This window comes from Prionailurus bengalensis, chromosome B2 (assembly GCF_016509475.1).
Source record: "Prionailurus bengalensis isolate Pbe53 chromosome B2, Fcat_Pben_1.1_paternal_pri, whole genome shotgun sequence".
In the NCBI taxonomy this organism is placed as follows: Eukaryota; Metazoa; Chordata; class Mammalia; order Carnivora; family Felidae; genus Prionailurus; species Prionailurus bengalensis.
The window spans coordinates 81,023,042-81,167,220 of record NC_057349.1 but is presented as its reverse complement, the minus strand read 5'-3'; the positions used below and the strand labels follow the sequence as shown (position 1 = coordinate 81,167,220).

At 36.4% G+C, this 144,179-nt stretch overlaps 1 protein-coding gene, 1 non-coding gene and 1 pseudogene across 10 annotated transcripts; 2 read left to right on the top strand and 1 right to left on the bottom strand.

The window, feature by feature from the left end:
- Nucleotides 1-47,560: 47,560 nt before the first annotated feature.
- On the top strand, nt 47,561-48,019 carry LOC122488982 (annotated as a pseudogene).
- Nucleotides 48,020-58,009: 9,990 nt separating this feature from the next.
- MAP3K7 (mitogen-activated protein kinase kinase kinase 7) lies at nt 58,010-143,919 on the top strand. Of its 9 annotated transcripts, none has more exons than XR_006298996.1 (19): nt 58,161-58,482; nt 74,283-74,393; nt 78,296-78,361; nt 78,853-78,898; nt 79,976-80,114; nt 89,170-89,294; nt 95,404-95,532; nt 97,311-97,441; nt 99,254-99,335; nt 101,884-102,014; nt 102,644-102,773; nt 105,702-105,782; nt 114,375-114,439; nt 128,040-128,145; nt 132,929-132,990; nt 133,728-133,843; nt 136,168-136,938; nt 137,748-137,803; nt 143,699-143,919. XR_006298996.1 is itself a non-coding variant. In XM_043591947.1 (17 exons), the coding sequence occupies exons 1-17, from the start codon at nt 58,363-58,365 to the stop codon at nt 136,346-136,348; spliced, it is 1,821 nt and encodes a 606-aa protein (XP_043447882.1). In that variant the 5' UTR covers nt 58,161-58,362; the 3' UTR covers nt 136,349-139,226. The 9 variants fall into 9 exon arrangements, 2 of the variants coding, with proteins under 2 accessions (XP_043447885.1, XP_043447882.1); XR_006298995.1 differs by lacking the exon at nt 143,699-143,919 and adding an exon at nt 138,970-139,226; XR_006298992.1 differs by having other exon boundaries at nt 136,168-137,803.
- Nucleotides 130,793-130,877, bottom strand: TRNAQ-UUG. Its single transcript has one exon. It is a non-coding gene; the product is annotated as a tRNA-Gln (tRNA).
- Nucleotides 143,920-144,179: the final 260 nt, after the last annotated feature.

The following is a 144,179-nucleotide window of genomic DNA, read 5'->3' as shown; positions in this document are numbered from 1 at the left end:
AAACATTGTATTTAACAAAGTAGAATAAATGCAACTAACAGGAGGATAAAGAAGAAAAGTGGAAAATAGAATAAAGTCATTATACAGGTAATAAATGGGAATGAAAGGATATGCTTTAAAATTGACAAAAGAGATTGCAAATTGTTAAGTATGAAAGACAAGCATAAAAGAGCTATAAGAAGTATGAACAGGGCCAAGATGGCAGAGCAGCATGGAAGGGTTTTTTTTTTGCCTCTCTCACCCCTGAAATGCAACTAGATAAGCACCAAACCATCTTGCACATCTAGAAAACTGAACTGAAGATTACCAAAACAATCTGAACAAACTGAACTACAGAACTTGGCAGGTGCACTGAATGGAAGGAGAACTGGGGGAGAGAGAAGCCACGGAGGTTAGGAAGCTGTTTTTGCTTGCAGAGAGAGAATGAAGACGGGGGAAGAGTACAGGAAAAACACTCCCCCTTAAATCAGCTAGAGAGAAAGAGAAAGAGTGGAAACACCCATAAGAGACTTAACAAGAAAGGGAGAAAGGAGAAAGGAGAGGGGTTTAAATACCTTTAAGACTGTATAAGCAGAGGAGTGCAGAGCCTGGTGGGACTCTGCAGCTAGATACCTGGTGGGACTCTTTGGGAAGAGTGAATCCCCAGGAGCAGTGATGTCTGAGAGGTCCTCAGGGCACACAAGAAGAGGTGGTTCCCCTGATGAGGAACATTTGGTAGAGACTATGCATCCTCCCCACAGGAAAAGGTCCCAGTGGATCCCAGAGAACAGCCGGGTTTGCTGGTATTGGAACAAGGATATTAAGGGTGAAGCCTGGCACCAGATGTGTGTTGTAATTTACCATAATCCCTGAAATGCTGTTGCCACATAATCCTTTGAACTTTTTCTGGAATGGGCTGGCATCTGCCCACAGTCTCTGGGCATCTACAGCAGCACAGTCACCTGAATGTTCCTGGGAGGGACCGGCACCCAGCCATTGCTCAGCGAGATCCTACCCCTGGAGGGCCTGAGCAGGTCAAAGCTGCAGGACCCTCAGAAGTGAGGAGTTCAGCTCCATCTGAAATAAAAACTCAGGGGGGAGATGCCACCTGGCAGGCTGACAGCTTGGCCATGGACAGTGTAGAAGCAGGGAGTGGATGGAAGCTGGAGACAAAGGAGGTGTACTTGATTGATGGTCAGCAAGAGAAGAGTTCTTACACTAGAGACTGGGTAGCTGGGTGATGCATTTTCACTCCTCTTGCGCATGCACATACACGCATACACATGCCACATGATCCACCCCAGTAAACTAAGCAGCGCCATGTAGTGAAGAACAGAGCCGTTACACAGCTCAGCATGCTCTGGAGGAACACCACAAGTCTATCCACCTGCTTAGTTTACAGCCTATGAAGTGCTTAATAGTCTGACATCTAGGGGAAACTGGATGTAATTTCAATTGTATTACATGCTGTTTGCTGATCCATCTGTTCAATTTTTTTTTCTTTTCTTATTCTTGGATACAGAAAGAGAAAAAAAATATTTTTATTTTCCGTTTTTATAAAAAAGATATTTCTTGGAGCACCTGGATGGCTCAGTCAGTTAAGCGTCTGACTTTGGCTCAGGTCATGATCTCATGGTTGGTGGGTTTGAGCCCCATGTCAGGCAGTGTGCTGACACCTGAGAGCCTGGAGCCTGCTTCAGATTCTGCGTCTCCCTCTCACTCTGCCCCTACCCCACTCATCCTCTGTTTCTGTCTCAAAAATAAATAAACATTAAAAACAAATTTAAGATATTTCTTTACTTTTTCTCTACTATATTTTTTACTTCTTTGTAATTTTTTTAATTCTATTTTCTTTTAATCATTTCATTTTATTCTATTTAATTATATTCATTTTTTTTAATTTTCAAACACATTCCTTTTTCTTCCTTTCTTTTCTTTTCTTTCTCTTTTTTCTCTATCAAGCTTCTTTCAACAACCAGACCATTACAAACACGGGATCTAGCATCATTTTGTGTGTGTGTGTGTGTGTGTGTGTTTTGTTTTTAAATTTTTCTTCATTTTGTCTTAAATTAATTCTTTTTCTTCCCTAAAATGAGGAAACAAAGGAATTCAACCCAAAAGAAAGAACGGGAAGAAATGGCATCCAGAGACTTAATGAACACAGATACAAGTAACATGTCTGAACCAGAATTTAGAATCACGGTAATAAGAATACTAGCTGGGGTTGAAGAAAGCATAAAATCCCTTTCTGCAGAGATAAAAGAAGTAAAACCTAGTCATGAAGAAATTAAAATTGCTATAACTGAGATGCAATCTCAAATAGCTGCCATAGCAGACAGGATGGATGAAGCAGAGCAACGAATCAGTGATAGAGAGTACAGATTTATGGAGAACAATGAAGTAGAAAAAAAGAGGGAAACTGAGACAAAAGAGCACGATATAAGAATTAGTGAACTGAGTGACTCTTTAAAAAGGAACAACATCCAAATCATAGGAGTCTCAGAAGATGAAGAGAATGAGAAAATGGTAGAAGGTTTATGAGAGCAAATCATAACAGAAAATTTTCCTAACCTGGGGAAAGACACAGACATCAAAATCCAGGAAGCACTGAGGGCTCCCATTAGATTTAACAAAAACCAACAATCAACAAGGCGTATCATAGTCAAATTCACAAAATACACAGACAAGAAAAGAATCATGAAAGGAGTAAGGGAAAAAAAGTCCTTAACCTACAAGGGAGACAGATCAGGTTTGCAGCAGACCTATCCACAGAAACTTGGCAGGCCAGAAAGGAGTAGCAGGATATATTCAATGTGCTGAATCAGAAAATATGCAGCCAAGAATTCTTTATGCAACAAGGCTGTAATTCAAAATAGAAAGAGAGATACAAAGTTTCCTAGAGAAACAAAGAGTAAAGGAGTTCATGATCACCAAACCAGCTGGCCAAAAATTTTAAGGGGACTGTCTGAGAGGAGAAAAGATGAAACAAAACAAAAAACACCAAAAGCAACAAAGACTAGAAAGAACAAGAGAACACCATCAAAAACACCAACTCTACAGGCAACATAATGGCAATAAATTCATATCTTTCTGTATTCATTGTAAATGTCAATCAACTAAACACTCCAATCAAAAGACATAGGGTAACAGGATGGATAAGAAAACAAGATCCATCTATATGCTGTTTACAAGAGACCCATTTTAGACCTAGGATACCTTCAGATTGAAAGTAAGGGGATGGAGAACGATCTATCATGCTAATGGTCGACAAATGAAGACCAGAGTAGCCATACTTATATCAGACATCTAGATTCAAATTTTTCTTAATGTTTATTTATTTTTGAGAAAGAGAGACAGAGCATGAACAGGGAAGGGGTAGAGAGAGCAGGAGACACAGAACCTTAAGCAGGCTCCAGCTCTGAGCTGTCAGTACAGAGTCCAATGCAGGGTTCAAACCCACAAACCGCAAGATGATGACCTGAGCCGAAGGAGGAGGCTTAACCAACTGAGCCACACAGGCGCCCCTAGACAATCTAGATTTGAAAATAAAGACCATAACAAGAGACAGAAGGGCATTATATCATAATTAAGGGGTCTTGCCACCAAGACATAAAAATTATAAACATTTATGCTCCAAATGTGAAAGCACACAAATATATACATCCATTAATCACAATCATACAAAAATTCACTGATAATAATACCATAATAGTAGGGGATTTCAACACTCCAGTTACAACAATGGACAGATCATCTAAACAGAAAATCAACAAGGACACAATGGCTTTGAATGACACACTGAACCGGATGTACTTAACAGATATATCAGAACATTTCATCCTAAAGCAGCAGAATACACTTTCTTTTCGAGTGCACAGGGAACATTCTCCAGAATAGATCACATACTGGGACACGCTTCAGCCCTCAACAAGTACAAAAAGATCTAGATCATACAGTGCAAATTTTCAGAACACAACACTATGAAACTTGATATAAACCACAGGAAAAAAATTGGAAAGACCACAAACTTGGAGACTAAAGAACATCTTACTAAAGGTGAAGGGACCAACCAAGAAGTTAAAGAGGAAATTTAAAAGTACATAGAAGTCAATGAAAATGATAACACCACAACCCAAAACCTCTGGGATGCAGCAAAGGTGGTCATAAGAGGGAAGTATATAGCAATCCAGTCCTTCCTAAACAAGGAAGAAAGGTCTCAGATACACAACCTAACCTTACACCTAAAGAACTAGAAAAAGAAAAGCAAATAAACCCCCAAATCAGCAGAAGATGGTAAATAATAGAGATTAGAGCAGAAATCAATGCTATCGAAACAACAACAACAACAACAAAAAAAAAATCAGTAGAACCAATCAATGAAACCAGGAGCCAGTTCTTTGAAAGAATTAATAAAATTGATAAACTGCTAGCTAGTTTGATCAAAAAGAAACAGGAAAGACCCAAATAAATTAAATCAAGAATGAAAGAGGAGAGATCACAACCAACACTGCAGAAATATAAAAAATAACAAGAGTATATTATGAGCAATTATAGGCCAATAAATTGGGCAATCTGGAACAAATGGGAAAATTCCTAAAAACATATAAACCACCAAAACTGAAACAAAGAGAAATAGAAAATTTGAACAGACCCATAAACAGTAAATAAATCTAATTAGTAATCAAAAATCTCCCAAAAAACAAAAGTCCAGAGCCAGATGGCTTTACAGGGGAATTCTACCAAACTTGAAAGAAGAGTTAACACCTATTCTTTGAAGCTATTCCAAAAAATAGAAATGGAAGGAAAACATCCAAACTCATTCTATGAATCTAGCAGTACCTTGATTCCAAAACCAGACAGAGACCCCACTAAAAAGGAAACTACGGACCAATTTTCCTGATGAACATAGATACAAAAATCCTCAACAAGATATTAGCCAACCGGATTGAATAATATTTTAAAAGAATGTCAACCATTAGTATGATAGATGGTTCTCCATCCCCTTACTTTCAATCTGAAGGTGTCTTTAGGTCTAAAATGGGTTTTTTGTAAACAGCATATAGATGGATCTTGTTTTCTTATCCATCCTGTTACCCTATGTCTTTTGATTGGAGTGTTTAGTCGATTGACATTTACAGTGAATACAGAAAGATATGAATTTATTGCCATTATGTTGCCTGTAGAGTTGGTGTTTTTGATGGTGTTCTCTTGTCCTCTCTAGTCTTTGTTGCTTTTGGTGTTTTTTGTTTTGTTTCATCTTTTCTCCTCTCAGACAGTCCCCTTAAAATTTTTGGCCAGCTGGTTTGGTGATCATGAACTCCTTTACTCTTTGTTTCTCTAGGAAACTTTTTATCTCTCTTTCTATATTATTTCTATATTATTTCACCAAGACCAAGTGGGATTTATACCTGGGATGCAGGGCTGGTTCAATATCCACAAAACAATCAATGAGATACATCACATCAATGAAAGAAAGGGCAAGAATGTCATGATCCTCTCGATAAATGCAGAGAAAGCATTTGACAAAATATAGCATCCTTTCTTGATAAAAACACTCAAGAAAGTAGGGATGGAAAGAGCATACCTCAAGATCTTAAAAACCATATATGAATGATCCAACGCTAATATCATCCTCAATGGGGAAAAACTGAGAGCTTTCCCCCGAAGGTCAGGAACACGACAGAAATGTGCACTCTCACCACTGTTGTTCAACATAGTATTGGAAGTCCTAGCCTCAGCAATCAGACAACACTAAGGAATAAAAAGCATACAAATCAGCAAGGCGGAAGTCAAACTTTCACTCTTCTCAGACAACATGGTACTCTATGTGAAAAACCCAAATGATTCCACCAAAAAACTACTAGAACTGATCCATGAATTCAGCAAAGTTGCAGGATATAAAATCAATGCACAGAAATCAGGTGCATCTCTATACATAAATAATGAAGCAACAGAAGGAGAGATCAAGGAATCGATCCCACTGATAATTGCACAAAAAACCATAAAACACCTAGGAATAAACCTAACTAAAAGAGGTGAAAAATCTATATACAGAAAATTATAGAAAGCTTATGAAATAAATTAAAGAAGACACAAAAAATGGAAAAATATTCCATGATCATGGATTGGAAGAACAAATACTGTTAAAATGTCAATACTACCCAAAGCAATTTATATATTCAATGCAATACCTATCAAAATAACATCACCATTCTTCACAGAGGTAGAACAAACAATCCTAAAATTTGTATGGAACCAAGAAAAGACCCTGAACAGCCAAAGCAATCCTGAAAAAAGAAAACCAAAGCTGGAAGCATCACAATCCCACACCTCAAAATGCATTACAAAGCTGTAATCATCAAGACAGTATGGTACTGGCACAACAACAGACACTCAGATCAATGGAACAGAAGAGAGAACCCAGAAACGGACCAACAAACGTATGGTCAACTAATCATTGACAAAACAGGAAAGAATATCCAATGGAAGAAAGACAGTCTCTTCAGCAAATGGTGCTGGGAAAACTGGACAGCAACATGCAGAAAAATGAACCTGGGCCACTTTCTTACACCATGCACAAAAATAAACTCAAAATGGATGAAAGACCTAAATGTAAGACGGGAAGCCATCAAAATCCTAGAGGAGAGAGCAGGCAAGAACTTCTTACTCAACACATCTCCAGAGGCAAGGGAAACAAAAGCAAAAATGATTATTGGGACCTCATCAAGATAGCTTCTGCACAGCGAAGGAAACAATCAGCAAAACTCAAAGGCAACCAATGGAATGGGATCAGACATCTGCAAATGACATATCAGATAAAGGGTTAGTATCCAAAATCTATAAAGAACTTATCAAACTCAACACCCAAAAAACAAATAATCCAGTGAAGAAATGGGCAAAAGACATGAATAGACACTTCCAAAGAAGACATCCAGATGGCCAACCAACACATGAAAAAATGCTCAACATCACTCGTCATCAGGGAAATACAAATGAAAACCACAATGAGATACCACCTCACACCAGTAAAAATGGCTAAAATTAATAACTCAGGCAATGACAGATGTTGGCAAGATGCAAAGAAAGAGGATCTCTTTTGCACTGCTGGTGGGAATGCAAACTGGTGCAGCTCTGGAAAACAGTATGGTGGTTCCTCAGAAAATTAAAAATAGAACTACCGTAAACCCAGAAATTGTACTACTAGGTCTGTATCCAAGGGATACAGGTGTGCTGTTTCAAAGGGGCACATGCACCCCAATGTTTATAGCAGCACTATCGGCAATAGCCAAAGTATGGAAAGAGCCCAAATGTTCATTGATGGATGAATGGATAAAGAAGATGTGGTGTATATATACATATATACAATGGAGTATTACTTGGGAATCAAGAAGAATGGAATCTTGCCATTTGCAACTACATAGATGGAATTAGAGGGTATTATGCTAAGTGAAATTAGTCAGAGAAAGACAAATATCATATGACTTCACTCATATGTGTAATTTAAGATACAAAACAAATGAACATAAGGGAAGGGAAGTAAAAATAACATAAAAACAAGGAGGAGGACAAAACATAAGAGACTCTTAAATATAGAGAATAAACTGAGAGTTGCTGGAGGAGTTGTGGGTGGGGGAATGGGCTAAGTGGGTAAGGGGCATTAAGGAAGACACTCGTGGAGATGAGCACTGGATGTTATACATAGAGGATGAATCACTGGATTCTACTCATGAATCACTTTTGCACTATATGCTAACTAACTTGGATGTAAATTAAAAAATAAATTTAATAAGTAAATATTAAAAAATAAGAATGAACATAGTGGTAATAAATTTTAAAAATAACAACTTTTGTTAAAGTCTGAAAGAAACTTTTTTAAAAGTAGCAATAAAAACAAATTAGAGAAATATAGTAAATATGACATAATACACACAGTAAGTACAATATAAAATAATATGAGGGGTGCCTGGTTAAGTGGCTGACTTCGGCTCAGGTCATGATCCTGCAGTTTGTAAGTTTGAGCCCCAGGTCAGGCTCTTTGCCATCAGCGCAGAGTCCACTTTAGATCCTCTGTCCCACTCTCTCTCTCTCTGCCTCTCCTCTACTCATTCTCTCTGTCTCTCTTCAAAATAAATATTTAAAAAATAAAAAAAATAATAATAATATGACACAGCACTAAACATGTCATATCAATAAATGTGAATTAGCTTAACTTGCCTGTTAAAACATAAACACTTTCAAACTGGTTCATGAAACAAAACCCAGCTAATTTGTATAGAAGAGATACATCTAAAACAGTGATTTTAAAAGGTTAAACATAAAGTTATGGGCATAGATGTATAAAGAAAATGGAAACAATAAGAAAGCAGAGTTTGTAATCCTACTATAAAGCATAATTCAAGCCAAAAATCAATAAACAAGAAAAATAAAAACTCTATGTAATGTCAAAAGCCAGAATTCACAAAGGAAATAGAATATTTGTGGATACCTATGCCCCAAGTAACACATACATTAGCAAATCAAAAATGATTGATGATGCAGGAAGAAAGAGATGAAAATTTACAAATAATATTTGTATTTGAAATTTTACAAACCTTAACACCACTCTTAGTACAGAACCAATCGGATAGAAAAATATAAGTGAGCACATAGAAGATTTAAACAATATAATCAATAGAATATGCCTTATAAATATAAGTGAAATACACTACTCCTGAAAATAAAAAATACTTTGTTTCAGGGTACTCATGAAAAATCCACCAAAATTGATGTTACATGACAAAGAAAGTTGCATAAAGTTGCATACATAAAGTTGCATTCATAAAGTTGCATACAGTAGAAACATTACAAATAACACACTGATCAGAAATATAATAAAATTAAAAGTGAAAATGTAATAAAAAATCAAAAAGGCCTTTCAACTTAGATTTTTTTTAAATTTTATCAAACAACTCTTTGAAAAGTAAAAAAAATACCAAGAGAAATTGTCAAGCTTGTGAATAATACTAAAAATGAAAATACTACATTTCAGAGAGTCTGTTGGATATATTTATGGCAGTGATGAGAAGAAAACCCATAGCCTTAAACATCCATATTAATTAAAATGAGGGGCACCTGGGTGGCTCAGTCAGTTAAGCATTTGACTTTAGTCCAGGTCATGATCTCATGGTTCATGAATTCAAGCCCCATGCTGGGCTCTATGCTGACAGCTCAGAGCCTGGAGCCTGCTTCAGATTCTGTGTCTCCCTCTCTCTCTGCCTCTCCCCTGCTTGCACTCTGTCTCTCTCTCTCTCAAAAATAAATAAATAAATAAACATTAAAAAATAATAAAAGAATTAAAATATATAAATTAAATTCCCAAAAGCAACAAAGTAAACCATAAATAAGCACCAAAAAGGAAGATAAAGTAGAAATAAATAATTCAGAGAATTTTTAAAAAAATTTTTTTTCAACGTTTTTTATTTATTTTTGGGACAGAGAGAGAGCATGAACGGGGTAGGGGCAGAGAGAGAGGGAGACACAGAATCGGAAACAGGCTCCAGGCTCCGAGCCATCAGCCCAGAGCCTGACGCGGGGCTCGAACTCACGGACCGCGAGATCGTGACCTGGCTGAAGTCGGACGCTTAACCGACTGCGCCACCCAGGCGCCCCAAGAGAGAATTTTTTAAAAATCAAAATTTTAAAAACAAAATTCTGATTCTTTGGTAAAAATTAACAAATTAGACAAACTACTGCTTAATTTAGAAGGAAAATAGCACAAATACACACTCTAAAAAAGGAAAAGGAGGAAATACCTATTGATAAAAGATTGGTTTTGCATATCCCTATGTAAATAAGCGCACAAACTGGGAAATTTCTTAGAAAAACACAGTTTATTAAAACTGATTCCAATAGAGATAAAGAGTTTAATGCACTTATTTTTATAAAAGAAATCTCATTATTTGGGAATTCTACACCAAAAAAAAATTTTTTTTTCATAAACAGGCATAATGGTTTTACAGGCAATTCTACTAAACTTTTAGAGGCCAGGTAGTCCCAAGGCTATATAAATTATTTCTGAGAATAAAAGATAACAAAACTTTGAAATTGCATTTATTAAAAAAAAACACTAAAAAATATGGGGCACCTCGGTAGCTCAGTTAGTTAAGCGTCTGACTCTTGATTTTGGCTCAGGTCATGATCTCAGGGTTCAAGAGTTCAAGCCCCAATCAAGCTCTGCACTGATAGTGCAGAGCCTACTTGGGATTCTGTCTCCCTTCCTCTATGTTTATTTATTCATAAAAATAAATTTTTAATGAATAAATAAATAAAATACATTATAGACCAATACTATCTATAAATATCAGTGCAAAATCCTAAGCAAAATATTAATTAACAAATTCTAATACTGCTTAAAAAAATAATACAGCATGGCTAAATGGGATTTATACAAGGAATACAAAGATTTCTGATATTAGAAAATCTATTAACATAATTCACCATATTAATAGTTTTAAGGAGAAAAATAATATATTTCTCCATATAGATGCTAAACACAATTTAGAAATTTAACATGATTCTTAGTAGAAACTTGAGAAAATAAAAACAGAGGGATATTTCCTCAACATGGTAAAATATATGTTATTTAAAGTCTGCATCTTAATGAGTAAAGACTAGAGGTATTAACACTAAGGTCAAGAAGGTAAAGATGCCCACTATTTCCACTGCTATTTTATATTGTGCTAGAGTGTTAGCTAATGCCATTTAACAAGAGAAAAATAATTAGAGGCATAAGAATTGAAAGGAAGTAGAAAGGAGGAGGCTGAGAGAAAGAAAACGTCACCTTACAGGGCACATTTTTAGTATTTCAGCTTTGTTGAGGTATAATTGACATAAAATCATAAAATACTTAAAATGTACATCATGGTGGCTTGATACATGTATGCACTAAGAGATGATTCCCCCATCAGGTTAATTAATGCATCCATCATCTCACACATATATTTTTGGGGGAGGGCAGGTGGTGAGAACATTTAAGCTCTACTCTCTAAGCAAACTTCAATTATATATTACAGCATTAATGACTATAGTTAGGTTTTACATTAGATCCTCAGAACTTACTCATCTTATAGCTAAAATTTTGCACCCTTTTGCTGACCTCTCCCTATCTCCCCCATCCCTCAGCTCATAGCCACCACTTTTCTACTTCCTGTGTCCATGAGGAGGACTTTTTTTTTTTTTTTTTAGATTTCATATATAATTCAAACTGTTCACTATTTGTCTTTTTCTATCTGGCTTATTTCACTTACTATAATGTCCTCAAGGTCCATACTTATTGTTGCAAATGGCAGAATTTCCTTCATTCTCATGGCTGAGTCCATTGTGTATATATAATACATCTTGTTTCTCCACAAATTTTTATGTTTCCATATCTTCACTATTGTTAATAATGCTTCAATGAACATGGCAGTGTAGATAAATTTTTAAGATCCTTTTTTCATTTCCTTTGAATAAATATCCAGAAATGGAATTGAATATCATATATAGTTCTATTTTTAATTTTTTTTTTAAATCTCCATACTATTTTCCATAGTGGCTGCACCAATTTACATTCCACCAACAGTGTGCAAGTGCTCTGTTTTCTACACATCCTCACCAACACCTGTTATCTCTTATCTTTTTTTATGATAACCATTCTAACAAGTGTGAGGTATTACTTTAGTGTGGTTTTGATTTGCATTTCCCTACGATTAGTGAAGCTGATCACCTTTTCATGTACCTGCTGGCCATCTGTATGTCTTCTTTGGAAAAAATATGTATTCACTTCCTCTGCAGATTATTTATTTATTATTTTTTAAAAATTTTAATGTTTATTTTTGAGACAGAGAAAGAGCACGCGCAGGGGAGGGGCAGAGAGAGAGGGAGACACAGAACCTGAAGCAGGCTCCAGGCTCCGAGCTGTTGGCACAGCACAGAGTCCAAACACGGGCTCCAACTCACAAACCATGAGATCATGACCTGAGCCAAATCAGATGTTTAAACTGACTGAACCACCCAGGCACCCCCTTTGCAGATTTTTTAATCAGATTGTTTGGGTTTTTTGCTATTGAGCTGGATATTAATCCCTTATTAGATATATGATTTCCAAATATTTTCTCCCATTCCAGAGACTGCCTTTTCATTTTGTTGATGGTTTCCTTTGCCGTGCAAAAGCTTTTTAGTTTAATATAGTCCTATGTATTTATTTTTGTTTTTGTTACTTTTGCTTTTGGGGTTAAATCCAAAAATTCATTACCAAGAAAGATGTCAAGAGGCTTACCCCCTATGTTTCCCTATGGGAATTTTACGGTTTCAAGTCTAATGTTCAAGTCTTTAATATATTTTGAGGTGATTTTTGTGTATGGTATAAGATGGGGTCCAGTTTCATTCTTTAGCATGTAGCTGCATTCTCCCAGCACCATTTATTGAAGGGACTATCCTTTTTCCATGTGTGTTCTTGGCACCCTAGTGAAAAATTAGTTGACCATATATGTGTAGGTTTATGTCCAGGGTCTCCATTCTGTTCCATTGATCTATGCATCTGTTTTTATGTTAATATCATAATGTTTTGATCACTATAGCTGTGTAATATAGTTTGAATCACTCTATTGAATTTTTTAGCACAATTATATTCTTCAGCTCTGTGATTTCAGTTTGGTACTGTATTATATTTTCTATCTCTTTGTTTAAATTCTCACTTTGTTTATGCATTGGTCTCTTGACCTCAGTGAGCGGCTTTACAACCATTATTTTCACCTCTTTATCAGAGACATCACTTATCTCCATCTCATTATGTTCTAGGGTTTTATCTTATTCTTTTGTTTGGAACATATTCCTCTCTTTCTTCATTTTTCTTGACTCCCTGTATTGGATTTGGTGCAGTAGATAAAACAGCCACCTTTCCCATCTTGATGGAGTGGTCTGTATGGGAAAGGAATCTTATCTTTCAGCTCAGCTCTAGCCCTTGGTTGTCTCTCAAACCGTTGTGATTGTCCAAGTTGACTTCTTTGTTCTTAGTGGCTCCCAGTAGTTGAGGTTATGCACAAATCTGTCAGTATACCAAAGCGGAGGATCTCAGTCAGCATCTAGATGCAAGCTGATGGGAAGCCAAATACTCAGACCGTAGCTTTTAAAGTATGCAAGTAGACCTCTTTCATGGAAAAAGACTGAGAGCTGGGTGTTTCTGTCTGTTCCCTCTGCACTGAGCCCTGGGGAGACAGCCAGTTTATAACTGTTTCTTTGTTGGCTACAGTCCAATGGGGCCAGAGAACATAAGCCCCAGTGGCTACCAGAGCCAGATGATCAAGGGGTATATCCTCTGGTGGCAGCCACAAAAGCCAGAGCTTCAGACATGTGTATAAGCTCCTTCCAGGGAGACACCAGCAACCTGGAGCAGAGAGGAGGGAAGACATGGAGAGAACATACACCAGCCTCCTATGTCTCAGGGGAGGATCACAATCAACCCCTAAAAGTATACTAAATTAGAATCCTGACCCTCAGATAGCAGCTATTACAGCATACAAACAGACCTCTTTCAGAGGAAGATTGGGAGATGGTGTTTCTGTCTGCTCCTTCTGTGCTGAGTCCTGGGAAGAAGAGCCACACTGAGTCCTCTTAAATCCATTAAGAACTGTTTCTTAATATATATATATATACATATACATATATATATATATATTTTTTTTAATTTACATCCACATTAGTTAGCATATAGTGCAATAATGATTTCAGGAGTAGAATCCAGTGATTCATCCCCTACTTATAACATCCAGTGCTCATCCCAATAAATGTCTTCCTTAATGCCCCTTGCCCATTTAGCCCATCTCCCCACCCACAACCTCTCTAGCAACCCTCAGTTTGTTCTCTATATTTAAGAGTCTCTTATGTTTTGTCTCCGTCCCTGTTTGTATATTATTTTTGCTTTCTTTCCCTTATGTTCTCTGAGTGACTAATTTTTCTTAGCATAATATACTCTAGTTCCATCCATTTTGTTGCAAATGGCAAGATTTTATTCTTTTTAATTGCCAAGTAACACGTGTGTGTGTGTGTGTGTGTGTGTGTGTGTACACATCTTCTTTATCTATTCATCTGTCAATGGACATTTGGGCTCTTTCCATACTTTAGCTATTCTCAGTAGTGCTGCTGTAAACATTGGGGTGCATGTGTCCCTTTGAAACAGCACACCTGTATCCTTTGGAGAAATACCTGGCAGTACAATTGCTGGGTCATAGGGTAGTTCTATTTTTAATTTTTTGAGGAACCTCCACACTGTTTTCCAAAGTGACTGCACCAGTTTGCATCCCACCAGCAGGGTAAAGGAGTTCCTCTTTTAAGAACTATTTCTTAGCTTGCTACCATCTTATATGTTTCATGGATGCAAGCCCCTTTGACTTTCAGAACTAGATATTTTAGCAGCCCATCCCTTAGGTGGAATTTTTAAAAACTGAGGTGCTGGATGTTGAATTCAAATCCTTTGCTCCTCAGGGAGAAGCTAGGAGTTGTGAATTCCTTCTTGATTGTATGTTATTTTGCTGGGAGTGGGGTTTGTGGTAAGAGTTTGTCTCAGCCTTTCCTGTCCATTTTAATGTGTATATTTTCTTATTTGCCAATATGTAGTAGTTATTCAGCTAGTTTCTGGATTTCTTTCAGAGGAAATTTCCCTACTTATAGCTATGAATTCAATGTGTCTATGGGAAGAGGTAATTTCAGAAGCTTCCTATATTGCAGTCTTGAACTGGAACTCACAAAGAACATTTGAATACATCTAGAAACCCCTAGAGAATCAGTGATAAAACTATCTTAAGAAATTAAAGAATTAATCAAGATATGAATACACATAATTAATATGTAAAAATCAGCAACCTTCAAAAGCACAAATAATAAATAGAAGATATGATGGAAGAGAAAAACCCATTTACCATAGCAACAAAAAGGATAAAATTCTTACAAAAATACTTAACAAGAAATGTTCAAAGTGAAAATATGAGTAAAACTATAAAACTGTATGAATAAACTATAAAACACTCGTAAGTGAAAAGATACTCTATGTTCTGGGTTACGACATTTCAATATCACCAAGATGTCAGTTCTCTACTAAAGTTAATTTACAAATTTAATGCCATCCAATAAAAATACCTACAAGTTCCTTTTCTAGAGCTAAATAAGATGATGGTAAAATTCACATGGAAAAATAAACATCAGGCAAATTACAAAATGGGAGAAGATATTGACAAAGTACATATGTGATAAAGGGTTAGCATCAAAAATATATAAAGAACTTATAAAATTCAACACCCCCAAAAAATGAATACTCCAATTAAAAAATGGGCAGAAGACATGAATAGACATTTTTCCAAAGAAGACATACAGATGGCAAACAGACACATGAAAAGATGTGCAACATCACTTATCATTGATAAATGCAAATCAAAACTACAGTGGGATATCATCTCACACCTGTCAGAATGGCTAAAATCAACAACACAACAAACAACAGGTGTTGGCGAGGATGTGAATAAATGGGAAACCTCTTGCAGTATTGGTGGGAATGCAAACTGGTGTGGCCACTCTGGAAAACAGTATGAAGATTCATCAAAAAGTTAAAAATAGAACTACCCTACAATCTAGCAATTGCACTACTAGGTATTTACACAAAGAATACAAAAGTACTAATTCAAAGGGATACACACACTCTGATGTTTATAGCAGCATTATCTACAACAGCCAAATTATGGAAGCAGCTTGAATCCGTTAACTGATGAATGGATAAAGAAGATGTGGTGTGGGTGTGCATATATATGTGTAAAATATATGTGTATATATACATATATATATGTGTATATATATATATATATACATACATAGAAACAGACTCTTAACTAGAGAGAACAAACTGATGGTTACTAGAAGGGAGGTGGGTGGGGGGATAGATTAAATAGGTGATGGGGATTAAGGAGTGCACTTGCTGTGTTGAGCACCAGGTGATATATGGAAGTGTTGAATCAGTATATTATACACCTGAAACCAATATTACACTGTATGTTAACTAACTGGAATCTAAATAAAAACTTACAACAAATAAACATGAAAGATTACCACAGGAAAACACAGGAAAAGAAAAGCTATGAAAGGGTACTATCCCTATCAGATATTAAAAGACACCATAGAATAGTATATTACTAATGCATGAATAGACAGACCAATTGACTAGAATAAAAAGTTCAGGAACAGGGCCACATGTATATGGAAATTTTGTATATAATAAAGGTGATTTCTCAGATTACTGGGATGATGATGAATGTCTTAATAAATGGTATTGGGACAACTTAATAGCCTTTGGAAAAGATAAAATTAAATCATCCCTAACACATACATTAAAACAAATGAAACAACACAAGCACTATAAGAAAACACAGGTATATTCCTTTACAATCTGGCTATAGGTAAAGACTTATTAATAATGACAAACTCCAGGTACAATAAAAGAAAATTTGAAAAGTCTTACTGCATAAAAATAAGATGCCATTTGTTTGACATAAGACATCACAAGACAAAAACAAAAGACAAATGATAGATGGGAGAAAAATCTGTAACATGTATCACAGATACAGGGGTGATATCTCTGACATAAAAAGAAATAAAAAATGACAAAAATCCTCTGGAAAAGTAGACAAAAGACATGAACAGTAACTCACCAAAAAAAGTTTTTAATGACTCTAAACATATGAAAAGATGTCCAACTTCACTCATAATAGAAAATTAAAAGTACACTGAAATACCACTTTTAACCCATCAAACTGGCAAAAATTCAAAAGCTTAACAATATATTCTTTTCATAAAATTATGCAGAAAAGCACTTTCATACAAAACTCCTGGGATGCAAAATGATACAAGCCTATGGAGGGAAATTTAATAATACATAACAAAACTGCAAACACATTTACCTTTCAATCCAATGATCCCATTTCCAGAATTTTTACTGAGAAGTTACAACAACAATATGAGACTATTCATTTCCACATTATTTGCAATTAAAAAATCCAAAACCCAAACATAAGAGATTGAATGCATTAATTATGGTACAAAAACACAATGAAGTATCATGTAACAGTAAGAAAAGAATAAAGAGAATATCTATGAACTGATATGCATTGATTTTCATATCAATGCAAAAATGCATATACAGTACACTACCTTTGCTTAAGAAGGAAAAGTAGGAAATATACAGGAATATGCTTGTTTTTAGAAAAGCCACAGAAAAGATCAACTAGAAAATCATGAAACTGATTGCTTATATAGAGGTGAGGGGTAATGGAATGAAAGGGATTGAAGAGGGATTGAGGATACCTAAGTATATCTATTTGGATACTTTTGAAAGCATGTTAATGTTCAATATATTTTTAAAATATACATAAATCAACAGATATAAGGAAAACTATAAAATTAAATCCAAACATAAATAAATGATCCAAACTGTATTTTAAATAAGTAATATAAGCATACCGTGTGAGAAAAACAGAACTGATCTAAATTACTTTTGAGCACTGGCTAGCAAATAAAAGAACTACAAACAAATCTGGATCTCATCTTAACAGGTTTGTTTTTGTGGTGGTAAAGGTACATGAATTCTTAAACTAGTTTATGTGCATTGAAGGGATAACCAAATGAGTAAATGTATTGATGTGGCCAGAGCCAGAGTTCTCCCTGCAGAAGAAACATGCAAATATGAAAGAGAGAAAGGCAAGTAAAGAACTTTGTGAATTTGGACTGAGCACATTGAACATCTCATCTTTGTTTCTAAATGCTACTAAACGGAACAATAGCTCCTTGCAGAAATGCTAACTCTAGGTCTGTGGTAGGAAAAGTTTGAGATCAGTCTTACACATCTTTTTATACCAGAAAATAAGAAAGCACTCAAAAAAATGATGGAAGCATGTCAGAAAAACACAAAGCCAGCTTAAAGGGCCTCCCACTCACCAAATCTGGGGCAATCTGAGCATGAAAATAAACATAGTAAGAATTATAATCCAATGAATAAAATAGGGATCCTTGAGTCCATACTGGTACTAGATGACAATGATAATGATAGATGGTAGACAGATACATACATACATACATAAACTTTTCTAGTATATCTTGTTTCAATATTAATCTTTGATGACTACTAATAATAAATTTTAGATCCTTTTATTTCTTCTTTGAAATGCCTGCCATGTTCTTTCTTCTTATTTTGATTGGAGTTTCAGTATCTTTTATAAGACTATAAGCTCTCTCTCTCTCTCTCTCTCTCTCTCTCTCTCTCTCTATATATATATATATATATCAGATAGATATATGATGGCGAAGCCTTATTGTATTTATTGCAACTATTTTCCTAACTTGCTATTTTCCTTTTAACAAAACTTCAGTATCTTTTATAAGACTATAAGCTCTCTCTCCATATATATATATACATATATATATATCAGATAGATATATGATGGCGAAGATTTATTGTATTTATTGCAACTATTTTCCTAACTTGCTATTTTCCTTTTAACAAAACTTCCTCATATTTACTGCAACTATTTTTCCTAATTTGTCATTTTTAATAAACAGGAAATTTTTAGTTTAAAAACTCCTTCTGACACTACATACACGTTAAGAAAAATACTTATTGTGTTATATTCCTTCAAACATATTCTTTAACTTTTCCTCACAAAAATAAAATGTCATCCAAAATCCCTAGAAGGCACCACTAATGCCAAAATGGAAGAGGAAAGGAAAGAGATAGAAAAGAGGAAGCCAAACTGTGAGGGTTAATGAGAGAGGAGTCATATTCCCTCTGTTGTGCCTTAAACCATTCAATTGCAATTGGGAAGGACATCAGAAGAGAAAAATGTGATCTTCTTCCACAGAGAAATTAATTACTTTCTTAGATTTGAAACCTTTCCAATGAAAAATTTCCTGTTGCCCAGAAGCACCTTTCTAATTAATGATCTTTAGTTTCTCAGGTAAGCTCATGCTGCACAAATCCCTTCTCTGCTTATAAGGAAAGAGGCATTTAAGAAGTGAACTGCAAGCTGAAAGAACAGGAGAGTTACACAGAGGAAATGAACTGACAGCTGGAGTCCAGGCGTCCCACTCTTATGCTTGGAGCCAATGAGGGGCTACAAGGATCTTTGTCCCCTGGCTCGGTGGAGAGGAGTGTGTGCTGACTCAAAGCTCCGGCACATTCTTGAAAAATCACTGCACAGTTAACTTCTAAATTACTGAGGACAATTGTAGAGATCAATAGAAAACACCAACCTCTAAAGACATTTCCTACAGCATAATTTGAAGAAGTAGAATACATGAAGCAGTGAGCCACAGAAAATCAGGTCTTAGCACTAATTAGAAATTTTTCTAAGCTTTCCCTCCCAAGAAAATCAGTTCATCGGATAAAGGACCAATTTGAAACATGGTTGGTTTACAAATTATCATTTGGGCTGAAAAAAATTACAGCCGGATATTTGAACCAACATTCTAAATAAAATTGTGAGACTCGTTAATTACTTACTGTTAATAAAATTGTAATGGAAATTGATTATTCGCTAGTAGTTAAAAGCTGTTTTGCACATATCAGAATGAAGACAGCCTATGAAGCAGAAAAAATAAAACACTAGAGTATCTCTTTTAATCACAAAGGAAAGAAAGAAGCTTAATACTGTGTCCCCAGAAACATAACTTCTTCCCTTAAACTTTGATTTTATAACATTTACTTGCAAAAAATTAATAAATACCTCATGATTAACTATTAAACTAAACTAGGAAAGCAATCTTTTTCTTTTTAAAAATTTTTTAAATTTTTTTATTTATTTTTGAGACAGAGAGAGACAGAGCATGAGCAGGGGAGGGGAAGAGAGAGAGGGAGACACAGAATCTGAAGCAAGCTCCAGGCTCTGAGTTGTCAGCACAGAGCCCAAAGTGGGGCTCAAACCCACGAACCGCTAGATCATGACCTGAGCCAAAATCGGATACCTGACGGACGAACCACCCAAGAGCCCCAAAAGCGATCTTTTTCTTTTATAGCTTGATCCTTCTTGACCTAGAGTCAGTGTGTGTGTGTGTGTGTGTGTGTGTGTGTGTGTGTGTGTGTTTCCCAAGTAATTCACATAGAGGTCATTTCTGCTCTTCCTAAAATAGAAATTCCTGCTTAGCTTCCACTCAAATCCACCCATCTCATTTGATTTTTGTATGTGTGATTCAACTGTTTACACTGATGTGTTGCCTGAATTACAGTACCCTGAGAATACACCTGCCAAATGCTACGCTTTTAAATAGAAGTAAGAAAATAAACTTCTTGAGCAGATCAGTTGGACCATGTTTCCTCCTCAAAGGGATTTAACCTTATATAAAGGCAGGCAGGTGTTAGCCAAACCATCATCTTTTTTCTTTTTTTTTTTTTTCAATTTTTTTAACGTTTATTTCTTTTTGAGACAGAGAGAGACAGAGCATGAACGGGGGAGGGGCAGAGAGAGAGGGAGACACAGAATCTGAAACAGGCTCCAGGCTCTGAGCTGTCAGCACAGAGCCCGATGCGGGGCTCGATCATGACCCGAACCGAAGTCGGACGCTTAACCGACCAAGCCATCCAGGCGCCCCATCCATCATCTTTTTTCAAATAGTCACACCTTCTTTCCTGACTGGTTTGATCAATCGTTACCAATAGTTCTATTATCCTCCTCCCCATGTGCAGATTCAAAATGTGATATAATATGGATCTATTTCCTTTCATTTCATTCTTTCTATATGCCCAGGTCACATCCAGTACATAATTCCTTCATATGATCTTAAGTATTCCCTTCTCCTATATTCACAAAGCTTAAATTCAGATCCATTGTTCAACTGTCCTTTTTGTTTTCTAGTTATGAATTCACTCTATATTCTCATTTGTATGAGAAAAATTAGGTATTACCTATGATATATTTTGCTAAATGTTTAATATTCATTATAGTAAAATGTATAAATACAAAAGCAGAAGACAAATGAATAAACAGGAATTGTAAATATATGTTAGGACCAACTAAATATCAACAAGTGTACATAGCTAAAGTCATATGAAGATTTTGCTGCTAAACATTAGGTAGACCAGAATAATATGTGATATTAATATATCATGATTTATTGCATTATGAAATATATTTGCTGTAAAAAATTTAAAAAGTACAGATATGCCTAATGAAAATAAAAATCTCTTACAAATCCACTGCCTTAGATGACCACTATTAACACTGGTATATGTCCTTTCTGGTTTTCCCCATTCCTACATATGTTCTTTTTTCTTATAGTAGCAGGCCTCAGACTATACAGCCTGTTTTGTAACATGGTATCTATGTCAATAAATGCATACCTGAAACATCATTCTTTATGGCTGCATTTTATGAATACCCTAAATTTGGTTTTACTAACCTTAAAAGATTTTTAGATACTATACCTAGATCCATTTTTTGCATATAATTTTGACTAATTGCTTCATAATAGTTAATGCATACTGACCAGGATCCACTTAAAGCATACTATTATATAAAAACATCAGCAAAAATTTTTAGCTCTTAGAGAAAAGCTGATGTATGATGTACATCATAATGTGAAATCCAACTAAATAAATTTTTTTATTAAACTACAGCATTTAGTTCCTTGGGCTCATCTGCTATCAATTAGGGTGATAAGCAGGCACTCAAAAGCTAGCTTTTCAATTATGTTTTCTACCTTTCAACTGAAATGTTCCTGTCATTGCACATCGTGTAGTAATTCCGAAAAGGCTTCATCTTAGCAACCAAGTGATAACTTTAAAATCAAGAATCTGAACCAATTAATTCCTAACATTAATTACTTCTTTTAAAACAAAAGGCACTTTAAAGTAAGTGACTGCAAATATACTTTTTAATCCCACTAACAGTCCTTATCTCTTTTTCCCCCAGCTCACAATTCTGTTGACAACTCATGCTCAGACTCAAATCATCATTCAAATCATAATTAAAGCATAATTCTGAGCTCTCTTTGTACATGCTAATTCCACAGCCAGCAGATGTAAAAGCCACACAGAAATTCCTATAGAGTATTATTAGCTTGCAAGGAGCAGAATTAAGATGCATAAAAGTATCTTCTATAGCAAGTAAATATTTTGGTTTTAATTACATTATTACCTTGTTTTATGCAACTAATTACTACGATTTATTGTATAATTGACTTTCAGAAAAAAAAATTACCAGAGCAGTTCTGCAGTCTTAAACTGAAGATAATATATACTAATGACTTTGCCTATACCTTTAGTTCCCTTAAAAATGTAATGTAAAATAGTTTTTGTGGTAGGCTTGGTAAGTCTCTTTTCTCTTTTTCCACTAATATATAAAGTTATCATATACTACAGCTATTAGCTGATTTATTTCTTTGTAAACCAAAGGGTATTTAAAACAAAAAAGCTTATTTTCAAGCCAAGGACAATGTATTGATCTATCTTTATTCCCTAGCACCTAGCCCAGAAGTTGAAATTTAGCAGGTGCTCACTTTGTTTTATTAAATAAATTAATGAATTAGTCATTTAAAGTATTCCTTTAACTTAACGTCATAAAAGCATTATTGTTAAATACTAGCTGGTATCTATTTCAGCCTTACAGATTAAAACCTGCAGCCTTTAGAGCAAAAGACTGAACATTAGAAATAATAACAGTTTGCTGTAGATTGAAAACAAATGAACTCATTCTGAGACTCCGCAGTCATTCATAAGCCTCTTGAGCTGCCTGCCCTCTCGCAGTTTACGACCTCAGCCAAGCCTTTCTAGTGAAATAAAGCCTTGTGTTCACTCTGGGGCCATCTATTGTTCTCTCTGTAATTTGTACCAAATTTTAAAGGTTATAAATAGTCGCAGTGAAGCATAGTTGCTGAGCTACATTCATTCACACATAGGTTTTTTTGGTTTTTTGTTTTTTTTTACTACAAAACCAGGGGCTGGCATTTACTTACTTTATAATAATCTAATCGTATGTAACTTTGAACTCAGGATGTTCTTCAAATGCCATGATTTATTATGTCCTCCTTGGTCACATAATAGTCAACCTTGCCAAATTCAACTAGGCCAACCTTATTCTCCTAGGAGAAGTAACTAGCAATAAAAAGCCTAGAGTTATTTCTCGCAAGAAACTATATATACCTGAATTATTTTCAGATTAAGAAAAAAATCTGGTAAATTATGTTGCAAATGACAATGAGGGAAAATAAGCATAAATATATAAATTTTCACTGCCTACTACTTCTATTTCCTTCTTGTTGCTGTGCTTTTTGTTTAATATTTCTTGGACTAACGTGCCCTCTAATGGTTAAAATAAAAATATAATCAGAACCATAAAAGAAGTGCCAACACATTAACTCCAAGGACTAATTCTATTTAAAAGATAATTCTTTGACTCAAACCTATGTCTTCAAGATGAAAATGGATATGCCTTTAATAAAGAACAAGACGACTATGCATTTTATCTGTTCTGTATGATAGGCAATGCAAATGAGGTGCAGCAAACAGAACTTTGTCAAATAGATTTAAACATTAGCTCCCATAAAAAGGCATCAGGTATTTTTAATAATGTCTATAATTAAGTCTTTGCATGCACTGAAGTTGAATTATGGATTGGGATTATGCCTCTTCTAATATTATAATTTAAGCATTTAATTTAAGAAAGATATTACTCCAAAATAGATTATTTTGGTTCTTCCTTCATTTTTATTTTTCTAACCTAAAATGAAAGCCTGTCCTTAACTTCTAAAAAAATATATATACATGTACACAAAAAGACTTAAATAGCTGTGCTATTTGTTCACTACTTACCCTCAATGTTTGTGCTCTTATTTTTGGTTCAGCTGTAATGTCAGAAAGTAATGGAGATTCAGTAATTACCCAGTTAATGTGACCAATGGCAACAGTCCATTGAGCTAAGGCAGGAATTCAGGGAGAAGAAATTGCTTGAATGATTTGGCTTGGCTTACTAAATTCCAGAAAGTTATTGTAGTTTTACAACACAATTTATTTCTGACAAGAATTTGGTCAAGACAGAAAAACATATATACAGAAAATATATTTAATTCTATCTAAAAGAGTAAAATTAAAGTCATGGGCATAAACAAAGAATATCAAACTTAATGATTTTCAGCCTTGCTTAAGTATTATTCTTAGTACTTCAAATAATTTGCTTCTTATCAAAACATGATAGTATGTTCATAATGTGGAATTTTTAACCCTTTCAATTGTTGATGCATTAAAAAAGAGAGATATCAGCATTTTCTCTGCCTCAGAAGTAAAAACAATATTTTTCCTATTATATACATGGGGTTACTGTCACTGAGGTGAACTGTCCTACCAAATACTATCCAAAGACAGTGACAAAAGCAAGATTAGAATTTAGAATTATTTATGCAGTTTGCTGATTTTGGCACACAGGAATGTGTTACTTTGTTAGAGAAAAAAATTACATTTTCCTGAATTAGATTTCTGCCTTTATCTTTCAGTACTAGCTTTATAGAGTACATTCTGTATTCTATTTATATGATATTAATTTTTTAATTTTAAGTGAATACAAAACTATTAAAAGGGATGCAGCCTAAGGGACCCTGTTTCTGTTTGTGCTTTCAAGCAAACTTGAGCAAGGCATAAAAGATTCTGATCCTCAGTTGCTCACCCTATAAAGGAGACTGAATTAGGTAACCTCTGATCTCTCTTCTAATTTAAAACTAAAGGGTTTTTTTTTTAAGATTTTTTTTTTCAACGTTTATTTATTTTTGGGACAGAGAGAGGCAGAGCATGAACGGGGGAGGGGCAGAGAGAGAGGGAGACACAGAATCGGAAACAGGCTCCAGGCTCTGAGCCATCAGCCCAGAGCCTGACGCGGGGCTCGAACTCACGGACCGTGAGATCGTGACCTGGCTGAAGTCGGTCGCTTAACCGACTGCGCCACCCAGGCGCCCCAAGGGTTTTTTTTTTTTAAACAGCACACATGAAAAGAATATGCAGGAATTTTGTGAATATAATCTAAAATTCTGGATTTTATTTAGCTTTTTAAAGATACCATAACTTTTTCTTTAGTATTTTTATCATTGTACTTGACCATTTTGCAAAAACACTCGATAATACTCAAACAGGCGAGTATAGGCGAAAATATCTGGTGAATACCCTTTTAAACTATAACCACTGAGAGTTAATATAAGTGAATCCTATTATCATCTGCCCTTGTTCATGTTGCTTTCAATTACATTATCTTTTGTTTTTGTTTTGTTTTGCGTTGGGACTCGTATACTTTGAAGACAAGAATTATTTTCTTCTCATGATATCATTATTCAATAAAAAGATCCTCAGTAAGATTGACCAACACAATCAAGATTAAGTTTGGCAGTTTAATGAATACAAATAACTGAGACCAGGTGAGTAAACTATCAATAAAAGAAGTGAACGAATGTAGTCTCATATTCTTAAAGGAAAACTTAGAAACAATATGTCAAAGAGATTAAAAGTATATGTTAAGTACATGTTTGCCCCAAAATCAATATGATGATAAATGATTAGAACCAAAGATATCTTGGTTGATATGGATGAAAATAATTGCCTAAAAGACCAACACAACCCACATTAGAACTGGCAGCATATTGCACCCAGTGCTTGAATCTCATAATTTCGTACTATAAAGAGAGCTGAAAATCAAGGAATAAATAGACCCAGTGGTTTCTCTGTGATTTCTCAGCACAAACTCAGCATTGTAGAACTTCTGTTTGGTCTCCAGCAGTTTAATGGTAGCCAGAATTGAAGGCTGAGCTCAGTGCATTGACTAAAAACCTCCCTTTGTCCCACCCAGCTATCTTTCATTCTTTTGTTCCCTGGAAGTAAGAGCAAGTCGTTCCCTTCTATCAACAAAAACTGAAGCCAAGGTTATGTATATAGCTCACGTGTAGCCCAAAAGAATGGTCAGGAATCTCCATTCCCTACCTTTATTCCTCACCTAAGTCAGATGTTCCTTTTGCCTCTGCTTGCCCTGGTGGGTTCACCATGGGTTATCATTCCTACTTCCTTGAAGCATGTGTAAATCCACACCTTAAGAAGCACACCAAGGGTCATCCATAACTGCAGTTTCATTATGTAATTTCTCATTTATAATACCAGATCCCTAAGCATCCACTTCACAACCTCCTACCCCAGGCTTCTAATTTTTTATGGCCCCCAGGATTGCAAACCTATGAGATCTGCTCAGCCCTTCAAACATTACTGCTTTTAAAGACCTGCCTCCACAACCATTAGTGTTAGATTCATGAAAGGCATAAACTCTGGAGGCAAAATAACTAGGTTTGAATCCCACCTCTTTTAGTACTAGTTTTGTGACTTTGGACAAGCAATTTAACCTCTCTAGACCTCAGTTTCCTTATCTATGAAATAGGGATGAGAGTAGCAACCTCATGGAGTTATTATGAGGATTAATCATATTTTTACAAATAAAATACTCATAATATTGCTTGGTATATAATAACTGATCTAAATATGTTAACTATTATTAGAATAGCTAATTTAACTGTTTTCTCCATCATAATGGCACAACAATAAAAAAACAATTAATTTTAAAGACTCAACTATTCTATTTTTTATAATCAATGTCAACGTGCTCATAAGTCCTAGTTCCCCAGTTCATACCTGTTGTCCTGGGGTAATTATTAATAGCAACCTCTTTTATTTTCAGTGTCCAAATCTGGACAATAAAGTATGTAACCACTCTAATTATAATATAGAAAGTCAGTTCTCCTGTACAATCAGGAGAATGAATTAGATGGTGAGAGTTTTCATTAAAATAGATGGGTTATACATGGAAAGAAATATTTGAATGCTTTATTAAGTCTAAAATATTATAAAGTGCTATTAGCTTTGGTTAAGATGACATACTTTGATGTTTTTTTTTTCTTTTTTCACAGAAGAGTTTGAACTTACATGTAGGGAGCTACTTTTGTTTCACTCATTCAAAATGCATGAGAACCCCTCTGGAACTGTGCCCTCATTCCCCTTTAACTTTTCCTCTCCTCTTCCCTAGGTGGTCTCACTCCCTCTTCTCCCAGTAGACATGAGGTGGAGTGGGGAGTGAGCAAGGAGAAAGGGAACTTAACTGCTCTCGTTAAACTCACCCATTAAATCAGGGCTCTTACAGAAGCTGGCCAGTCTCCAATCCAAGCCTGGTGAGCAATCACTCCTAAACAAATAGTAACTGATTTGCCTGATTTGTAACTGATATTAACTGATTTGATTAATAGATTTGTAAGCATTGTCTGTCACTGCATGATAGGTACAGAATGGCAATATCAAACCTGAGAAGTAATAACATCTTCATTTAGTTCATTACCAACATTTTAAAGTACTTAAAGCTAGAAATATCTTCTGGAGGATGACAGGACTTCTTAAGATTAGATTAAAATGCAACATATGGGAATTGCTTTTATTTCTTATCTCTTTTCCATCATTCAGAGTAGCTTTTCCAATTTGAATATTATACTATTTATGTCCATCTTTAATCACATTGTTTTGTTATAAGTCATTGATTGATATAACTTGTAAAACTTGGGCCAAATAGATATTACTTACAAAGGATATGTTGCAATCAATACTACTTACTTAAAAAGTTGATTGATTATGTAAACATAGTTCATAATTATACCTCAGTAGACATGCAAAATTTAATCTTAAATATGAATCACACTATAATTGCTTGATCGTTGCAATGAGCTGAAAGAAAGAAAAAAAACACAAGGATCCTGCAGAGAACAAAGAAATTGTGAAAGCAATCATAGAGGGAAATAATTGTTACATTTATGATTCTTTCAATTATGGATTATGGAGACAACTGCATGGCAACCTCTTCAGTTTCAAGACAGCATGGTGTTTTATATAATAAGGCTCTGAATACAGCAACTATTACCAATAGTGTTTGCAACTTAATTGGCTACCTTTGAAGCTAAAGAGGTCTTTCTGCTTTCTAACTCTGATTCTTAGCTATATTTTAAAACATTGGCATTCTGTCCAGCTGTTTAACTTCCATTTATGTTCTTAGATTCTCTAGAGGATAGCATATATATGTTTTACTGGAGCTGACAAACATTTTCACTAGGCAGGAATAAGCACAGAATCTGTTGAGCACCCATAAATTTATGTGTTTATCCAACAACATGCCTACATTGCACCTCTACCCTATTATAATTACATTTAATGTTAAAAGAAACATCACCTTAAGCCACATGTAGAATTTACTAAATCCTCAAATAAAGCTAGCCTCTAATGCCTGGCACATTTACCATAACAGCATTAAGAAAGATGAATTCCTGTTTGGGGCTTAGTTGGTTTAGTTGGTTAAATATCTGACTTCAGCTCAGGTCATGATCTCACGGTTCATGAGTTTGAGCCCCACAGCGGGCTCTCTGCTGTCAGCACAGAGCCCACTTTGGATCCTCTGTCCTCCTCTCTCTGTGCCCATCCCCCACTCATGTTTGCTCTCTCTCTCTCTCAAAAATAAATAAATATTAAAATTTTTTTTTCAAAAAAAAAAAAAAAGGATGAATTCCCTGTTTAAAGTTTTGTCTAGAAGGGGGACTTGCTAAAATAGGCTTTGGTCTGATTAATGCTGATGTTCTCAAATGTATCTGCACCAAGAGAAATGCCAGTTAATGAGGACGATAGCTGCACTGCCCTGGTTCAACCAACAACAACAACAAAAAAAAAAAAAAAAAAACAAGAAGAGTCTTGGTATAGCCAAAGAAAGCTCACGTGTAGCCCAAATAGCTATTGATACTGTAGACTAGGAAGAAAAGAAGGTAAATGTATCTGCACCAAGAGAAATGCCAGTTAATGAGGACGATAGTTGCACTGCCCTGGTTCAACCAACAACAACAACAACAACAACAACAAAAAAAAAAAAAAAAAAAAAAAAAAAAAACAAGAAGAGTCTTGGTATAGCCAAAGAAAGCTCACGTGTAGCCCAATAGCTATTGATACTGTAGACTAGGAAGAAAAGAAGGTAAAAATGTACACCTCACAATTAAAAGGAGAGATGAACAATTCTATGACCTAAAAATCTTGGAGGGTTCATTTGGGAGAGGGAAACATTCATCTCAGGCTGATTTCAATGATCCATCACATTTGATTTTCCTATAGTGAGGTCTCAGCTATAATATGACATCATCTTTAATTTATGCCATAGAAAATAATTGTTTATTTGATGTCTTTAAGTGCCATTTGATTAGTAATACTAACACAGAAAGTGGAAGAGAATGTATTATTAGAAATAAAAATATTTAAAGAGCAATATACTAATTCACAAAGTGAACTTTCCACATTGTGATATAACCTCAAGGAACTCAGTATTTTGAAAGGTTCCTCTAAGACTATTTTCTGTTCTTCCTGGATGATCTGTGTTTATAGGAAACCATTAGGAAGGAATTAAATGCAGTTCTGGGAAGTAAGGTCCCACTCCTGTTCCCACTTCATCAGTCCCTGCAGGAAGGGTGTCCATCTGTCCCTCAGACAGTTCCTCCTGCTGTTAGCCCTACTCCCCACTGGCCCTGAACAAAGGTATAATTTCAGACATTGAAAGGATCCTAAATACCTCCCTATGAAATCCAATACTGATAAATTCCCACTTTTACGGCTTTTCCTGTACCTCAAAGGATTGATTCCAGAAAACCCTTATTAAAATACAATATGTTACTGGAAGAGCTAACACTTTATCATCCACTATGATAGCAACACCAACTTTGTAATTTCCTAAGCTCTTTGTTAGAAAAGGCAGTGAAAAAATGAGGTTAGTATTCATTCATTCAAACATATATTGTCAATCTACCACAGCTAGACTAATTGCTGGGAATCTCAAGATAAATAAAACAGTGTCCTAACTGTGAGGGAGTTTACTGTCTGGTGGAGAAGACAGATATGTATGCAATAATTTTCTCGCATATATTAGATCAGTCTTAATAAGGAATCATTTTATAACAAAAAACAGAAACTCAGTTGGACAAGTTAAATAAAGAACATATTAGGGGCGCCTGGGTGGCTCAGTCGGCTAGGCATCCGACTTCGGCTCAGGTCATGATCCCATGGTTTGTGAGTTGGGGCCCCGCGTTGGGCTCTGTACTGACAGCACGGAGCCTGGAGCCTGCTTCCGATTCTGTGTCTCCCTCTCTCTCTCTCTCTGCGCCTCCCCTGCTCACATGCTGTCTCTCTCTCAAAAATAAAGATTAAAAAAAATTTTTTAATAAAATAAAATAAAACAAGAATATATTAGCATAAATAGATAAGAGTTTCTAAAAGGAAAATGCAGTCTCAAGAGGGACTCTGATAAGAGTCGATAAACTAACGAGAACCTACTGGTGTTCCCTTTCTAAGCGTATCTTTCATATATACTTTTTCCTGCAATTTGCCCCATTTCCCTACCTTTTGCCATAGATCAACTTTTTTGGCTTGTACATATGACCATATCAACCCTTGAGACCCTAAGACCTTACTTATCCAACATCCATAGCCAGCTAATTCACTCTCTCTCTATCCCCATATCAATTTTTGGAAGAGAATCTAACTTCATCCTACCCCAGTCCAAGGACAGATTCTCCTAAAAGGAAGTGTGGGAATGAAGAGGAAATAATTGCCATCTTCAATACAATAAGGTAATTTCAAGGTGAGCCTTGAAGGAAAGTCAGGCATCTTTCAGAGAAACAAAGGGAAAAATGCAATCCAAGCAGACACACTATCATGTTCAAAGGTACGGATGGAGCAAAATAGCTTATAAAGACACATGTACAAAGATCCACAGCCAGGTAGCAACTGATGATGCTGGGAAGATAGCCAGGGACCAGACAATAAAGTTCTTTTTATATTCTGCTAAGATTATGATTTTTATTTGAGAACTGATGAGTGGGGTGTCCAAAAAAATTTTTTAGAGAGAAAGTGAGTTGGGGAGGGCCAGAAGGAGAGGAAGAGAGAAATAGAGAGAGAGAGAATCTTAAGCAGGCTCCAAACTCACCACGGAGCCTGATGCAGAGCTCAATCCCAGGACCTTGGGATCATGACCTGAGCCAAAATCAATAGTCAGATGCTCAACCGACTGAGCCACCCAGGTGCCCCAAGGTGTCAAAATTTTTAACCAGAGGAGAGACAAAAGCAGACCTGTGTTTTAAGGAAAAAAATAAATAGGGGTGCCTGGGTGGCTCAGTCAGTTAAGCCTCTGAGTTTGGCTCAGGTCATGATCTTATAGTTTGTGGATTCAAGCCCCACGTTGGGCTCTGTGCTGACAGCTCAGAGCCTGGAGCCTGCTTCCGATTCTGTCTCCCTGTCTTTCTGTCCCTCACCCTGTTCACACTCTGTCTCTCTCTCAAAAATAAATGAACACTAAGGATTCCTTGTTCTTTCTCAAAAAAAAAAGAAAAAAGGAAGAAAAGAAACAAAAACTCTAACAGCAGGTGAAGGATGGAAAGAAGCTATTGGAGTAATTCAATAGCTACTACAAAAGAGATGGTGTAGTTTCAAAATAAGACCGTGGTAAAGAGGATATAGAGGAGAGGAAGGATTCAAGAATATTATGAAAGCAGAATCTAATATGAAATGGAGTCAGTTCAGAAAAGCAAAGAATAACAAGCTTTGACCCAGAGAAGAGAATGAAAGTCTAAATCCAAACCAAGACAGGTGCTAAAGGATGCTCTAGACATGAGAAAAAGAACACATTGGAAGAAGGGATGGACACAGAAGACGTGCTTTGCATTCTTTCCAGTCTTTCCTGGGGGGGTAGCCTTTCCTATGGTCTCTGAATATTTCAACCACATAAAGAAATGCAGACTCCGAATCTTCAGAATATAAGCACAAGAAGCAGAAAATAATTGCTAATCAAACCTTAATCAAAAGCATACTCTAGTTATCCTGTCATTTTATGACAATGTCTGTCAATTCAGCCTATCACATTAAAGGACAAGAATTCATTCTGGTGAGGCCTTAACTCATGGGTGCTGGGCCTTGTTTCGTTATGTATTTAATTAGAAGTTTTCATGGTGTTGTTTTCTTTTCAATTCCAAGAATAAAAAGTGAAAAATGAGAAATGCAAACTTCTCAGATGATCCTATGACTTTGAAGACACATATCGGAATATATGATCTCTTGCTTTTGCATTTAGAAGCCCTGGGGAGCAACATTATCAGACTGATTATGAATGTGTATATTTTCATAAGAATATGCAATCTTAGCCAGCTCAGCACAGGACACTGAAGTGACTAAGTATCAAATTAAAGATTATTCTTTTTTGTGTGGAATTCACTCCAGCAAGAAATTGAACAAGGGGATTTAAAATCCAAAAACAGTAGGACCACCTCCTGAGACATTATTAATTATTAGTGGGCCCTAGTCTTCCAGTTTCTTATCTCCCTATACACCCAATGCTCCCATTGCTTTAAATTATTATCATTATTTGTTAAATGCCTTCAATGTGCTTGGTACCCTGGCAGGCACAGAAAAAAAGGTACCATATCGGCCCAGGGGCTTTCTACCTAAATTGCACAGATATAATTTAAGTTTGAAAATGGGTTGTAGTTGTCAGTTACAGCCTTTTCCAAAGGCTTAGAAGCAATAGAACAAAAACTAAAAGTATATAAGTTCCTATCCATCCCTTTCTCCCCTTGGGTCTTCTTTATATTCCAAGTAGCTTGGTCTACTAACCCAGAAAACAATATTGTGGAAACGTGCCACAGGTCAGTAATGAGAGGCCATCAAGAGCTCAGAGAAAATTATCAACACTTAGAAACAACCTTGTGTGTCTGACTTCTCACCCTGCTGCTCCCTGCTGTCCTAGACTTGAAGGGGGCAGGGAGATGGGCACTGGGGAGCCTGTGTTCAGAAGCAGTAGCAAGTGAGGAGAATTGACTGGAGAGTAAAGCCCCAGAACTGACTTTCTCTTCCCTGTCCTTACCCCACCCAGTCCAAGGTGTGACATTGCCAGCAGCGCCCACACCCCCACTGCAAATCTTCACCATCCTTTCAGAAGCCTTGTGCCTCCCCCGACATCTACTCCAATTGCTGTGACAAATAACTAACGTGAAATCTGAAGCTTACCCTCTGATTTAGGTTGTTCTGTATATATTTTGATTCCATAAAAATCTAGTTGAATAAAAGAAGGGAAAAATGGGGGTACCCTCACACCTCTATTTATCCCCTCTTTTCCCATCATTACTATTTAAAATAATCCTTTTCAAAAATAAAAAAAATGCTGTGCTTGCCTCAAGGTCAGATGGGTAATAGGGCAAAAGCAGTGAATCGGGGCTCTATTCCACAACAGGATGAAGAAAAGCCCACACAAAAACCATAGGAGACAGATGTGGAGAAGGAAAGCAGGCAGACCAACCCTCGGGCCGATAAAGAAAACAACAGTAGGAGGACTGGTGGATGGGATGGGGGATTAGGATATGGTCTTAGCCTCCAGAGAGTGACTGGGGGTTCACTCTACTAAAACATTTCCCGTCCCCCAGGTCCCACCCCAGCCTCCACCAGTGGCCTTGGGATCCACTACCAATGGTTTGTCATTAGAGCATCTCAGCAAAGAAGAAAGGGAGGAGCTCTTCCTGATTGCGCAGAACCATGAGGTGCACACAGAAGTTCACAATCGTTGAAAGTTATTTCCTGATACATCATTACACATAACAACTTATCTAAATTCAAAAACATATGTTTTCCCTTTGAAATACATATTCCTTGAAGGTAAAGCTCTTATCTGAGCATTAATATAGTGAACAGTGCATATGGATGCATTTCCAAAGGATAAGTACTCCTATCTCCACTGCATAATTGCCTACTGGCTTCACCTTTCTGCTTTAATTCCCAGATCCGGTTCCTCAGTCATTGCAACCCAGCAAAGCACCACCAATTATGCCCCCTTCGACAACTAACAATGTCCCACTCTGCCACCTCCTCTGGCCTTCTCCTTTCTGTTTCCTATCTGTATTCTTTCTGTCCTGCTTTCTTTCTCCATGCATGTTACACAAACATTCATTATTGGTGTAAAAATTGTCCACTGAATGCCTACTATGTAGAAGACATCAATCGTGCTGAGTACAAAGCCTTGGAGTACCTAGAGTTTTAGCATTCCATTCATGTCTGCTCTAACCCACCAATTTCTAAAATGTCAACTAGGTCTTAGTCCACTGATGCACTATGAAGCTAAGTTCTTATTCCTCATACTCCTGGCATTTGTCTGGAGATTGTTGAATGCATGCATAGTTCTTTTCTTACTGATCCTTACTAGTCTTATTATGTGGACCACAAAAACCCTAGCCCATTTTCTGAGAATTAGCCTCAGTTGTTCAATCATTCAAATAAATGAAATTGCCTTTAATAGATAGTTTTGTGTTTTACAGAGATTATAGAAAAGTAATTTTTTAAATGGTTATGTCCAGAGGTAGTTCTGAGGACATAAAGGGAGCAAAAGGAATAAAAACTATAATAAAAGTGAAATAACAAAAATCCTGAAAGTAAAAGATTTAAATGTGCCATGTTTACTTGAAAATACAGATTTTCAGAGGAAAAAATTGAGGTAGAGGTGAGTTTTCAGTTAATAAAAAGATTTATAATATCACCTTGCAATATGAATAAAGTATGATTCAATTAGTAAAAATAGAATATACATAGTTATTTTCTGGCATATATGGATATAGCAAATCTGTAGTATTTGTACACTTCACTCAATATGTTTGTTAAATAATGGATACCCACTTCTCAGTTTTTAGCTCCCACTTCATCTTCAAAACGTTTCCAAATATCCACAAAAATAAGAATAACCAGGTGAGAGGCATATTTTAAGAACAGGTTAAATGATTTAAGATCGGATCAGTCTTCTGCTTTTTCTTAGCTGCCCAGACAAAGGCTAATATATGATTGTCAGATCTGGAATCCATAAATGTCATAAGCACAAAGCTGGATAATCCATATCAGTGTGCAGGGGTTGGGGGAAGGTGTGGAAAACAGAGGATAGAGAGGCAGAGCAATAACATTAAAAAAAAAACATTTTATAATCATAGTTTCTAAATGTTGGTTAAAGGAATGTTTTGCCCTTTTTGTAATGTATTTTTTCCTAGTTTCTATACTGCCCGAATTCTTTCTATCCAAATTATTGCTTAAATGTTACTTTTCCTTGCCAGTAAATTCCCGTTTTTTCCCTCCAGCTTTTCTATAGGTCTTTTATATTCCAGGTGTTCTCATCCTTGCTTCTACCCTTTTCATTAGTCTACGCAGTCTATTCTCAACATTTTATTTTTTCTCATTTTTCACCTTAAATCTGGCGTGTATACAATACATATATCTGTATAGATACAGATCTATAGATAACAGTAGTAGCTAATATAGGGTGATAAAAATAAGCATAAGAACAATAATATTCTAGTTTTAGGGTTTTTTAGTCAGCTTTTTGTTTTTCTCAAAGAGGATTCTACCTTATCTTCTTTTCATTGTTAAAAGCTAAATGTAAATCAATGTTTCCAACAAGAGCTCAAACCCCAAGCTAGAAACCCAGAGAATTCAGAGTCTGTAAAAACTTGCCAGTGCCTCCACTTTTTGATGAGAACAGATTTGGGTCTGGATGAAGTCACCGATGTGCCTCTCAAGAAACAAATGTCAGCGCGACCTATTAAAGTCAACCCTGAGCTAGGTAGCAACAATGAGCTGGGGATTAGCATTGACAGCTCCCTTAATGTGATTCTTTTGGACAGGGATTAATTTAATGTGTTGCTGTCAAATGAAACAAAAAACGAGATGGATTTACTAATGACTCTATTCTATACCACACACTTTTCCACCCCTGATCTATGTCAGAATGAATCTGACAGCAAAAGAAAATAATTTTTAAGATGAAAAGGAAGAAGACATTGCCTGCTTGACAAACTTTCAAGAAGGGAGTTTTTCCTGGGCTCCCAAGAGGGAAGATGAACATAGGATGGGGGCCAAGTGAAGGGAGGAAACGGGAGCAGGTGGCCACCACCCCCAAGGAACAAGGGTGGGACGGGGAGTCGGCCCGTGCTTTGTCACAAACTTGCAAGATGCCCTTAACTTCTCCAGGCCTCTTTTACCTCCGATGTGAAAGTAAAAGGTTATATGTGGTAGAAGGCTTCTAAATCTCTTCTTACTTCTAAACTGCTAAATTCTGAAAGAGAGGGGCCCCAAACCAGCTGGGAGCATTAGCCTTGTTGCAAAGACGACCCCACACTGAGGCTGTGACAGAGAGGGGGCGAGTCAAAGAGGGAAGGTTGATCTTTTAGCAAAAGGGTTTGCCAAGTCAAATGCTAAAGCCTCCTTAAAATAATTTGGATTCTTCTTTGTTCTCCCTAACAAAGAAACTTTAATTCGCAGTTCTCTGAGAAGAAAGACAATGCAGACAAGCCATTTTGCAGGTGAAAGGTGTCTCGTCAATTAATAATCATTGAATAATCACTAAGAATTGGCAGGAGCTATTCGTCGAATGGGGTGCTCATAACATCCAAACTGCACCGATTTACAATACAAACTAGGCATTATTCCCTGTGACTGTTTTGTTTTTACCTCCTGTGAGGGTGCACACATCTCTACCCTTAACGTACTTGTGTATGTTCATGTAAGTTACAGTTAGGTTAGTAAACATCCCCGGCTTCCCTGTGTCTGAGTCTGGTCTCACTGGCAGGTACGCTCCACCACAAAGCTTGAGCCCAGGCGCCTGGAAACACTGTCCTCTGAGCCCTGCCTGAGGCGTATGGTTAACTTTTGCACGCATCCCATGCAGCGCCCGCCCGCAGCCCTCAGGGCGCGTTGGTGGGGTTGTGTGGGTCTGGAGGTGCTGGCCAGGAGAGGCGAACAGAGGGGCCCCCGCGTTGGCGTGGCTGGGAGATCCCAGCGCGGAGCCAGGAAGAGGCTGGATGCGACCGGGAGCGGAGGGATGGGGTGACTCTCCCCTTGCGGGAGCCCAGCGCCGCTCACCCTCCCTCCTCTGCCCAGACTCGCGCTGTGGAGAGGATGTCTAGAGAGGCCCCCGAGCCGCGCCCTTGCTTGGGGAGGTAATGACCGATCCCCGCCCGGCCGCCTCTGCTGCACGCTCATGGAGCTGCGACTCCAGCCCGGCGCGTCCTGCGCTCTGCCCGCCCTGCGGGCCCTTTCCCTGGGCAGCTGGCACGATCCAGCCAGACCCTGGATCTGGGTTGAGGAGGGGTGAGAATCCTGGCTCTGCTACTTAGCTCGGTGACCTTGAGCAGTTATCTAACCTCTTAAGGTCGATGTTTCCAACCCGTGAAACGGGACCGAAGACGCCTTCTCCGCGGGCTCTCTGTGGGATGAAATGAGAGGCCGGATGCCCAGCCTCCGGCTCCTAGTGTCCTGCCCGTCTTCGTTCAATTCCGCTTCTTGCTCTTCTTTTCTATGTTCTGCCTTTTCTCTTCCCCGGCGTTTACTGTCATTTTTGATCCTGTTTTTTTCCCTTGGTTTTGTCTCCCCAATCTCTCGTAGAATACCTTTTCTCCTTTCTTTTCCTCCCATGTTCATTATTGTAGCCAACAAATTCATCAAAGATTTGTTTCCACTTCCTAGACTCTGGGATTCCCATGGCAAATCCGCATAATCTCCATCAGCCCGCTCCCCGGGCCACCCCAAAATAATCGGGCAGTCTAGGAAGAGCTCTGCTTACTCTGTGAATGCAGTCTCAAGACACACTTGCTCTCGCCCCACTTAATTTTTATGCAGGACCCCTGAGACCACCGCTGCCCTGAGGGCAAGGGCCGCTGTGGCACCTCTGTCATCATGTCCCCTCTGCCAGGCCCAGAAATCTATGCAAGGTCTCAACAAATGTCACAAGCTACCAGGGGGCAGAACCAGGAAGTTGAGGCTGGAACCCAATCATGCAATGACTTGCCTTGATTTCTTACTACAGAGAAAAACAAACATATATGATGTTCCATGTTTATATACGAACTTAGTTTTTAATCTTCAAATAAGCTGAAAGATACAGTGTAAAAAGAAATATCTACTCAAGTGTTTTGTCTTTTTTTAAGCCATGTTCTGTAATTTTTACTTATAGAACTGAGGGAAGTTCTTTATTGATATTGCTTAGAAGAGGGAGAAAATCGAATTGCCTAAAAATGAGGAGTTGCATTTATGCTCATTAATTGAAACATTTTAAAGATGTCTGCTAATACTTTTTATAATAGCAAAAACTGCTACTACACTATCATAGTATATATAGTATAAAGAGTGTACATAAAATACCATAAACTATAACCAAAATTTGTACATGAACTTTTTAAAAAGAAGCAAAAAGTTAGGAGGGGAAACTCTTATTAGAAGGCTAGAGAATTTTTAGTTGCTTGCCATTTACCTCAAACTTAAAAGTATCAAATTTCCTTTGAAATTATTTCTCATTTTTATTAGAATCTAATTGTAGATCACCTGTAAAATGTTGGGGGAAGGAAGACAAGTACAGAAATATCAATTCTGTGCTTAGATTTTTGCAAGAGTAAAAGAACCACAGTACCACCTTGTGGGGAAAAGAGATTTTTTTCATCTTCTATATTATGGCTGTTTTCTTTTCCTCTACTATATAGTCATACGTACGTGCACAAATTTTAAATAAAAGTAAATAAAACCATTTAAAGCACAGAACAAAAACGTGGGTCTATGTGAATAAACTATGACAATATGCTTCTCTATTATTTTAAACACACTAGCATGTTTAGATCAAAATAACTTTTATTAACAAACTAGCATAATGATATATGGCATTAAGAAATTTTGCTTCTAATACTAAGCCCAGAAATCAAATGTTAGGCATGAAACACTAAATATAAAATTATGTACGCATCCCAAAAGAAGAATAATTCTTTCAAAAGTTGGTTTAAATTTCACTATTAAATACTAATTATGCTTTTTCTTTGTTCAGTTGCTTGGACCTGAAAGAGGGATATTCTTAGACAAAAACAAAATAATATCTTCCTTTTTAAAGTTGTTTATTTCATTACGTTTAACATTGGCAAAGAAGTCAGACATGTATAGAAGCTATATTTGTTAGTTTAACAACTGTTCTCGTCACTTTGTGGATATAAAAAGGGCATAGATCATAAAGCTTGGATTTTTAAGAAGATTATGACTCCAAAGCCAAGGAATGCAAAATAAAAACTGTCTCTTATTGTACATCTGGAACTATCTTACATGACATGAATATCTCCTGCTCTAAACGTGTTTTCTGCAAGGCAAAAGAGAATTCTGGGGTTACCTGTAGGCATTCTTTATTCTCTGTGCTTTAGAATCACAGAGCTGGTATATCCCTCTGACCTTCAGGAAGGACTAAATCAAAAGCATCCCGGGAAGAGAACAGTGTATTTCAAACTGTGTTCAGCAAGCCCTAGGGTCTGTCAAAAGATTATAAGGAGAGGGGAACACTGACAGAGGCCCCTCACTCTCAGGTTCCACCAACTGACTCTGATTTTATCGTTTTCACATACAAGAATTCTGCCTAGGATTGAGTTCAAACAATAGACTCCATGGCTTTAAAAATGCCAAAAAATCACTAATCTAACCTAGCCTATTTTGTGAAAGATTAGTAAAGAATTGCTACAAGAAATGTCCTAATGCTTCCTGCACATTTATTAACAAATGTATTTTAGGAACAGCCCACCAGGTTTCCACATAACACATTCTTTTTCTTTAAAAAACAGTTCACTACAAAATGTATACAGTTTGGCTGTTTAAAAAAACTCAATTAAAACCTAAGTATATTAAATAAAAAAATCTCTGTACCACAACCTCAACCCACTCACTTCCCCAGGAATAACATAGTTAACAATTTGGTTTGTAACCTCCCAGATACTTTATCTCTGTGAGGACAGATACAAACGTGTGTGGGTACACACACACAAACACACACAGTATTTGTTTCAAAACAACTGCTTATCACCTGTGTTTCTCCTTAAATTAAAAAGTATCCTTTAGTGTCAATACCTACAGAACCACCTCATTTATAAATTTCTCCACATTATCATTCAAGTTATAGATGTATATACTTAATCTCATCTCAATTGTTGAATATTTGGATATTTGTTTGTATATCATGTATTTGCACTTGCTCTTCCCTCTATCTAAAATACATTTCCTACACTACACCTGGCCAACATCTACACATGCAAGTTTCAGTTTTTTGTTACCTCTGCATAACCACACTACCAACCTATAAGCAACAACTTCAAAATTTTAAAAGTTTCTCAATACAACATACTTCTCTACCTGAACATTTTAAACAATACAGGATTTTTTTAAGCATATTAACTTCTTCACATGAGAATAATAAATCTACATCCTTTTTAGATTTTCCTACTACCCCAAGAATGGAATTTATGCCCCTTGGAGAGCAATTTGGCTGCACCTATCAATATTTTAAATGTGCATATCTTTCAACCTAATAGCCCTGTAGCTTTTCTATACGAATATTCACACAAATTTGTTAATTCTTTCAACACATTTATTGAACCCATGTAAATGCTAGTCATTTTTCTAGGTTCTCATGAAAGAGTAGTTAAAAGAAGGAGAAAAAAAAAAGCCTAGGGAGATAATAGTGTATTGGGATAAATCCACACTGGATAAATAATCAGATAGTATGTTGTCATTATTAATTTTGATAAATAGGAAAATTACATTATGATAAACTATTTTAACATTGGGTTTTCTTCTTAAAGAGCTAAAAAATGCTATGCTTACCTTTTAAACTCAATCTTTGGTGGTGTATTTCTAAAGTGTCCCACATATGTTTTCTTTTTTAAAAAATATACCTCAACATACAAATCCCTTCAAATCTAACAAACCTTTGGCTGAGATTGACAAGTCAGTCCTTTCAACTCATTCAATGATTTTAGTCTTTGTCCTAAATGTATTAAGATATTTAGGCCCTAGTTTCTTAACCAGCCCATTCATTTTTCTATTGTGAATTCATTTTTCAAATAAGGATAAAATATAGTAGGATATCAAAGAATTAAACAAACACTGCTACTTGGGTACAGCCAAGAAGATAGGTGAAGCTAAATTTTTGGCTGCACTCTTTCTAAACCACTGATGAGAAGATGGTGTAAAAGAGTCCAAATTCAAGGTACAGAAGGTAGTCTGCATGTGTTAATGTTTAATGTATTAAAATCTTCACTTTAATATATGAAAAGGAATGTATGAAAGCTAAAGGCCAACATAAAACAAAAAGTTCTTTCCACTGTATTGGAGTAACAGCTAGAATAAAGGTGTGGTCCTTATCAGTGGTTTAGTTTTCAAAAATGTCATCTGTAATTATAGCAACAGACACCAAGGATGAAGCTAAGCTATGAACCCACAGAAAATTCAGACGTGTCTGAGTATACATATCTAGAAAACAAGTGGGATTTGGCCACTGAAGGTCTATTCTTAAAAAGGCCAAGCATGCTCCTGGGAACCAGTTTAACCCAAGTAAGGGTAAAAACCTAGTGTTCACAGAGCTATGATTTTGGTCAATTTAGCAAGATTCTATACAACATGCATGGAGACTTCTTCAAAGCACCGGTAAGAAGAGGCCAGAATGACCTTGGAGTGACCTAGGTAGTGGGGGGAAATTAGAGAGGAGGTAATACCACAGAAATACTGTTTGTTTTGTTTCTGTTAAAGTGAACTTGTGACCCTTGATCCTACTTTTATTCTGTATCTGGTGCACCCTGTGGAAATGTGAGTCAGAGAACACAACACTAGGCCCTAACCAGGGAAATCCATTATAAAGAAGACACTGTGCCAAGTTCTTTCTTTCAAGTTTTGGTTGATTTTTCATTTTAGAAGTAGAGTTTTTATTTGAATCATGAGAAGAACAGATACTATAGAAAGATTATTTAAGGGTTCATTAACGACCCTAACCAGTATAAGCTGATGTCTTCAAAATATGATAGGGAAAAACAACAAAACAAAAAACAAAACAGAACAGCCAGCCCTGGCCTCCAAGGGTCAGGGCAGGAATTGACTGGTAGAGGGTATAAGGGAATTTACAGGGATGATGACAATGTTTTACAACTTGATAGGGTTTGAATTATATAAGGGTATTCACTTGTCAAAAGCCAGCAAATGGATACTAAAGATTTGTGCATTTTTTATGTATAAAATTTACCTCAAAAGAAAAAATTGTAAAAAATATTGAACTCTTGCTAATGATATGAATGCTGAAGCACTTAAAGGAAAATATATCAATGTCTACGATTACTTTCACCAATGAATATATCAAAAATTAAGATGTATTAGTAGGTGGATAAAGGGCTAAATAGATGCTTGTAATAAAACAAGCAAAATAAAAATGTTACTGTTAGAATCTAGGTGGAAAATATTCGAATTTCACAGTAAAATATTTTCAAGTTTGCTGAACATTTGAAAACTTTCATAATAAAACATAAGGGAGAAAAATTAATATCTTGGCTCTAAGAAAGTCTGAAGTCTAAAAGGGACCAGAGTAGGCTGACTGGATCTGTTTATACCTCATCCAAAACCAACAAAGAACCAGTATGGAATGGGAATAGGCAAGAGCAGTATGTCAGCTCATCTCATTTCCACTGCCTCCAATTCCCCCCAGCACCCCCCAGCACCTCAGTAGACCCACCTGGAGGGTCTACTTTGCCTGGTTATCCAGACATTCTGTGTGTGTCAGGCAGTCAGTATGCAAAAAGTTACAGCTGTCCACTATACCACTCCCAACTCACACAAACATCACACTCCAAACAAACAAGCTTACAAGCTGACACACTTGCCATATTCCCAGTCTTCTCACTGGCTTCCACATTGTTGCCTGAGTCTCTTTAGCCCACAGTCAGTTTGGGATTCAGTGCTCCCATAATCACCATTGGGTTTCTGGGATTACCCTGCCCCTTTCGATTCCGGCTCTGAAAAGCTCTAGTTGAAAGGGCAGAGTTTCTGTTTTGGTTCAAGTTATCTCATCAGGTTTCTGTGGTCACTCTCCCAGTTGGTGCCTGTGGCCCAGCCTATAACATAAATAGATGGTGACTGCTGTACCAGAATTACCTCTAGGATAGGCAGCTTAAAGAAGAGGGCTACAAAGGGTCCTTGACTTGGAAAGCATGAGGCTGAAAAAAGGGTTAAGACAGTAGAAGCTACATCTAAAGAGGCTGAGGTCAAGCCACACAGTTATACAATATATTTAAGTCCCTACAATGTGCTAGGCACTATTGCAATCCAGTGGTGAACAAAACAAATACAGTCTCTGACCTCACAAAGCTTACATTGGTGGGAGAGGTAGTAAATAAACACTAAAAAAGAAATATATGGAAATACATATACATATATATTAAATTCATTATGACAAAAGAGATCCAATATTAAGGAGGTCCACTTTAGACTGGGTGGGGAGAGAACGTCTCTCTGAAGAAGTGTCATTTAAGCTGTGACCATGTGAAGTGTCAGGGATAGAGATGGACAAGATGGAGAGCAGAAGATGTGAATATTTGTGAGAGAGATGAATGTTCAAAGAAGGGAAGAGAGCTTGTTTGCCTGTAGCAGCATGAAAAAGGGAGTGTAAGTTCTTGGATAAGGTTTTAGACAAGTGAACATGGGCCAGACCTTTGCAGTACTACTCTGTGTTAAGGCCTCTGGACTTAAGTACAGTGGGAAACCACTGGGTTTTAGGCAGAGGCATGAAGTCTTCCTGAGTGCCATCTGCCCCAGAAATGGCTCCAGTTCTGGGTACCAAGTCTTCTGGAACAACACAAGAATGTCAGCTCCAAGAGTTCAGATTTTTATCTCTATTGCTCGCTGCTCTATTCCCATGCCTAAAATAGCAGGAACTTGGTATACATTTTTGAGTAACCAGTATTGTCTCTAAGGACAATAGGCCTTCTTTATGACTGCAGATTTAGGTCATACTCAGTTTCAATGGCTCTGCTCTCCTCTAAGCATCTAACTATGGTTTCAGCATCATAGAAAAGAAAGCTTCACCAAAAAGAAAGTTTAACCCTCAAGCATATATCCCAAGAGCCAAAAGCTTTTTAAAATAGAAGTCTATCTATTTGGTGTTTTGGTCACAACAGTCTTGTTGGGGAGGGAGAACAAGGGTTTCATATAGTGTATATAGTAAGTATTAGGAAACCTACAGTTGCAAGTAAGAAAAAATGCAAATTGTGAAGGAGTGGTAGAAGAGTATTGGTAGAAAGCTGAAAGTTAATGGTTCATGTAAGTGAGAGTTCAGAGGTAGATCTCCAGCCAAGATGTTCAGGCATTGTCATTAGGATCCTGTCTCTTCCCATCCATGCTCCAATTCCCCTTACAGGCTTTATTCTCAAATAAGGTCTTCCCAAATGGTCATAAGGTCAGCTGGTAGTAGCTCTGGGTATACAGACTACCAGTCTAGCAACCCTAGTAAAAAGAGAATGCCTCTTTCCCATAGTTTTAGTCACTCTATTGGCTCTGATTGGCCTGATTTGGTTTACATATCTACTCCTGAACCAATCACTGTGACCAAAGGAAGGTACTACACTTTGTGGCCACAACTAGATGGTTTTCCCACCACTGAAGCAGGGGAGAGCAGTCAACCTCACCTGAAACCCACGTACAGAGAGGGGTCATTCTCTAAGGGAAAACCAAGATGCTAATGCCAAAAGAAAGGGAAGCGAATGTTGGGTAGACAAGTAAAAAGCCAACTACATAGTGTTAAGAATCATTTCTATGCGAAAAAATATGGAAGGCAGAGAATGACTAATAAACAATTGGTTTTTTCAAAGGAACACACATATGATATGAGTAAAAACCTTTAAATAACAGACTCTATGTATATAAACTTCCTGCTATTTTCTCAAGGTTCAGCTGGGTGCAAATTTCAAGTGAACACTCCAATCAATGCATGCACTTGGAAAAAAACCCAAAGCTTTCAATTTATGTTTATCCTGACATGCGACAGGAAAGCAATAACCATTTATAAAAATTTTATGCATTTCTAAGGAATTTTTAAATTAATATTTTAAAATTAAGCTGAATATTGTTACAATGTGAAAAGCTAAATGTGGCACTTATCTCAAACTGCTATATGCTATCTGCATAGTATTAAGAATTACTTGTGTTTTGGACCACTTATTTACTTAATCAAAAATGTACTCAGTTTTGAGAATCTTTATACTTAATCAAAAGCTTCAAAAATCTTAAGAGTAAATCTGGCTGAACCAAATATGAGAACACTGAAAAATGCTAATTGCTGTGAAACATTATTGGAATAATAAAGTAGACCTTGAAACAAATTCTACAATAATGAAGTCATTCTTTAAAGAGAATGACTGAAACTGAAGAGGAAAAAAAAAAAAAAAAAGAACTGATTAAGGAGAACTACAACTACCAGATATGCAAAATCAGTAAGCTGCAATCAAGATGGAAAAGCACAACAGAGGAAATATAATACAACTTTTGAGTCTTGCAATGCTAGTAACAGGGAAAAGTATTAAACACATTGAGTAAAACCAATAATATACTATTAACGACTATTAAGATTTGCAAGAATAGTATGTCAATATAGCTGAAAACAACAAAATAAGCTCAACTTTAAGCTTCCATAAAAGGGTGACTAAGAAAGAGTGAAGACTAAGTAATCAATAGTCTTATTAATTGCTATATCACCAAAGCCTAGAATAGTACCTGGCATACAGTGGACATTCAATGTGTTTTGTTCAATTAAAAAACAGAATATGTAACCACTCTGCCCAGTTACTTTCATTAATTAAAAGAGAACAATTTGGCATATCATTTGGTGAATCCATTCACTCTTTGTCTTTTTTTTTAAATAGGCTTCACGCCCAGTGTAGAATCCCAACATGGAGCTTAAACTCACCACCCTGAGATCAAGACCTGAGCTGAGATCAAGAGTTTGATGCTTAATCAACTGAGCCACCCAGACACCCCTCATTTGGTGAACCCAATACAGAATTTACGTGAATGTGAAATTACAATTAACTATACCCAGTAAGATTCTGCCAGTCATATGTTGGGGTATATAAGTTTTCAGGTCTGAGAAAGTAACAAAAATCATACCTACTATTTGTATTTCATAGACTTTTATGGCTACAACCAAGATTCTATATGTATTGTTTACAGAATACCAAGTTCTATGTTAGGTTTCCCCTAAAGGCATATTCTGAGACAAGGACTGAATACACATTGTTTACTTGAAATAGTGACCTTGACAGGGAAATGAAAATACAGAGAAGTAAAGGCAACTATTACAGGGTGCATTATTTAAGCCAACTACCACAATGGACACCACAGGGAAGCTCTGTAATTATTCCAGTAAAGGGGTGAGGAGCCTGGTATTTATACCTCTATAACCATAAGTCACTGGGTTAAGGGCCATCGCCTAAGGAATACTACTTCTCACATACTTTCAGCCTGCACAGACATGTAGACAAACTGAGTTTTGGTAGCCCAAAGTTAGCCCCCAACAAAGATGTATTTGCTGGCCCTTAAAAATCAAGCGGGCATGCCTGGAAATACTAAGAGAATCTGAAAGGATATGAGTGTGGCACTCATAGTGTCTGCTACAAAAGGCAAGAAATGGCAATTGGTATGTGAACGGAAAAGCCTCTAGAGTAAAAAGAGACGATAATAAAATAAAACTGTAACTTCATAGCACCATGCTAAACAGCCTACTACTGTCCACACTCAGTAAATCACTGCTGCTTGATGGAAGAGTGGATAAATGAATTTAAGACCGAGCTATCCAGGAACAGATACACCAGAACAGCACACATAGCCAAAGCAGCCCACTTGCACTGAGCTCTGTATTTTATTTTTGAAAGTTCACTCTTGACAACCTAGCTATGAGGGGATGGTTCTCACATAGGACTTTTTTTTTTTCTAACAAATAGTTATATACTCCATTTAGCCATAGAATGCCAAAAATAAAGATGATAGATTAAACACTAACAATTTCTCCTAATATAAACACAATTATAAAGTCAACTAAAAATCTAAAATAAAAAAGCATCTCGAAAGAAGTGCAGTCATTTAACTTCTTATTCTCTGCATATCCTAAATCTCCCACATTCTTTCTCAAAATCTAATGGCATTTCAAGACTAAATTTTTAACCCAGATTTCACATCTTATTACATACAGTCCTACAGCTAAATTTTGCTTCCAAAAAACTTTTTAAGTTTACTTATTTATTTTTGAGAATAAGAGAGAGAGGCAGAGAGAGAGGGAGACAGAAAATCCCAAGCAGGCTCCACGCCATCAGCACCAAGCACAATTTGGGGCTCGAATTCCTAAACCTGAGATCATGACCTGAGCCAAAACCAAGAGTGGGACACTTAACGGACTGAGGCACCCAGGCGCCCCCAGAAATATTGTATATGTCAGTTCAATATTCTTCAATTAGAGGTGAATTATCAATTCTGATATGTTTGGTTTTTTGTTTTGTTTTGTTTTTTGTAAATTAAGCTAGAGACACAGGAAGTAAGGTATTCTTTGTTTTCCAAAGGGGATCAATCTGAGGTTTATTAAAGTTGATAATGAGTCCTTTAGAAAAAGCAGAAATCGAGTACAGCCCCAAGATTCGAAGATGCCGCCCAAGGGAAAAAGCCATTCCGGGAAAGGGGGGAAAGGGAGAGCAGCCTTTGGGAGTGACAGTTCTGACAAGAAGGCTCAGGATCCCAAAGGTAGTGGCAATGCAGTAAAGGTCAGGCATGTGAAAAACATGGGAAAATCATGGAAGCCATGGAAAAGTTGAAGTCTGGAATGAGATTCAATGAAGTGGCCATACAGTATAGTGAAGATAAAGCCAGGCAAGGGGGTGACTTGGGTTGGATGACCAGAGCTACCATGGTGGGACCATTTCAGGAAGCAGCATTTGCCATGCCCATAAGTGGGCTGGATAAGCCTGTGTTTACAGACCCTCCGGTTAAGACAAAATTTGGATATCATATTATTATGGTTGAAGGGAGAAAATAAAATTGTATGCAAGACTGAAAAAAAAAAAAGAAAAAGTAGAAATCAATTCTGGGCAAGAAAGTTAAGGTAAGCAATATTATATGAAATTGAAACCAAAGACAACTCCATTTTTATAAGTTTAATAAACACCATATGTCAATTCATATATGCTACTGTTTTTCTTTTAAGGAAGATACCTTATATTTATAAACTTTTGAATTGTCTGGATATGGGGAGGTGTAAAACTTACTCTCGTTTAGATTGATCAAGAATTGCTTCTTTTGATATCAGAATGAAATTTCCCTTTAGGCTGTGAATCCAGTTTGGATGAGAATAATGACATACTCACCTTAAGACATTGCTATTTTTCAAGGACATTGCCATTTCCTATTTACCAGGAAAGTTAAAAAATTTACAGATTTAAAACCCTAACATAAACTGAATGATAATATTCTTCATCCTCCCCAAATTACCAACTTCTACCTAATCGCCATCAGTATAACAATATTACATTTGATGCACTCGTTACAGTACGACATTCCTAAACATAAACATTTACATTCCTAAACATCCTTGAAGATTCATTCTTAATGACTGACCTTGTGCTCCTTAAAATATTTTACTCTGCCTAAATTCCAACTTTAATTTCTTCTCCCTGAAACCAAAGAATCTTACCACACCATCCATCCCCAAGTTTTAAGCATAATTGGCCCTAAATTCATAGTAAATGATAAGAAAGAAAGTACTATTAGGAAAATCATGATGATACGATCCTAATGTATAATTATCTCATCAAATAAATAAATAGAAAAGGTTCCATACTTTTCTGGAGAAGGCCCTATTCAAAAAACATCCTGCAAACAAATAAGGCTATAATTAATCATTTTTCTTAAGGGACTCCAATATACCCAGAAGCAATTTGATCATCTGATAGCTTAATAGGCAAAAGCCCAGAACCTGATTGTCTAGCAGCTAGAACTAGTAGTGGAATCTAATTCAATAGCTCAACAGAAGATAGGACTACTAATCTGGCTCTAAGCTTTCAGGTAAATAGATTTTGGTGATTTTACAAAGAACCTCAACTGGTCCACTACAATAAGATGTCTTCCTATGGTTACAAAGCTAGTTATTGTCCTTTCAAAAGTGTTCAGAGAATGTTGATAAAATGATTTTATAGGACAAAAGTGAGTTCATCAAACCTGCATTGATACGCCACCCCTTTAAAGCCTCCTTTTGTTAATCTACTCTAGTATAATGGTCTCCTGCTTTAACTAGGCTCCCTTTCTCCAGCCCTTCACTGCAAAGAACTAGTATATAGTATTGGCTTTTTAATTCATATGGTCACTAATGGTTTTGACAAGCAGGAATCTAAAGCATAATCATCCTTTGAGTGAACCAATAAAAATGAGTTACTGAATGTATAAAACCAAAGATTACAGCAAAGATCAATGTGCTGTAATCAAGGTGAATTGTTCCATAGACGCTACTAGAAACAGTCTTCAACTGTGTCCAAACCAAATGTATTACAAATCAGAACAGAATCACTAACATCAACTTTCTTCTCTTAAATAGAAAAATAGGCCCAAGATTAAAATGTTACAATTTTTAGTTCTTCAAAATGAATTATGAAAATTATTTGTTAAAATGCATGCTGCTGTCTTACGTGTGACCTTAACAGTTCTCACTCTGACAAGTCTGTGAAATAGAAACTAAGGCTGCCTCAGCCACATTTTAGACCTACCCAATCAGATTCTCCGGGAGTGACACTCACTGACAGATCTTTAGGCTGTGGCTAACTTTTGTTGTCACATCATGTCATCTACTTCTGTTCCTCTATCTAGTATTACATTCACATTAACATTTCTGAACACCACATATTCTCTAAGCACTGTGCTATATACACTTTTACATACAGTTTCATATACATTAAGATCTAGATTGACATTTTAATATTTAACAACTTTGATATGATTCATAAGACACAAACAAAATGTTTTAATATTAATAGGAATATACTATAACTTACAGTGTTACTTATTTAGTTCAATACTGACAGTGTAGGTAGGCAGGCTTCAAATATTAAACAATTATGCTACTGTTTAACATTTCAAGCTAAAGCTATCAGCATGAGTTTAATAATCCAGGCTAAAATTGTCTTCTGCACTACAAGTAGGAGATTCCATTTAAAGAATAATTGCCATAATTCCATTTCCTGAATTCTTCTAATACTTCCAATATTTCTTCAAATATCTGAGCTTTAAATATTGATTTCCCAAACTTATCAAATGTGATAAAACAAGTGAATATTGAAGATCAAACTAAAACCCCATTTGGAGGTGATTTTTGTTTAGACTATTTCCCTTAACTTTCAGAAAGCCTCTGGGCATAACTGAAAAATCCTGTTTTTTTGTTTGTTTGTTTTTTTCCTGTACCATGTGTTAAAGTTTAAGTGCATTACACAATTGAATTGATTGACAATTTTTAGAAGATTAATTAGCATCCCAACAGAAATTTAACAGAACTTTTCATTAATACCTTAATCTTGATAGTACCAATTTCCCTCTCAACACTTTGAACTCCCAGAGATGGCTTCTAAATACAGAGCCTCTATTTACTTAATGGAGCTTTGCACCACTGAGAGTAGCTCTGTTGGGTGCTGGGGAACTCAGAGAAAGACGTGAAATGGGCTGCTTGCGAATAAGAATGCAAAGTAGGCCCTCTCAGCCTTGCAGGTTTCCAGCACTATGTGTCCCTTACCCTGATTGCAACTTCAGCAGAGTGGAGTGGTTTGTTTGTTAAAATAATGAATAGTAGATGGCATCCATTTTAGTGGAAAGTTTTAATTTGTGATTCCCTGAGGCTGTGTGAAATAAAACACTCTTATTTATTCCCGTAAATGAAGCCAAATTGCTTCTGGAATTTCTTCTGAGAAAGACCATCTAAGAACACTGATTTGACATATTAGTCTGTGAAATAAAACATTTAATGAATGCACTTTTGTAGTGAACAACATTATTTCTATGAAGATTATTTTTATTTCTGAAGTATGTTCTTATCTGATTAAGTTTTTGCTTTTAAAAATGGATGAAGTATATCATGAGTTTTAAGCTTGCCTCAGAAGCTTAGAAAATAAAAATCCGCCTATTCTGTCTGATTTTACATCTCTTTTATTTTATTTTTTTAAAGTAAGCCCTACTTAGGGCCCAACATGGGCTTGAACTCAGGACCCTGAGATCAAGAGTCACATGCTCTACTGACTGAGCCAGCCAGGCATCCCTAATTTTACATCTATTTTAGTTAAAATACCAATTATTTCTGAAAGCAATTATTAGCACCACAATAACACCTTATTAATAAATTTCAATAAGCAATTTAAGTGCATTAAATAATAATGTGTGTTTGGAAAGAGGAACTAAAGTTTATCCTTGCAAATTCTAGAAAGAGAAATATGTTAAAAATCAGTAATTTTAAGGTTAGAGAAAGATTTAAATTGACCAGGAGAACAAAGCATTTCAAAACTCTCAAATACTTAAGAAATCTGTATGATAAACACTTGATATGCAATTTATTAAATCTTATCTCAATGATTATAAAAAATACTTGGTTAACCCATTCCTTATACCTGAAATAAATTAAACAGTATTTACTTAGTGATAAAGATACTCATTTACATTTTAGAAAATTACTAAGTGCCTGGTACAGCTCAGGTACTGTTGTAAATCCCGACAAACTGCTGAGCACAATCACTTATAATCCCTGTCCCAGTGGAACTAACAACCAAAGGCAGGAGTGGGGAGGGGTGGGAGGACAGAAAATAAACAAGACAGCAAATAATTAAATAAAATAATGTCAGATAGGTAAAGGGTTAGAAAAAAAATAAAATTGAGTAATGGATAGAAAGTGAAGGGGAAAGTTGCTGAAGGAAGACTAACATCGTTACTTCTAGGGTGGTGACTGAGCTGACACATCCGTGGGAAAATGGGGAAATGCAAATCCAAGTTGAGAACAGCTTACCTGTAGACCACTAGTATATAGGAATAGAAATCTAACATAAAAAAACAGACCTTCCCCTACCATTTATGGAGTCCAGGGCAAGAATACAAATGAAGGCTCACATACGACAGGCCTTATATTTATAAGTTCTAACTCGAGATAACAAGCTGGTAAAGGAAATATATTCCAACCTCTTCCTTTGACAATATTACCTTCACCAGAATGTAGTGATATGAGTGAGCAGTCTGCCTTCAGCTCCTGACCTAGCCTCCTCCTCTCCTCGGGCTCAAGTCTATACTGTAAGGAACCTTACCCACCCACATGTGTATACCTTATGTTTAACTTCTTGGAAGTATTCAACACTGAAACAGCCTTTTACCTTGGTTTCCACATCAACATTTTTAGTTTTCCACAAATTTCTTTAACAATTCTTCTGCCTCCACTCATGCTTTAAATATTTTATTTCTTAAGGCTCTGTTTTAAGTCCTATCCTTTATTACTTTGCACATCTTCCCTACGTGACCTAATTCATTTCCAGGACTTATTGTCAGCAGGCCTGTATCTATTTCCCTAATGCCGTGTTTTTCCCTAAGACTGTTTGATAATTACACCTGGAAGTCTCTCAAGTCCCTCTACTCAACATGTCTAAACTGATTTCTTTATTTTTTTCTCCCCCAACCTTGTTCCAATCTTTCTCTGCTTCTGTAAATAGCACCCTTCCTATCCAAGTTGCACAAGTGAGAAATTTGGGAATTCTTCACATTGCCCTTTTCTTTACATCCTTTCTCCACATCCAATCACTAATTCTACCAGTTCCATTTCCCCAGTATCTCTCAAATCTATCCATTTATCTATGACCCCTAAGGCCACTATCTATATTGTTCAAACCACTATTAATTCTTTCCTTGACTACTGCAACAGCCCCTAACCTTATGCTTCTTAAACTTTTTCATGTCATGGGACAGGGAGAGAATAACATGGTAAGATACTCTGAAATGAACTGTCAAGGATCTGGAGGTATCTATTTGGGCCTTAATAAAAAATACACAATTGCTTTTCTCATAGTATGTAATTTTGAAAAATAAACACAAAATAGAGACCATGTTAAACACTGAACTTATATAAATATCAAGTATAGGGGCGCCTGGGTGGCTCAGTCAGTGAAGTGTCCGACTTCTGCTCAGGTCATGATCTCACAGCTCATGAGTTCAAGCCCCGTGTTCGGCTCTGTGCTGACAGCTCAGAGCCTGGAGCCTGCTTCAGATTCTGTGTCTCCCTCTCTCTCTGCCCCTAACTCACTCACATCCTGTCTCTGTCTCTCTCAAAAATAAATAAACAAAAAATAATAATAAAAATAAATATCAAGTATATTTTTCAAAAGTTTAATAGGAATTTTCAGTAAGCTTTCCTTCATAAACATAATTTTTTTAATATAAGATTTTCTGCTTAAAATGCCTACTATCACTTCCTGATCAAGGCCTTTAAGGATGTTCTCTTTAAACTCTTGATAGTCATGATCAAAGAGAAACTTTGCTCACAAAAAGAAATGAAAAAAGTGTTTAAATACTTTCAGAACCATTTTAAAATTTGCAACAGTTGAAATATTTAAGACTCTAACAGCTCTTCCCTTTTAAATGCAAATGTGATGTTCAAATTTCTCGTGATAATATGAATGAATTTTGAAACCAGTTGAACGTTTTCACATCAAATATTTCAAAAACAATGGAGATTTTATCTGCAGGACACACAGGCACCATCAAAGCAGCTGCCTTGCAGCTAGCTCAGCTGAGGGAGTAAAAAATAAAACATGAGTTATCTGCAAACAGAAATGTCAGTTATATGTAATGTCAGAGAATGCTCTGGAGCTGCGCCTGCCTCTACTCCCCTCTCAAAGGCCTATCTTCACCATCCACATTGTGAACGCCTAGAACAGCAGCTCCATTGCCTGCAAAAGACTTTGGATGAAGATGTGGGGAGCGGAAAATATGGAATAAACTCAGATATTTGAGAAATGCATGAATTTGGGGAGCTGCTCTCCAGCAGTGTCACTGAACTGCTAAGGAGTTGGCTATCCTCTGTGTACTGCAGTTTTGAATACAGTACACCAGAAAACTATTTCTGAACTTCCTGGAAAGAATAACGTTTGATCAGGCTGGGCTAGTTTGGTTCTAGGATAGGCAGTAAATATAGCACTTTCTAGGTATACAGCTCAACCTGAATAGACAGATGAATAATGAACAATTGTTGGTTGCAAAGCAAACAACCATTCCCTGCTTTGCTCCTCGTGGGAGTCCAGATTTTTCTTCTGCCTGGGAGCTCCTACTTCTCAAAGCCTATGATCCCACGAGTCTTCAATATAAGTTATACAAGATATTTGCAACCTCAAACTTCCTATGCCCTATTGCTCATTCAAGGGTACAGCTGCCAAGGGCTTTTAGTAAAAGAAAGTTCCCTGCTCATCTGAAATAGCTCCCAAAAGAGACACTCTCTGCCATTGTACTGGAGTATGTATGTCATATGAAAAATGAAACTGCTAGAGCCTATATTCTCAATGTGGGTGATATCTCCTCTGAGGGGATGAAAATTGGGGAGAGGAAAAAAAATCATACTTTCTATGTATAAAGCATAAAATAGACATACAGTATATAAACAGATATGCACAATACCTGTGGTATTAAGACTTGGGGGGGGGGGCATTGAGAAAAAAATCTTAAAAGGCTCCTTAAGGGAGCAATATAACGAAAGGTTGAGAAACACTGTTCTAGAGCAATGGCAGATACCACCAAAGGCAGAAGACAATAACGGAAACTAAATTATTGATGCTATCATTAAGTTTTTGAGTCAAAGTTTATGACACCTAAAACCTGTTCTAGCTCTTGACTTTCCATTTAACTAAGCAAATATATTCCCTTTACTGTTGAAGCTATTTTGCATTGTTTCCTGTAAGTCATAACAAATGTCATATTAACTGACAAAATATGGAACTCTTTATCTAATTACATGGCCAATGCAACAGAACATTAAAGTGGAACTATTTTAGTCTGTCTCTGTTAAGGCTTCATGAATATAGGTGCCAGATATCCTCATAACTAAAGGGAGCCAAGTAAGATGAGAACCCCATGCAAAAAGAGGTGCCTGGGTGGCTCAGTTGGTTGAGCATCTGACTCTTGATTTTGGCTCAGGTCATGATCTCACAGTTGTGAGACTGAGCTCCACATCGGGCTCTGTGCTGAATATGGAGCCTGTTTGGGATTCTCTCCTCTCTCTGCCCCTCCCCAGCCCTTGCTCTCTCTCTCTCTCAAAATAAACACACATTAAAAAAAGAAAAAAAAAACATGCAAAGAGATAGTGGGAAATGGATTTCAAAACTCTTGGTCCTCATCCATGGATAGTGCAGAAGACAAAATTGAAGACAGGGGTGAAGGTTAAAGAATAGCTATTAGGACATTTACACGAGGGTGCTTGGGGGAGAGTGCTCAGACTGGAGGGACTTCAAGGAGACCACCTTGTATGTATCTCTGGAAATCTGTGTAGACACAATAGACCTGGTAACTGAAGTTGACATGAAATTATGAGGCCCAACCTTCCATTCTCAACTCATGAAAATTAAGGAAGTTAAAGGGAATGCAAAGTAAAAACTGACATGAATTAAGATGGGTTCAGCACACCCCTTCCTCATTTCTCTGGGTTCAAACTGTATTACTTAGGAATCTTTGGTCGTGAGTAACAAAAATAGAACTTGACTCAAATGAAAAATGGGAATTTACCACCTCACATAATGAGAGGAGAGGAGCGGGGAAGGGAGAAGAGGGGAGAAGAGGAGAGGAGAAGGGAGGGGAGGGGAGGGGAGGGGAGGGGAGGGGAGGGGAGGGGAGGGGAGGGGAGGAGAGAAGGATTGGACCTTGGGGATGACTAGATCCAGACATGAACAGCGCTGGGACTTCATCAGAAGCTAGTGAAAAGGTGCCAGGCAGATCTCCCCACCACACCCCACCCCAAAACAAAAAGCAGTCTGCAAGCAAATGGGAGAACTGACTTTAGTATCAATATCGTTAAGTCCAAATCAGTGGATAAAATATAGAAGCAGAAATAACTGAGATTTCAAAATCATTGTAGGAAATCCACCTAGAAATGTATCCAACAAAAAAATGATAGAAGTATGTGTGTATGGGTGGATGAATAGATGGACAAATACTTGCTCAAGTGTGGCAAAATGTTAACATTAGAATCTTGGTAAGTATATAAGTATTCACTGTAAAATTCTTTCTTTTCTGTATGTTTGATATTTTTCTAACAAAATGTTGAGGTGGGGCAGAGCAGGGCAGGGGGAATCAAGCAGGAGAATAGCACCATGGCTGTAATGATTAGTCCATCAGCAGGATTCTAGTTCTAAACTGAAGGTACAGAAAACAGACCTCATACTCCAGGCAAAAAGAACTGGCAAAAAGCTCTTCATTCATCCAGAGCATATAACAAATGTTCCTTGAATTTCCACTTGGTAGCATCCACTGAATTAAGATCAAGGTGTTAAAGAGAAATCAGAAATGACCTGCAGAGTAAATAGCATGAGGTTAAGAGATGACCATCCTGGTTTGGGAAATCAAGTAGAGAAATGACAGGTGAAAATGGTTATCTCATTGACTTAATCTGCTTCTATTTAGTTACTAGTGCACTAAGCATCATTTTAAACGTACAAATAAAGCTCTGATTTCTCACTTGGACAAGGGAGTAGATGATGGTATCCTTTAGAGAGACAGAAAACGCACATGGAAAAAGATATCTGTGGTGGGTAACTTTTGCATTGACTTTAGGAATCTTGAAGTTTAGGCGTTTATGTTGCACCTAAATAAAGATGTCCAACAGGCTGGAAATTCAGGAAGTATTTGAGCATCGGGAGAGATCGGCAGTAGTCACTGACGTGTCATCAAGATACTGTATCATCCAGAGTGTATAGTGAGAAATGTTTCTTTCATTCTTTTATATCCATTCATCAAACTATCATTATTACTAGAATTACAAAAAAAAAAAAGAGATGTTTTTCAGTTTATAACTTAATTGCCAAATCCAAAGACCTTTGTGCAATCCCAAATGTGTTTACCTTACTTTTGTACAGCATTTATTGGGTTGGCTGGTCTTTAATTGGAAAGCTCTCCTCCAGTGATATTCTGATCACCATTCCCCTCACTTTCTGTTCCTTTTCTGTCTCTTACAAGAGTCTTAGAATTTGACATTTACAGGGTTTTCATCCTTGGTCGGTAAGCCTTCATTTCTAACTCCCAATTTTTCTAGTTAGGCTTCAGGTCAAACCGACTAAATAAAGATTAAAAGCTAGTTTAAAACTAAAAATTGTGTTGATAGTACAACACAGGCAACACTATCCACCTTGAAGCTACATTGCCTTAGGTTCTACTAGCTTTTGAAATGCATAATTTTTTTTCCTATCTCTGAGCCTGTTTTCTCATGACCTTAAAATGGCAGCCAAAATATTTAATTTGCAAGGGTATTATTAATGATTACATTATAAATGTAAAGGATCTAAGCGCTCCGCACTCGATGCATACAATTAACACAATTCAACCTTACCTAATATTAACTTCTGTTCCTGAGCACTCAGTCTACATAGTGTTATTCAGGTTACATGCGCTGGCTCGCTCAGTATTATTTCCCTTAGAATCTCTCATAGCGTCAGGGACTGGCTCAAATCAACAGTAGCAACTCCTTCCTTCCATATACCGCATTGAGGGAAACACATTTTCCACGGCTTCTTAAAGAAATCATTCAGTTTAGCTTAGAGGTGAAAGTGAAAAGTAAGCTTCGTCACAAAAACTGAGTCCAACTCTACTCCACCCGTCTGCAGGTCTCTGAGAGAAAAGCGAGCAGGGTCACAACAGTTTACGAAACGACTTGAAACATTAGTTTTTAACTTTCCCGCAAGTCTCTGACCGACCAACCGCACTGATACTCCGTCAAGCTCCGCGCCACTTCCGTTTGCGCATTTTAATTACGTCAGCATATCAGCTCTCGCGGTATCACCCGATGTTGAGGTCCCTTAATAAAGATCTCGCGAAATTTGTTCTACAGCTCCAAGCTAGCCTCACTTTCCCCCACCCCCAACCTGTCCTTCCTTTCCCGGTCTCAATCACAAAATTCTTCCCTCCCCTTTCTTGAGCTCACAGCTCTCCTTCTGTTTCCGATTTCAGGCCGGAACCGGAAGTTCAGTGGGCGGGGCCCGGCGGCGGAAAACGCTGCGGAGCCGGAGCCGGGATTCGGCTGTGGCCACTGCCCCTGTCCCCGCCACGGAGCGCCGTGGCTTCAGGCTGAAGGTCGGTCCGGAGGCGGGTGGGCGCGGGTCTCCCCCGGAGTGTCCGGGTGGCAGCCTCCCCGGGCCCCCCGGGCTCCGCGAAGGATCATGTCTACAGCCTCCGCCGCTTCCTCCTCTTCCTCATCTTCGGCCGGTGAGATGATCGAAGCCCCCTCCCAAGTCCTCAACTTTGAAGAGATTGACTATAAGGAGATCGAAGTGGAAGAGGTGAGTGAGGCCCGGCACGGAGGCGCCTGTCTCCGCCTTTGCCTGGTCCCGACTCTTAAGGTGCCTCCCCGGCCTCTCATTCTCGGGGCCCTGCGGAGTCTACCCGGGAGTCCCCACCGAGGCCAGGTATAGAGGGGACTCTGCGTTCAAATGCTCTGGGAAGCTTCCTTTTTCCCTCATTTCGGCACTCTTGAGTTTGGTCTGTTACCGGAATTCGGTCATCTCAAACACCAAGATGAACTGGTGAGATGTTATGGAGCACCAGTTCTTATATATGTAAATAGTAAATTCACCAAACACCATGACCGTTCTGGAGTTTAAGTTCACTAAGACTTGGTGTTCTTAAGGGCCAAAGTTTGTATTATGTTCGACTTCTAGCTCAGTGTCTGGTATGTAGTGTGTGCTCAATAAATACTTGGCAAATATATCATCATGTCTAATGAAGTGTCCGCCTCAGTACTGAATGCTTCTCAGTTTCACCGATTCGATAGAGCAGTAGTCGTAATATTAAATATTCTGCCTTCAGTTGGACTAATTTGGATAACTCTTACCATTAGTAATGTAGACTACAGTGAAAAGATGTCTCAAGCAGCATATTCCGAAGAGAAACTTACGATTTCTGTGACGACCGCAGTATAACAGAAATCGCTGTTAGAAAACCCAAATCCATTCTTTATTCTGTAGTAAGTTATTTTAGGGAAAGGTAGTAATATGCTTTTAATATATATTGTTTCTTTTCAAATATACATAATAGATTGACTCTAAAAATCATAAAATGTAGAAAAGTAAAAACTGTGTTTTAAACACACACTTTAGAAAGTGTTCAAACTTTGGTTGAAAGTAATACTTATCATGGGCCACCTAGGTGGCTTAGTCATTTAAGCAATTGGCTAAGTGTCGACTTATGCTCAGGTCATGATCTCATGATTCCTGGGGTTCAAGCCCTGCCTGGGGCTCTGAGCTGAGAGTGCAGAGCCTCCTTCTGGATTCTCTGTGTCCCCCTCTCTCTCTCTCTGCCCCTCCCCCATTCTCTCCCTCTCTCAAAAATAAATTAATAAACATTAAAAAGAAAATACTATCAATTACCACTTACTCATTTTTAAAATTTATTAAATATTTTGCATTACATATGCCACAAAGAACAATGTGTGACCCATGTTACAGGCTTTCAGTGAATTATCTTTACTGTAAAAATCCAAAATTATTTTTAAATAGTGGCAAGCTAAAGTAGTCAGATAATTACCATTCAACAAATACATTTTTTTCTGTGCATATTTTGGAAGAATAATGGATTCCTAAATCATGTCTTTCTATTGGATAAGGTAATCACTGAGAACAACGTCATTTTACAAGATAACATAAACAAGGCCTTTGGAGTTAGAGGGAGGTTCAGTATATCAGGTATACATACCATTTATTAGCCATGTGATGTGAAGCGAGCTTCCTAACTAACCCCTTTAAGCTTTATAGTTTCCTTAACTATAAAACAGGGATGATAATTTCTATTTAATTTTACCTGTATAACATCCTATTAGACAATATGATCAAATACCCAACACAGTACCTGACACTTATGACTAGGAAACTGAATTCCAGAGAACAGTAACCTGCTTTAAGGTCACATGCTAAAAGAAGAAGGACCCATATTTTGAAAAGAGAGGGGAATTTATTTATGTGTGGGTGTGTGTTTTCTATTGAGGCTATGATAAATTCCTTTTTCAGAAATGGATAGTTGATCCAGCTTTCATGGCTAACTTTCTTTTTTAAGAATAAAAATTCAGTGAGTCAGTATAAAAGAATTGCAGTTTTTAAATAAGCATTTACGTCTACTCTGTGGCAAACTGCTCTGCTTGTAGGCTACAAATTGTTATGTAATAATAACTTGTACTTCATGGTCTAACAAATGCTTCCACAGACTTACATCATTTATTCTTACAGCCTTCATTTTCTCACACTACTTTCTAAAGCATTTTACATTCTTCTTGGAAGAATGGAAGTTACTGAGGAGAGAGTCATCATTTTACTGCTCTTCCTGGAAAGCCACTTAACTTCTGATTAGGCTTTTATGTTTCTAAAGATTTTTCTTTCAGTTTAGATATTGTTTCAACCCTTTTTAAGTATATTTAAGACATTCCTGAGGAGTAAATTTTTGTTTTCAAATGAAAATTTCTAGTATTAGCTGGTTCTCTAGTTTAGTTTTTATTTTTGAGTACCCAATTTATTTTCACTTTAAAGATTGAATTCAGACCTTTCTAACGCTGAAAGTATTACATAATTCCCATTGTATTTGTGCACATTAAAACAGTGTTATAGGGGCGCCTGGGTGGCGCAGTCGGTTAGGCGTCCGACTTCAGCCAGGTCACGATCTCGTGGTCCGTGAGTTCTCGAGCCCCGCGTCAGGCTCTGGGCTGATGGCTCGGAGCCTGGAGCCTGTTTCCGATTCTGTGTCTCCCTCTCTCTCTGCCCCTCCCCCGTTCATGCTCTGTCTCTCTCTGTCCCCAAAATAAATAAACACTGAAAAAAAAAATTTAAAAAAAAAAAAAGTGTTATATAATCCAGAGTGCACTATAGGCATTCAATAACTATTTCTTTTATTTTTTTATTTTTTTTAATCTTTATTTCTGAGACAGAGAGAGACAGAGCATGAGTGGGGGAGGGGCAGAGAGAGAGAGAGACACAGAATATGAAGCAGGCTCCAGGCTCTGAGCTGTCAGCACAGAGCCCGACGCGGGGCTCGAACTCACGGACCGTGAGATCATGACCTGAGCCAAAGTCAGACGCTCAACCGACTGAGCCACCCAGACGCCCCTTCAATAACTGTTTCTTAACTTAGATTTTACTTTTGGTTAAAATCATAAATAAGAGAAGAAAGATGGCTAGAAACAAAAAGTATTTTTATATTGCTTTCAGTATTTTACATAGTACAAATATGTTGCCTATAAATAAAATCATGTTCTGTATTTCCCAAATAACAGTGTAACTGAAGCAGCATTATGCTGATTCAGTTAGAAACTATGTATGAAAACTACTCCAACCACAGGCCAAATATGTAGTCATTTAGTAGATGTATATCTTTAAGGTATCAGCTGATTCTAATCCATACATTCCTAATTACTGTGGCACTTCTTAAATTCAGTTCTGATAGCAAATTATGTGAGACCTTGGCCTCAGAAACCTAGGTAGGTACTTAAAAAAAAAAAAAATCACCTAGTTTTTACCATTCTGGGGCTGAGTGTAGAGAACATTAGAATAAATTGTGAAGTATATACATTGAGGACTAGGTTGCAAGAAGTGATAAAGGCAGTGTGGTGTGGTAAAAAGTGTACTGGGCTGGGTATTTAAAAAATTTGGATGCCATAGTCATTGTGCCATAATATATTTAAGTAACTTGGATCAGGTAATCTCATTTTTCTGGGTCTGATTTCTCATGTGAAGTGAAGGCCTGAACATGATTATTTAAAGTCTCTTCCAGGTCTGAAATGAAAACACATTTATTCCAGTATTAATGCTCTGTTTCCACAATAAGTGTCATATGATCTCTTGTGGAAGGTAGTTGGTAACCAACTAATCCTGGTTAGACAGGACAAATATCCCCATTTTACAGATATTGACAGTGGTCATAGAGATTGATTTACTAGAAACCTCTTGTGTAAGTAAATGGTAGAGCTAAGAATTGAATTTGAGATTTCTTACTCATCAGTCACTTACTCTTTCTACTAAGTTTACAGTGTTGCTTTGTTTCTTTCTGAAGCACTCTGACCAAACCTTATTCTGAAAATGGAGAAACAAAATACTGATTTCCTTTGCAGTAGTTGGTGCTACGCATGTAATGAACATTCTCTTCTGTGCACAATATTGCTAAGGTACTGTGGAAGATGAACAGAAGAATTCTAGGATTCTCTCCTTGAAATTTTTTATTATTAGGAGACTAGAATAAACACAGAACAGTTAATAATTAACATTTTCAGAACCACTAATTTAGAACTATGACTATAATGTAAACTGAGCACTGAAGCTATGATTTGAAAGTAGGTTAATCACAGAACACTTTGTTGAATGGAAAATAATTTGAAAATAGATTTTGAATAAAGTAAGCATCATAGATTGGGAAAGGCACAAAGGTGAATTGTCTTTGCCGTTGTTCCCTCCCCTGCCCAGCATGCTTTTCCCTCAAGAACTTCACATGGCTGGCACCTCTCACCATTCAAGTCTCACCTCAGATGTATATTCCAGAGGGAAACTTTCCCTGAGCAACCTAGATTTTGTCACTTCTATTATCCTTTGTGGCACTTACCAGTAAGCAAAATTGTGTATCCCGCAGCACAATGTAAGGTGCCTTATTCACACTTGTAACCCCAGTGCCTAGCACCATGTTTTTCAATAAATATTTGTTGAATGAGTAAATGAAGTTATCACAGCATAATTGTGAGGATTTAATGCTCATCTAGTTCTTTTACATTGCATGTGATAAAACCAGAGGTTGCAGTAAATTTGTGATTTGGCTAAGGCAGCATTTACACTAGAAATGAAATCTGATTCTCTTTCCAAATGTTGATTCCATTACTATTATACCTAGCAAATATTTCATTTGGGGTAAAAAATGCTGTAAAGGGGCAGGTGCTGTAAGTAAACCATGTATTGGTGGGCTTTTCTACTAAAATGTTACAAAGACCCTATTTTTGGCATGGCTGCTTTTTAAAAGGGAGACCCACAGTGTTGACCTCAAGTGTAATCTAAGCAAGGCACATATAATCACTGCATTGTTTATACGTTCTTAAGCTTCATTATAGAGACCCAAAGGTTTTGTTTTAAGGGAAATCTAGAAAGAACTTTGGCCATGATATTTTGTAGTTTTTAGAGGTAAATGGGCATCTGATATTGGAGAAAAACCTTACTTATAGTGGTCTTCTTAAACTGAGTCTGTAGATTTGTTATACTCAGTATTTAATTGTGGGATATCCAAAATTATTAATAAACTCTTCATGTGAAACTTAATGATCATTGATTTCATTAGAAATCTGGAATTGTTACCACAGTAAAGAGATAGTCACACGGTAACTCTTAAATTGTGCCTGTGTAGCTGAGAAGATGACATGGGCATGTATTTGAAAGAAAGGCCTACTAACTGGGTCAGGTGTCTATGGCAGGCTTTAAAAGATTGCACAAAAATTCAAAAGTAAGTTTGAATAATAAAAGCTTTACTTTCATGTTATCAAGTCTGTCTTGTCAGCAGATGGCAGTTCTCCTCTGCCACAGTGTATTAATAGATATTGAAGTTCTAAGTTCTGAAATAGTTGGAGGCTCTAAGTTCTAACAAATAAATATATGATCTATGCTTGTTCTGTCATGTTCCAAATTTCTAGCCAGAGCAGTGGCACCATAGCCAGGATCCATTCACATAGTCCAAAGAGCAGGGCCAAACCAAAGTGACAACTATAGTCACTGAACTAAAAATAACATGAATTGGGGACAATTAAGAATTATTATTTCATAGTAAATTAAGAACACAAGGTCATCCTTTCCCGTTTAGTGTAGTTCAGGTGGGTTTGTGTTTGTTTTTAATAACATGACTTGGATGAAAGAATAGTCTTCCATCCTGAAGAAATTAGCTTTTTTTTAAATTTAATTTATTTTTTTAAATTTACATTCAAGTTAGTTATCATATAGTGCAACAATGATTTCAGGACTAGATTCCTTAATGCCCCTTACCCATTTAGCCCACCTCCCCTTCCAAAGCCCCTCCAGTAACCCTCTGTTTGTTCTCTATATTTAAGAGTCTCTTATGTTTTGTTCCTCTCCCTGTTTTTATATTATTTTTGCTTCCCTTCCCTTATGTTCATCTGTTTTGTATCTTAAAGTCCTCACTGACCCATGAAAAAATGCTCAACATCACTCATCATCAAGAAATTAGTTTTTAAAGGAGTTGCTTTCTTTAAACACACAAAATGAATTCTGATTTTGATACTTGTGCTTTTTAATACTAATTATATGGAAATATTTTACATACTATCTCATATTCTTCTGTTCTATTTTTATTTGAAAAATACGTTTAAATCTGCTTTAAAATTTGAGATTAAAGTCGTGGACCCAAAATCACTACACCACAGGGGGAAAGATGCACATCATAAGAGAATTAATCTAAGAATAATTTAGAAAGCATTCATAAATTTAGAAGGAAATAATTCTAGGTTGACTTCCCTTTTAAAACCAAAGTCCTCTTTGCATTCCTCTGTTCTTCTATTTTTACAGATGAGGGACTGTGAAAAATATCTAATATTTATTTCTAGGTTCACCGTTTTGTATGGATGCAAGTGATGGGGAGATACTTATAATTTAGGTGTGTGCCCTTTTTTACACTCTTGGTGGAAATTGGTCTTTGGGGAAAGTAGTAAATTCAAAATAATTGTTAATGACAATGTGTCAAAGAAACTTAGGTTATTCAGATATGAATGCAATCCAAAAAGCATATTTGATTTGTGAACTTGAATTAGAAGTTAGATAGTAAGTAAAAAGTAACTTCCTTTCCTTGTTTTTAGTTTGAATATGAGGATTTTCATACCTCAGATGCCAGTGTGTCTCAATTTGCCCTCTATGTCACTCGTTTCTGTCAATCTGTGTTTCAAGAAAAACATTGGGTTGTTCACAAGAATCCCCCTTTTTCTTTCTTCATGCCCAAGATGGCATTTAGTGCTCTGGAAAACTTTGATAAGTAATATCCACAGCAGGGGCGCCTGGGTGGCTCAGTTAGTTGAGCGTTGGACTTCGGCTCAGGTAATGACTAGCATCTGACTTCAGCTAAGGTCATGATCTCGCGGTTCATGGGTTTGAACCCTGTACTGACAGCTCAGAGCCTGGAGCCTGCTTCAGATTCTGTGTCTCCCTCTCTCTCTCTCTCTCTCTGCACCTCCCCCACTCACACTCTGTCTCTCTCAGAAATAAACATTTAAAAAAAAAGAAAAAATAATGTCCACAGCAGTTGAGGGCTCACTGATCTATGTGATGGTTTCCACCGAAGTCCCTTGTTTCACCGTTAGTTATGTTTTTAATATAACCTAATATTGTTCTCAAACCAGAATCACCTGCAGAGTTTCTTAAAACACAGATTGCTGGGCCCTACCCTCAGAGTCAGTACTTTTGGGTTGGAACCTGGCGATTTATATTTTTCACAAATTTCCAGGTCATGCTGATGCTTTTGATCCATTTTGAGAGCCATTGGGTTAATGCTTTTGCTGTTTGTGCATTTGCTTTCATTTTGGAAATCTTCCCTTGGCTTCTTGAGATACTCTTCTGGTTTGCTTGCTATATTATTGACCGTTCTTTCCAGTTTTTGCTGGTTCTTTCTCCTCTGTTTTCTAGATATAGAAGTTCTTCAGAGCTCAGTTCCAGTGCCCCATAGTATTTTTTTGTAATCTCTCATCCAGTTGATTGACCAGAAATAATCAACTAAATGCTGATGATTTGCCTGCCTGACTTGTCCTTGACTCATGTTTATATTTTCTTTCTTAATATCTCCCCTTGGATATCTAATAGACATCTTAAACTTTGTATGACTAAAACACAACTCTGTGTTATTAAAAAAAAAATCTGCTTGCTCTGTTCTTTGTTTTCCTTCATTAAACTGTTGCCTAACCTAGACGTTATCCTTGATTCATCTCTTCCTCTCTGCCCCTCCTGCATACATGCATGCCATCAGCGAGCTCTTTTGACCCTACCTATAAAACATATCCTGGATCTGCCCGTTTTTCTGCACTGCCTTCAGCCTTGTCCTCACAGCTATTCTTTCTTACTTGGGCTGCTATTAGCCTTCTATCTGGTCTCTATATATTCTAGCTTCCCTAAAGTCCATTTTTCACATAAGAGCTAGAATTATTTTTTCAATGTAAAATAGTATCACATCTTTCCTTCTTAAATTTCTCCTGTTGCTTCCTATTGCACTTAGACTGAAATCCAAACTCCTTTTTGTGATGCAGAAAGCCATTCAGGATGTAGATTCTGCCTGTCTCTCCAGTCTTATCTTGTATCTCTCTTCCCTTCTCCCACTATGCACCGCCCACACCAAACACTCCAAGTATTTCTCTAGGTCATCACTAAAATGTCTCCTTTCTCAGTGTGGCTTTACAGGACGACTGTTTAAAATTGGGTGGGGGTAGTGCATACATGTGTGTACACACACACAAGATTTTGTTCCTTTACTTTTTAGCACACTGGTTATTTACCAAATATTACATGTTTTTACTTTGTCTCTTTCCACAAGAATATAAGCAGTAGAAACAAAGATTATGGTTTATTTTGTTCACTTCTATATCTTGAGTGTCTAAGGTAGCACCTAATCTATAGCTGAGGTTGAAATATTATTGAATAGGGAATGAGGGTTTTTTTCCCCTTAGGGCCTTCAGATTACTTGTTTCTTCTTCTTTGATTGGTTCCTTGTATCATTCAAATATCAAGTTAGTAACCTCCTCAGATGGCCTTCCCATACTGTCTGTCCCAAAGCTTCCACCAGTCTCTGTGTCCTGTCATCCTCCTTTTTTGTTTTCTACATAGCGTTTTTTTGCAATCTGATATTCTTCTTATTCATCTTTTTGCCTATTGATTATCTTCCCCCTCCATTAATTGAAAACAAATTCCATGTAGATCATAGTCTTTGTCTTATTTATTGCTATATCTCTGATAACCTAAATGGTAGCTGAATATAGTAGACGTTCAAAAACTACTGATTTAAGGAGTAAACAAATGAAGTTCATTGTTTTCTTGGTATGATCCTTACCTTCACACCTTTGAAAGGAGAACTTACCCATTTCTCCCTTGCTTACTGACTAGGCCTTCCCCTTTGGCCTTCATTGATTCTCCAAAACTCAGCTGATCTCTGTATTTAGCTCCCTGTATTTGAGCTGTCTACTATCCCACAGCCTGAGATACAGGTTCCAACATTCTGCCCTAAAACAGTCTCCTCCCTATAGTCCAAGAGACTCTAATTTCAGTTTCTTCACTTTTCTTTTGGCAAGAATCTTTGGCAAGAGTTTTTTTTTGTTTTGCGGTTTTTGTTGTTGTTGTTGTTGTTGTTGTTGTTGTTGTTGTTGTTATCATTTCCATATTCTGTTGGGAGAGAGAGAATCCCAAGCAAGCTCCGTGATGTCAGCTTCGAGCCTGGCACAGGGCTTGATCCCACAAACTGCAAGATCATGACCTGAGCCAAAATGAAGAGTGGGATGCTTAACCAATTAAGCCACCTAGGCCCTCTCCCCTTGCATTCTTAATCATCTGTAGCTTCCCAGGGTGGCTAAGCTGTGTGAGGCTGCCCTCTCTTAAAAATCTCTTTGAGGGGCGCCTGGGTGGCGCAGTCGGTTAAGCGTCCGACTTCAGCCAGGTCACGATCTCGCGGTCCGTGAGTTCGAGCCCCGCATCAGGCTCTGGGCTGATGGCTCAGAGCCTGGAGCCTGTTTCTGATTCTGTGTCTCCCTCTCTCTCTGCCCCTCCCCCGTTCATGCTCTGCCTCTCTCTGTCCGAAAAATAAATAAACGTTGTTGGGGCGCCTGGGTGGCGCAGTCGGTTAAGCGTCCGACTTCAGCCAGGTCACGATCTCGCGGTCCGTGAGTTCGAGCCCCGCGTCAGGCTCTGGGCTGATGGCTCAGAGCCTGGAGCCTGTTTCCGATTCTGTGTCTCCCTCTCTCTCTGCCCCTCCCCCGTTCATGCTCTGTCTCTCTCTGTCCCAAAAAAAAAAAAAAAAAAAAAAAGTTGAAAAAAAAAAAATCTCTTTGAGAAATGGGAAGGATAAGTCCTTTCTGCCCTCAAATTCCTAAGCCTGTCCTGAATCTCTAAGCCTATCCCTGAAGGGGATGAGGTGTTTCTTTAACCACCATTATAGACTTACCTTTGACTCACTTAAGCTAGTAAGTATTTAAAAAATTATTTAAGTACTTTTGTGTTGTCTTGAATTTTTTCTCTACCTCACTTTTATTCCATGAAGGCAAAAGTCAATTCTTTTTTTTTAATTTTTTTTTAATGTTTTGTTTATTTTTGAGACAGGGAGAGACAGAGCATGAACAGGGGAGGGTCAGAGAGTGGGAGACACAGAATCTGAAACAGGCTCCAGGCTCTGAGCTGTCAGCACAGAGCCCAACGTGGGGCTCGAACTCATGGACCGAGAGATCATGACCTGAGCCGAAGTCGGCCACTTAACCGACTGAACCACCCAGGCGCCCCAAAAGTCAATTCTTTATATATATATATTTTTTTTTTTACTCTTAATATCTCTACATTTATGCCACTTGAAGAAATGGGAACTCATTTTTTTTTTTTTATATTGCAGTGTGATGATTTATAAGGAATATACATTTGGTCATCTGAATGACCAAACATAGGGGCACCTATGTGGCTTGGTTGGTTAAGTGTCTGACTTCAGCTCAGGTATGATCTCATGGCTTGTGAGTTCAAGCCCCGCATCAGGCTCTGCTGACAGCTCAGCACCTGGACCCTGCTACAGATTCTGTGTCTCCTCCTCTTCTCTCTGCCCCTTCCTCACTTGTACTCTGTCTCTCTCAAAAATAAGTAAACGTTAAAAAAAAAAAAATACAATTATAAAAAAGAATGACCAAATGTGTATTTCTCTCATATATACTTGGTCTTTGTCCACAGTTCCTCACTCACAGCTCCCAAAACTTTCCGAATTTCCTAAGGGAAGAAAAATAAAAATGTTTCTGTTTCTCTCTCTCGTTATGTTGAGGTTACTTTTACATTTACTTATTTTTTTGAGAGACAAAGAGACAGGGCACAAGTTGGGGAGGGGCAGAGAGAGAAGGAGACACAGAATCCAAAGCAGGCTCCAGGCTCTGAGCTGTCAACACAGAGCCTGACGCGGGGCTTGAACTCACAAACTGTGAGAACATGACCTGAGCCGAAGTTGGACACTTAACCGACTGAGCCACCCAGACGCCCCTGTTGAGGGTACTTTTTAACCCTACCACAGGATGGGGGCTAGTTGCTAGGAGAAACTACTTTTTGGTTAGAGGGTTGGAACTTTCAGTCCCATCCCCCTGACCTCCAAAGAAGGGAGTGTAGAAAGGAGAGGGGCTGGAGGTCAGATCATTTGCCATTGACCAAAGAGGTAATCAATCATACCTGTCTAATGAAGCCTCCATAAAAACCCAAAAGGCCAGGGTTTGGAGAACTTCCAGGTTGGTGAACACATAGAGGTTCAAGGAGAGTGACTTGCCTAGAGAGGTCATGGAAGCTTTGCACACTTTCTGTATATCTTGCCCTCTGGTTCTCTTCTATCTGGCAGTTCCTGGGTTATGTCCTTTTATAATAAACTGGTAATATAGTAAGGAAAATGTTTCAGTTTTGTGAGCCACTCCAGCAAATTGATTGAACCCAAGGAGGGAGTCATTGGAACCTCCAATCTGTAGCCATTGGTCAGAAGCACAAGTAACATCCTGGACTTGTGACTGGCATCTGAAGTTGTGGAAGGAGGGACAGTCTTATAGACCTGAGCCCTTAACCTGCAGGATCTGGTACTCTGTCCAGGTAGATAGTGTCAGAGTTGAATTGAATTGTAGGACACCCAGCTGGTTGGTATCTGAGAATTTCTTTGGTGGTTTGGGAAAAACCCCTTTCATTCATTGGAATTAGTGTTCAGAATCATTAGATACACAAAGGTTTAATTCTTTAAGCATTGACTCTGCTTCCTTTTTTTTTTTTAATGTACTTATTTATTTTTTAATATATATTCAAGTTAGTTAGCATATAGTACAATAATGATTTCAGGAGTAGAATCCACTGATTCATCCCCTACGTATAACACCCAGTGCCTCTAACCTCACTCCTTTGAATTCAGTTATTATTTTTTTTTAATCATGCATTTCACTTTATGTGTACAACCTTAGGCATCTTGTACTTTCTTTACTATCATTTTTATATCTGTTGTTTCACCATACATGTGAAATATCTTAGACCCCTAACATGAATGGAGGCTTCTTAAAGCCATTGGCTCTCTTCTTACATAAATGTGCCTATTTTATATTTCAAAGTGTTTCAAAAAATTGCTGCTTTCTTGAGCAAATAGAAGAAGGTTTATCATGTCCTTATTTCTCCACATTTTGTTCCCAAGATTTTAAGTTGAAAACTCAGAGTCAGCCATCATCTCAGCACTAGATGGCACTTGTGCATCACAACTAGTCATATAACACCTAACGGTTTTTGTGACAAGCAAATGATCTACAAATATAATGTTTGGAATCCCTATGTGGACTTTACTTAAAATAGGAAAATGAAACAGGAGGACACCTACTAAGTACAGTTGCTTTGTAAATACATGGTTGAAGAATATTTTGAATTCATAATCATTATTTCATTATCATATCAATAGGTAATCTGTTCTCCATCCATACCTTCTTAGTCTAATGTTGCTGTAAAGTTGAAATTTGTTTTAAAGACCTGTTTGCTATTCATCATGGTTAATTGTACAGCTCCTTACATTGATTCATGCCTAACTCTAAGCACTTATTATTCTTTTGTAGGATATAAGAAACTACATGGTTTTGGTTTGAGTATGGATTCTGTAGATACCACTGAGGAGATTGTAAGCATCTCCCCTTTACTGCTGAGAAAACAGAAGGTCAGAGATGTTACTCTGCCCAGCACTAATAGCTAATAGGTAGAACCTTTATTCAAACTCGAGTCTGTTGGATTTCAGAGCCCGGGTGTGCTCTTTCCATTACTCTGATGGTGCCAGGTTTAGTCAATACCCATTCATGTTAAAGTAACTGGATGACTAGTGCAAATGACTGATGTTGGTTTCTTTCTCATATGAGAGATATAACTCAACATCCAAAAAACAAAGAACCCAATTAAAAAATGGGCTGAATACGTAAACAGACATTGTTTTCAAAGAAGACATCCAGATGGCCAACAGACACATGAAAAGATGCTTAGCATCACCCATCATCAGGGAAATGCAAGTCAAAACTATAATGAGATATCACCTCACACCTGTCAGAGTAGCTAAACTCAAAAACAAAAAACAAATGTTGGTGAGGATGTTGAGAAAAAAGGAACCCTAATGCTCTATTGGTAGGAATGCAAACTGGTATAGCCACTGTGAAAAATAGTATGGAAGCTCCTTAAAAGGTTAAAAATAGAACTGCCCTGTGATCCAGTAATTGCACTATAATGGGTATTTACCCTAAAAAGGGATACATGAACCCTTATGTTTATTGCAGCATTATTTACCATAGTCAAGATATGGAAGTAGCCCAAGTGTCCATTGATAAATGAATGGATAAGGAAGATGTGATACACACACACGCGCGCACATGCGCGATGGAATATTATTCAGCCATAAAAAAAAAACCAATGAAACCTTGCCATTTGCAACCTGGATAGAGCCAGAGAGTATTATGCTAAGTGAAATAAGTCAGAGACAGATACCATATGATTTCACTCATGTGTGGAATTTAAGAAACAAAATATAGGCGGCACCTGAGTGGCTCAGTTGGTTGAGCATCTGACATCAGCTCAGGTCATGATCTCACAGTTTGTGAGTTTGAGCCCCTCATTGGGTTTACTGCTGTCAGCACAGATCCTGCTTCAGATCTTCTATTCCCCTTTCTCTTTCTCTCTCTGTCCCTTCGCCACTTGTGCTTTCTTCTCAAAAATATATAGAACATTTAAAAATTTAAAAAAAAAAAAAGGAGCAAAGGGAAAAAACAAGAGAAATGCCAAGAGAGCAAACTGATGATTACCAGAGGAGAGGTGGATTTATGAAGGGGATTAAAGAGTACACTTATCATGATGAGCACTGAATAATGTGTAGAATTCTTGAATCACTGTAGTGTACACTTGAAGTTAATATAACACCATATGTTAACTATACTGGAATTAAAATTGAAAACAAAAAATACTTAGAGATGACAAAATAAAATAAAATGGAAACATTCAATAAATGTTAACCATTTGGGTGTTTTTATACATTATGTAACATGAGAAATAGCCATACTGTTTTGTGTAATGTATGAAATAGAATTTGAGCTATTGCTAAACTGGCCATACATCCCCATTTACAGCTCCTGTCCTCGTGGTTATTATTGGCACTTACTTCTTACTCTAAAAAGAGTTCTGATGTAAATAATAAATTATCTGATCCGCCTAGCTAGAGCCAACTTTGTTACAGAAGAGCTTTGTGCCCATGGATTTGTTCTTGTAAGTTTGTCTAAAGTGAAAGCTCCTCGGGGTGTCTGGGTGGCTCAGTCGGTTAAGCATCCGGCTTTGGCTCCGGTCACAATCTCACGGTTCATTGTTTTAAGCTGCACGTAGGGCTCTGTGCTGACAGCTCAGAGCCTGGAGCCTCCTTCAAATTCTGTGTCTCACTCTCTCTGTGCCCCCTGCTCTGGCATAGAATAGAGTTATATGTGTACATATTAAGATCCTTCACATTCTGGTGTTAATTTCTCTGGGATCAATATGTACTTGCTCTTTACTAACTAATACAGCTTTGAGCGAGTTAGTTTACCTCTTTAAAGCTAGAAGCTTTATCTTTAAAATAAGAATAACATTATATGTACCTCCTATGGTTGTGTAAATGAGGTAATGTATGAAAGCAAAACATAGAAAGTACATAAATGAGAGATGTAGACAGATATTTCACTTAAGGAAAAAGCATTGCCACAAGGTACTTAGATACATTGGAAGCTGAAAAATTGGAGTAGATGGCACTTAACTAAGGTCGTTTACAATAATAAAATCTTAACAAGCTTCAAAAGCTATTCTGTTGTTTTTATATTATGGCAAATTTCAAACATTTGTAAAAGTAAAGCAAATAGCATGAGAGAGCAATGAACCCATGAGGTCCCTATCAGTTAGCTTTCAACAATAATAAAATACATGGCCAACCTTTTATAACTTAAAAAAAAATAACTTTAATGAAATATTTTACATATTATGAAATTCACCAATTTGAAGTATTCGGTCATTTGTACAAATATGCCAAGTTATGCACCCATCATCATAAATCAGTTTTCAGACATTTTCACCCCCTTGGTAATATTCCTCCTACCCATTTACAGTTAATCCCAATTTTCACTCTCAGTTCTAGGCAACCACTGATCTACTTTCTATCTGTATGGATTTACCTTTTCTGGACATTTCACGTCAGTGGAATCATCGTGTGTGGTCTCTTGTATGTAACTTTTTTCATTTAGCACAGTGTTTTTTGAAGTTCATTCATGTTGTAGCATTTATCAATCAGCAGTTCATTTCTTTTTCTTGATGGATTCCAAGTGTATTCCATTATATAGGTAATACTAAGTTTTGTCTACCGTCACAAGGGCCAGTCTTTTATCATCTGTATTTTTGTCCTTTCCCTCTGTTTCATACCCCTATTGAATTATTCAAAAGCTATTTTTAATTTCATAAGTATGATAGCTTAAACACCGATTGTATGTTCCTGCTTTTTATTTTTCTTTTCCCAAACCATCTCTCTCTCTCCTTGTTCATCTTGTCTCTTTTCTTTTCTTTTCTTTTCTTTTTTTCTTCTTGTTCCAGGAGTCTTTTTTATTTGTTGTTTTGGTTTTACTTGACAATGAAAAGCTGTCTAGGTCATAAACTTTCAAAAGATAGAGACAAGTTCATTATTTTCTCACTTCAGTGAAACTCCATACATGCTCAGTGGCAAATCCAGAGAGTGATGATTTCTAAAATCATTTCCAAATCTTTCAAGTCAGCTTCAGTGTTTTATGTTGGGCTGGATCTATTTATTTCTGATTCTCATGGGTGATTTGTTGTTGTTGTTGTTTTTCTTAACTCAGGTTGTTGGAAGAGGAGCCTTTGGAGTAGTCTGCAAAGCTAAATGGAGAGCAAAAGATGTTGCCATCAAACAAATAGAAAGTGAATCTGAGAGGAAAGCTTTTATTGTAGAGGTAAGTTGAGATCTTATTTCCATTGTGTAATTCTTTACCTGAGATACTCTATGAATTTAATATTGTGAAAGAAGTTGTTTCTCAGTTGTCACTTCTCTGTATACTTCAACCTCAGCAATTTGGTAGATCCAAAGATAATGCCATGGAAACATTTTTCATTCACACTCTTAATTCTGATTAAAAAGTAGAGGAAAAGACTCTTAACTAACTACATAAGTGAATCATCCCTTTATTAAAATATAGTCTCATCCATGTAATTCAGATCTATTTCAAGACACAGAATTTAAATTTTAAAATAGAAATGATATTTTCTCCCATTATCTAAAATTAAGGGAAATTTTATGCATTCATTTTTGACTGAATATTTTTAGAAATTCAAATGAGATCATTTTACAGGGAAAAATTTCAAATTTGATTATTTCACATTTAGCATGAAAATCTACAACTATTCTCTTACAGATTTGATGATGGAGAATTCAGTAATTGAGATTATTCTATTGTCAGATTTATTCTTAATTTTGCACTATGTTGTATATTAAATTATAGTAGTTCATTAAGTCCAGTTTTGGGGTGCCTGGGTGGCTCAGTCGGTTAAGGGTCTGACTGGTTTCTGCTCAGGTCATGAACTCATGGTTTGTGGGTTAGAGCCACGTATCACGCTCTGAGACTTTCTTGCAGAACCTGCTTGGATTCTTTCTCTCTTTGCCCCTTTCCAACTCATGCACAGCTCTCTTCTGCCTCTCTCTCTCAAAAATAAACTTTAAAAAAATATCAGTGGTTTTATCACTTTTTAACCAGTGGATAAGTGGTCTTTATCTTACAAACCTTTCTGAATTTATGTTTGTGATTATATTTAATTATAATTTAAAAGTATACTTTATGATATTTTTAAATGTATAGCATGGAGACTGAGAACCTAGTTGGGATATGACGAAGTGGATTTTTGTAATTAATTGAATGAGTTGAAAAATGCTAATAGTTCGGGGTCATCATGAAGAAAAGATGATCTCTAATAGTATGCTCCGAGAGTCTGGCCTCAGCCTTGCCTTACTCATGATATTTGTTCATGGTTTAGATAAGGTCTAAAAGTGTATTGGCACTTTCACAAAACTAGGTAAAAGCATATGTGTTAAACACTAGGAATCAGGACTTGAAAAGATTATAATAGCTTGGATAAAAATTTTTTATCAAGGTTATATATACATATAATTGAGATTGTCAAATAGTCCACATATTCTTTTTTTTTTTTTTTCTTTTTTTAAAGCTTTATTTTATGTACCATAAAATTCACCTGTTGGAAGTACAACTGAATGGTTTTTAAGAGATTCACAAGGTTGGGACACACTTCTTCCTTCATTAGTTCTGAGACCTTGGGCTCCAGTCTCCCACAAAGCAATTGGTCTTCCCTCTACTCCACCTCCTCTGTGTGTCTCTCTCACCTTCAAATTCGATTTCTTTCATTTACAGATCTTTGACTCCCTTGCCTGCAGCCAATCCCTTCTAATCCCATCTCTCAACTCCAGATAGTTTATCAGAGACACATCTCTTCCAGAGAGACATTCAGACATCAGAATTAAAAAATAAAATACATAGGGGCACCTAGGTGGCTCAGTTGGCTGGGCGTCCAACTTCGGCCCAGGTCATGATCTCACAGTCCGTGAGTTCGAGCCCCACATTGGGCTCTATGCTGACAGCTCGAAGCCTGGAGCCAGCTTCGGATTCTGTGTCTCCCTCTGTCTCTCTGCCCCTCCCCTGCTCATGCTCTGTCTCTCTCTCTCTCAAAAATAAGTAAAAAAAAATTTTAAGTGTAAAAATAAAATAAATAATTAATAAAGACTTTATAGCACTAGCCCAGTGCGCACCTCCCCTATGAAAACCACGTGATGAATTCTATCAGGTCACTTCTGGAAAGACCTTGGCTCTTCCTTTATATATTATCATCCTACCTAAAAAGAGCAATAGGTGTTCTCACAGGCTGCTACCTTCAATCTGTCATCCCTTCCACTGAGTTATGTCTCTCAGACAAACTTTCAGTAAGACCCAGACAGAGAGCCTGGTTCAGACTCCTTTGTGTCATCACCCTGGCCTCTACCCCAACAAGTGGGTACAGTACTTTTGGTTGAAGGCCTAGGCTCCCAACAACCACAGCCTAGACTTTCTGAAACCAAGGAGAGAAGGAGGGGAAGAAACTAGAGGAGAGAGATGCACACTGGGCTTTGGATCAGCCACATTGGATGTGAGTCCTCTACATGTTCTTACTTTGAAAACTTTTATTCCCTTACCCTCCTTCCCATCAAGTTTTCTGCTTCTCAGAGGCAACTACTTTTAGCTCATTCCTTACTTTTCTTTGGTATCCCCCAATCCAGAGACTCTTTGCTATATCAAAGAAACAGCCTCTAATCGTTGGGATGATACAGAGGCATCACTAAGCTGTTTGAAGTCAGGAAGGGAGGGAATTTTTGGTCTACCTTTCAGCCAGTCTCTCTGTTCCATTATTGCCTTATTTGCATAGGTACCTGGTACTCCCAACCCTTTGGAGATTTTATGAGATAAATCTCATTGCTTCTCATTTTTTCTTTTCTTTTCTTTTTTTTTTTTTTTTTTTTAGATCTGCTATGTCCGTTACTGCTAATCATTTGCTTTCCAACTTCAAAAATGTGTTGTTGTCTTCTCATTTCACATTGTCTTTATACTTCTTTGTGCCTTGAAAAAATGCCTTTAATGTCTTAGTAGGATTTGAGGAGGGAGCAGGAATACTTACATAATCTGCTATCTGAAGCAGTCCTGAACCTTAAGATGAAATATAATAAATATGTATTTATAATAAATGAATATAATAAATAGTGATATTCTTGTGTTAGGACTGAAAATACACAGATGTTGGCTGTAGAAAAATATAGCTTTCTACTAGCATATAGTAAAAAGGTTTATCTTTTTGGACTTCATATGAGCCAGCAGTATAATGTAAATAATAAGAGGAAGAGAAAGGAAAAGACATAAAAGAGAGAAGAAAGAGAGTAAGGTGCAGTTTGGAGGGACACATAAACAGATGTTTGAGATGTAGAGCAAGAGAAACAGTATAGCCAAACCTCTCACTGACCTTAGTGTGATTCATTGGATTGGGGAAGATTAAAGCTGGAAGTAGGAAGAATAGCTAGGAGAACACATGGCAATTACTACAGCAGTCATGTTACTAAGGCAATGGTAGTGGGAATGCAGAGGAGGCAATCAATTCAAGAGATAGGAGAAGGAAATAGGGAAGACAGCACACATATGCGGAAAGAGTGCAGATTTTAAGTCAGATAAACCAAAGTTCAAACCCTGGCTATACCACTGCCTAGCTGTACGATATTTAACAGCTCACTTAACCCTCTCTGAGCTTTATCTTAAAGGTCCCTCTTCTTTTAAGGTAGAAATGACAATACCTACCTTGCAGAGTTATGAGAATTATATGGTATCTATAAAGTACCCCCCAATGCCCGGCACAGAGTAGATAGACTATTCAGCCATAGTTATGAAGATGATGACAATGATATGGCTTCTTCTGGCTTCAATAACTCAGCTCAGTGCCATCTCTGGGTTAGTGTCCTAACATTTCTTGGCAAAGTTTATTCTTATTTGTACTTACCATGACTTGTTCATAACTCCTGTTACAGCACTTTGCACATTACCTTAATTATTTGTTTACATGTCCATCTCTCAACTAAAGCGTGAGAGCTCTAGGGCAGGGAATCTTTGCCATCCTGGGCAGGCATTTATGACCACAGTGCCTGCTTACATAGTGAATGATGATTGTTGAGTGATTGAACTAATGTTTTGTACAACCATGAAATTACAATGATGCTGTGAAATCAGTTTCTCATAAGTTAGCACCTTTTAAAAGAAACCTTAATTTGTTACAGCTTCGACAGTTATCCCGCGTGAACCATCCTAATATTGTAAAGCTGTATGGGGCCTGCTTGAATCCAGTAAGTTTGTCACTTTTTCATTGTCACCCATCTGTAAGCAGTGACACGGTAAATGTTTGAGGGGATGTAGTTTTTGAAGCTGTTTTGATCTGTTAGATTATTTCAAAAAAATTGTGTTTTATGTATTTGTTTCTAGTCTGTTAACAACACAGTATATTGGAGGAATTATCTTAGGTGGTCTCATCCAGTAAACTAATCGTGTTATGAGATTTAGGACATCCTGTGACAGCATCTACTCAGCACTGGAGAAAGTTCTCAAAGATCTTGTGATTATGTGTTCACATTCATTTCCACTCTTAGACAGTGGGCCCCTTGTATTGAAGACAGAGTCTTGGGTCCCCTTTTCTTTTCATTAATACCATTCACATACTAGAGACCAAAAGAATTTTTAATGCATTTATAAAATTAAAGATTGAACTGAACTGTCTTGCCCAAATCACCTAAGATGCCACAACACTGTAGTTAATTATTCTGACATGTGTTTCTTTTAGGTGTGTCTTGTGATGGAATATGCTGAAGGGGGCTCTTTATATAATGGTGAGTGTCATTAGACTTGTCTTTATCTAGTAGAATAAAATCATTGAAGAGATCTTAATATACACTGTTAGTTGCTTAATGTTCTTCACAGTTTACCCTCAGAATCCCAAAAGGAGGTAATTAAAAAAAAAAATCTGCTAAAGATTAGAAATGAAAAGATGAAATGCTGTAGCATTGGTATATGAAATTTAGAAGTCTAAGTGGTACTTTTCATAATACTAAAAGCATTTAAGTAAGGTAAAATTTGCATTTTAAACAGATTTTAAAATATCTTCGTACTTTTAGTGTTTTTGTTTTTTGCCCTCTCTTAGCTTTGAGCCTCCTCATTTGAGAACTCTTTAATCATACTTCCATTTCATTCTGGATAATTTGCTCTCTTTAGAAAAATAAAATTGTGAAAACTCCCTTCACAGAATGTTTTAACAATGAAGGACACTGTGTCATTTAGTTATCTTTATAGAACAGAGCTAACTTTTTCATTCTTGCAAAACACCGTGTAGTAAATATATTGTTGCATTTATATAAAATAAATTGTTGCATTCTATTTTTTAAGTTAGTATTTTATTTAAATTTTTATTTATATTTACTGTGTTCATCATTGTTAATGGGTAGCTCTCATACTCCATTGTTTTATTTGATTGAACTATTTCTAGTTTTTAGCTATTGTAGAAAGCATAATTGTAAACATCTTGATTTACATTGTTTTGTTTCCTTCTGTACTACTTCTCTATATCTGTGTTACAATAGTATGCTATCATATTGTTTATAATTTACATTATTTTGTGAAAGACAGTATCTATCAGTGGAAAAGTGGTAATATATATTGATTTTGCTAGATAGAGCATATATATAACCTTTACTAGAAGTACTATTAGATTTTAGGTACTTATGTGGTATGTATCCATTTGAAATTACTAGATATTTCTATCTTTATATTTAGAAAATAATTAAAAGCAGGACTGATGGGAACATATGTAGAAATAGACCTGGTCATGTGTTCCGACAGTGCTTGCATTCACCCTGTGTCTTTTGTTATATGCAATAAAGTTCTTTTTAGTTTGTGCCTTTCTTTTGCAGTGCTGCATGGTGCTGAACCATTGCCATATTACACTGCTGCCCACGCAATGAGTTGGTGTTTACAGTGTTCCCAAGGAGTGGCTTATCTTCACAGCATGCAACCCAAAGCTCTAATTCACAGGGACCTGAAACCACCAAAGTAAGTTCTAATAGTGCAGTGTCTTGCTCTCCTTCTCTCTCTCTCTCTCCATCCCTCCACCACACCACTCCCCCCCCTCCCCCACCACCACTTTCTAATTCAAGCTAATTGTTGCACATGATTTTCTCTTTTCTCTTCCCTTTGGCTTGAGAGTGTTTATTTTTAACTCACCTTCATTATTTAGTTATTTAAGCTTGCATTTTAAAATGTTCTCTTTAGTAGGATTTTAATTTTAGTTGAATTTTTATTTTTAATAATTCTTGCTATGGATTTGCAAACTTCTAGAATTGGTAAGGCTATAAATTTATTTTGTGCCTGCTGTATATATCATTGCCCCTAGACAATTCCATGAGATCAGAGACAAGTTTGTCTTGTTCCCTACTATATCCCTAACAGCTAGCACAATGTCCACACATAGTAGACATTTTACAAAAATTTACAGAGTGGTTATCATTTGCCCTTTTAGAGGAAGGCAAAAGAACGTTTCTGGCATCTGGGTAGAAATTGAAAATCTTCTGGATTTCTCCATATTGAGGATCCTAGGATCACAGTTCCCTGAATAAGTATTTTAAAGGGTGAAACTTTGGGTTTTTTTTTTTTTTGTTTGTTTATATAGGTATTCAGTTAAAGAAAACATACAGGTATTGTCCCCTTTTCTCTCTGATTATTTTCTTCTTTATCCACTTGTGACAGAGTCTCCACATGCCATTCTCTCGTTCTCTACCCCCCAGCCACCACATCAGCCTCATATAAGAGGTTTCCCCTAGGAAATCAGTTTCAAGTATTCCGTTCTCTTGATGCAGGTTTAAAGCATTAAAGTGCCCCTTCTGGGTACAACTTGTCACTCTCATGTCTAATCTGATACATTCTACATAGGTTTCAGCTCTTGGAATCACTTGTTCTCACTAGTGTATCTTATTTCTACTCCCAGGCTTAAACTGATTTCTCTTTCCCCAGGTCCCTGGTCAAATAATGTTTAAGACCCAGATTCATGACACCTTAATTTTTTTAACTTGACTCCAGAGGCTAGTACCTTAGCAACCTGTTTTGCCTAGTGAAGAAGAAATCACTTTGTCTTTTTTTTTTCCTGTTTATGAAGATCGAGTCCTGTTTTTCCTCTCTTAATTAACATACAGCTGAATTATCAAAACAAACTCATGAGAATCATAGCTCTTATCCAACAACAAATTGACTATTGATTCAAAGGATCCAGGCAAGCATCAGGTACAAAGCATCTTTTTTCTGGAGAAGCCAGAAACCATCAGATGGAACTTCCAAAAATATCCCTTTTCTTCTATTAGGGCATGTTTTGGCTTTGGAATAACAAAACAATGTACATGAAAATACAAAAGGAAGTCCTTTCAGTTTTCCAATGTCTTTTCTATTCCATAATTATACAACTTAAGTGACTGCCTTCATTCTCCATCTACCTATACCCCATAAATCCATAAATGTTAGGTTTATTTAGCCAACCTACTTAGACTGGATATGTCCTACTAAAATCATTTGTGTATAGGAACTCTTCCTTTTGTCTTAAATACCATCAGTATACTTACAAGAAGTCTGGCCTAAGTCATTCATTCCTCTTGGTCATTCTTCTGATTGTACTCATCCTATAGTATTGCAGATTGTCTTTGGGGCACTTAATGCACTATTTGGGCTTTAGAGTTAGAATTGATTTTTCAGAATGTAGTGGGGAGAAGAAAATTCTTTGGAATGGCTATGCTTACATAAATAATTATATATACAAGTCCACATGCTCTATTATTATCACTGGAAAACTGAATTCTTTGGTCAAGAGGAGTTCCACAGAATGGGTGACTCAGTCGGTTAAGCTTCCAACTCGATTTCAGCTCACGTCATGATCTCATGGTTCGTTGAGTTCAAGCCCCACATCAAACTGCACGGACAGTGTGGAACCTGCTTGAGATATTCTCTCTCTCTCTCTCTCTCTCTCTCTCTCTCTCTCTGCCTGCCCCCCCCCCAAAATAATTGAACTTAAAAAAAAAAAAGGCAACTGATGATTTGGTTAGGTGTTTTATAGAATATCGACTTGTGTTTGTACCCCTATTTTATTCTTCTTTTGCAGGTTCATTTGTGTAATACTTCAGAAATAAAAATGTGTTTTGGTCCCAGCTGTGTGAATGAATATAAGCCTGCAAAGATCACTTAGGTTCATATTTCAGTGAACCTTGAATGTCATGCTCATGGCTGATGACCTATCAAAATCTTATGAGTAAAGGAGTACTAATTGTAATAATAATAATATAAAAGTCATTCAGAATAAACTACCTTGATATACCAATATGAAACAAGGAAACCAGTTAGAGTTCTTATCTTGGGTAAAGAGTAGAGCTGGAACAAGAACAGTAAAACAGGAAACTTTTTGTTGAAGAACATATAAAGATAAATTGCATGTAACATTCTTTCCACTTAGTTAGCATAGAAGTATTTGTGACCTAATGGAGATGTATATAGTAGTTTATCTGGTTTATCCTAGTCATGCTGGACTGAAAAGAAACTCTCCAGTTAGAATTTTAGTATAAAATTATATGCAAAGAATTTATAAAATTTATAATTTGAATGAATTCCATTTCTGCTTTCGAATATTACTACAATGTGATGGTACAGATTATCTTTATTTTCTGTTTGTTATGAAGAGGAAAACCTAAGTAAGAGCATGCTACTTGGTGATTGTACTTGGTTAATAAAGCACTTAGGAAAGGCAGAATCTTAAGTTCAGAAAATTTTTCTGGAAATCTTTCATTAGGTCATTTTAACTGTAATAGAGTTATGTTCCTCCTGTACACACGTTTTAAACATAAAAAAAATTTTTTAGAAGGACGTTAAAAGTAAGGATATTTATGGAGTGCTTGGGTACCTCAGTTGCTTAAGCATCTGACTTCAGCTCAGTTCATGATCTCATAGTTTGTGGGTTCAAGCCCTCCGTCAGGCTTTGTCCTGACAGCTCAGAGCCTGGAGCCTGCTTTGGTTTGTTTCTCCCTCTCTTTCTGCCCCTCCCCCACTCGCACTCTGTCTCTGTTTCTTAAAAATGAATAAACGTTAAAAAAAATTTTTTTTTAATAATAAGGACATTTAAAATAAAGATCATTTTTCCTTCTGTATTGGTTTATTTTACCTTTTTTCTTTAATTAAAGTGTATGTTGTTATTTTCAAATAAATATATTCATGATTGAAAACAAATTCAAAAAGCACAGAAAAATATAAAGCAATATTTTCCTGCTTCCTGTTTCTGCTCCTCAAAGGTAACCTCGGTCTTATTTCGTGTTTTAAGCATGTACGGGTTATGTTATATATAATGTTGCTTTTTTTCACTTACATGGACATCTTTTCATGTCAGTATATTCAGATATTTACCTCTTTATTTTTAATAAACAGAATTTCTTATTACTTTCTAAGCAAGTATTTGAAACTATTTCTGTTCGTGTAAGCAATCTTAGACTTGGAAGACTTGATTTATAGAGCTGTTTTTAGAAAATACAATGCTACTGAATCACTTGACATTTTGAGATTCTGTATAGTTTTCAATGCCCAAAATTGGTGCTTCTCAAACTTTCCCACTGCCTAGAACAAAGTAATGATATAACTTCAGTGTTCTACTAGGGACAGAGCCCAATAAGCCTTCTTAAGGAATATTGCGTGCAAATTTTGCATTCAACTTCATATATTGTGTAGTTTGTTTTCAAGTCAATCTTGGGATGTTAGAAATACTCACAGCTGTGTAAAAGTAATAGTCCAGGGAGAAGTGGTAGCTTTGACCTGGGGCTCTGTGGGCTCCCTACCACTTACCTTGGCATACACTGACATACTTGCAAGGTTTCATACCCTAGTTTGAAAAACACATAAAGTGAAGCCTTTAAAGCTATGCATTTAAATCCTGACAACCTATGTGTGCTGATAGAAATTGTATACAAATGTGGCTTTGATTCTTATGCTCACATGGTAAGAATTTTGACCCTCCAGCAATGTGGCAAACCAGATCAACTGAAAAATCATCCTACAACAAACACCCAGAGATACTACATATTACAACAGACCTTTTTTTTAAATTTTTTTATGTTTATTTATTTTTGAGAAAGAGAGAAACAGAGCATGAGTGGGGGAAGAGCAGAGAGAGAGAGGGAGACACAGAATCCGAAGCAGTTTCCAGGCTCCGAGCTGTCTGCACAGAGTCCTATGCGGGGCTTGAACCCACCAACCATGAGATCATGACCTGAGCCAAAGTCAGATGCTCAACCAGCTGAGCCACCCAGGAGCCCCAGCAACAAACATCTTTTTACATCCATAGGTGATCTCACAAGAAGATGAGGGAAATCATCAGGGCAAAAGATGGAGAGAACTGAATCCTGAAAGAACTAAACCAAGCCTGGAAGCCAGGGACTCTACTGTGAGCTTCTTTCAGTATAAAAAATGTAGAGTCCCCAGTTTTAATGGCTCTTATGTAACTGGAGACAGGTCCTTTGTTCTGCACCAGGTAAAGTAGCAGACCTGAGACGTCTCTATAAAGTCAGTATCTTTGGAGAGAACAACTTAAAAGTAGGCTAGGAAAAAAATCAGTTTTCTAACTAGGCAGAGCTTTTATTTCTTATTTCTTAACAGAGCTGTCTCCCTTCCTGCTGTCATGAGTTTGAATTTGCCCTACTTGCACAATCAAGAAAAATCCCAGCAAGACAGGTTAAAACTGTTTTGGGGATTGGTAGTGTACCAGGGAGGGCATCTAATAGTAAGTGAAACTCCATTTTAAAGTCTTATTCTTTCAGTCCAGACTGTTAATTATTGCAGATTAAAATTGATCAAATCGTAAAGCCACAATAAAGATTACGACACCTGTGGGGTGCCTGCTGGACTTGGTTGAGCGTCCGATTCTTGATTTCGGCTCAGGCCATGATCCCCAGGTTGTGGGATTAAACCTTGTGTCGGGCTCCATGCTGAACTTGGAACCTGCTTAAGATTCTTTTTCTTCCTCTACCTCTGCTCCTCCTCTGCTTATGCTCACGCGTGCTATGCCCTCTCTCTCTCTCTCTCCCTCTCTCTCAAAAAAAAAAAAATTTACCGCACCCGTAAGCATTCAGGTTACCATGAGTGAATGTCAGTAGAAATAACATAGAACAGAATAAAGCCCTCAAATATTAAGACTCCAAATATTAGAAATTATCAATATGGAATATAAAATAAGTATGCTAATTTAAAAAGGAATTAAAATGTTCAAGGAGTAAAAACTATTCAAAATGACCAAAAGAACTAAACACAACATTTAGGAATAATTAAAAAATTTCAATAGATCTGGAATAGGTGACAAGAAAATCAGTAAGCTGTAAGATATCTGCAGTTACCCAGAATGCAACACAAATAGATGAGAAAAATGATAGGTTAAGGAACATAGGAAAAAGGAAAAGACTAACAACATAGAACTCCAGTGAAGAAAATAAGATGGGGAGAGATTATAATTTAAGAGGTATTGGCCAAGAATTTTCTGGACAAAGTTATGAATTGTAAATAGGATAAATGAAAAGGAGTCTACCCTGTGACACACCTTAAGGAGGCTACAGAACAACAAAAACAAAGGGGAGATTTTTAAATCAGCTGATCAGAAAAGAGATTACCTACAAAGGATTGTCAGGTAGACTGAAGTATAGTTTCCAATCCCATTAATGGAAGCTAGAAAACTAGAATCATAACTTCACAGAGCTGAGAAAAAATAGTTACCTACGCAGAATTGTGTACCTGCCCTAAATTATTTTTAAGGAGAAAGGTGCAAGTTAAAGACATTTTGATAGAAAACCTGAGAGAATTTACAATACATGGACCTTAATTGAAGGTATTTGGGAAAGAAAGAAAATGATTATGTAGACAAGTATAAGGTTCAAGAAGGAGTGGTGAAACAAAATGAGTAAACATACATTAAGATAAATGTTGGCCATATAAAACAAAAATACCTTTTTGCGTGTAAGAAGGGGATTCAAAATAAAGAATTATTTCTACTTGTTTACAGATTAACCAACATGACTATAAGTCTTTTAGGTAAGGATATTAGAGAGTGTCTCACACATTTATTTTTAAATGTTTAACTCTTTAATAACAGACTAATAAAAATTGTCTTTTTACACTTCCAGAATGCTTTATATATTTCAGTTCTTATAGGACTAACAAGTTACATTGGGATATAAGAAGCTTAAGACTCTGAGTATCAGGGTCTTTGGAATCTTAATAGCTGAGAATATTAGCTATTTTAACACCAGCTGCTGTAGCTCATACTGGGCTTATCATAGTAGAAATGTATTTTTTGTGCATGTAAAATCCAAAACAGGTGTTCTTCTTTGGCAGACGGTCTTCCATGTTGTCATTCAAGGACCCAGTTAGGCTCCCTCCATCTTGTATTTCTGCCATCCTCCAGGACTTTGGGAACATAGGCATTCAGGCAGCAGATAAAGAGAATGGAGATCATGTGAGAGATTTTTTGGACCACACCTGGAAGTAACCCTCCCTCTACCCACATATCAGTGGCCACAATTCAGTCTTAGCTACATCTAGAAGTTCAGAAAAGTGTTGTGTGCCCCAGAGGAAGTTGGGGGTGGCTTTTATGAGCAGTTGACCAGTCCCGGTCCCCCAAAGTATTTATTTACTGCTCTAACCACAGGTTAGAACCACTTACTGTTCTTTGCCAATTAAACATCCCAAAGGCTCTTCCAGTCACCATCTAGTTCACCATCCAGGATCTCAGGATGACATACCATGCTCTCCAACTGGTCTGGGTGTGGCCCGTTTAATTCATTTGGAAAGCAATTAAAAGGACAAGTTTATCTGTCACCTCTTCACCTCTTTCTCCCAACTCACACAATACATAATGGTAGAAAGACAGGACAATCAGTAAAATTTCCACTGGGAAAAGAGAAGCATGGAGGCATATAGCAGTTATTGGTGTGTAGGAATGAAGTCCTGCATTGTCTGGTCCCTCTGCCCTGGATTTGTGAGTGTTGGTCTTGATCCGACCTTGATTTTACCCTTGGAAAGGAACTCCCTTATCCATTGCTCATGACTCCAACTTTCACCCTCATCTAGACTCCTTGTGCATTTTCATACCACGTCAGACGTGGGTTTTGGCATAGACTGTCCTCAGAAGCCCTACAGTTTATATAACCTACATCCTGCTTATGTAGATCTGGGGTCCTGAGGATTGTTGTTAAGACTCAAAACAATCAAACTTTTAATTAGAAACTTGCTCCTTTGGCAATATTAATTTCTTCAAAAGTAGGTTTGTGGGGCGCCTGGGTGGCACAGTCGGTTAAGCGTCCGACTTCAGCCAGGTCACAATCTCGCGGTCCGTGAGTTCGAGCCCCGCGTCAGGCTCTGGGCTGATGGCTCAGAGCCTGGAGCCTGTTTCCGATTCTGTGTCTCCCTCTCTCTCTGCCCCTCCCCCGTTCATGCTCTGTCTCTCTCTGTCCCAAAAATAAATAAACGTTGAAAAAAAAATTAAAAAAAAAAAAAGTAGGTTTGTGATCTCTGGTTCCAGTCAGTTTCATGTGCCTATATCTATTACCAGAATTTTTTGTTAGGCAAAATCTTGAACCTGGTTTATTTGATTTCTGGCCACATCGCATTTTCTCAACTGAATAGTGGCACCCTGAAGCCGTTAAGTTTCGGTGGGAAGTACTACTCTCTTTTAATGTGTTTTTTGCTGCAGTACTGAGTCTTCGTGGACCTTTGTCAGTCTTACTTCCTTCTGTTTGGAATCTAGAAGCAGTCAGCTTTTGTAGTCCTTTAGGACCACAAATTATCGTAGGAGACAGATTTTACCAAATGTTTTGCCATGTCATTACATGGATTTTTCCAGCCTCCAATTTTAGCTTTCTTGTGCCTACTATTAAGCTAATATCAAATACAGTATATTAGATTTTTGTTACACCACTACCTACTTCTGTACCATTTTCTCATATTGGTTAGAGTGACACTGTTATAATAGATAAGCTCTGAAATCTCATGGCTTTACAAAATATTTTTTTTTCCTTCACTCGTATGAAGTCCAAAATGAGTGTTTCTGATTAGTGAGTTTTTCACATTGGTGGCTCAGAATCCCAGGCTTCTTCTGTCTTGTAATTCAAAATCCTCTGCATGCATTGGCATACGAGGAAAGAAGAAGGAGTAAATTTGTCTGTGGGAGATCTTTATGGCCAGGCTTGAAAGTGAAGTACATAACTTCTACCCACAATCCATTGGCTAGAATGGACGAACAGCCCCATCTAACTGCTCAGAAATCTAAAAAATCTAATCTTTTTGCCCAGGAGGGAAAGGAAATAGGGTCAGTGAACAGTTAACCAGTCTGGATACATTAGGCTAAACTAAAGATTCATATCTGTTCGCCATAAGATTAATAACAAGTCTATAAACATTTGGACCATGATCCATGGTAAGACATACTTCATAGTCTATTGTGTACATATTAATGTGTATAAAACTGAAACAACATACATGAAACAGTATTTAATCTGTTTGTGACACACTTTGGTATTTTCTATTCTATTTTTTAAAATGCTGTCATAGCCTACTGAATCAATTTTGTGACCTAGGTTTCCAGATCTTTGGGCTAGATTTTATGATCTATATTTTATGACTAGGTTTCTGCCTGCAGCTTGAAAAACACTGCAAGGGGTAGATTAAGTTTAGGGTGCAAGTGATTTATGAAGGTATTGAAATCCATCCACTTTCATTTCAGGACACCATAACGTTGACCTAGAACTTTTTAAAACCCCATGTTTAATTTTGGCCCAGAGAGACATATAGTCAGGAAAGATTATGGAGATAGAGATGGAGACATCAAAATGTGGGTCTAGCAGTCTCCCTAAGAGAACTAGGTTAAGGTCGTTAATCTTTGCTAATATTCCTCTGAACTGTTAAGCTGTTAGAGTGACCAGGAAGCATTTGACAGAAGTTGAATAGTGACATTTTGCTTAACACTTTCTGTTTCCACAAATGTCTCTTCTTTTGTAGGAATCAAGTATTGGTCTAATAACCTTTGTTTTTGTTTTTTTGTAAACAGCTTGTTGCTGGTTGCAGGGGGGACAGTTTTAAAAATCTGTGACTTTGGTACAGCCTGTGACATTCAGACACACATGACCAATAACAAGGGCAGTGCTGCTTGGATGGCACCTGAAGTTTTTGAAGGTAAAATGACAAAAGCATGTTGTGATTGATAATCTTCCTTCTTACTCCATGTACATCCAGTATGTGTTTATGGCTTTACCCTGTTTCCATGGTTTTACTCCTGCATAGTACATATCATAAAGTATACAGTTAACCCTTGAACAATGCAGAGGTTAATGGCACCACTGCTCCATGCAGTTGAAAATCCACGTGTAACATTTGACTCCCCCAAACTTAACTACTGAAAGTCTACTATTGACCAGAAGCCTTAGTAATAACATAAACATTTGATTAACACATATTTTATATATGTATTATATACTGTGCTCTTACAATAAAGTAAGCTAAGAAAAGAAAATGTTATTAAGATAATAAGGAAAACACATTTATGGTGTTAAACTGTATTTGTCAAAAAAAAAAATGTGTGTATAAATCCAGTATTCATGGGTCAGCTGTACTAAAGTCTAAGAAGGTAGTAAACAAATACAGTCCTAGATCATAGTAAGATTTATATTGTCTAGCAACATTCTATGCAAATTCAAGTATATGTTCAATCCTCATTTTCATATTCTACCTATTGCAACTGTAAAAATCACCTATTTGTAGCCCTAAAATCAGTATTCATGGTGCTTTCATGGTTATTTGTGGTCATGTATGGAGCAGGGAAAAATTGTGAGTCATCCAACACACGTTCCTGGCTAAGGAACGAGACAGCACACCACCTTCGTATTTCAGCTCTCATACTGTGTTGTTTTTATGATCTACATAGTACCACATTTTTTTCGTTCTTTATGTGCTTTTTGTTGGTGATTTTACTGTTTAAGATGGCCTCAAGAGCAGCATTGAAGTGTTCTAGTGTTCCTAAGTATAACAAGACTGGTATGTCTTACAGAGAGAAAAATGCATGCTAGCTAATCTTTATTCAGGTATGATTTATAGTGCAGTTCCATGAGTTCAATATTAAGAATCCACAATATATATTAAATAAGGTGTTTTAAACAGAAACACACCTAAAACAAGGTTATGGGGTTTTTTTGTTTTTTGTTTTTTTTTAATATATGAAATTTACTGTCAAATTAGTTTCCATACAACACCCAGTACTCATCCCAAAAGATGCCCTCTTCAGTGCCCATCACCTCCCCTCGCCTCCCTCCCACCCCCATCAACCCTAGTTTGTTCTCAGTTTTTAAGAGTCTCTTTTGCTTTGGCTCTCTCCCACTCTAACCTCTTTTTTTTTTTCCTTCCCCTCCCCCATGGGTTTCTGTTAAGTTTCTCAGGATCCACGTAAGAGTGAAAACATACGGTATCTGTCTTTCTCTCTCTGAGTTATTTCACTTAGCATAACACTCTCCAGTTCCATCCATGTTGCTACAAAGGGCCATATTTCATTCTTTCTCATTGCCATGTAGTACTCCATTGTGTATATAAACCACAATTTCTTTATCCATTCATCAGTTGATGGACATTTAGGTTCGTTCCATAATTTGGCTATTGTTGAGAGTGCTGCTATAAACATTGGGGTACAAGTGCCCCTATGCATCAGCACTCCTGTATCCCTTGGGTAAATTCCTAGCAGTGCTACTGCTGGGTCATAGGGTAGGTCTATTTTTAATTTTTTGAGGAACCTCCACACTGTTTTCCAGAGTGGCTGCACCAGTTTGCATTCCCGCCAACAGTGCAAGAGGGTTCCTGTTCTCCATGTCCTCTCCAGCATCTATAGTCTCCTGATTTTTTCATTTTGGCCACTCTGACTGGCGAGAAGTGATATCTGAGTGTGGTTTTGATTTGTATTTCCCTGATGAGGAGCGACGTTGAGCATCTTTTCATGTGCCTGTTGGCCATCCGGTTGTCTTCTTTAGAGAAGTGTCTATTCATGTTTTCTGCCCATTTCGTCACTGGATTATTTGTTTTTCGGGTGTGAAGTTTGGTGAGCTCTTTATAGATTTTGGATACTAGCCCTTTGTCCAATATGTCATTTGCAAATATCTTTTTCCATTCTGTTGGTTGTTTCCTTTGCTGTGCAGAAGCTTTTTATCTTCATGAGGTCCCAATAGTTCATTTTTGCTTTTAACTCCCTTGCCTTTGGGGATGTGTCAAGTAAGAAATTGCTGCGACTGAGGTCAGAGAGGTCTTTTCCTGCTTTCTCCTCTAGTGTTTTGATGGTTTCCTGTCTCACATTCAGGTCCTTTATCCATTTTTAGTTTATTTTTGTGAATGGTATAAGAAAGTGGTCTAGTTTCATTCTTTTGCATGTTGCTATCCAGTTCTCCCAGCACCATTTGTTAAAGAGACTGTCTTTTTTCCATTGGATGTTCTTTCCTGCTTTGTACAAGATTAGGTGGCCATACTTTTGTGGGTCTAGTTCTGGGGTCTCTATTCTATTCCATTGGTCTGTGTGTCTGTTTTTGTGCCAATACCATGCTGTCTTGATGATTACAGCTTTGTAGTAGAGGCTAAAGTCTGGGATTGTGATGCCTCCTGCTTTGGTCGTCTTCTTCAAAATTACTTTGGCTATTTGGGGCCTTTTGTGGTTCCATATGAATTTTAGGATTGCTTGTTCTACCTTCGAGAAGAATGCTGGTGAAATTTGGATTGGGATTGCATTGAATGTGTAGATAGCTTTGGGTAGTATTGACATTTTAACAATATTTATTCTTCCAACCCATGAGCACGGAATGTTTTTCCATTTCTCTATGTCTTCTTCAATTTCCTTCATAAGCTTTCTATAGTTTTCAGCATACAGATCTTTTACATCTTCGGTTAGATTTATTCCTAGGTATTTTATGCTTCTTGGTGCAATTGTGAATGGGATCAGTTTATTTGTCTTTCTGTTGCTTCATTATTAGTATAAGAATGCAACTGATTTCTGTACATTGATTTTGTATCCTGCAACTTTGCTGAATTCATGTATCAGTTCTAGCAGACTTTTGGTGGAGTCTATCGGATTTTCCATGTATATATCATGTCATCTGCAAAAAGTGAAAGCTTGACTTCATCATTGCCAATTTTGATGCCTTTGATTTCCTTTTGTTGTCTGATTGCTGATGCTAGCACTTCCAAAACTATGTTAAACAACAGCAGTCAGAGTGGACATCCCTGTCGTGTTCCTGATCTCAGGGAGAAAGCTCTCAGTTTTTCCCCATTGAGGATGATATTAGCTGTGGGCTTTTCATAAATGGCTTTTATGATGTTTAAGTATGTTCCTTCTATCCCGACTTTCTCGAGGTTTTGTATTAAGAAAGGATGCTTAATTTTGTCAAATGCTTTTTCTGCATCAGTTGAGAGGATCATATGGTTCTTATCTTTTCTTTTGTTAATGTGATGTATCACGTTGATTGACTTGCAAATGTTGAACCAGCCCTGCATCCCAGGAATGAATCCCACTTGATCATGGTGAATAATTCTTTTTATAAGCCGTTGAATTTGATTTGCTAGTATCTTATTGAGAATTTTTGCATCCATATTCATCAGGGATATTGGCCTGTAGTTCTCTTTTTTTAGTGGGTCTCTGTCTGGTTTAGGATTCAAAGTAATACTGTCTTCCTAGAATGAGTCTGGAAGTTTTCCTTCCCTTTCTATTTCTTGGAATAGCTTGAGAAGGATAGGTATTATCTCTGCTTTAAATGCCTGGTAGAATTCCCCAGGGAAGCCATCTGGTCCTGGACTCTGATTTGTTGGGAGATTTTTGATAACTGATTCAATTTCTTCGCTGGTTATGGGTCTGTTCAAGCTTTCTATTTCCTCCTGTTTGAGTTTTGGAAGTGTGTGGGTGTTTAGGAATTTGTCCATTTTTTCCAGGTTGTCCAGTTTGTTGGCATATAATTGTTCATAGTATTCCCTGATAATTGCTTGTATTTCTGAGAGATTGGTTGTAATAATTCCATTTTCATTTATGATTTTATCTATTTGGGTCATCTCCCTTTTCTTTTTGAGAAGCCTGGCTAGAGGTTTATCAATTTTGTTTATTTTTTCAAAAAACTAACTCTTGGTTTCATTGATCTGCTCTACAGCTTTTTTAGATTCTATATTGTTTATTTCTGCTCTGATCTTTATTATTTCTCTTCTTCTGCTGGGTTTGGGGTGTCTTTGCTGCTCTGCTTCTATTTCCTTTAGGTGTGCTGTTAGATTTTGTATTTGGGATTTTTCTTGTTTCTTGAGATAGGCCTGGATTGCAATGTATTTTCTTCTCAGGACTGCCTTCGCTGCATCCCAAAGCATTTGGATTGTTGTATTTTCATTTTTGTTTCCATATCTTTTTAAATTTATTCTCTAATTGCCTGGTTGACCCATTCATTCTTTAGTAGGGTGTTCTTTAACCTCCATGCTTTTGGAGGTTTTCTAGACTTCCATGTTTTGACCAGTTGACATTAAGAGCCTCACAGGAACCCAACTCTGATTGCCCCTATGAGCAAATGATTCAGCATTCACTAATTTCAGTCTTCGCAGAAACTTTATAGAACATAAATACGAGGAATAGTAAGACTCAACTGTACTTTTGTATTGGTTTCCTAGCAATTAAAAATTGACATCTAAAGTTGAAATGAGCATGCCTTTGGAGTACAAGTAATTTGGCAGAAATATGATAACTAAGAAAGACAAGTAAAGAAAAATCTTATGTTTAGTTTCTTTTTTTAAGTTTATTTGAGAGAAAGAACAAGTGGGGGGAGGGACAGAGAGGGAGAGAGGGTATCCCAAGTAAGCTCCAGTGCTGTCAGCACTGAGCTGGACGCAGGGCCCAATCTCAAGAAACGTGAGATCATGACCTGAGTCGAAATCAAGAGTCAGACGCTTAACTGACTGAGCCACCCAGGCACCCCTGTTCGCTTTCTTTTACATCTCCATATTTCACGCAAGTTCTAAAAGAATGGTCTATAAATTCATGATAGGTTTCTGTATGAAAACATCAAGCTATCTGTTAAATGAGTAAAGTTGAACTGAAGATGTGTGATTTGTGTATTAGGAAGTAAGACTGTCCATAAAATTTAGATATGTTTAGTAATCAGTCAGGTTCTGCTTATGTCTTATTTCTTTTATTTTTGATGAATTTAAAGATTTTTGTTTCTTTGTTTATAGCCACTTGAGGGAAAGAGAAATTTGCTGTGCACATGGTCACTTGAGTGGGCCTATTTTGCCCTAAAAGTCAATCAAAAAGTGAATGGACCAGCAAATGTTAAATTATACAAAATTAAATAATGTCTCCTGTTTTTAAGTTCATATACAGAATACATTGTTTTAAAACTATTTAAAATACTTTTTTGTGTGTTAAAATAACATAGTATTACTATAGTATGGAAAGCAAAAAGATTTGTTTATTCAAAAAAGCCCAGAAATAAAAGTTACTTTTAATATTTAGAGTAACAAAGCTCATACTGTTAAGCTAGACTTCTTCATTTCTGAAAGATGTCAGCACCTGTAGTAGCCCAAGTCCGACTGTAATCTCATTTTAATGCTTACAGTGTGCAGCTTAGTTGCATGTGTAATGCACGTGCTAAGTACATGTGTAGCTATCACTATAATAATTGCTTGTTGTTACAGTGGGGTTTTTGTGGGTTTTGGCTGTTTATTGTGCTGATTCACCCACCAATTTAGTGATCCTACAAATTTGGCAGCGTAATCTGCTTACTATAAATTTGTTATGCATAATTTTCACTGCTTAAAACTTTTAAGTTTGCAAATTAAATTTTATCTTGCCAGATATTGAAAAGAAAATCTTATCACTAAATTAGAAATTTCTTCTGCTTTGCTAGTAGGGTAGTTCTATCCATCAAAAGAATGAATGGGAGAAGAAAATTTAAGATTAAAAAATTACAGAAAGTAATGTACAAATGTTTCATACTGTGTCCCAGGGAAAATATAAGTCTAAATAAATAGAAGAAAGGTCCTATGCCTCGGAATGAAAAGGTAGAAAATGACCAACTTTCTAAGGTGATTTTTTTTAGTGCATTAACACTCAATTCATTAAATAAATGTATTTGTTGCAGAGTCTTAAGGTATTTCACAAAGAGTAATTTCTCAGCTCTACATGCAGCATCCTCCTGTACACAGTGCTCACTCTTAAAATTTATGAAAACAGTTGTTTCTGTAAGTCATGTGGAAAAAAGTCTTGAAATTATACCACCTTTTTTTCTAGGTAGCAATTACAGTGAAAAATGTGACGTCTTCAGCTGGGGTATTATCCTTTGGGAAGTAATAACACGTCGGAAACCCTTTGATGAGATTGGTGGCCCAGCTTTCCGTATCATGTGGGCTGTTCATAATGGTTCGTAAAAAGAAATTTTTCTTTAATTATTTTGCATATTTTCTGTCTGGAAAATTGTGTCTACTCAAAGAAAATCATTTATCCCTAACATTAAAACGTCCAGTTCTTTGTTGCCAGAATACTTTGCTGCCATCAGTCTCCTGCACTCCTCCCCATACCCCCCAAATCAGTCAGGGCAGTGCCGAGACTGATCCTATCCTTAGAATAAGGCTGAGGAGGTCTGCTGATTCTGCTGATTTGGGAAAGGCCATCAGTACAGCCAGAGCCAGCTACCTAGGATGGCTTTCTCCAGGGGATAGAAAAGCATTGGGTTGGACTCTGTGGAGAAAATAAAATTTAAAAATTAAATAAATAAGTAAAATCTCTTCTCATGATCAAGGTATTTGAGGGAGGTATAACCTTTTCTCTTGAGGAAGCAAAGAATAATAATAAGAGTTGTTACTTAAGCTATTCGTAAAGACAAAACAGAGTTCCTCACATACTCTTTCTTTTTATCTCCTCATCCATCCTTATGAAGGGAGTACTATTCCTCATTTTACAGTTTTATAGGTTGGGAAACTGAGACCTAAACAGGAAAAGGAAGTTGCCCAAGGTCACTAGATTAGTAAGTGGTATTGCTGGGATTCATATCCAGATCTCTGTGACTGTCGGTGCCCATATTTTTAAATTATATTGATATATGAACTCTTTCTTTGCATCCCTCCCGCTCCTTTTAGACCTGTAGTTATGTTTCTAACCACTTATGATGTTAAAATACATGTTCTTCATAATCTAGTTACTTCACATTTTATTTGGAATATAAATAAACTCTTCATGAAGGGAAACCTTGTTTAACCTTCCTAATTTTTACATCACTCTCTAATTTATCATTTGGCTGTAATCATTCTGATTATGGCATTTTAGTTTTATTGGCATTTTAATACACTATTCCACAAATCATACAAATATCTGCCTAATTAGGTCATTAATAGACTTGTCAAACAGTGCCATCATCTGAGTAATCTTAAGTGTTTTTACCAGTTTCCTGTACTACCTTTCATTTTACTACCTTTAATGTCATTGTAGAGAGTACTAGAGCACTGACAAGACAGTGTTTCATGTTTTCTCTGTCAGTTGTCAGTAAATAATTGACAGTGAAGTAAGGAATAAAAGAACTAACTTGTTGGTGAAATTACAAAAACTTCATTATATTTGAGGCTTTCTTTAAGATAGGGACCTCACTAATAATATTACAGTCTTGGTAATTACGTAAAAGTTGATAGTTTTCAGCTTGTGAAATGACAGATTCACAGCAGCCAAAAAATGTCTGCCACCAACAAAAGAGTCATTTGGAGGTCAGTGAGTATGATACCACAGTGATGTGACTTTTCTGCTATGGAAGATTTTTCAAACACATTTGAAATTTTTACAGTAAATCTGAAAATACAGTTCAAGGAAGATTACCTCAAGCCACCATTTTATTTTCTTAATAAAACACTAAGCCATTATTATTTGTTAAAAGAACAATATTAGAACAAATGAAATATTATTTCTCAGTCTCACTCTTAACCATAATGCATATAAAAATTTTAATTTAACTTTGCAAAAAGTATAGCTTCCCCTTTATGAAAATATGTTAACCTAATAGACCAAAAAAAATGTACTTTTATTATTCCAAAATAAATCTTAAATTACAAGAACTATAAAATAACTACTGTATTGGAAATACATATAAAAAGCTTACACCATTCTTTGGGTAAATACATTCTTTCCCCCCCCCCTCTAATTTTCAATTATAGGTACTCGACCACCACTGATCAAAAATTTACCTAAGCCCATTGAGAGCCTGATGACTCGTTGTTGGTCTAAAGATCCTTCTCAGCGCCCTTCAATGGAGGAGATTGTGAAAATAATGACTCACTTGATGCGGGTATAATCCTTCTCTTGAGGGGCTTTGGATTTAGGGGAATTTGATATATACTGAGTTTGAATGGGATTTTGAAGTAAAGAGACATTATTGCTTTTTTCTGCTTTATACTTTTCTGTGTTGTCCAAGTTAGAATGGGTACTTATCACTCCTATAATCAAAGGAAGAAATGTTATTTTGGAAAAGAAAAAAAGTCTAGTTCTTTATACTGGAAAGATAGCTAGACTAGGTTTCTGGACTTGGTTTTTCCTCCTGTGTAACTTAGTGGACAAATGTGTTTGTTTTGGGGGCCTGTTGCCTCATCTGTAATGTGAGGGAAGCTGAATTAAATGTCTTTACAGGACTTAGGTATATTCTGACTCTAATACTTGCCAAACTAAATTTTAAATTTTCTTGAGTGCAGACCTTCTTCAAACAATCATTTATCTGCAGGGCAATAGAATGGTTGCATTCCCAGACACCTTTATTTAAATGATTTTTACCTTCTGGTTTTTCATTGCATATTTTTAGCTTTTCATTTGCCATTAAAAAGTTAAACTTCTAGGATTTTTGGAATTTTTAAATTTAGAAGAACCCTGTTAAATGATCATCAAAATGTCTTAGTCTATAAACAAACACTTTTAGAATTATTTGAATAATTTTAGGACTCTGGTTTTTGGTGCACTAGCAAAATCGATCAAGCGCTACTTTGACTTTTAAAAGTTCACATACTGGGGCGCCTGGGTGGCGCAGTCGGTTTAGCGTCCGACTTCAGCCAGGTCACGATCTCGCGGTCCGGGAGTTCGAGCCCCGCGTCAGGCTCTAGGCTGATGGCTCAGAGCCTGGAGCCTGTTTCCGATTCTGTGTCTCCCTCTCTCTCTGCCCCTCCCCCGTTCATGCTCTGTCTCTCTCTGTCCCAAAAATAAATAAACGTTGGAAAAAAAAAAAAAAAAGTTCACATACTTATGAAAAGTCCCTGAATTTCGGAACAATTTGCTCACTAGAAGAACCCTTCAAACTCCTTAAATATATACTTCCTAAATGGCCAAAGATCTGTTTATTCTATTGAAACCAAGCATGAAGTACTCTGATTAAAACTTCCCGTCATATGTGGATACCAGCTATACATCAGGCCCTAAAGATATGGTCATAATAAAACAACTTGGTCGCCATAGTCAGATACTTGAAAACATTGGGATACATAAATTGTTCAAATTATAGTTGTACTTATATTTGCTTTGTCTGATTTGAAAAGAAAACCTTCCTTTTTTCCCCTAAGTTCTAATATTTATCCAGCAAAAATTTCCAATATTACATCTCCAGTTTATAGAGAAACAGCCATAATCTATCTCTGATATTCAAAATATTAGTTCTAACAATTATTCTATGACATAACAGGCTCAGTTGCCAGACTAACAATAATTTCAGCAGTTCGGAAGTTTATATCACTACTATGAGAACGTAAGTACGTTTTATATCATTGTGAGGAGTCATACTATTTCCTGTGTTCCTTTACAGAAATGTATGCTGTTTTCTTCAAAACTATCTAGGCTCTATGTAAAATAGATACTTAAGTAGATATATGGCATTGATCATAGTGGAAAGTCAAAAGAGTAGCACATTATCATCATCTTTGTAAAATCAAAAACTTAAGGAACATACTGAGTTTAGGTATCTGTAAATTCAGTGTATGCCTTACAGAAAATAAAGCAGCACTTTCCTACTTTCAAATCCCAGAAAAAAGAAATAATTAATGTGTACTCTGCAAGTTAATTCTTACAGGATTTAATTTGTATTAAAGAAATTTTAAATTGTAATTTACTTTTTCATACGTAGTACTTTCCAGGAGCAGATGAGCCATTACAGTATCCTTGTCAGTACTCAGATGAAGGACAGAGCAATTCTGCCACCAGTACAGGTAAATGGATAGATTGGAAGAGTAATAACCTAATTTTTTTGTGTCTCTGTTCCCATGAAATTATAATCAAGAGGCAATGAATGATGTCTCTATTTGCATTTTAATTTCTTCATTTCATATGATTGACTGCAATTTGAGTTTCCTGGTGCATCATTCTTCATGAAGGTACCGAGATTAAAGAGTTACTAAAGACTTGCTTCCAAGTCTTAGAATTCTTGCATAGTTATATATAAAAAGATGGGATATTGTATTGCTGGGAATGTCATTCTTTATTTGAAAAATAAAAATCATTTTTACACTGATACTGCTACATCAAAGAATATTAGAAATTATTGTAAATATAAAAAACAACGTATTTCTTCATCATGAACACCCTACTTTTTGGTCTTTGTAGAAGAGTCTATAGAAACTCTTATTTAAGAACTCTTATTTTTAGTTCAAAGTTCCTTACTTTTCTAAATATCAAGTAGTAGTGGGATTGAAGTTTGTGATCATCAAAAAAGACCATAGAAATAACTCTCTTAGAAAAATTGTGCCTCTAGGGGCGCCTGGGTGGCGCAGTCGGTTAAGCGTCCGACTTCAGCCAGGTCACGATCTCGCGGTCCGTGAGTTCGAGCCCCGCGTCGGTCTCTGGGCTGATGGCTCAGAGCCTGGAGCCTGTTTCCGATTCTGTGTCTCCCTCTCTCTCTGCCCCTCCCCCGTTCATGCTCTGTCTCTCTCTGTCCCAAAAATAAATAAACGTTGAAAAAAAAAAAGAAAAAAGAAAAAAAACAAAAAAGAAAAATTGTGCCTCTCAAATTATATGGCATTTTAAGCATTCATTGTTAATTTAATTAAAAGGGCTTGTGTGTGTATATATACAATATTTATCCTGTACTTAAAATTGTATTTTTACCGACAAATATTTTTACTGATCTAAATAATTGCATTTATTTTAATCTGGTTTAATAGTTCCCAAATTCCATTTTTACCGAAAATCTTTTGAGTTGCACTGAATTCTTAAATGCACTTCTCTAAAATTCCATCATGTGTTTCTACCACTGCTTCCAAACCCTCTCTCTGTTTAAGTGCTGTGACCTTCAGTCCTTTGATTTTTCTGTTTACTGAGCCACAGTTCTCTTAGGTCCTTCCTTTCATCCTCCCTTCACTTAATTCCAGCTGGTTATTATAATTTCTTATCTTAAGCTTGTTTGGCTAAACTTAATTTGTTAAGTCTGACACTCAGTGTCCCCTTGTCTATAGCAGTGCAGCTGAATGTGTCTGGAGACAACTCATGTTTAAGGTCTTCAAATGCCTTAGTGATTTAGTGACGTTGGATAGTTGTGCCATATTTTAGTCTATCTCCTCTCTCTTAGATGACTTAATTGTATACTTTAGCCTCTCTCCTCAAACTTCAAACATCTCTTCACTACACACTTTTAGCTGATCCCATTTGTTATTTCTTTGAGAAAATTGGAGTAATCAGAAAAGATAGCTTTCAGAAGCTGCCCCGCTACATCTGCCCACCTACCTGTATCTGGGCCCTTCTGCTCTCCATTCTCTTCTGTTAAAATGGCTAAGCTCTCCATGCTCTCACCAAAGGCAGGCGTGTCTGCTTGTGCACTATATCCCATCTGCTCTTCCCAGTTGTTCTTCCCTCAGTCTCTTGCCTCATCAGTGTTAGTCTTTCTACTGGAATCATTCCCAAGGCATGTATAGTCTGTACTTACATTCTGTTACCTCTTCCCATTCTTTCCTGTGCCCAGTCCATTCAGGCTTTTATTATACCGCTACTCCAGAATTGCTCTTGTCAAGGTCACCAGTTGTCTCCACATAACTAAATCAAAATGAATGATTTTTAGTTCTCTTCTCTTTTGACTTTCAGTAACATTTGACACAGTTCATTACTCTCTCCTTCTATAGCATGTTCTTCAGTTGATCTTCAGGATACCATAGTAGCCTGGATTTCATCTTCCGTCTCTGGCCACTTTTTCTGATGGTTTCCTAGGCTGGTTATTTTTTTATCTTCCTAACCTACACATGTCAGTATTCCTAGGGCTCAGTCATTGAGCCTTTCGCTTATTTCTCTACACTCATCTCCTTCATGATCTCATCCAGTATCGTGGTTTTATATACCATCTATTTGCTGGTATTTTGCTCCATCCCAGACCTGACCTTTGTACTCCTATATCCACCTACTTGCTTGATACCTGATAGGAAATCAAACTTATGTTTTCCAAGTTAAACTTCTGATAGTCCCTTCAAACTTACTTCTCCCATCATCTTCACCATCTTGATTAATAGCCACTCTGATTTACCAGCTCAGGCTAAGAACCTTAAAGTCATCCTTGTACTATTAGAAGACTAATAAGCATTTTGGTTCCCTTTCTGTGCTATCCTTAAAATTCCATTTAAAATGGATTTGTTTGGATATCTTTATTGACTTGAAAAGTCTTATTTTGTTCATATTCATGTCTTGTTAGTTTAGAAAATAATTTACGTTACATATTATTGAATAAAGCATCTGTATTATTCCAACCTGTAGTCATAAATGTTTCTGCTTTCCTAGGCTCATTCATGGACATCGCTTCTACAAATACCAGTAATAAAAGTGACACTAATATGGAGCAAATTCCTGCAACAAATGATACTATTAAACGCTTAGAATCAAAATTGTTGAAAAATCAGGCAAAGCAACAGGTTTGTTTTGTTACTAAAAGTAAAATTGTGTGATGACCTTACTAGTAGTCATAACTTTATGCTAACTAAAATTAATTATTTGGCATCTTCCATTATACAAGTGCTGAGTCTTATTCTTGAAGCAGATAAGAATAGAGACATAAAATGAGATTCTCCTACTGTTTATTACCGATGAAATTGTTTTGTCTTCTGATTATGGCTGCCTTTGCCAACAGCGCAACTCCCTCCCTGTGATGTTCCCTAACTTTAATGGTTAAATATGTAAGATGATTATTTCTTGGTTCTACTACTCAGTTAAAGGAGTTTATCCTCAGTCTGTCATTTCATACTGTTCAGATTTATTATGTTTTTGCTGTTACTGGTTTAAAAGTATGTTAAGTAGTGATTTTATTCATCTTACATGATACATTTAGGTTAAAGAAGAATCGTAGCATTTAACTTCCAACTCTAGTGACTGCCGTTTCCTAAAGGCAGTGTTTGTAGCTTGCTCTCCCTTAGAACCTCCTTTTTCCTTCAGAACAGCACAGAATCTCTAAGAATCTCAGTTGATATCTTCCTCCTCCTAGGTTGCCCAGGATTTTTAAATTTAAAGAATTTCAATAATTCAAATTGACCTGTAATTTTAACAGAGTGAATCGGGACGTTTAAGCCTGGGAGCTTCCCGTGGGAGCAGCGTGGAGAGCTTGCCCCCCACCTCTGAGGGCAAGAGGATGAGTGCTGACATGTCTGAAATAGAAGCCAGGATTGCTGCGACAACAGGTAAAAAGGAAGTAAAAATCTGCAGAGGAGTGGAAAGAGTAGTTTCAGTTGTTTCACCTATGGCGATGTCAGGGGTTTTTTGTGTTATGAATTTTTTTAAAGCAGGAAGTGGGCTTACAGTAGACTTTCTAAGCTACTAACAGTAATTTATGTTTTTCTCCAGTTCCAAATAAGGCAGGTATGACTTGTAAAATTATTTGGATCATAAATTATATTTTTATCAAATGTAATTCAACTCAAACATGAGCTAAACATTTAAGTGGGAAATTGAAATTTTGCCAAAACTAGTATGTTTCAGAGGATTTTGAGTGATTCTACTAGAATTTGTGCTAACTTCACATAATGGCAAATATTTTGTTTTGAAATTAGCAGAAAAATATACTATAGATCCAAGTGTGGTTTGGCTTTACTGTCTGCTCCTTCTCCTTCTGGTAGCAAAAATAGATAAGTGTAATATAAAAGATCACGGTAATTTCATTCAATCTTGGAAAAGTTAGCATTTGAATTCCATTTTTTCACTTCTTAAAATGATTAATTACAGAGGTACTGGTCAGCACAAAAACAGTTACAGTTGACTCTTGAACATTGTAGAGGTTAGGGACATTAACCCGCCATGCAGTCAAAAATCCACATGTAACTTTTGACTACCCCAGAACTTAACCATTAATAACCTACCATTGACCTGAAGCCTTACAATAATACAAACAATTGCTGAACACATATTTTGCATGTTATATGTATTATATACTGTATTCTTAAAATAAGCTAGAGAAAGAAAGTGTTATTAAGAATATTATAAGGGAAATACATTTATAGTACTATACTGTATCTTTTCTTTAATCACATGTAATTGGATACATGCAGTTGAAACTCATGTTGTTCAAGGGTCCTAATACTGGTTTAATTTGTTTTCTTTCCAATTCTTCCAGGAGTAGAGGGGAGCTAATTATAAAAGTAAATACATTTCTTTTGTGGAAAATGTGGAAATGTAAACAAACAACAAAAAACCCACAATTTTCTATAATTGTCCCACTCAGAGAGAAGCATTTAACAATTTTATATATTTATCTCTGGTCTTTTAAGCCATATATGTGTATACATGTGTATTCTCATGTATATTAGCGTATATATTCTTTAACTTAGCTAACCAGGTTCGTGTGTTTTTTGTTTTGTTTTGTTTTTTAGGTATTTTTCTCATTTTTTTTTTTTCTAAATGGAATATTCTCATTTTGTGTGGAGCTTTTTTCAGAAAGAAGTTTTCCAGAGGAATGTCATACTGTACTTGTCTTCATCTAATTATGATCACTGACTGTATCAGCATTAGAATCAGTTAGATATAGCAGAATATTCAAAATAGCTATGTCTTTAACACCTAAGCTTTTTTTTTTTTTTTAAATAAAGAAATTTGAAGGTAGGCTCCGTGATCATTAGGCAGCTGAATTTCTCTGTCTCTGTGCCACAAGCCATATTGCGTGACTTGTCTCCTCAAAGACTTTGTGTTGCTGAATAACTATTACAATTCTAGTCATCACATCCACAGTCAGGGCAGCAAGAAAGGAGAATTAGGGGAATGCCAAAGGGTATATGCCCAAGCTCTTTCAAAGATCTTTATCAGAAGTTCCCCCTAACAACTTCCATATATGCCTTTGGCCATCATAATATGGTCAGATGGCTACAGATGGCTGCACGGGAAAGAAGGATCTGTGATCTTTTATCTGGGAACATTGCTGCCTTGAATAAAGTCAGAGTTCTGTTGCTAAGAAAGATGGGAAAGACAGAGATTGGAAGGGGACTTGCAGTCTCTGCCACATGGATGAATCTTCATAAATAATCAAGTTGAATGGAGCTCACTAGCCACTAACAAGCCTTCCTGGTCCCTGCGTCATAAGTGTTTTTCTGTCAAGTGAGGGCTTCTCAGTGTAGTGTCAGGTGAATAGCGCACACAGTGACATACCTTCACTCTTGGGGAACCTTTTTCCCTTCAGGGATGTCATTCAAGTTAGATCAGCTAAGTAATGATGGCTAGTGGCATTATTAAGATAATGGCCTTAAAATAAGTGGCATTATTATAGTTTTGTATCTTTGCTAGTGTCAGTTTTCTAGTCAGGTACTGATTTATTATTATTCTTTACAGAAGTGATATTTCACTAGTTAAAAAACAACCACACACATTTAGATTATCTCACTCTCTAAATGTAGAATAGATGCTGTTGAACATCCATTGAATTCATACAATTCAGATTTTTTTTAATGAATTGTCTTACTTTGAAAGATTCGAATTCTCCAGCTTCTAACACTGTTCACATGTAATGGGAATGCACCTTGAACTTTGAAAACTACAGTAAACATTCAGTTTAATAGAAGTATGTGTAACATTCAGTTTAATAGAAGTATGTGTAAATATTTATATTTATAAAAGCATATACATTTCATTCTTTGATTCAATAATTACTATTTAATCACCGAATTTTACTTTATAGCACACTTCAAGAAACGTCTATCTGGAATATATATTCCTGTGTTTGTGTAATTAAAAAAATATGGCAGCTTATTTCTTTTTAACTCCTCTCTCCCTTCCCACTTTCATCCTAGCTCCCCATTGCTTATCAGTGATTTCACTTAGGTAGATTGTTTCTATGAACATGTTTGAAATTTTGCTTCCTCATTATCCTGCAGCTTTGTTTGTCTCTGTCCTTTTTTTTTTTTCTCCTAATTAAAACCAGTATGTGACACGTCTTTATTGATAGTTTTCTCCTAAATCACGCCTTTTCCAAGCATGGATGAAAAGTTAGACAGTCCTGCATGCCATTCTGCATGAAGTATTATTAACATAGCTATTTGAAAATTATTCTGTTTTTATAGTTAATCATTTTCTGTGTTACTGTTTGTGGTTGTTTGCATGTATACTGTATATATATGTTTTTGCAGCCTATTCCAAGCCTAAACGGGGCCACCGTAAAACTGCTTCATTTGGCAACATTCTGGATGTCCCTGAGATCGTCATATCAGGTATCAAAGACCACCTGAGTTGGTCTAATAGCTGTGGGACCGGAATAATGATCCCTGGTACTTATAAAATGCTTCTTGCTCCAATCTTTATAGGACATGAAAATAGACACCTGCATACAGTAACTAGGGAGACAGATTGAAAACTATACATTTATATACAATGAAGCGGGCTTGACAGGATACCTTAAATCTCCAAAAATGAGAGTAAAATAGAAGGCAAAATAAACCTTTTCACACAAAGGAGAATGCTAGCCCAGAATTCTACCATCGTCCTCCCTGCTTTTAAATGAGCACGTGAGCTGAACCAAGACGTTGTTTTCTCTCACCAGAAAGAGGAAACAACTATTTAAAAATATTTGATGTCCTGGGCTCTTTTCCTTCCTTGGTTTCTCCTTTTTGGACTCTCTTGAGGCTTCCTATCCAAGCCTCTTTCTGTTGGTAGCAAGTGAAATACGAAGTTGAGAAAAGAGAATTGCTAAATACCATGTTGCCTTAACATAGAAAATAGAAACAGAGTAAAATTAAATGAGATTTGCTGTTTTGCATGGTGTCTTGACAAAGAATCGTGGTCAATTCTGATTCTTATGTGTTATTAGGAGAATCTTTTTGCAAATTACATGTTTTTATACCTAAGTCACACATGGTACTTCAGTGTCTTAAAATTGGTAAATTGCTTTTATTTCTTCTCATGGTGATAATTTCATAGATGAATCTAAATCACCATTTTTGATAGAAATTTAAATGGCATATATCGGTTAATGTATGTCACCAAAGTGATCCTGTATTCGGGCACCTGGGTTGCTTAGTCAGGCAAGCATCCATCTCTTGATCTCAGTGCAGGTTTCATGAGATCGAGTTGCACATCAGGCTCTGTGCTGATTCTCTCTCCTTCTCTCTTTGCCCCTCCCCACCACATGTGTACATGCCCTTGCTCCCCCCCCCCCCCCCAGAATAAATATATAAACTTAAAATAATATATATCTTTTATTTATTCCTCTGCTTTAGGTTTTCCTCCACCTCTTCCCAAAAAGAAACACAGTTTTCCCTACACACATTCATGGATGTGATTTTGGTGAATTCTTCAGCAGTGTGTATTGCTTGTGATTGTATTTCTAGCATAGCATTGTAGTTGAATATCTAGAGGTCTTTTTGTCCCATAGTAAGATGAAAACAGAATAGACACCATGCCTTTGTTACTTATTATTGATTGTATCAGAGTTATCTGGCACGATGCCTCACACATTGCGTTTAATAAATATGTGCCTATTAACTGAACAAACTATTATTGACCTCCCATGGCTGGGAACTAGGATACATATAAAATGTGTATAAATTATAAATATGTATAATACAGAAATTACACAATTCTTAGGATCCTGGCATTTGGTCTGTATAAAACTATATTAGAGTAATTAATGTTTATTTTTTCAAAGTGATTTATTTTATAATACCACTATTGCTGTTCAGAGAGGAGTTAACCCACTTCTCACATAGTAATTTTACTTATTGAGTCATGGCCTGCTTGCAGAACTTGCAGTCATTTTACCTCCATACCAAAAGGTGCTATGTTTAAGGGAATAATATTTTGACTAAAAAAGTGGCAACATTTAAACTTTTAAACTGTGATTATCATTAATGTTTGAGTGAATCAGGAGAAGTTAGGTAAATGGCAATATAATCTTAATCCATGTCTTAACGAATAAGCATTAACAAATACACACATAATGAATGATGTAGCCAGTACTGTACACAATAATGAGGGAGAATGAAGAGAAAGAATAGTCTCAGTGGTTCTCAACCAGAATGAATTTGCTCCTTACAGGATATTTGGCAACATCTGGAAACATTTTTGGTTGTCACAAGTGGCAGGGGGCATATAGTAGGCAGGAGCCCAGGATGCTGCTAAACATCCTGCAATGTACCAATCTTCCACAAACCAAGAATTATCCAGCTAAAATGTCAACAGTGGCAGGGCTGAGAAACTGGTTTCACATAGATGCTCTATGTGACTCTAAAGTAGTTTAAATAAAGTACATCATCTTAATTGATGTCCATAGCTGTCTTATAACTGGATTACCAGATAAAATTACAGCCATTTTACAAATGAGGAACTTTGATCAAATAGATTTTGTGTGGTTTTCCCAGAAACACATAGCTAGGGTCCCAACTTAGATCTGACACCAAATCACATCAATTTTCTCCTCTTCTGTTTGAGTCAGAGAAGATAGAGCAATTCTGCCTTGCTCCTCTTTAGTGTTCACATTAAAGAGAGCTCTTTGGCCAGCAGACCCTCTTTTATGGTAACTGAGTCCTTATGGAGTCAGGAAACTTTAATTCTGCTCTTAATTTGTCAGAGCAACAATGCTGTTCAAATAGAAATGGTATTCATTAATACATTTTATTAAATATTCTTGTTGATTCCCCCCCCCCCAGATATCCAAATATTAACTTAATCAGCTTTGCTTTCTTTAATGAAAGAATATAAGCACTGGAATTACTACAGTTGGACATAAAAGCAAAACATTAATGTGTTCTTAGGTTTATTTTTAAATTGAATTAAATATGAAAATATAACCCATGCTTTGGGAATATTTCAAATGTCTTACATGGCCATTTTAACTATAAAGGAGGGCATTACTAATTCCCAAAATTTCTTAGTACCTTCTAGAATTTTTTTTCCTCGAAGTCAGTTTCCCACAAGTTCTTTGTGGTATTACAGTGCCTCTTGATATACCCAATCTGGTATTCATTAGCACTGGATCCCAGTTGTAAGCATTTTTTTAATATAGATTTTTTTTTATCTTATCTGTTATGAATAAGTAGTTTGAATAATAACTTTCCTTTGGCCAGGTGCAGTATACTGAGTCTGATGTACTTCTTGGAATAAACTGCCTCTTTTTCTAATTCTGATTTTTTTTTTTAAGTTTATAATTTTGAGAGAGAGAAAGAGCAAGAGAAAGTACATGAGCAGGGAGGAGCAGAGAGAGAGGGAGGATCCTAAGCAGGCTCCGTGCTGGATCCCACAAAACATGAGATCATGACCCAAGCCAAAATCAAGAGTCGAGTGCTTAACTGACTGAGCTATCTAGGCATTCCTGAACTGCCTCTTTTAGTAAGAGTGTTCATCTAAGCATCACAAAAATTTTTATGTGTACTTATTGGTAATATACAAATCTATCTTTTTAAAGTGTATATTGCTTCTTGAATTTTTTTTAAAAGTTACCAAGTTTTTAAAATTGTAAAATACACACTGTTACTCTAAAGAATTTTTTTTTAAATACATCTTTAGAGTGACTAAAACCCCTAATCTGGTCACAGGTAAACAAATTCAAATCATGTTTGCTTGCTCTTCAGCACTATTTTATACTTGCCATCATTCAAATGAGGAGGAGCAAGCAACCTATGGCTAGCATTTATTAATTTAGTAGTCACTCAGGTCATGCAGAAATGGACCTTTAATACCTCACGAGTTCCTATGGATCAAGCTACACAATTTTCTATACCTCTTCCTGGCCTAGAGCCTGCTTCAGATTCTGTGTCTCCCCTTCTCTCTGCCCTTTCCCCACGTGCTCTGTGTCTCTATCAAAAAATGAATAAACATTTTAAAAAATTTAAAAAAAATAAAGCATGGAGTAGGAGACTCTGATAGTTATGTAAATTTTGTTTGTGGCTCTAGCTTTGGTAATCAAAAAAGATGAACTATTCTGGAGTCCTTGTGTGAGTAGTTAGAACACTTCAGGAAATCACCTGTGATGATGCATTTTGAAAGCCACTGAAAAAGGTACTAACAAATCCATACATATATATCCACCTGTAAAAGATTTAATTGAAACATTAGTCTTCTGCACTCCTTTCTAATATGAAATTCCTTATACATAGTTTATACCAGATTAATTGCTACCCTGAAATGATATATGTTTCCAATATGAGACTTACAAAAGTAAATTTTTCCAAATAAACAGTTTTTATGCTGTTTTACTCAGTACTTCTGAATATCTTAGTTCAGACTAAATTATACAGCTTGACTTCATTTTAAACACTTGAAAATTCTCATTTATTCTGTAAATAAGAATTTGCCTTAATGTGCTATTTGAGAACCTTGAACAGTGGTACTTTAGTAGTATATGTATTTTAAAGCTAAAATAATATGGCGTAACATTTTAGAATCGTAGAATGCTTTGACCAAAGATGATTTTCTTACATACTGTTTTTAAGGATATATTAAATAATAAAGAATATTGAATATACAAATGTCATTTAGTCAATCATATAAAATGTTTTTACCCAGGTCCTTGAAGAGCCTGAACTTAATTGATATTTTTTGTCTGTAATATTATTCTTAAAGCTGAAAAATCAGGCTCTGAGCTCACAGCTTGCACACGCACTCTCTCTCTCTCTTCTCTCTCTCTCTGTCTCTCAAAAATAAACACTAATAAAAGAGGGGGGGCACCTGCGTGGCTCAGTCGGTTAAGCATTCAGCTTCGGCTCAGGTCATGATCTCATGGTTTGTGAGTTCGAGCTCTGCATCTGGCTCTGAGCTGAGAGCTCAGAGCCTGGAGCCTGCTTCAAATTCTGTCCCTCTCTGCCCCTCCCCCACTTGCACTCTGTTTCTCTCTCTCTCTCTCTCTCTCTCTCTCTCTCTCTCTCTCTCAAAGATAAACATTAAACTTATTTTTTAATTTTTTTAAAAGTGAAATTTTAGGTGTCCTTATGATTTCAGCTGCATTCAGATATCAAAAATTTAATGAATATTCACTTTTAACTTCAATCAGACACATTTTGTCCTCTATTAGTTGCTTTTCAAGAATATGATGAGTAGTTAAGTAGCATAAGAGGAGTATGGAAAAGCCCAAATATATTTAACAAACATAAATGGGTAGTTGAGTTTCTAATACTAATGTAAAGTTTTTTTTCTTTTAGAAGTTTCAAATATCTTAGGTAATTGGCAAACAGATGAGGCAGGGTGCAGTAAGGGTTTTGTAGAATGCTGGACAGCTGGAGGCTGATACTGTTCAAGGACACTTAGGCACTATCTTGCTTTCTCCCATCAGGTTAAGAATATAACCTTTCTAATACTGTATTTTGTTCAAGAATCAGTAGGTACTAATGTTTATAAACATCCTTTAGGGGTGCCTGGGTGGCTCAGTCGATTAAGTGTCCGACTTCGGCTCAGGTCATGATCTCACAGTTTGTGAGTTCGAGCCCCGCGTCGGGCTCTGTGCTGACAGCTCAGAGCCTGGAGCCTGTTTCAGATTCTGTGTCTCCCTCTCTCTCTCACCCTCCCCCGTTCATGCTCTGTCTCTCTCAGTCTCAAAAATAAATAAACGTTAAAAAAAAATTTTTTTTAATCCTTTAACTGTAGTACATAAACTATTGGTGTAGTTTTTCCCCCTGAATAGTGTAGTGCTAATGTGTAGAAACAGTGAGATAAAAAGAAGTAAACTTTTCTAAATCTTTCAAGTTCCTACCTACCTTGGACATATGGTGTCATTAACAGCTGTAAACCTTTGAATTAGGGATTCTGAGGCCCAAGGAGAGCTATGCTGAAATATACCTGCTTCTCCATGTGTAGCCACCTCACCTTCAATGAAATTCTGTATTTGTGCCTAATTAAATAGGAACGTTCATGTAACCAACCCTAAAGAGAATGTTTAGGTAGTCTCTTTATATTGTATCAAGATCACTTTTTGTAATATAAAAAGTTGATCTCTAACCTAATAACGGTGGTTTATCAGAAAGCAAAACTCATCAATAATATTTTCCTTTGATAGGAGGAAAAAACCCACCCTGAAGGGCGTTCCTTCTAAGGAATAAGCCAGAATTTGTAGAAATAAGTAAAAGAAAATGAAATTTGTGGCAGCCTAAATGAGAACATATGTTTTTAAATTACATATTCAGTTTACCATGAAGCAGTGATATAATGCAGTGTAGTGCTATACAATTTTTTTAAATCTTATGTATTTTACACATCAAGAGAACAGTGTCCCACAATTTTCAATATTCAAAACTTATGAATCTCAAATTTTCCAACATTTGGTTAAGAGATGTCTCCAGGAAAATGTAGTGTTGATTTTTACATGAAAAGGGTCTCAGGAAGTTTGGGAGATAGAAAAATAAGAGTAGTTAAGATAAGGAAAACATTGAGCTTACTTAAACCATTAAGAAAAACCACAGAAGTGGCTGTCTGGGAAGGACTCTGTTCAAATACCAGTACAGGAAATAAGTTGTACTTATAAGAGCAGCTTTTTGAAGAGACTGATTCTGTTTTTGTGACATTATTGTAAAAACAACTGAATTGACCTATAAGCTATTTCAACTGCCCTTTCTTTTTTTTTGGGGGGGGGGTGGGGATTGTAGGTCTTACGATGGGCTAGGGATGTAGCTGTTTTGTTTTGTTGCTGTTACTTAGAAAAGTTGTTCTAAAAAAATATCACTTGTTCTTTATCATTGGTCATGAAAGCTCCGGAACTTATTACACAATGAATACTCAGGACATCATTGGCAGGATTCAGATTTCTTGATCAGGCATCTGTTGACATCATATTGGCCCTCGATTCTACTTTTTTTTCATTTATACTACCATGTGTAATATAGGTATGTACATTTCAAAGAACCATAAAAAAAATGTAAAATAAGAGAGTTTCTAAATTAGTATTTAGTTGCAAAGAAAATTCAGCATTAAGTTAAATTTACTAAGAACACACCCAGTGTTCATTTGCAATAATAGTTTTATTTTTTTACATTCATATTTCTAAAACTTAAAAACAATATTGGAGCAACAAGTATTTGTTGATTGCAGTCCTTTTTTGCTTTTTCTAAACTATTTGCCAGATGGTTTCTGCCATGGTTATGCTAATTAAAATGCATTGCCTAATATTGCTTGCTTTGACTCATGTTTTAGCTTGAAGATTTCTCATTTTATGGCATTTGTTAACTGTGTCACCTCTTATTTACCCTACTTCCTTAAAAGTTTTTTTTCCCCTTCTACCCCCACCTAGATTTGATTTTGTTTTTGGTGTTATTGTAGTGGTGATGTAATGATTTTTAGACACATGTGCTGGGTGGTTCCTGAGATTCACAAATGTTGCTAATCTGAAAAGAGAATTCCAGACACTTTTACAAGCCTGTCTCATCTAGGCTAATTTTAGAATGACTGTGTTGAATGAAATGTGCCTAAAATTGCTTATTACTCATGGTGGTGGGATCTTTTTGTCCCCGGGAAAAGGGGGTAGTTAAAAATTATCACAAAAGTATATTAGTGTGCCTGATTCAATAAAAGTGCTATTTTTTTGTTATTTTAATTCGTATTCAAAAGTTGGAACTTGGAATAAAACAGAATTTGGAGTAAATTTGAGCTAAAATTATACAAAGAATTCTAAAACATAGCTTAAAATGAAAAAAAAAGTGATGATGTCCTTATAAATTTGAGTTGGCTATAAACTTGAGTTTTTATGCTTACTGCATGTATTACGGCGTTAAACATTATTCTTCTGTAAGGTCCTTTTAGTTTACATGCAAAATAATAATGGAGTCGTATGGATTAAGATGCTAAGTTATATTGCTGATTGGTTTAAAATAAGAAACTTAGGATTAGAGAAATATAAAATTATAAGAACAAATTCTGTCTGTTAATCAGGCCAGAACTGTTAGAGCACATGTTCTGAGTGCTGCCTCCTCGCTAAGAAATTATATAATATAGCTTTCAGAGTCAAAAGAATTTTGAGTATTGTGTCAGCTGTTACAATATTTTGGTGTTTCCTTTTAGACAGCTGATCTCTCATCTTGGATATACCATATAAACAGCCCTATTCCCAAATAAAAGTGCTGAGTGAAGCTATTGCTTAATTCATTCTGTTTTGCTAAAAACTTACATTTGTAGAATTTTTTCATAAGCTGATTTTTAGATTAAATTGTTATTTGCATGGAAGTCCCTAAAGCAAGATTAACACGATAGCCCAATATACAATTTTCAACAAGCTGTATATTTGAGAATGGAATGAGAGTCATTGATTTTCAGTAGGAAATTAAGAGTTGTTCTCCAATAATAAATTGCTAGGTTCTGACAAAGACTAATAGGATTAAGTAAGTGTGACTCTGTAATAAGTTTAAGCCTAAGCATCTTTTTTGGCCTTGAATGAACAAGGTACTGCTGTTGGTTAAAGTCAGTCACATCATACAACCTGCTGGCTAGCTGTCTTGCTGTAGAAACTGTAACGTAAGACCCTTGAAATAGATGCCATCATCAGCCCTGGCCCACAAGCATTTATCTATTTAAATACATGACAGAAGATGGTGCAAGAGAGTTCAGCAGCTATTCGTGTGGTAGGAGTGGTTATTGTATTAGAACCTACTTTATTGTAGACCAGCAATTTTTGAGTTAAAACTCTACAGCTGTTTCTCTTCCTTTCCTTACATCATTCTCTTCTCTCTCTCTTTTTTTTTTAAGCAATAAACTCATTAATTATTTTTCCCACAAACATTTTGTATAGATCCAAGGAGCAACAAATTCCAACTTCCTACATAGCAGTAGCAACCTTGTTATCTGTTTGAATAGATCTCAGTATTCTATTTTTTTTTTTAATCTTTTAAAAGGCAACGGACAGCCAAGACGTAGGTCCATCCAAGACTTGACTGTTACTGGAACAGAACCTGGTCAGGTAAGACTTGACATTTGAATTCTCTGTCTTTGAAGGAGAATAATGGGCAGAAGTTAAGAATTAACTATAATATATATACAGTGCAAAAGTAATTTTATGAATTCACCTAAAATTGTGGTAGAAAAGTTCATTGGCACTTGAATTTAAATACTTAGGAGAAAAAAGTATAGATGCCATTATTAGGTTAACTTGAAGGATAATTTATCAAACTAAGTTGATTAATTCAGTAGTGCTCCATGTATATTATAAGGTTTTTATATATGATTTAGTAAGGAAGTATCAACTGTGTAATACAACACTTTGTCATTATCCCTGTCTCTAAAGTGAATCATAGTGACTCCTTTTTAGCAATAAGGTCAGAAAGATTTTTTTTTACTAATTATTTTACTATAATTACTAATACTTACTAATAAATATTTCCGCAACAAAATGTCACTCCTGTAGCATCACATAAGGCACTAACATACCTAGATGACTCTAACATCTTTCATTTTTGTAATATCCACTGGATTTTTATTTTTGTGAAATATGCTTAAGACTGTTTACTAAGCACATGGGTAAATTCTAGAAAGGCTTCTATCACACTTGCTAAGATTTTCTTCATCTTACATTTCTGGATGCTCTTCTGAACTCCTCTTACCTTTTTATCACTTTCTTTCAAAATGATCCAGACAGTGCTATAATTTAAACCATTAGTGACTAGTACAGACTTTTAACCAACAAGTATATAAAAGTGGCAGCTCAGCCATTGTTTTTTTCTGTTATTCAGATCAATAGACTTGACATATGTAATTTATATATTTTTAAAATGAATGAGAATTACGAGGTATTTGTTGATTTGTTTTCAGTTGTATTCAAATAAATTTTATGAGTATGCCATATATCTGAAGTCATAAAAATATCACATTATAGTCCATATTTATGTAAAATTACAGGATTATATATTATAAACAAAGTGATTTAACTTATGGTAAAATGTACTGGTACCTTTCATTCCAGAAAGGTGTTTTATTATTACTTCATTTTTTATAAATCTTTTAAATTTTAGAGACTCTTTGTAGTCATTAATAAAAATTTGAAAGCCCTTTATAGCCATCAACTTAACTAACACAAATCACTTGAGATATTTAAATGATAAAGATCCTTGATCTTCATTTATATCTGGAAATATTTTTATTTCTCACAATGCCTATACACACACACATACATTAAACATATATGTTAACTTATTATATATGATAGTAAGTGACCCTAAATCTGAAGGTATTGTAAATGAATACAGTCATTTTATTTTACTTTATTTTATCTTATCTTATTTTATTTTATTTTATTTTATTTTATTTTATTTTATTTTATTTTATTTTATGACTTTTTCTGTATATCTGCTTTTATGAAACTCCAGAACTTTTGGATGAAATTTCCCACTTTCTCCCCCTCAAATACGTCAAGTATTAATGAGGGCATTTAGTAACAGATAGTTCAGCCTCTGGTATTTGCTTTGATTCCTCAGAGGCTTGATGAGCTCAGCCTTTTAAACTCTGTTTACTATTGCCATTGATATTCCAGTTATGAGAAATTATAGCCAAGTGTTCTCCCTTCAACTGGGAATGAGAAGCCTGCTCTAAGGCAATTCAGGAGCATCTGCTAGTGCAAGTGCTATACTCTGTGCTCAACAGTAATGGCATTGGCTGTAATTCAGGACTGACCTCACCAATAGCAAGCCTTCCTTATTTCCTCTTAAGTTTTATATTTCTTGAGATTATGATTGTTACCCTTTTCATTTACAAGACCTCCAGTAGGAAAACCCTGGAACTGAGACACACTATGGTTGTTTGATAGTCATTTGCCTGAATTGTCACAGACCGCTATAGATTTCGAGTGAGGGGGAATTTGGGGTGGCAGTGCAGCCTGTTCTAAGACAGATGATATGTAGCCATTGTATAGCCAGTTTTTAATATTGATCAACTCTTTCAAAATTATTTAAGTGCTATCAACTTAAAATGTCAGTTTGGGATCAGGATGGCAAATAATAATCCTAATGATTAGAAAATCCTAAACATTTTCCCCTGAAATGTTTAATGGCAAATGACCATTAAATGTTTTTAATTACTCATGAAAATAACATTCATTATATGAAAAGAAAACTATGCACAATCTGGATTTTCAGAATTGAAGGTATACTTCTTTTTAAAGTCTGGCTACACAGTGATAAAACATACATGGGAGGTTTTGGTTGGTTGGTTGGTTGGTTGGTTGGTTGGTTGGTTGGTTTTAGCCATGGAAATTGATAAAGAACATGAAGAAAAGAATTTGCCCACCCCGTATAGTCATCAGAGGAAGAGAGAAAACTTATTAATAAAATTTAAGATTACATCTTATACAGAAAAGTAAAGTGAGTAGAGTTTATACTTTGGAGCTTGATTCAAGACTGACCTTAGAGCATCTGGGTGTCCCAGTCATCTGACTTCAGCTCAGGTTATGATCTCGTGGTTTGTGAATTTGAGTCCTACATCGGGTGAGCTCGAGCCCTGCTTCGGGTAAGCCCTGCTTCAGGTAAGCACGAGCCCTGCATCAGATGAGCACCAGCCCCACTTCTCTCTTTCTCTCCCTCTCCCTCTCTCTCTCTCTCTCTCCCTCCCTCCCACTCTCCTCCCTCCCTCCCTCCCTTCCTCTCCCTCTCCCTCTCTCTTTTCTCTGTCTGCCCTTCGCTCATTTGTACCCTCTCTCAAAAAAAAAAAAAAAAAAAAAAACAACTTAAAATCACTTAGACTTTACATCCATAAATTAAAATTAAATTGGTTGTTTTCATACTGCCATTTCTCTTGAGTGGAACAGTGAATGAAGCAAGCTTCTGAATTAAAGGTAGTTGTGAGTATTTGTGTAAAATATTGCATCCTTACAACTTACTTTTAAATTAATTCAGGTTTGTATTAAATCAGGAAACTTATTAAGCACGTATAATGGATCTGGCATCTTAGATACTTTGAAAACATACTGAGAAGGAAAACAGCAGCCCCAGGATGTCTAGGGACTGATCTGACACTGAGGCCTCAAGTACTGTTATAGAATCTGGACATAATAATTTCTCAGAACACCAGTAGACAGTGTTATGCTGAGACCATGATAAGATGAGGCAAAACAAGAACATATAATGTTGTCTCAGCACAGACAAAACCAAGGTCGCTGTGGCACACACAAAATACCAAACATTGCCTTCTAGCTGATGTGAGTGACTACTTTACCAGCTGCAGCTTTATCCTCACTCTAGTCTGCCTTCCCTGTAGAATTGCCTCTGCTTTCTGACAGTAGCCAATCTAGAGTGAACCCCTCCTTCCTTGGAGCCTGCCCCCCAAATCTATAAGCTCTCTCTCAAACCCTCTCAGAGAGACCCCACAGTCCCCCATAGTGAGCACTGTGCTTCATTGCAATGAATGTTAAGCCCATTGCATCCCACCATGGGTATGTTCCTGGTGGTCTTTGGCTAGGAAACATTGACAATCCTAAGAAGGCCCAGCCCTCTGATGTTTTTGGGTACATCAGACTTATGCCCAGATCAATTAGAGAACTATAGTAGTAACAGCCACCATTTATTTGTTGTGCACCAACTTTGTGCCAGTCAGGCCTTTATGTTATTTAAATCTTAACCCTGTAAATTTGGTACTTTTTATTTTCCTCATTTTGCAGATGAATAAACTGAGGGCTAGAGAAATGTCTTCCTTTGTACTGCCAGTAATGGGTATAACCAAGTTATGAATCCAGATCGATTCCAGAACACACAAACTACGCTGCCTTCTGTCTTGCATGCAAAACTGCATGTATTGTGTGCTAAAGTAATCCTACATCTCTTCCATTTCAAGTGTTTTGACTTCCAGTAGTCTGCATCATGATTACTAATTTAAGTAGTTTTCAGTGATGATGAGTTTTAGCTTTACCATATTATTGAGCAAGGCCAATCCACCTTGATAATAAATTTCTACAGATGGCTGCACAAATTTATTTTTTATACATCTGGGTGAGCCTTTCTATGTTTTACTAAAATTAAATATTTTCATGTATGTCTGCATGTCCTTTCTAGAGTTGTATCCAATATAGATCTGTTTTCAAGATGTCTCTTGGAGGGGACAGCAGTCAGTAAAAATCACAACTGCAAGATGATGTGATTATGATTACTTAGAGAACTAGGCATGCTGTATTTTTATATGGACTTTAAAATCTACTTTTATTAGTCAGATATATACCTCAAGGCAAGCTCTTTAATTTTCCTGAGGTTTAGCAATCTTATGTACCAGCGGGGACCATAACACTCACCCCATGGGGTTCTTACAACATGCGAAAGTACCAGACACACTGTAGATGTTTAGTAATGTATACCCACCTCCCCATAGTATACTTCCCAGGGTACTTACCACTTCCTTGCTCTCACTATAGTATATTTTTGTTTTGGTTTAGTTTTTTGGTTTTGGGGGCTTTTTTTGGGGGGGGGCACTTTTTTAATTCAAGTTAGTTAACCTACAATGTAGTCTTGGCTTCAGGAGTAGAACCCAGTGATTCATCTCTTACATCCCAAAAAGTGCCCTCCTTAATGGCCATCACCCATTTAACCCATCCCCCCACCAACTGCCCCTCCAGCAACCCTCAGTTTGTTCTCTGTGTTTAAGAGTCTCTTACGGTTTGCCTCCCTCACTGTTTTTATCTTATTGTTCCTTCCCTTCCCCTGTGTTCATCTGTTGAGTTTCTCAGATTCCATACATGTCTCACTACAGTATATTACTATCCAGAAATCAAACAAAAATAGCACTAAGAAAGAAGTAAAATCCCATTGGCATTCAATTATTTCTATATCAAAGAGAAGGTTCTGTTAAGGATCATAGAAAGTATTTGCCTTAAAGACCTAATTTAATCACATATCAATTGTTATTTATTCAAGGGATATAATTTATTAGACTACTTCTTTATTCTCAGTGTGCATCTCCGTCAGGATAATTTTCTGTTAAAGGTCTAAATCAGAGACTTACTTAATAGTTTTAAACAGTTACTGGTTCAGGGGCACCTGGGTGGCTCAGTTGGTTGAACGTCTGACTTTGGCTCAGGTCATGATCTTGCTTGGTTTGTGAGTTTGAGCTCCACATCAGGCTCTGTGCTGACAACTCAGAGCCTGGAGCCTCCTTCAGATTCTGTGTCTCCCTCTCTCTCTGCCCCTCCCATGCTCATGCTCTGTCTCTCTCTGTCTCTCAATAATAAATAAATGTTTAAAAATTTTTAAATAATTCCTGGTTCATAGTACACCTTTCTCTTGGAGAATTTAAAGACCAAAAGACCATATAAGAATAATAAAATTCTAAAATTTCCTTAATGGATTTCCTTATAGTGAAGCTAGAATTAGACTGAGCCTATACCTTCAGATTAGAAAGAATGTTGTCAGTATTACCTGTCATGTATGGATTTAATTGAATTATCTGTGACTGCTATAATGGAGGAAATACCCTTGTAAAACCACATCACCAACTTGATACCCATTTCTTTTTAATGTTTATATTATTCAGATGTTACTTCAGCAAAATTATTATATAAATCACTATTTAATCTCTGTGTTTTGTGTTTGTATAATCTTAGCAAGTAAGAAAATTTCTGAGGGTTTTAAATAGCTTTTAAATTTCAGTCTAAATAGTATCTCTGGCCATAAATTCTTATAAAAATATTTTCCCAGTCGTTCAGGTGAGACATAAAAAGCAAAGCTTTATTTTTGTCTGTAAAATAATTCCCAATTCCTTTTTATAAACATAGCGATAAATTCTGGGCAAAGTCCAATTCTGTTTCATATCCACTGATGGTAATTTGCCCTCTGGTTTAATTTTGGGTTAGTATTCTTTTGCTGCCTTAAATTGCACTGTGGCATTTCTGAACTCCCATAACCACTTTCATATCCAATCCTGTGGTAAGTCAAGTTTTTCTATCTCGCTTAAACTTTATAGTTTGTATAAGAATAAAGTAATTGTAAATATCCTGAAGGAAGGAGGAACCCAAATAAGTTTTAATAGTTTGAGAGCATATATAATCGTAAGAATTTCACCAGTGATTTTTTTTAATAGCTACTATAAAATAAGACTATACCTTAGTTTGCAAGCAGTAACATAACTTTAATCCATAAAATCGTTTGATTTTTTTCATTGTCAAATATTACCTGATCCTCTTACTTATATCTTGTATTTTTCAGGTGTTCAAAAAATACAGTTATGGCTTGTTTTTAAATATTTCTTTTGTTTTTTAATATGAACATTTTAGCATATTGTTATTCTTTGAGATACCAATTTCTTGAAATAGGAAGGCTTACTTAGTTGATTTAAGGATATAAATTTACCTCATGTCTTTTTGTAGTTTTAAGGAAAGACTAGTTTTGAAACTTGACTTAAGAATATTAGTCTTATTTCTTAGTTTTTATAGCCATAGGAAATCTCAAGTAGAACAAATGATTATGCACCTGGGGTGCTAAATGTTCTTGGAAAGTAGAGAGTGAAAAATAAATGAGTAGCAAAGGATTCTCCTGGGAAAGATTTAAACTTAAGGAATACGGTACTATAATTTATACTAGGTCCAGATAGCAATATGTGTTTTAACATGACAAATGGTCAGTGACTTTTTAAAAAAAATTTTTTTAATGTTTATTTATTTTTGGGACAGAGAGACAGAGCATGAACAGGGGAGGGTCAGAGAGAGAGGGAGACACAGAAGCCGAAGCAGGCTCCAGGCTCTGAGCTGTCAGCACAGAGCCCGACACAGGGCTCGAACTCAACAGACCATGAGATCATTACCTGAGCTGAAGTCGGAAGCTCAACTGAGCCACCCAGGTGCCCTGCTTTTTTTTTTTTTTTTAATACAAATTCATTCTTATCTTTTGTAAGCCCAAGTCTTACTTATACTGTATCTTGTTTAATTTCTCATAACTTATATTGAGTCTCACGTGTCCACAAGCACTTGTATTTATTTCTCCTCTTAAAATGTTAAAGTAAGAATATTAGCACAAAATTAGATTGACTCTGAAACCCCCCCTCTGCCAGCATTTTGAAGAAAAATTGTTCTTGGTTTATGATAGAAATTATAACTATGGTCAAATCATTTTATCCTTAAGTCATCAAAACTTTCTTTTAGTCAGAGAAGGTTTAAAGAACTCGTGAGTAATGTCATAGAGTCTGTACTTGTTTTACCAAGGGTAACAACTTCCTAAGAGGAAGAGTTACATATTTCATCACTGGTTCTCTTTGGTGTGTATTCTAATTCTCCTGAGTACAAAAGGTAAACGAGTCTAAACACCCATCTTATATCTGAGTGCTAACAGTTTATGTTATCATTTTATTCAGTGAGTATTTATTATGTAGTTACTGTATATTCAGCAATATCCTAAATCCTGGGGAATACAAAATAAAAGTATACATGATTTCTCCCCTTGGGATATTATAATGCTTTTGAGGAATAGCAACCTTTGAGGGTAATATAAACTATTTCCAGCTCAAGTTTAAGTTTATGTAGTAGCAGACTATAAATACAGCCAAACTTCAAAGGAGAAAAATGTCTTTGTGATAGGAATTAGTCACTAAATATGTTTTATAGAAAGAACTGTGATTTTGATCTTGAGAGGGAATTGTTAGGTGCTGCAAGTGCACTCATATATTCCTATCTTGTGATACAACCTAATTATCATTCATTTAGTGAGCATTTTTATCGTGTCAGGAACCCCTTCAGGTACTTTATTTCATTTGATTTTTTACAAACTGATGAAATGGGTAATACTGTCCTCATTTTACTGTTGAGTCTTAGAGGTTAAATAACTTAACCTAAAGCCACGGTGCTAATGAATGGCAAGCTAAAGACTCCAGTTCTGGGTTGTATTGTCTCCAGTGCCTGACTTCTTAAACTATTACTACTACTTCTCATCCACACTTGATAAATGAGCTTAAGGGCTGAGTTACTCAAGTTTACACAGCTATCAATGGCAGAACTGGGATTTAAGCCCAGGTCTGCAAAATATATTTAGACTAAATCATGTGAGTTTGCTGATATTTTGATGTTTAAAAATGTCAGTTTTGGAGCTCCTGGGTGGCTCAGTCAGTTAAGCGTCCAACTTCAGCTCAGATCATGGTCTTGTAGTTTGTGAGTTCAAGCCCTGCATCAGGCTATCTGCTGTTAGCACAGACCCTGCTTTGGGTTCTGTCCCCCTCTCTCTGTGCCCCTCCCCTGCTTGTGTGCGCTTGCTCGCTTGCGCTCTCTCTCTCTCAAAAATAAACATTTTTTTAAAAAGTCAGTTTCATATAGTTCAGTTTTCATACTTGGTCTTTGCACTAGACCATATAATCCTTGGATGAATATGGGGTCAAGATTAAAAACAGGGACAGAAAGAGGGGCATAAGGAATTGTCAGAGTAGAGATCATCTGGATAAGATAAAACCTGCCAATGGAGGGTCAGGAATGCCAGGGTGAAAATTTCAGAATTATTCCATAACAACCAGTAAATGAACATTTTGTACTTTACACACTGCTAGAATAAAGCAATCTTCAAACACAGGGTCTGGCTTTGTGCTCAAAGAACCAAGAATATAACAAGAATGAGCATTTAATGTGGAAGGGACTCTGAGGTGAGCCTTACAGAATGGAGAGGAATTAGCAAGGAGGAGAGAACAGAATGAGTATTGTTATACACAGGGCACCTTTGTAAGTGTGGCATGCATAAACTAAGGTTTTGGAAAAGACTGGTCTGATAATTGAGTTGAAAATTGTTTATGGTATAGAAAAGCTTTTTGGAATTTCAGTAGGTACCCAAGATGAGAGTAACATTCCACCAGTCATTTCTTCAATTATTTTATGATTTATTTCCGAACTTGTTATAAAAGTGCCTTTTATTTTTAGTACCCTCAATTCATTGTGAGTTGTCAAAACTTAAAATAACAGAACGTTAGCAGTGAATGATACACTAAAAGTCATCACATCTTTAACCCAGCCCCAACCCCTCTGTAGATAAAGGAGGCTTCTTGAAATAAACTAAATCAGACATTGTACTATAATTAGAATTCACATTGCTAATTTCTACTCAAGGGTACTTTCCACTGCTGTATTGCCCCTCGTTTTACTTAATGCAGTCTTTGAGTGTTTTACTTTTCTCTTTTTTTTTTTTTTCTAATGTTCATTCATTTCTTGAGAGAGACAGAGACAGAGTGTGAGCAGGGGTGGGGCAGAGAGAGAGAGGGAGACACAGAATCCAAAGCAGACTCCAGGCTCTGAGCTGCCAGCACAGAGTCCAATGTGGGGCTCGAACTTACAAACCGTGAGATCGTGACCTGAGCCGAAGTCAGATGCCCAACCAGCTGAGCCACCCAGGCAGCCCTTTGAGTGTTTTTCTTTGTTTACATATTGAAATTGGACATAAGGTTCTTCATGAATGTATGTGCTTTTTATGTTTTACTTTGTATATGTATAACTCCATATTCTTTTTTGTGTCTTCTGTGGGGTATTTACTAACACTTCAAGAAAAACAGGTGCTTTTAAAAAAAAGATTCTTATAAAATCCATTTTAGTTCATATGTCCTTTGAGAGTTTTTAATATATGAAATAACAATACATAGATAAGAATATATGAATATGTAAGTTGCGAAAGCTGATAATAAAATGGACACTCATGAATCCACCACACAGCTTAGGAAATGGAACATGATCGATGCCTAGGAGTCTTTTCTTTGTATTCCTTGCCTGTGGCCTCCCTGTCATCCACCAGCCTACAGTACCATTTTCTCTCAGACCACGTTTCTAGACTTTTTATAAATATCTCCGGTTAAGAAATTATCTTCTCTTAAATGGAATTTAAGTTTGTTAAATGTAGTTTCATAGATGGCTCTTAAATTTTGTCAAATGCCTTTTTATATATCTATTGAGAATTTTCTCCTTTAATCTGTTAATATAATGAATTGGATTAATAGAATTCCTATCATCAAGTGGCCTTTGCATTTGTGGGATACCCTCAATTTTTCAAATTATTTTTATTGTCTTTACATTGCCAAATTTCATTTGCTAGTGTAATTTTTAGGACTTTTAACTTTGCACATATTTTCATCAGTGAGGTTAGCTAGTAGTATTTCTTATTCTGTTGTTTCTTAATCAGGTTTATTGCTTTCACAGAATGAGTCAAGAAGTGTTTCTTTTTTCTAGAATAATTTCTTTAAGATGGAAAGCGATATTTTCTTGATTGTTTGATAGAACTCAACTGTAAAATCCTCTGAGTTTGGGGTTTTCTTTAATGTGTAGAAATTTTGGTGATTTATATATTTTTTGGAATTTGTTACACTTGATTTTTTTTGTTTTATTTTTAATTTACTAACCACCAAATTTTTGTAGTATTCTCATTTTTATTTTGTTATCGGGGGGGGGGACTGATAACTTTGTTCTTTTTCTAACTTTGTAAGTTAAATGTCTATCTTGTAAATTGTCACTACTTCTGATTTTTTTCATCTAAATATTTAGAATTAAATATTTTTCTCCAAGTGCATCTTTAGTTGCATCCCACAGGTTTTACTGTGTTCCATGGTAAAAATCACATACTTTCTCATTTCCACTTTGTTTTCTTTGACCAGTGAGTTATTTAGAAGTATTTTTAAATGTCTGAACAGGGGCGCCTGGGTGGCTCAGTCGGTTGAGCGTCCAACTTCGGCTCAGGTCATGATCTCACAGTCTGTGAGTTGGAGCCCTGTGTCAGACTCTGTGCTGAGAGCTCGGAGCCTGGAGCCTGCGTCAGATTCTGTGTCTCCCTCTCCCTCTGCCCCTCCCCTGCTCATGCTCTGTCTCTCTCTGTTTTAAAAATAAATAAAAACATTAAAAAAAATTTTTTTTAATGTCTAAACATGAGATTTTTTTTTTCCAACGTTTATTTATTTTTGGGACAGAGAGAGACAGAGCTTGAACGGGGGAGGGGCAGAGAGAGAGGGAGACACAGAATCGGAAACAGGCTCCAGGCTCCGAGCCATCAGCCCAGAGCCTGACGCGGGGCTCGAACTCCCGGACCGCGAGATTGTGACCTGGCTGAAGTCGGACACTTAACCGACTGCGCCACCCAGGCGCCCCGAAACATGAGATTTTTAAGGTTAATTTTGAATCAGTACAAAAATACATGGTTTATATAATACTTTTTTTAACTTTTTTGAGATTTGCTTTATAGTTTAGTACATGATCAGTTTTCATAAATGTTCCATGGTGCTTAAAAAGAATGCATATTCTCCAATTTTTAGTCATATCTTTTTGTTTAGATCAAGCTTGCTTTTTTTGGAGTTCAGGTTTCACTAGTGTTATATATATATATTTTTTGGTCTGCTTTTTTTTTATTAAATTATTTTTTAACGTTTATTTATATTTTTTGAGACAGAGAGAAATAGAGCATGAACGGGGGAGGGTCAGAGAGAGGGAGACACAGAATCAACAGGCTCCAGGCTCTGAGCTGTCAGCACAGAGCCCGATGCAGGGCTCGAACTCACAGACTGCGACATCATGACCTGAGCTGAAGTCGGCCGCCCAACCGACTGAGCCACCCAGGCACCCATGGTCTGCTTTTATAAAATATTTACAGAGGAGTATTAAAATATCTCATGATAATGGTGAATATGTCCCTTTCTCCTTGCAGTTTTATTGCTTTATCTATTTGGAAGCGATATATAGATACAGCATGTAGTATAATAGGTAGAGCACATAAGTTTTGAATTGTTGTTACATAGTGAATTGACTCATTTATCATTTTATCTCCTTCTCTAATCTTTTTTTTTTTTTTTTTTTTTTTTTTTGCCCTAAAACGTATCCTCTCTCATATAATATAGCTGAATAACTTTATTTTGGGTAGGTTTGCCTGATTATCCTTTTTTATCCTTTAACTTCCTGTTTTCTCTGTCTCTGTTAGATCTAATTCTTATAAACAATGTTTAATCTAGCCTGACACTCTGATTTTTTTAAATATCTTAACTGAAGAGTTTAATCCATTTATATTATCGATAAGTTTGCTCCTCCTTATTTTATGCTTTCTTTTTTCTCTTTTTTTCTCCTTTTTTGCCTTCCTTTGAATTGAACAAATACATTTCTCATTCCATTATTTGTCTTTCTTATTTGGAGTCATATGTATTATGTTTTGTAACTACCTGAGAAACTTTAACACTCATACTGAACCTAAAGTTAACATCCTTATTCTTATCCTCAACAATATAAGCATTTTTAAAGCATTCCTTATTTTGCTTATGCTTTTGTTCAGTTTTTAGTTCCATCTTATTTATTTTTTGCTTGGTAATTTTGTAAATTAGTCATGTTTCCATTGTTTAATATTTTCTGTGTATAGATTCATCCTTGTGTTTACCAACATTCCTGATTGTAACTAGGCCCTTCCATCAGAGAAAAACTTTTCTTACCCCTAAAGTTCATGCTTTAGATATTGTTATAAGAGTATATGGATGGTAGACTCCCTTTTTGCTTGTCTAAGAACGTTATTTTGACCTCATTCTTTACATTTTTGTTGGCTAACCTGTTCTAAGTTGGCAGTTAATCTCTTTTTGCAGTTTAAAGATATTCCACTTTCTTCTGGCTTCTGGCTTCCTTTTTGCTGTTGAGAATCTGACTAGTATTCTTTTGTGGATAATCTTTCTCTGGCTGCCTCCTTCTATCTTCTATTTGTCTTTGTTTTCTAGAATTTGACGATGATATGACCCATGTTTAACTCAGTTATTGTAGCTTTTCTGTTATTTTTTCTGCTTGGGATTGGTTGTCATTGGGATTTGTTGTATCTTCTATCAATATTTTATGAATTCACAGTATACATTTTCTCCCCTTCACCCAGAGCCACTACCAATGCAGACAAATTTATTTGCTATCTGCTTTTATAGGGTAGATGTTTTTCCTAGTTTACTTTTTCCCCAAGAGTGAAGACTTTCTTGGGTTTTAGCTTTAAGCAAGGCAGTTCTCTGGTCTCACTCCCATCCTACAAAGGCCCAAGACTTTATGCTTATTCCTCTGAGTACAGAAAGTAAGCAAAACAAAAGCTCTAGGTCATTGGTGTTCAACTGAAATTCCCGTCTAATAGCTTAAGCACTTACTAGACTCCTACTCCTGCTTTATTTCTGGTCTCAGAGCATTTCTCTTACTTTCTTGAAAGCTCAGCAGTTTTGTTTCTTGTTTGTTTGTTTGTTTGTTTGTTTAAGTTCATTTATTGAGAGAGAGAGAGAGAGAGAGAGAGAGCGTGCAAGCAGGGGTAGGGCAGAGAGAGAGAGAGAGAGAGAGAATATCCCAAGCAGGCTCTGTGCTGGCAGCACAGAGCCCGAACCAGAGCTCAAACTCATGAACTGTGAGATCATGACCTAAGCCAAAACCAAGAGTCAGACACTTAACCCACAGAGTCACCTGGGTGCTCTGAAAGCTCACCAAGTTTTAAGAGGTGTCTTTTTAGAGGATATATTTTTTGCAAGAGTGTTTTAGGATCTCTGCTGATAGAAATGGAAGCCTATCTTTTGCTTTATAATAAAAATTTTCTCTTGTCTTTTTTTATTCCCACATAAACATCACATGTTGTTCCTTCTATTACTTCTTCCTACAGGTAAGCAGTAGGTCATCCAGTCCTAGTGTCAGAATGATCACTACCTCAGGACCAACCTCAGAAAAGCCAAGTCGAAGTCATCCATGGACTCCTGATGATTCCACAGGTGACCAGTGTATTTCCTCATTATAATTATGAAGCTGAATTTATCATATTTGTTTTCATTTCTTTGTGTTATGATTCTGATCTTTATAAAGGCAGGCATTTTGGGGGGTGCCTGGGTGGCTCAGTCGGTTGAGCATCCGACTTCGGCTCAAGTCATGATCTCATGGTTTGTGGGTTCAAGCCCCACGTCAGACTCTGTGCTGACAGCTGAGAGCCTGGAGTCTGCTTTGGATTCTGTGTCTCCCTCTCTCTCTGCCCCTGCTCTTCTCACGCGCTCTCTCCCTCTCTCTTCAAAATAAATAAACATTAAAAAAATTTTTTTTAAATAAAGGCAGACATTTTACAATAGGTTAGATTTTTATACTAATAAAATCAAATATTTAGCAATAAACTTAAAGACGACTTTCTGAGTACTGAGATTGTCTTGCCCTCTTCATTTCCCCAGATACTTCATTTCCCCCCAGATACTAAACATGTGTTTTGAACATGGTTTGATTTGGGGTTTTTACAGACAGGAAGATATTGTATTCTTGAACTTACATCTCTGATTTTCCTATTTTTGATCCATCCTACTATATGATAGTAGTAAAGTCATTATTTTTTAAAGAACTAAAATCAGAATAATAATCCTCTTCATCTCAGTCTTTTGTTTTAAAGACACAAGATGCCAGTACCTCACTTCAGTGAAAAAAAATTTCTGACCATTGACCTTTCGAATCATTTTTAACTGGTAGGGAGACTTCATTTCAGATACATAAATTTCTAGTTAGAAATTTAAATTTCTAAATTTAAATAAATAAATCTCTAAATTTTTAACTAGACCTTAAAAAGCCTGTGAAGAGTCACTAAAATCCTTAACATGAATGACTAACTGGTTAAAATATTAGTATTAAAATCTAATGATGGAATAGGTTTATTATGGGCAAGCAGGAAATTATGTGCCATAGTGGAATTAACTTTTCCTTAGCATTAAGAGAATTCCTTAATAAATACTCAGCAGTATGGTTCTATAAAAATTTATTATTTATATGTTATTATGTCAGAGAAGGAAAGATGATCTCTTAGACCTTAGAAAATCAGATCATTTGGGATCTTGTATAAGATCAACTATGTTATTAATAGTGGCAATTAAATCCAAATTAAAAAGTCAGCTTTCTGTCTTTACAAACAAAAACACTACTTACAAGTATTTATAGATATTTGGCATGGCTTAGTCAAGTTCATAATTTAATATAAAAAATTAACTGAGTAGCTTTTCTCTGTTTCGTGTAAGATACAACTATGTTTAGCCAAGGGTGTACTCTCTAGTTTTAGCAAGTTTAAATTTAGTGGTGGCAAAAACTCCTCTAAGTCTCACCCCTAGCATTGCCCAACCTAGGACTGTCCAGAACATTAACCAGTACTCAGCAGTGCATGTGCAGAATTCATCATTGTGTGCTTCTCCTCAGAGGTACATAGGGAAATGCTCTTGACAGACTTGATCATTAACATTCAGGTACTGTTAGCTCTTTTTGGGTCTTCAGCCCTCTGGTGAGGGAGGTACTCAACTCGGCCTCCTGACTTCAGCCTAGACTGATCTAGACATACCAGTCACCATGTGGCAGATGTGAACTCATGAAAGTAAAATAAAAATCCTCTTACGTCCCTCTCACTTAACTGCTGTGTTTTTTCTACTTCCTGTGTTCTTCCAACCTTCCAACCCCAGTCTCATTTTTTTCTTTTTGGGACCTAAGATACCACAAAATGCCAATAGTTAGAAATTGTACTTGGGTCCAGAATTCAACTGAAAACTTGTCTTTGGCATTTTTAAATAATTTTTAATATAATTTTAAAAGTTGAGAGTGGTTTAAGCCTTATATTTAATGAAGTTCAGCTTTGCACTGTTTCTAAGAAAAGTATCGATGATCAAGCTAATACAGTAAATTACAGGGAAGAGATACTGGCAAATCCTTTTTCTTTGAAGGCCCCTGATTTAGGAAAAAATTACAAGTGCATACATACATAGTTGAAAAAAATTAATCAGATGTTTTTACTTCAAAAGAGAAGGGATTTCTATGCATTTTCAGAGAAAAGTAAAAAGCATACATCGGTTTAATGCTCACAGCACATAATGAGGGCCTTTGGGTTTCTATTTATAATAGTGGGGATAAAGAAAGACACATACCCAAGAGCAGTTAGTGAGAGAGATGGCTAGACACAGTAGAGGGAGCCACAGAGGGGGGAAACACTCAATGTTTGCAAAGACAGAAGTATAAGACATGGAGCCCATTCCTTGTAATATTATTAGAGTCAGAATACTGGCCCATTAAAAATAAAAATAAACTTAGCATGCTTTATTTAATAAATTTAATAAACTACTATATTTTCAGTGTAAGCTGAGTACTTTAATAGTTAATAACAGTCCTTGGCTTTTTTTTTCCATTCCCTGAATACTGTGAAACACTGATATACTTAATTCTAAAATACATATCAGATACAGGGTATTTATTTAATAAGATACATCAAGTATGAAAGATTTAAAAAATTTTTTTAATGTTTATTTTTGACAGAGAGAGAGAGACAGAGACACAGCATGAGCGGGGCAGGGGCCGAGAGAGAGGGAGACACAGAATCTGAAGCAGGGTCCAGGCTCTGAGCTGTCAGCACAGAGCCCGACGCGGGGCTCGAACCCACAGACCACGAGATCATGACCTGAGCCAAAGTCAGATGCTCAACCGACTGAGCCACCCAGGCGCCCTCAAATATCAAAGATTTAAGAAAGAGTAATAGGAATAGAAGTGTTTTTAAAAGAGTTCAAGACACTTAATTTTTCCTATAAAGTCGGGGGGAAATAATTTTTAAAAAAAAATTTTTTTTAATGTTTATTCATTTTTGAGAGACAGAGAGAGACAGAGCAGTAGTAGTGGAGGTGCAGAGAAAGAGGGAGACACAGAATCCGGAGCAGGCTCCAGGCTCTGAGCTGTCAGCACAGAGCCCGACGCGGGGCTCGAACCCACGATCCGTGAGATCAAGACCTGAGCTGAAGTCAGGTGCTTAACTGACTAAGCCACCCAGGTGCCCCAGGGGGAATGAATGAACGAATGAATGAAGGAAGGAAGGAATGAATGAATGAATTTAGAAAGAGAGAGAGAGAAAGAGAGTGTGAGCAGGGGAGGGTCAAAGAGAGTGAAAGAGAGAATCCAAAGCAGACTCTGCACTATCAGCATGGAGCCCAGTGTGGGGCTCGAACTCACAAACTGCAAAATCATGACTTGAGCCAAAACCAAGAGTCTGACACTTAACCAACTGAGCCACCCAGGTGCCCCAATCAGTTGTAATTTTGTGGAAAATAGTGTTCCATGGGAGCATAGTTTGAAAGTCTTGTTGTGGGTGGGGAAAGAATTGGTGAGGGAAATAACAAATTAAGTGTATTTCTTGTTTAACCATTTCAGGAAACATTTATGATAGTATATATGATTTTAAGGTAGGTAGGACTCTACTAGGCAATATGCTGTTATTTTTCTTTATTGCACTCCGGTATTTAATAAGCATTACTTTTTCAATCGGAAAAACAAACTTTAGAATTTAAATTGCCTGTCCTTTCTAATGTTCCCATTTTATATCAATAACAACAACGACTACAGTAATAGTAACCATCACCACCATGTGTTGACTGCATACCATATGCCAGCATTGCATGGTATTTCTTACATGCATTGTCTTATTTCATCTGATTTAGCTTGGCTTTTAGAGTTACTTGCAAGCACATTCTCAATGGCTTTAAAAAAGGAAACTAGAATATTCATCAGTCAACAATAAATTATTGAGGTTAGTGAACCATCAAACTGTCCTAGTTTTTTATTGCATTGCATACAGTGCCTTACTGTCAGCCTGACCTTGTCTTTATCTATACCACTCTTTCAAGGAGTCACGTGTCAGGAAAAGGGCTGAACAGTTCAGTTGTGTAGCTCATTTACTCTTTCCTAACTGTGGGAAGGCAGCTACTTCTGAAATAAAAAGTCCGTATTACTTCACAGTTATCCTGCCTGCTTCTGGAGGCATAAATGTTAAGCCCATGTGACTCATGCAAGTTATGACAGTTTACCTCTTACGAAATACAAACAAAAGCCGTCCAAACAATTTGGTAAAATCGACTAGTTGTTTGATTTAATCCATTTAACTGTTTCACACAGGACACTGAACTGCAGTTTCCATATACCTAACTGTTCATTATACCTGTGTTTAACATACTCCCATCAAAAACATCTTTCATTTTCTGCAGTGATTCTCATTAGGGGAGGTGGGTTGAGGGTTCACACTAGAATATATATAAATTGAAGGTAATCCATTGGAAGAGAATGTATCTCTTATTTTCCCCCCTTTCTTCGTTAAAGAGCACAAATGTTCAAGGGGTTGACACAGCCTTATAGCAAACTTAGCATGGTCAAGGAAAGAAAGAGATACGAGCTTTGATTAGGTGGGGTCAGTGAAGACCAAATTTTAAAAAGGTCCCATACCACTGTTTTTGTTTTTAATTGAACAAGCATTTGTAAGCTTTAATATTATGTAATTTATAGCCAACTTAAATTGTATGAGAGTATGATTGCATTCTGATTATCTGGTAACTGGATGTTCTGTGTTTACCTTTAAATTCAGAAATAGACTCTTCATTACCAGTAGCAATAACTTTTATTTTATGTGTTGCTTACTTTAGGAACAAAATGCCAATATCTCATGAAGCTTTCTTGCTTTTTGTTTATAATTATTTATGATAGAAAATAAATAAACACATATTTGAATTCCAGATACCAATGGATCGGATAACTCCATCCCAATGGCTTATCTTACACTGGATCACCAACTACAGGTAAAGGAGTAGTTTCTCAGTGACCGTTTTTACTTTTTCCTTATAGAAAAGGTTTAGAGAATCTATCTAGAAAGCTATCTAAGCTAGAGAATCTTTCTAGAATCTACCTAGAAAGTGTTCATATCTTGTCATCGTATATTCATTTATTTATGCTTTTAGTTGGCTTCCCCAAACTTTCTAAATTCAAGTTAAAATAATTCATTCAGTTAAGTTAATCAAGTTTAAAGTTGGCAAAATCATGATCTTAACAGTTGTCTTAAAATACTCTCATATCTTTGTTTAAGGATGCCAAGAATAGCATTTTTGCTCTTTCAGTGCGCTACAATATAAAATTTACTTAGCTCATTTCTACTTAGTAGATTTTGTAATACACTGTCCCGTTCATTGTGACTGAAAATATAAGTAATACACTTAAGTGTCTGCTCATGAGTATGAGAGCCATAAACCCTCTTGGTATAATATGGTTTGGCAACCTGAAATGTAAAACCAGAGGCCAGTGATCACTTTAGTCATGATCCGCTATAACAATGAAAGTGTTAAAACCACAGGTGTGAATTTAAGCTGTGAGTTAACTCTGACAAAAGGACACTGAAATTTTCTAGGCCATGGGTTAACACTTATTTTTAAAAGATCATTGCTTTAGTGCTATAAAAATATATCACAGTCACCATATTAACTCTCAGCTTGATATTGAGATTTGATTTAATTATGTTTTAACTTTCTTTCTTTATTTTCAGCCTCTAGCACCGTGCCCAAACTCCAAAGAATCTATGGCAGTGTTTGAGCAGCATTGTAAAATGGCACAAGAATATATGAAAGTTCAAACAGAAATTGCATTGTTATTACAGAGAAAGTAAGTTGACTGTTATGAATAAAAACATTAGTATTTTGGGTCTAAAATATGTTAAGGTGAAATATTGTTTAAAGACATGAAAACTGTATTAATTTTTAGAATTAATCATTAAGCATGCACTTGACTTCCTTGAATAGCTTGGGGGTTGGGGTTGTGAACTCCCACTCATTCAAAAATCTGCATGTAACTTCCGACTCTGCAAAAACATAACTGCTAATGGCCTATTGTTGACCAGAATCCTTACCAATAACATAAGCAGTCAATTAACATATATTTTATATGTTATGAGTATTATGTACTGTATTCTTACAATAAAGTAAGCTAGAGAAAAGAAAATTTTAAGGAAATCAAAAGGAAGGGGAAATACATTTGCAGTACTATACAAAAATCCACGTATAAGTGGACACATATAGTTCAGACCCATGTTGTTCAACTATATTTGTAATTTGGAGGTTCTACGTATGTTCTGCCTTTCGGTTTGTAGCACCTTTTGGCTATTTTTCTTGCAAAACTAAACCTTTTTGACTACATACATTAAAACTAAGGAAAATAAACTGGTGCTACATAAACATGTTTTATGTTCTAAGAATTTTAAAATTAAAAGCTGTTTAGATTTATAATTATAAAGATTTATTGTTTCCTTGGACATAAGTGAAATAATTTGATTTACTAATGTTCACTTGTGCTTTATCTTAGAAACATTTTGTAGATCTGTTCTCTCCAGGTATCTGTTTAGGAGAATAGAATTACTTTATTTTATACCTGTGAGTGTTTTTCTTGGGAGTTTTATACTCACATGTGTCTAAGAGTTATGGAGGCTGCCTTCCTCGCTTTTTTAAGAACTACAATTCCCATACTCCTTTATTTGAAATTCTTAAAGAAACCCAAAACTTCAGTTTTCTTAAACATGAACGTCATGAAATTTTGTACCTCATGAAATTTTGTACCTCTGAAGCTGAGTTACTGTGGTAACTAAAATGAAGTGCTATATGAAAAATTCATGGCAACTATATGTATATATGGTAATAGGATTCTGTCTATTAATTTTAATCTAAATAAGTGAAAATTTCTTGCTTCCTGGAATAATTTCTTTTTGTACTTCCAAAAAAACAAACAAAAAGTAGCTCCATCGCAATTTATAGTTATAACAATGTAAATGATTTCAATTCAGTACCTTAAAAGCTATATAGGAAATAAATATTAGAGTCTGCAAATTATGGAGCTAACTATAGAACTGTTACTACTTTGTTTAAAAAAAAAAAAAACTTTCTTATTTCACATGTTTAACCTATACTTTTTTCATACTTTATTCATTTGAAAGAGGAGTTCTGAGCTGGAAAAAATAAATGGTGGATTGAGGGAATATGAACACTATGATGGTTTTAATCAATTTTAAATACTTTATTTTTTTTTTTAATGTTTATTCGTTTTTGAGAGAGAGAGCAGAAGCAGGGAGAGACAGAATCCAAAGCAGTCTCCAGGCTCTGAGCTGGACAAGAGTTTGACATGGGTCTCAAACCCACGGACCATGAGATCATGACCTGAGCTGAAGTCAGAAGCTTAACCAGTTGAGCCACCCAGGCACCCCTTGAATACTTTAAAAATGAGAAGTATTACAAGAAAACCATTTGGAGGCTTTTCGTTAGTTATTCAGTTATATCCAGTAACTTCGCTATAGGAGCTAATATTGAACATCTCCCAAATAAAAGGGGGCTTAAAAAAGTTTATCAGGCTATGAAAGTCTCTAAGGGTCATTCCTGAAAATGTTCTTAAAAGTGAATAACTCATTTGAAAGTGATACTTTGTATTGCTCTCACTGTTTTAAAATAAGAAACAGATTTAAGTTGATAGCATCTATTTTAATTAGCTTGCAAATGTTGTATTAGCCCCCACTTGGCACTGTGGTTAAATAAAACTGACTTCAAAACATGAATAAAAGTTCATGAGTGTAAAAGTGGAATGTGAATGGTAAAAACATCATGTTATTTTCCTGTGGTCAGAGCCCTTCCCCAGCCTTTTTCTTCCTACACAAAAAGGATAGCAGATAAAATTTTCTAAAACTTTATACCATTTTATCTGTATTCACTAATTAAGTAGAGTTACTTATTAAAATAAAAGGATTATGGTGTTTGTATGGGTAAACCAGAAGAGTGGATGCTAGTCTCCATTCTAGCCCACAGTTACATTTGCATGGTGTCCCTGAGATGCATAATGACAGAGCCAGAATAAAAGTTCTAATTAGTTGAGCTCATTGGTTATTAGTGTATAAATTTTTTCTATCGTGTATCTTTTACTATATTTTATTATGTGGTATTTGTTTTTAGGCAAGAACTAGTTGCAGAACTGGACCAGGATGAAAAGGACCAGCAAAATACATCTCGTCTGGTACAGGAACATAAAAAGCTTTTAGATGAAAACAAAAGCCTTTCTACTTACTACCAGCAATGTAAAAAACAACTAGAAGTCATCAGAAGCCAGCAGCAAAAACGACAAGGCACTTCATGATTCTCTGGGACCTTCAAATTTTAAAATATGCAAAGAAAGACTTTTTTTTTTAAGGAAAGAAAAGCCCTTCTAATGACAATTCGTGAGTGTTAGCTTTTGGGCGTGTTCTGAATGCCAACTGCCTATATTTGCTGCATTTTGTTTCATCGTTTATTTTCTTTTTCTCATGGTGGACATGCAGTTCAACTGTCTCCTTGCATAACATGGGGGCATCTGTGACTTGAATAAGCAGCAGTTCTCAACTTCAAAACAGATGCAGTGAACCATGGCTATATATGCATGCTCATTGTGTGAAGGCTAGCCTAACAAAACGGGGTATCAAACTAGCTGCTATGTGCAAACATCGCCTTTTTTCGAGGTGGAACCTCAAGAATGATTTTGTTCTTGTATCTCATCTCAAAAAACAAATAATTTTTTTTTTCCAAAAGATGGTATATACCAAGTTAAAGACAGGGTATTATAAAATCTAGAATAATCAGTGGTACATTATAGAAATGCAGAACCTTTAGAGATAGTTCCAAAGTGAGGGCTCTGATGCCAGCATCCTTCAATCAGTACTGAACTTAGTTCCATCCATAAAATATTTAAAGGTAAGTGGCGGCTGCTGTATTTAATAAAAGCATATTTCATTGGACTGAAATTATGATACATTGAACAAAATGGAACCCTTTTTTATAAGATATAAAGATTTTTAATTCTGTGATTGTATGTGTGTTGAGACTGTAAAGACTTTATGACTCTAATATTAATATCTCCTAAATGAAATTAAAAGGTAAATGAACACGATCCAGCTTAAATGATCATTCCTTCCTGCAATGATTATTGGATTGTTGTAGTGTATATTTGAAAAACTAAAGAGAAATGATGGAAAATGGAAATAATTGCTCCAACTAAAAGGCTTGGGCTTAGATTTCTTTTATGATACCAAAAGAGTAAAAAATTAAAAAAAACCTGGCAAATCAGGAGAAGTTTAGTAAGGAAGTTAAAGAAGGAAATATAAATTCATCAAGTATACTCTTTATCAACATTGGAATAATTAATTTTTCCTTATAAGCCCATCCTAGAATGCCTGCTGCCTTTCAACACTTTTAAGGGAATTTCAACACTTATAAAGAGAAAATTTATATTGTTAACAATAACTTTGCTACCGTAAACTTTGAAAATAAAAGTAATAAAAAAACTTCATTGAAATAATAGACTATATAAGCTCTATTTTTTCAGTTGGTATTAAAATAAATCACATTTTGATACCAGTACAAGGTGTCTTTTAAATAAGGATGTCATCAACCTCATTTTTATAGCATTAATGTTTTATGAAGAGAAAATTAAAAATGAAAGCATAATTTCTGTGATTATTAGAATTATATCATGATTGTATTGTAGTTCTGCTCTGTTTCAGATAAGCAAGTTGATCTAAGAAGTTATCAAAACTATTCTTAAAAAATGCTAAAGCAGGTAACTTTTTCTTCTGTTACTTTTTTTCCTCCTTCCACTGAGTTTTATAATGTATTCCTGTGTATACAAGCAATAAAGGTAAAGGACAGTTTGTACTAAACTGTGTCATTTTTAGCTTCCTCAAAATCTATTATTAGAAAGTTTCCAGTAAATAAATGTCTACCATTGCTTGATTTAAATGAAAGAAAGGTTATCGTTCCCAAATAATTTGATTACCTAGCTGAAAGTGATACTGGTCTCAACACATTAATAGTAAAATAAAATTGGCACAGAAAATACCTGTAGACTAAGGAAGAGTATAACTCCTAGCATTGCTGCTTGTTACATACATGTGTCACTTCACCAAGAGGGACCTAGTCAGTGTTTAGAGACTTTTCTGATTATCTCAGAGCACAAGACATTCAAGTGTGGATGCTAATGCTTGACTTCAGATTTTATTTTAGTCATTAATGTGTTTTTACTATATATCATATATACATAAAGGGAAAATTTATTATTGTTACATGTAATCACTTCATAAAAGTCTCAAGTAGGAAAACGAAAGAAAATAGTAGTGTTACGTCATGGTACCAAGTACAAAAACAGGCTCTTGAACACTTGCTTGTTTGTTTACAGTAAGTTCCTGGGGGTTCTCAAACAGTAATTGTCCTAGACACTGAGTGCAGCTCAGCCTACATGGTTTGTAAGTAGTTGTGTTGCAAAGCTCATACTTTTTAAGTCCTGATTATCCCTGATGGGATAAAAGTGCAGCAGGGATAATTAAAATCCACAGCTAGTTTTATCAGCATCCTCACCCATTAAACCCCCAAACAGAGACTAATAAGGAGCCAAAATTTTTATTGATTCTGGTTTTACCTTTCACTCTAACCCTCATTTTTGGGTGGAAATAGCAAAAAGACAAGCAAGTGGCTCAAAGGCCCCCCTCTAAGAAATTCAGAATCTCGAACAATACCTAATTATATTTTATTCTCCAGGGAAAGAAAACAAAGTCTAGAGAGAAATACTCAGCAGTAAAAGTAACTTTTCTGAGTCAAATGAAAATCAGTTAAGACTTGACTTTATAGCAGCACCACATAGTAAAGAGATTTGTTTAAAAGTTGTTTACAAATGTTTGACTCTTTTTGCTAAAGCATTTTGGAGTATTTATTGTCTTTTTTTTCTCCAAGCTTCTTTTATGTTCCTAGTTTCCGCTCCTGCCTGTAGCCAGAGATGATAGGTTTTGCCTGTGAAACTTTTTTCTTTCTGTTAAGTGTATGGTTTTCAGCAGTCAACTCCTCTTCAAATGGTAGGAAGTCCCACTTGTATCATTCAAAACATTTTATGTAAAACCATGTAATGCAGAAATCCTTGTGCATACTGTATAATTGAAGGAAGCTTTCTAGATTATTTTTGTTTGTAATAAAATTCAGATTGTTATTCTAAACTTGTTTACAAAAAATGGTTAATGATTTATATCAGCAAATAAGCTGTGAGGTGTTCTGCTCTGCAATATGTTTACCTCACACAAAGTCAAATAAAAACTGAGTAGTGAGTATTCTTACAGTACTCAACACTGTTGTAACATAATCATGATTTTTGAGAAGCTAGATGATTGGCCATTTAACATAATCTATCTAACCATTCAAAGTTTTTGTTAAATGGGTGCTCTTCACAATTCATTAAATCATGATTTATATGAGGTATAAATGGCATATACATTACTGAGTGATTCTTCTCATTAGGAAACTGGTTTCCTGTAGTATATCTAAGTTACATTAAGCATTTCATTCCATTATCTAGCTACTAACCCCCCAACCAGCACCTGTGTGCACATACACACATTCTTATAAACTCGATCTTCATTTTAGTAAATCAGCTCATTGATTCACTTATTTCTTTAACAGATATTTATTGAGCATGTATTATAAGTGAAGCCCATATGGCTAATGCCAAGTTACATGTTCTCTTTAGTCACATGGTAGTTCGATTGTACTCCCATTTCACAGATGGAAAAAGGGCTCCTAAATGCTAAGACTTGTGCCTGAGTCTGCTTTTCCCCCGTCAGCTGTTTTAGGCAGAATCTCATGCAAGGGGACTCTGTAGCCACTATAAGCCCATGATGTGAAGAAGAGCATGGGAAAATTTGTAAACTGAGTAGCAAATGGTCAGTGGGGGAAGGGGGAATTTGAGGTAACTTGCAGGCACAGAGGCTTTGTGACCACTCTATAGATCACAACAAAACCAACACTTTATTTTTTTTTAAGTTTATTGATTTATTTTGAGAGACGGAGCACAAGCAGGGGAGAGGCAGAGAGAGAGGGGGAAGGAAAATCCCAAGCAGGCTCTATACTGTCAGTGCAGAGCCCGACACAGGGCTCCATCCCACAAACCATGAGATCATAACCTGAGCCGAAACCAACAGTCAGACGCTTAACAGACTGAGCCACCCAGGTCCTCTAGCCAGCACTTTTAAACCCAAGTCTGTGCTCTATACCACTTTGCCGTAACTTAAAACTTGCTGAGTGCTTCAGTTTCCACATTATTTATTCAATGTGGTGGGGTGTCGTCACTCTTTCACTCCCCTCAGCTGAAAGACCTGCTAAAAGTGGAAGTACAACTAATGATATTGTGAGGTTTGGTCTAGAAAGATTTGTTCTCTGCTCTTAGGAAAGGCTTAATTCAGGCTTTTCCATTTTTGGTTTGTTTTGTATTTTTGTTTTTACCTCTTTGTTCTTTGTCTTTTAATTGGGATATAATATTTACACACTAAACTGCATCCACTTAATGAGTGCAGTTTACTGAGTTTTGACATGTGTATACACTTGGGAGTCCATCCAACAAGCAAGATACTGAACATTTCCTTCCCGCCTCCCCAGGGTCTCCCATGCCCCTTTGTAGTCCTTGCCTCCCTCCACTCTATGCCCTAAGCCCCAGACCCTGATGTGCTTTCTAACAGTATAAATTTGTTTGCATTTTCTAGTTACATTAATGAAATCATTCAATATGTATTCTTTTTAAGCTTTTTTTCCTCCTCTTGAACAGTTGTTTTAATTCCTTTGACAGGAAATTTTAATTAAACCACTTATAGTGATACTTGAAAACCTTTCAGTATCAGTCTTCAAGAGAAAACATAGGTTTTAAGAGGCTGTAGATGTGTCCATTGTGGCCAGCTTGATTGTGCATTGTTGTCAGGTTCTGAAACATTTAAGATTGCTTTATTTTTGTTTTTAGGGAACCTTAACACTTTGCTTACAAAATCCCTTGCATTGTTTGGTAAAGTAAGCCCGTTTATCTCTGTATTTGGGTGTTAGAAATGCAACATGGACATGGACAGTAGCACATTAGTAGGTTCATGGTAGTTTTCAGGAAATAGTCGTTGGTCAGTGTCACTTTCAAAAAAATCCTGCTTTTCATTTTTATTTAGATTGCAGCTGCTTTTTTGCTTGTTCAAAAACCTGGGAGACAGTATTCTAACTGAACAAAACAGTCTTTGGTAAAAAGTATTTGATAGGGATCTCTCATACTGATGCTCTCTGTGGTCCTGTGTACTATTGTGGTGCCCATGGGAATAACTAAGATGACATTGGTAGATCATGTACTGCTTACTGCCGGGACCTGTGTTCCTTTTCCATCAGTAATGAGTAACTGCTCTCAGAGCTTCTCATCCCTGCCATGAGGTCCCACCAAAACTGAGTTTGTTGAAATGACCTGCCCTTGATGTCAGTTTTTTCAGTGAAATCATTTCCAAGTAATGAAATGCATTTTTTATCCTGTAATTTAATGGTCATGATATCTTATAGATGCCACATAGCATCACGATAATTGCTTTGAGTACACCAGAAATCTTCTGAAAAGCAAAAGTCATCTGCAAAATGCAGTTGCTTCTCAGACTTACTGTTTCTCTTTGTGGAATCTCTTCTTCAGTTATTAAAGGAATGACTACATTAATCATTGATAACTTTACCAAATTCAAATTAGAGAATGAAGAAACCTAAAAACGGGTGTAATTTTTTGTGGTTGAAGAAAAAATGCTGATATTCCCTCATACACCTTTTTGACTTTTAATCCATTTCCTGCAAAGATACTTACCTAAATATCCATATGTCATGAGCATATTACTTGCAAAAATCAGTACCACTTGTTTCTTTTGCATATACCATGAGAACCTTTTAACAGATATCATTTAAGGATTGGAAACATATCTTTATTCTGTAAGGCACATATGCAGTTTATAATTTATATGCTCACAAACAATCTATTTCCATACAGTAGGGCTAATATATACTAGTACATTGTTGGACAATAGTCTTAACTTCAAAATTCATACTAAAACTCATGTCTGACCACATTAATTCTGTCCTCCCATTCATGATTCCACATTTTATGTATAGGAGACTTGAGGAAGTGGTACCAAGTTCCTAGACCTAAGCTGAATATTTCTTCCCTTTTCACTTTTTTTTTTTTCAGCAATATCAGAAAATTCCCCAGTCTTGGTGCTGCTGCATGTAGCCTATGATTCATAATGACATAAATTTGGATGCTGCCCAAAATAATGGCTTCTATGATAGTTTTGCTCATCTGCATCCTGGCCAAAGAGGAGAGGGAAAGGGCAAGAGCAGCAAAGGTTCAGGTCACTTATGGTCACATCCATTTGCCAGAATTTAATCACACACCTTAACCCTACCCTCTTTGAGGCCTGAAATGTCTGTATGAATGGGCAGCTGTGTGCCTAACTGGAAGGGGGGAATTCAGTTACAAACGAAGGATCAAAAAGATTTAGAGGACAATGAGTAGCTTTCTTCACACTCTTGGAAAGGAAAATAGACCACTGCCTCCCCCATTTTCTCTGCCCCTGTTCTCCACAATAAAAATGGAAATAGGAAAAGCTGGCCCCTCACAAGAATGGACATTAATGTCAAAACCCAATCAATATGGTGTATAATACTTAAAGATTTCCCTATATTTACAGTTGATACAGCTTAGAAAAATAAAACTTCAGAGGCGCCTGGGGGGCTTAGTCGGTTAAGCACCAACTTCAGCTCAGGTCATGATCTCGCAGTTTGTGTGTTCAACCCCTGTGTCAGGCTCTGTGCTGACAGCTTGGATCCTGGACCCTGTTTTATATTCTCTCTCTCTCTCTCTCTCTCTCTCCCCGCCCCCCCGCTCGCTCTCTCTCTCAAAAATAAAAATTAAAAAAATAATATGTTTAAAGAAAAATAAAACTTCAAAATGTGAAGTTAGAGCACTTTAGTTAGAACACTGGTTGGAAATCAGACTTGAAGTAATTTAGATATTCAGTAATGACAATCCACCTTAGAAAAGAAACTTTATATCTCGAATGAAAGAAGTAATAGAAACTTTGGTAGAACAAATTATGAGAAAACAAAATTAGCCATATTATGAGGAAAAAATTTTTAAACTTGGAGGTATCATAAAGAAAGTAACTAACACTTACTAAGTGTATACTATGTTTTAGGCATTTTGTAAATGTTACTCTTGCTTTAGAAATAAAGTGATGAACAGAGATGTTTAAAACTTGCCCAGCTAGTAAATGATGGGCTGCAGTTCAAACCCAGGTCTTCTTAGCTTCAAGGCTCACAAAAATCTCATTTTAATAGTTTAGAACTTGGAATACATTTTCTTATAGACCTAATAAAGGGGAGGAAAACTAGGTTCCTAAGCATATTTATAAAAGTCTGGTCTTTAATGGAAATGAAATCATAATGCCATTGAATGGAACAATTCCAACAAAGACTATGAGAGAAAATACTAAAGTGACATGGTGGTTGTCTTCAGGTATTGACATTGTGGTAATTTTTTTCCTTTTAAGAGTTCTTTACCTTTTTATTGTTTTCTGCATAGTAAAAATTAAAACCAGGAGGACAAAGCCTTACACAAACCATGTTTCTTTGGCAGGAACTCAGGGCCCTTTGCCATGGGCACAACCATTGGAGCCCTTGCATGAATCCTACAGGGGCAGGAACTTCCCTTCCCACTACTGGCCCCAACCTGGATCCCTGCAGGTAGGGGTGGACCCAAAGGGAGTGATTCCAAAGGTTGTCCCATGGATTTGGTGAAGATGAAGCATAGTGTCAACAAGAGGAGTAAAAAAATAAATAAATCAGAACTTTAATGGCTTTAAGTTTATTGTTGTTGTTATTATTATTATTATTATTATTATTATTATCATTATTTTATCAATGCACATTCTAGGGGCCCCAACCTTCGAAATTCTGCTTCACAATGACAGGTTATCATTCAGGGATATAAACTTTTATCCAGTTCCTGAAGTGATTCTGTTACACCAACAGATTTGAGAATTACCTATACCATAGAGTGGATAGAAGGGGTATTGCCATCGTCAGCTTTCTAGATTCTAACCCATCTAGTGTTGTGA

What these genes read in the sequence shown, in the direction of transcription:
- MAP3K7 (XM_043591947.1), top strand. Translation starts at nt 58,363, where the DNA reads ATGTCTACAGCCTCCGCCGCTTCCTCCTCTTCCTCATCTTCGGCCGGT. An exon ending in AGGAGATCGAAGTGGAAGAG is followed by an intron (nt 58,483 to 74,282) that starts GTGAGTGAGGCC and finishes TTCTTAACTCAG; the next exon opens with GTTGTTGGAAGAGGAGCCTT. An exon ending in CCCTGAGATCGTCATATCAG is followed by an intron (nt 105,783 to 114,374) that starts GTATCAAAGACC and finishes ATCTTTTAAAAG; the next exon opens with GCAACGGACAGCCAAGACGT.